Source organism: Balaenoptera acutorostrata, chromosome X (assembly GCF_949987535.1).
Source record: "Balaenoptera acutorostrata chromosome X, mBalAcu1.1, whole genome shotgun sequence".
NCBI classification, from domain to species: Eukaryota; Metazoa; Chordata; class Mammalia; order Artiodactyla; family Balaenopteridae; genus Balaenoptera; species Balaenoptera acutorostrata.
The window spans coordinates 117578790-117722968 of record NC_080085.1 but is presented as its reverse complement, the minus strand read 5'-3'; the positions used below and the strand labels follow the sequence as shown (position 1 = coordinate 117722968).

Here is a 144179-nt window from a genome sequence, read left to right as displayed (position 1 = left end):
ATATCTCTACCACCAATTTTAACAAACTGTATTTTAATTGTTTATATGGTTATCCCTTGGACTAAACTGTGAGCTTCTTGAAAGCATAGGCTCCCTTCCTTCCTTCCTTCTTTCCTCCCTCCCTCCTCCCCTCCCTCCCTCCTTCCTGTCTCCCTCTTCCTCCTTCCTTCCCTCCCTTCCTTTCTTCTTCCTCCTCTCCCTCCTCTTCCTTCCCTCTCCCTCCCTTCCTCCCTCCCTCCCTCTCTCCCTCCATCCTTCCTTTCTGTCACACTGAAATGTTGAAATTTCTGAGATCTCCGGTCTATGGGACTTTGCAACACTGTTTGATCTCCCACCTTCCAGACGTGGAAATTCCTATTCATGCTGCAAGAAGATTCAGCTGAGATGGTATTTGCCCCAAGAAAATTTTCTAAAATAATTCATACGCCCACTCCAGCCCCCAGCCAGACTAGGGGCCCCTACCCTGTACAAACAGATCAGAGCTCTGAATACACTGCATTATAATTGAATACTTACTTCTCTGCTCAGCTAGACTAGGTACTCATTCATTCATTCAACAAATATGTGTTGAGCATCTACTGTTCGAGGCACCGGGGATGCAGCAGTTCACAAAGGAGACAAAAATCTCTGCTCTGCTTCCTTGGAGCTTACATTCTAATGGAAGGAGACATGTAATACACAAATATCCATACATATGTCAGGTGGTGACAAAGCCTTTAAATGAGAATAAAACAGGTTAGGGTGATAGAGAGGGATGGGGAAGTGTCTGTTTAGGGTGGTGGGGAAAGGCCTCTTGCATAAGATGGTACATTTGGGTAGAGACCTGAATGAAGTAAGGGAACAAGGTGTGCAGACACCTGGGAGTGTTCTAGACAGAGGGAATGGCAAGCGCAAAGGCCACGAGAATGGATCGTGCTGGGCATGTTTGAGGAGCAGCGTGGAAGCCAGAATGGCTGGAACAGCATGAATAAGGAGAGTGGTAAGCAGCATCGCTGAGCCTTGGAGCAGGACCACCTTTGAAAGTAAAGAAGATTGTGGACTCAGGAAGACAGGGAACTTCACTGATGTTCAACAGCCAACACAGAATAACATCTCTTGAGCGTCAAGAACCGTTGTTTATTGCACGCCTGCCGTGGGCTCATTGCCCTTAACACCCATGATGACCCTGGCAGGGAGGCGGTGCTAAGCCAACTGCACACATGAAGCAGCTGAGGCTAGTGATTTGTCAAAGGCCACTCAGCTAGTAGGAAGATCAGGTGGGACTGGGACCTGGGTCTGTCTGACTGCAAAGCCTGTGCCACTTCTGGTACATTTCATGATGTATCCTTATAGTTAAAAAAAAACAACAACAGTATCGAATAATGCCAGAGCCTTTTTTGAGAGGTGAAATGAAACATTACCACAGATTGAATGGTTAAAGAAAACAGATCACAGCATACAATTTAAAACTTAAAAGTACAAGAATTACCAAGAACGTAATGCCATTCGGTGTTCTAAGCAGGGCCTGGACTGAGTGAACATACGCTTTGAATGTGAAGGGATGGGGGGTGTACATTTCCTGTGGCTGCTATAGAAAACGACCACAAACTTAGTGACTAAAAGCAACAGAAATTTATTCTGTTCTGGAGGCCAGAAGTATTGAACTTCAAGGTGTCAGGCACGGCCAAAGGCTCTAGGGGAGAATCCTTCCTTGCCTCTTCCAGCTTCTGTTGGCTTCAAACGTTCCTTGGCTTGTGGCTGCACCACTCCAGTCTCTTCCTCCGTCTTCAAATGGCTTTCTCCTCTTCTCCCTGTATCTGTGTCTTCTCATCTGTCTTATACTAGGACACGTCATTAGATTTAGGTCCCACCCAGAGAATCCAGATGATCTCTGAACCTTAATTACATCTGCAAAGATCCTTTTTCCAAATAAGGTCGCACTCATAGGTTCTAAAGGTTAGATTGTAGACATATCTTTTGGGGGCCACTACAACAGTTGGTGACATAACATCAACAGATCCATAGTCCCCCCCATGACCATCCCAACCACATTTGAGTCCTCACAGGGTTCTCCTGAACCCTGGCCCTTCTCAAATGCCTCAGGCCTTACATAGGAGAAAGAGAAACAAAGTCAAACTAGGTGTGCATAGATTCTTGCTCTGAAATATTATAAAGTATAGCCAACAGGTTTGTATTTAGACAACAGTGTTCTTATCTCTCCTTCCAGGCAGCCACCAGGGTGATACTCAAAATATTGCACAACTGATCTAGTGCAGGTACCAACCCATCAGAATGGACGCCGCAGCCCATCAGGACGGCACCCACCATAATCAACAGGCACTTCTAGGCTGGTGTCTATTGGGAGCAGAGCAGTAGTAACTAATTACTAATCCCTCACATTTAGGCAGTCACTTGGTTTTCGGTGTTTTCTCATACCATTGATACTATTTGGTTTCCACGATGGCGCTGTGAGCACAGCAGGGCATGTTATCTCACAGACAAGCGAACAAAATCAGAGGAGTTGGCTGCCTCACCTGGGATCACTCAGCTGTGTGGGGCAGAGGCCGGCCTAGACCCCTTTGGATTCCTAGTCCAGGATTCGTTTCCCTTTACCAGGCGGTACTTGCTAGGATAGACTTAGTTTACTTTGCAATGAGCATAACATCCAGGGAAGATGAGGGCTGGATATCTCTTTAGGAAGCTGAATGGAGGAGACTGGCCAGTGGCCAAAATCCAAAATGCCTTCAGGAGCTGGCAGATAAACTAAGAGTGCAGCCGCCTGGGGTGGGTGGTGGGATGGACAGAGAGTGTGGTGGAGCGTACACTGATCTGCAAAGCACATGCCTCCCTTAAAGGTGCTTAAAATAAGATTTTTTTTATAACTCTGAGGTAGCCAAACAAAACAAATCTGTTTGCCTTATCAGCCCACAGGACACCTGTGTGTACCCTTTGATATACCAACCACGTCAATGACAGATGACAAAATTGTGATTCAGAGAGGCCAAGTAATTCACCCAAAGTCAAACAGCTTGTTACTGACAGCTGAGGTTAGAAAACAAACTAGTGGTGACCAGTGGGGAGAGGGAAGGGGCGAGGGACAAGAGAGGGGTAGGGGATTAAGAGGTACAAACTACTATGTATAAAATAAATAAGCTATAAAGGAAGCAGCCACATAGCACAGGGAGATCAGCTCGGTGCTTTGTGACCACCTAGAGGGGTGGGATAGGGAGGGTGGGAGGGAGGGAGACGCAAGAGGGAGGAGATATGGGAACATATGTATATGTATAGCTGATTCACTTTGTTATAAAGCAGAAACTAACACACCATTGTAAAGCAATTATACTCCAATAAAGATGTTAAAATAAATAAATAAATAAATAAATAACTACTGCTGAATGAAAAAAAAAGATATATTGTACAGCACAGGGAATAGAGGCAATATTTTACAATAACTTTAAATGGAGTATAATCTATAAAAATATTGAATCACTATGTTGTACACCTGAAACTAATATAGTATTGTTATATATTATATGTAACTATATATAATAGTTATTATATATAGTTATTATATAATAACTATATATAACTATATATAATAGTTATTATATATAGTTATTATATAATAACTATATATAACTATCTATAATAGTTATTATATATAGTTATTATATAATAACTATATATAACTATCTATAATAGTTATTATAGATAGTTATTATATAATAACTATATATAACTAACCCTAACTATACCTAAATAAAAAATAAATTTAAAAAATGTTACAATGCTAAAAAAAAATGCGCTCTCCTCACTCTCTGCCCAGTCCTCTTCCCATCCTTATCCACAGGCTGCACTTGCCCCAAAGTGCCCTGATAGGTCTATCACCCTGGGACTGTGCCGCATAATCCAGGCTTTTACTCTCCCCGTGGCGCCATACTCCCTTGCTCCTCCCAATCGAAATTCCCCAGACATTCTCCCTGTTCCCTATAGCCCCGCTCCATGTTTGGTCTAAGCTGAAAAAGGAAGGCATGCTAAGGCAGCAATGAGAGGCAATGGCTTAGAGTGAATTAGCGTAGCCAGTTGGGTCAGTTGTTATGTCAGTCAAGGATAAAATCTCTTTATTGCAAGGTCATTGGGGAAGGGAATATAATAACATCATGAGGAAGAGTTTGGGATCTCTAGTTATAGAGACCTGGGTTCAAATCCTGACTGTGTGACTCTGGGAAAGTTACTTATCCTCTCTGTGCCTTAGTTTCAGTCTCTGAAAAATGGTTATAATACTAGTCTCTCCTTCCTAGCACTACTGTGAGGATTAGACAGAGTATATGCAAAGCTCTTAACACTGTGTCTGGCATTTGGTAATTCATCAGAAATGACAGATCTTGAAAATAAAATCTTAGACAATAAAAAAAGATGCATCCCATGTGAGCATTCCTTGGCAGTCTAGACGGCTTCTGTGCTCCAGATCTGACTGGGGTTCAGAAAAAAGAAGGGTGAGGAGGGAGAAAAAATCCTCTGGGTCAAATGGTGTTCCTACATGTTAATGTATATAGATAGCCACCACCATCAGATTATCTTTATGTAAGCAAGAGCTTTTTCATATACTTTACCCATAAATGGGAGTTCCTTGGCAGGGCTATTTTGTGCTGGACCAAGAATAAATTCACAGGAAGAGCGTAATCATGGAATAGACAAATTGGATCCAACATGCAGAATTGGGGGTGTCAGCCAGAAAGCTGTAAGAGGCCAGAGATAGACTGGGAATGAAGCACAACAAGTGAAAGAAAGCAGGGACAGACTCTGTATCCCCTTGTTCTGCTCAACATTTCTTATTGATAATTGGAATAAAGACTAGAGGACAAATTCATTGCATTTGGGAGGGGCATACAGCTTGGAAGGGATGGTTAAATAGCTTGCATGACAGAATTAGGTTTCAAAAAGACCCAGAAAGAAATCTGACTTCCTGGTCTAATCAAGATGGAAAAGCCCCTCTAACAACTAAAAAAAACCCTGGACATAAACCAACATATGAAGACTCTAAAAGGTGGAAAGAAGAAGGTGGACTTGGCTAGGGACCTCGGGACTTCAGGAAGGACAAGGCAGTGAGTTCTCTGGGTTTCCCTTTGCCTCCCATATATCCGGAACAGGGAGCTGGGAAAGTCTGCAACCTGGAACCACCAACAGGCACAGACAAGAAAATCTCCTTGAGGGGCCTGCTCTCCCTACCCAAAGGGCCAGAAAAAAGGTGGTCTAACACAACAGAAAACCTTTTTGCCAACACCTGCCCCAATCCAGCTAAACACCAGTCTGTGTGTCTATGCCTCTACCCATACCACACTGAACTGATTACCGGAGCTATATAATAAGGCTTCCATTGGGCGGTAGGATGATCTCTCCCACTTCATTCTTCTTTTTCAAAATTGGTTTAAGCTCTTCTAAGTTCTTGCCTTTCCATTTCAATTTGAGTGGGTGCTTATATTATTGATTTGCGCCATTTCCTCTTTTCTAATGTATGAATTTAGTGCTGTAAATTTCCCTTCAGGACTACTGTAGTTCTGTCCCACAAATTTTAATGTGTTATTCTTTCATTGTCATTTTGTTCAGTGTTTTTTTTGATTTCCCTTGAGCCTCCTTCTTTGACCCATGGATTATTTAGAACTATGTTGCTTAGTTCCCAAGTGTTTGGAGATTTTTCTGTTATCTTTGTGTTAGTTTCTAGTTTCTAGTTGGTTTATAGTTTGATTCCACTGGGGCTGGAGAGCACACTCTGTATGACTGGTACTCTTTTAAATTTATTGAGGTTGGTTTTATGGCCAAAGATAGAGTCTATCTTGATGAATGTCCCATGGGCACTTGAAAAGTATGTGTATTCTGCTGTTATTGGGCAGAATGTTTTATAAATGTCCATTAGATACTGTTGGTTAATGATATTGAGTTCTTCTATACCCTTGCTGATTTTCTATCTAATTTTTCTATCAGTTGCTGAGAGTAGGGCATTGAAGTCTCCAGCTATAATTGTGGATTTTCTATTTCTCCTTTCGACTCTATCAGTTTTTGCTTCATGTATTTTGAAGCTATGTTGTTTGATGAATACACATTTAGCATCACTGTGTCTTCTTCATGGATTGATCCTTTTATCATTTCATATATTTCCTGTTTTACCTGGTAAGTTTTGTTTTTTGTCTGAAGTCTGCTCTATATGATATTAATGTAGCCACTCCTACTTTTTAAAAAATTAATGAGTGTGCAATATATCTTTTCCTATCCTACTTATTTTGTTATGTTTGAAGTGGGTTTCTTGTAGAGAGCATATAGTTGGGTGATGCTTTTTAATTTACTCTGCCATTCTCCTTCTTTTAATAGATAGACCAACTAATTTTTTTTTTTGGCTGTGCTGGGTCTTTGTTGCTGCACATGGACTTTCTCTAGTTGCGGTGAGCGGGGGCTACTCTTCGTTGCGGTGCACAGGCTTCTCATTGTGGTGGCTTCTCTTGACGTGGAGCACGGGCTCTAGGCATGCGGGCTCTGGAGTGCAGGCTCAGTAGCTGTGGTACACGGGCTTAGCCACTCCGTGGCATGTGGAATCTTCCCGGACCAGGGCTCGAACCCGTGTCCCCTGCATTGGCAGGCAGATTCTTAACCACTGTGCCACCAGGGAAGTCCAGACCAACTAAATTTAATACAATTATTGATATGTTAGGATTTAAGTCTGCCATATTATTGTTTTCTCTTTGTTCTGTTTCTTTTTTCTTGCCTTCTTGTGGATCACTTGAACGTTTTCTAGAATTACATTTTGATTTATCTATATTTGAAAAATGAAGAGGATAAACTATCCTACCAACATTCTCTTTATGATGACGTATGAATTCTCTAAGATGATACAGGCTTCCTCTCCAATGCTCCTGACTTCTTCCTGAGCCCTCCCTGGGAGAATCTTTAACATCCATATTTCTATTAACAGTCTGTCCAGGCCAATGTAGGATTTTTCTATCATGCTTTTCAAAAATTTTCCAGCCTCCACTCATTACCCACTTCCAAACTCACTTCTACATATTTAGGTATTTGTTATAGCAGCACTCTCCTGGTACAAAATCTGTATCATTAAGGTTTCAGAGTAACAGAACCAGTATGAAATATATATTGAGGTTTATTGCAAGAAATTGGCTTATACAACTGTAGGTGCTGGCTAGACAAGTCTGAAATCCACAGAGTAGACCAACAGGAAAGGCAGTCTTGGACTCTCAGTCATGAGCCAAAGCTGCTGTCCAGAGGCAGAATTTCCTCTTCAAGGAAGCCTCAGCTCTGCTCTCAAAACCTTTCACCTGATTGAATCAGGACCACCCAGATTGTCCAGGATAATGTCCCTTACTCACAGTCAACTGATTATGCACTTTAATCACATCTACAAAATACTTTTATAGCAACATCTAGATTAGTGTTTGATTGAATAACTGGGGACTGTACCCTAGCCAGGACACATAAAACTTGCCATCACAGATGGTAAATTGCCACATTCACCTTTTAAAACTGTTTGACAGCATATACTAAAGCTAAACATATATGTCCTTTATGACCCAGCAAGTATCCTTCCAGGTTTAGACCTAGTATAAATGCATGTATCCGCCAAAAGTCATGTACAAGAATGTTCATAACAGCATTTATTTGTATTAACTTGAAATTGGAAACAACCCAATTTTCCATCAACAGGAGAACGAATTAACAAGTTGTGGCACATCCATTCAATGAACTACGACTTAGCAACGAAAAAGAACAACCTACTACTACATGCAACAGTACAGATGAATCTCACAGACATAATGGATGAGCAAAAACCGCCATTCACAATTGAGTACATTCTGTATGATTCCATTTATATGATGTTCAAAACCAGGCAAAACTAATCTACAGTGCTAGAAATCAAGATAGTAGCTACCTTGGGATGGGAGTTATTGACTGGAAAGAGGCACAAGGGAGCCTGTTGGTGCTGACAATGCTCTGTTTCTTGATCTGAATGGTGGTTAGAGGGATGTGTGTGTGCGTGCGCGCGCATGTGTGCACATGCGTGAAGATCAATCAAGCTGTACAATTAAGACCTATGCACTTAAATTATACCCTAATAAAAAGATCCAGACAGCCTAGGAGGATGGGTTGAAACCAGCAAAATGATCTTTAATGTCTAACAGTTTTAAAGTAGAGCATGAGGAAGACCTGGGGGCTTCAGCTGACCACAAGTTCTGTATGAGTCAGCCATGTGACATGGCAATTTTTAAAGTGCAAGTAATTTAAGCCACTTTAGCAGATGCAAAGTCTCTGTTATATTTCATCTTGTTGGTTCCAGCCCATCATTTTCAAAACTCTTTGGACCTTAATTCTGTCATGTAAGACAAAATGGGGGTGTAGAAAGAACTCTTAACTAGGAAAATAAAGTCTTGGAATGATCTTTCTAACTAAGACAACAATCTAAAGTTGAGCAAAAGTCCAATGAGTTGTTTTGTTGGTAACTGGACTTAGATTTAGAGACCAGATACAACATTTTTCAAAAGTTGTTGACAAATTTAAGAGGAACCAGAGGCCAAGAGTTAGGATGGTAATGAGAAGTAACCCTGCCATATACGGAAGAACTTGAGACAAACAACTAAGGAGGGATGTGGAAGAGTTTTTATTTTGAATATTGGAAGGGCTGGCATTTGGAAGAGGGCATATCTGTTCATGCCCAAGGGCAGAGCTAAACCTGTGGTAGGTGTGATGGTGAAACTGACTTGGGTTCTACTGTATTAAGAAGGAACCTTCTAATGCCAGGGGCTCTGCAAAAGGAGGAGAGCTGGCCATCATGGAAGAGTTTAAGCAGTTGCTAAATGACCTCGGTGTGGACGGTGCTCAGAGGAGTCCTGCTGCATTGTGCCTCTTTCCAGATATGAAGAAGCAAAGAATGGCACCAAGGGGAAGGAAGGTGAAATCTCAAAGAAAGGAAAATGTTGACACCTATGTTCAATCCTTACTATCCATTTGCAATCTCTTGAAAGTAGTCTGTGGGGATGCCTATGCAGGTAAAGCATCACACATTTTTAACTAGAAATGGACCAGAAATAGAAGGTAAGGTTGTTGCAACTTCCCCAAGGTGCCTCTGTAAATGGAGCTAATATCAACCCCCAGCATTATGTTTTCAGGAGAGAGAGACCAGTTTCAAATGCTGTCTAGCCTCTCCAGTCCATTTACAGGACCACCCATTAAAAACTCTGCCTTGGGGCTTCCCTGGTGGCGCAGTGGTTAAGAATCTGCCTGCCAATGCAGGGGACACGGGTTCGAGCCCTGGTCCAGGAAGATCTCACATGCTGCAGAGCAACTAAGCCCGTGCGCCACAACTACTGAAGCCTGCGTGCCACAACTACTGAAGCCCGTGCGCCTAGAGCCCGTGCTCCGAAACAAGAGAAGCCACCGCAGTGAGCAGCCCGCGCACCGCAACGAAGAGTAGCCCCCGCTCACCGCAACTAGAGAAAGCCCGCACGCAGCAACAAAGACCCAACGCAGCCAAAAATAAAAATAAATAAAATAAATAAATGTATAAAAACCTTGCCTTCATGAAGCAGCATAGAAAAAAACCTTATTATGACCCTTTTTGAGGACATTCTCTTCAACCTCACTCCTCCTGCCCCTCCCAAACTAAAGTCCACCAACATAGAAAATCCACCAGATCTTTATACTCACGATAAAGTGATTTTGCTTTCACTGTATTTAATTTAGTAGAGTTGCATCAAATATAAAGGATTATGCCAGCAAGTGTTGGTCAATCTGACCCTGTCCAGAATGCAATGCTTATTTTATTATACGGCTGAAAAAATATTGTCACAAGTATCTGTGACTATCTATAAAGGACATAAAGTTATTAAAACACATTCTCTTACCAAAGCAGTACAAAATATTACATAAACAAATCAAGCTAGAAGCAAGCATATTTCATTTGCTTCAATAGCACTAAGGAAGCCACCGAAGCAAAGCATCTGATGGGCCAGCAGGCAGCAGGGAGATAATTTCAGTGATGATATGACATGATAAGTGGCCTCTGCTGTACACAATTTTCACTCCAGAAAATGATTCACCTCCCACTCCTATCACATTGTTCTTTCCCATTGATGTGTATGTCAGTTCTGTCGTCTCTGGAGTCTGAACAGGACCAAGTTTGCCCTGAGTGGCTGGAGCTCCAAAGATGAGAAACCATGAAAGAAAAATAAACCCACAAAGCACAGCCTGCTTTTGGACATCTTCTAAAATGTAAATGTTATTATTTGGGTCCCTTTTCCATGTTTTCATTGAGAATCTAGAGATGCCCATGGAATAATACTCTTCTGAGACAAGGCAGCTTGAGAGGAGGTGAGAGCAGCCATGCTGTGACCCTGTGGAAGCTTGGTTTGGAGTTCTAGCACTTACCAGATGTGTGAGTTTGAGCAATTCACTTAACTCTTCCTCATCTGCTAAATATGGATATAATACGACTTCCTAGGGTTGTTATGAAAACTAGGTAGTGCCATGCATGTAAGGTGTCTAGCCACACAGTTTGTGTCTATTAAGTGGTACTTGGTATTAGGATTCAGTCGTTTAACAAATATTTATTGAGCACCTATTTGCCCAGCACTATTCTAGGTGCTGGGAACACAGCAGTGAATAAAGAAACCAAAGTTCCTTCATTAATAGATCTTAAATCGACTGAAGGGAAACAAACAATAAACAGAATAAATAAGTAAAATGTGTAGCTTGTCAGAAGGTGATAATTACTTTGGAGAAAAACGTAGCAGGGAAAGAGAATAGTGAGAGCTGGGATTGAGTTTGGGATTGCAGTTTTTGATGGGTGGTCACCTAAGACTGTGACGTGTAAGCAAAGACCTGAAGGAAGTGAAGGAGTGAGCCAGGAGCCAGAAGGCTATCTGGGGGAAGTATGTTTCAGGCAGATGCAATAGCAACTCAAAAGCCCTGAAACAGAAGCGTGCGGGGGATGTTCAGACAGCAGGGAGGCCAGTGTAGAGTGGTATGAACGATGGGGAGAGAAGTAGAAAATGAGGTCAGAGAAGTAATACGGACGAGATCACGTAAGGCCATGTACTGCCTGACAGGGAGTAGGTGCTACATATGTAATAGGTATTCTTATATAATGCCATCATTGTCACCAGACTCAAATATTTAAAGAATCACCCTTTTCTGGGTTAAAAGCTATAGAAGGCACAAGGGTGGTAGCAGAGAGATTTTTGAAATAACTAGATGAGAGATGATGGAAGTTGAGACAAGAGTAACTGCAGTGGAGGTTGTGAGACACGGTCAGATTCTGGATATATTTTAAGTTAGAGCCAGCAGGATTTCCTGATTTAGTAAATGTGGGGTGTGAGTGAAAGAGAGGATTCAAAGATGACTGCAAGGTTTTGGTGCCCGAGCAACTGGAAGGAGGGGCTTGTCGTAATCCGAGCTGAAGACTATAGAGGTGGGGCACATTCCAGGAGATCAGCAGCTTGTTTTGACCATGTTAAGGTTGAGATGTCTATTAGACACCCCGCCGGCAGCCTAAGTAGGAAGTTGGATATCCAAGTCTAGAGTTCAGGGGGGAGGTCCACGCTGGTGTTAGCAGTGTATGAATTGTGTTAAAAGCCATGGAACTGGAGGAGGTCACCAAGGAGTAAGGATAGATAAAGAGAAAGAGGAACTGAGCCCTCGAGCACTCCAACGTTAAGAAGTCAGAGAGAAGAATAGACAAATCCATGGAGATGGAAGGTAGATTTATGGTTGTCAGGGGCTGGAGGTAGGGATGGAGAGTGACTGTTAATGGCTAAGGGGTTACTTTTTGGGATGATGAAAATGTTCTGGAATTAGATCATTGTGATGATTGCCAACTCTGTGACTCTCCTATAAACCACTTAACTGTACACTATAAAAGTGTAACTTTTATGGTATGTGAATTATATCTCACTTTTAAAAAAAGAAGTTGGAAAGAAGAGGAAGACTCAACAAGGGAGACTCAACAAGGAGTGGTCAGTGAGGTGGAAAGAAAACCAGGAGAGTGGACTGTCCTGCAAAGAAAGAGAAAAAATGTTTCAACAGAAGTGTTATCAAATGCTGCTGAGACTTAACCTAGGTTGCAGCTACATCACTGGATTTAGCATCATGAAGGTCACTGATGATCTTGAGAAGAGCCATTTAGGTGGAATGGTGGGGGTGAAGCCTTGACTGGAGTTAGATGGGGGAACAAACCCATTGGTCACTGTTGGAGGATGCCAGGGATCCAACTCATTATTCTGAAAACTGGAAAATAGAAAGAATCAAGCATCCTTCCTGCCTTTCTAGGAAAATGGTACCACTATAAAACCATGTGAGGGGGCATTTCTCTTTATAGAAGTATTTCTAGCTAATAAGTGAAGATGAGATGATAGAATTCTAATATCACCATGTTGTAATCCTCAGTGTAAACCTGTGCATTAGATTAGCAATACTAGCAATAGCTGCTAAAATCACACCAGGAGGCATTATCATACTTCCATACCTCCTAATCAAAGCACATGCCACCACCAATGAAATGGTCTTGCTTTTTAAAAACAAATCAAACTAAATCTGGTTAAACCTCTAGATTCGACTACCAATGTACAGAAAACACAGGAGACAAAGGACCATGTTAAATGAAACTACAGGGATGCAGTCAGTGAATTAGAGAATGTGGGGAATTCTACAGGATAAACAACGAGTTCTTTCCAACAGATAAATTCTAAGGGCAAAAAATGAGATGGAAGTGGAACACTGACAACACAAAATTCTGGCAAGGATTTGGAGAAGCAGGGACTCTCATTCATTGCTGGTGGGAGTATAAAATTGTACAGCCACTTTGGAAGACAATTTGGTGGTTTCTTACAAAACTAAACACACTCTTACCATATGATCCAACAATCACACTCCTTGGTATTTACCCAAAGGAGCTAAAAACTTATGTCACATAAAAATCTGTACATGGATATTTATAGCAGCCTTATTCATAATTGGCAAAACTTGGAAGCAACCAAGATGTCTTTCAATAGGTGAGTGGATAAATAAACTGTGGTACATCCAGAAAATGGAATATTATTCAGCACTTAAAATGAGCTGTCAAGCCATGAAAAGACATGAAAGAACCTTAAATGCATATTGCTAAGTGAAAGAAGCCATTCTTTAAAAAGCTACATACTGTCTGATTCCAACTCTATGACAGTCTAGAAAAAGCAAAACTATGGAGACAGTGAAAAGATCAGTGGTTGTCAGGGGTTAGGGCAGGGAGTGATGAATAGGCAGAACACAGAAAATTTTTAGGGAAGTGAAAATACTCTGTATGATACTATAATGATGGATACATGTCATACATTTGCCCAAATCCATAGAATGCACCACACCAAGAATGAACCCTACTGTAAACTATAGACTGTGGTTGATAACGATGTGTCAGTATACATTTATCAGTTGCAATAAATGTCCCACTCTGGTGGGGATGTTAATAAGGGAGGCTATGTATGTGTGGGTGCAGGAGGTATATGGGAGATCTCTGTATGTTCCTCTTAATTTGGCTGTGAACCCAAAGCTGCTGTAAAAACAGTCTTTAAAAAAAATCTAATAGAAAAATTTCAATATATTGCTTTATACTTTTCTGGATCTATGACATCTAGAAATTTTTGCTGATACAACTGGAATTCTTATTGTATATCCAGGAAGTCTCGTAGCTTTCATGGAATTACATTTCTAAGGAATTCTCGAGATTAGATTTTTATTACAATGTTTTTCTATTCCTCTTGGACACTAGAGCTGATCCACTGTTCAATGGAGGACTCCTTTGGTCTTAACTTTGTATGGTTTCCATTTCCACTGCCCTCTAGAACTCTGTGCCTTCCTTGCTAACCATCTTTCTGCCTCTTTTCCATATGTGTATGATAAATTAATGAGAAAGAGACAAACAGACAGACACACACACACACACACAGGGATATGAATGGGAGGAGGGAATTTGGAGGCAGTGAGTATAGACAACTCTTTTAAGGAGCTTTAGCATGAAAGGAAAGAGAAAAATGAAAAATGGGGCAGTTGCTAGAGAAGGAGGTGAGTCAAGAGACATGTTTGTTCACTGAAGGGAATGATGTGGTAGAGCAGAGAAAATGGCTGACTTAGAAGAGAGAGGAGGGAATTGTTATAGCTACATTCTTGAGTAGGTGATAGGGGGGTGGGGATCTAGTGAGGAATTGGAAGAGTTGCCCTTAGGTAGAAAACACACCTTTTCCAATGTAACAGATTTGGTTGTGGGAGCTTTGGGAAGTTCTTTTTATCTTCTGCTCACTTATTTTCTCAGTAAAATAGGAAACTAGATCACTTACTGAGAGTGAAAATGGGGGAAGAGGTGTCAGAGGCTTTAGGAGAGAGGAGTAGATGTGACGTGGTCTTGCACACGAGTTGGACAGTGAATGTCTAGGAAAATACTTTGGTTGCCAGGCAACTCCAAGGATCCACTTGTGGCTATTGGTCATGAATATAAAGTGAGACCAGATAGTGTGGTTTTGTATTTTCCTTCAGCCACAGTTCAGCTGCAGGTGCAGAGCAGGGAGAGAGGTGAACTTAACCAGGTTTGGGGTTTTGCCAAGTAAGTATGCAGATGTGAGAAGGGCATTAAGTTGGGGCATACACAAGGGAGTGATTACAATGACTGAGTATGGAGTGCAGGCTCAGTAAGGAGGGGACAGAAGACATCAAGGGGGTAAGGTATGGTGAAAAGGTAGTAGGATCAATGGATGGGAAGTCTCATGGGGTCAAAAGATAGTTGGGAGTGAGCTGGACAGATAGGAGATGCTAGTCCCCCATCTAGCATTGCAATGACACATTGAAAGTTTTGGTAGAAAAATTGGTAATGGCCAGGTCTAGGGTATGATCATGGAATTGAGTGGCTGAGGTGAGGCTGACGGTGAACAAGATCATTGGCGGAAAGGATGTCAAGGGACTGAGAGGCTGGAGTGGATACCAAAGTGGTGGTGGTGTTATTAGTGGAAAAGGTCGTGGCTGTGATGGCAGCCCAAGCAGACGTCATTGTTATTGGGAGGAAGGGGACAAGGGCAGCTCTGTAGGGAGTCCCAATGTCTCCCCTTCCAGGAACTCTTCTTCTTTGACTCTCGTGGTTAAATGAGCCTCTCTCACACCTCTCTCCTCCCCTTCCCGTCACCCATGCATCCCATTACTCTATTTTGTTTTCTTTAATGCACTCATCGCTGTCTGAAAAGATCATGCTTCTTTAGTTATCTTCTTCCCCCTTATTGTCTGCCTTTTCCAATAGAATCCAAGCTCCATGAATTTGTCTTTTCCAGTGCTTTATCCTCAGGGCCCATACAATGCACTTAATAACCGGCAGTTAGAAAATAATGAAAGAGAAGAATGAATGAGTTTGATCATGAGTGTGCTGCCTTCTCAGCGTACAGGAGGGCCCTTTACAAAGCCTTTGGAAAGTGGGGTGAACAGGATGCATTCAGGGGAGGGGGAGCCTGTGTCAGCTGGTGATGGGGGTTTCTGTGAAGGGGGTTCTTGAGAAGCGTGGAGGACCAGTGAGGAGTCCTCAATTTCTGTAAAGTGTGGCCACTATTTTTTCCCTTCAGGAGAGTGTTGGCTGTTACATGTTGAGTAAATACAGAATTCATGCGAGCGACTCGCTGTGCACAGCCCACTGTGGGTTCAAGCTGAGTTCCCAGCCAGCGGAGGAGTAACTCGATCTTGGGCTGCCCTCCAACTGCAAAGTGTTGTCTTTCCTCTGGGGCTCTATCTCCATCTTTTCGCATCCCATCCTTTTTTACCTCCACTGGCGCCAGTCAGGCTCCACCTCCCCTCGCCTCTACTGAAATAGGTCCGGTCAAGAACACCAGTGACCTCCTGTACCCAGTCATTCCATCGTTTCGGCCTCAGTGCTCGGCAGCAGGGTGAGACACATCACCAGCTCTCCCCTCCCTGAAATGTTTTCTTCTCTCAGCTGCCGTGAAGATAACCTGGGGCTTCCCCCCATCTCAATGGCTACTCCTCCACTGCTTGAACTTCCAACGTGGCCGTGAGGGTCCCAGGGCTCAGTCTGTGGTCTTCTTCTTTTCTCTGCCTTCATCCTGCTTCTGGCTATTTCCCTTGGCTTTGCCTCTCCGCTCCCATGGCCTCCGCTGCCAAGACTCTCATCCATCTCCTGACAGCTCTTCCTAGCCAGGACTCTTCTCTGGGCTCTGGACTTCAGTATTTCTGTCCGCCTACTAGACATCGCCTCAAACTCAAACGTCCAGAACAGAGCGCCCTCACCAAATCTCCTCCTCTGTGTCACTCATCTCTTTAAATGGCATCAGCACAGATCCAGTGGCTCTGGCCAAAAACCTGGGCGACATCACCGATTCCTCTTTCTCTTTCACTCACCTCCAGTTACAAATCCCTCATCAAGGCCTGTCAGTCTTACCTTCTAAATAGCTCATGACATGTCTTTGTCTCCATCCATCACCCCATCCACGCCAGCATCCCCTCCCACCTGGATGGCAGGACTCACGTCCTGACTGCTCTTCCTGCCTCTGCGTTTGCTCCCCCACTGCAGCCAGATCAATAGTCTTTTCAAAACATAAATTGGCTTATGTCTCTCCCCTACTCAATACTGTGTAATGGTTCTTCCATTGTCATCAGAATACAAATCCCCAATCCACGACATGCCCGTGTTGACCTCTCTGGTCTCCCCTGCATGACTCCTCCCCCTTCCTTAAACTCTGAACTTTTCTTGGTCCCTCAGATGTGCATGGTGAGCACGGGCCCTTCACATGTGTTTCCCTCTTCTCCGCTATTCACCTTCACCCTGTTGACCTGGCTAACTTCTCCTCATCTCACATGTCACAGCTCAAATGCCACTTCCTCCAGGAAGCCCACCCTGACCCTCAAGCTCAGCCCTCGGGGTCCTTGCTCGATGTTTCCAGAGCTCTCTACATACTCTTCCTGTCATAGCGTCGATCTGACTGCCTTGTAACTGCCGACTTTCTGTCTCTCCATCTAGACTAGAAGCTCTGGAGGGCAGGGAGCTCTTGTCTTTTGTTCCCCTCCGGATGCCATGTGTCGAGCTCATAGTAGGCTCTTTGCACCAGCTTATCCTTATACTGGAATATTCCTCACCAGCATCTTTAAAAGTCTGGCTGCTCAGCTTTCAGATCTCAGGTTAAAGGTCGTCTCCTCACAGATGCTAGCCCTGACCACTGATCAGAGCTAGCTACCCACTCACTATCACATCACCCTACTTCCATTCTCTGCACTGCACTTGCCACTCCTGGATATTTTCCTTGCCTGTGTGTTTATTTTTTATCTGTTCATGGCCTGTCTTCCCCAGCAGGAATGTACACTCCATGGGAACGGGGACCTTGTCCAGTTTTGCCCCACATTATAACATAGCACCTAGGTTAAAGCTCGGCATGTGGTAGCATGAATGTGGGATGAACATATGTTGGATGAATTGAATGAGTGAACCAATGAATGAACGAATCAATCAATCAATTAATCAAATGTAACTCTCAGAGGAGAGCTGAGAGGAGCTTGTGTAGCCTCCTTCACAAGCTGGGGCCTAAGATGGGTCATCGGTGGATGCCTAAGGGCCGTGGCCAACATTCACCCAGCATGAATGGCTTCTGGAACTCAGGAGAGAAGGACAATTGGGAAGGTTCTTTTTTTAAATTTCCAAATGGGGCAGACCTTTGGTATGGCAAGAAGAAAAAATAGCTCCCAATGTCTCCCCCCACCATGGTTTCCCAAAGGAAGGGGCTGGCAGAGGGTGGCTTCTCAGAACTTCTGATGGGTGATGGAGGCTGGTTAATTGGTAACAAGTAAGGCCTGGGACCCAGATGTCACACGAACACTCATGACAACCCGTTTACCATTGGCTAGACCCAGGGCAGGACTGAGCTTTTGATCAGTCTCAGCTTTGCTGGAGGGCAGTGAAGAGACATATTGGCCAACAGTTCCTGCATTCCACTGCTGCCCTGCCTCTCCCCACCCCCTACCCTTGCATCCTCCGCCCCCAGACCTCCAACAGCAAGAACAGAAAGTCATCACTCCACCTCCAGAAGCTCTGGCCACAGGAACTCGTCCAACTTACTAAATCGAGCTCTTCGCTTCTGTGAATACTAAGAAGTGAACCTAAATGAGCCCTTTCCAACAGAACTTCTCCCTTGCTCAGCATCAAAATCAAGGTTCTGAGCTTTCCAACAAACATTTCTGAAGCCACCCTCTTTCTTTTTTAAAAACTGAAAACTACACAGCTCTCTCGCAAAGAGCCCTCCTCCCCACTCCCCCTTTGTTGGCCAGCCATGCCAGTTTGGACACCTCCCAAGGACCAGACTCTTTATGCCAGACTTTTTATGAACAAAGCACAAGTTCCCTCAAATGCTGCCTGATTGATGGAAGTCCTGTGGGATTCGACCCTTAGAGGATTCACACTCAAAGGCTGCTTGATTATTAAGTACCTCCAGAACAGACACTAAGCCCCCCAATATGAGACCAAACTCCCTGAAGTCCCATTTGCTTGCTGTTTCACATACTGCTGTAGGCAATTCCACACCTTATGTGCCCTCTGGTCCAAGGGACCCTGTGTGGTGCTGCTCAAATAATAGAAGAAATAATTCCTACCCTTAAAAGGGTCCAGCGGGGCCAGATAATCATACGTGCCAAGGACATACGTGTTAATGAAGACACTTGTAGTACAGACACATATAGCGTGACCAGCATTCTCTCTTTGCGCCATCTCTGGTGAGTGGGCTGAGCTCTCAGCTGTCCTTTGGGCCCCATGACACAAAAGAGCTGATGCCAGAACATCAGGATCAGGCCGCACCCCTCATCCAGGGCTAGTGATAACAGCTCAAGTTTAAATTCTGGTCCCTGGAACAAGAAAATCTCAGAAGATCCAAAGAGCCTCCCAACCCAAACTACCCCCCAGTGGAGTGTTTGTTAACTGAGTCAACTGGAAATGACCAGCCTTACCCCCGAGGCCGGGGTGGGATGTGAATCTAGGAGCACGGGGAGGAATTTACACTCATGGCTCCAGCCTCATCCTCCTTGCTTCTTTCTTTTCTTAATTGATTTTATTGAAGTATAGTTGATTTACAGTGTTGTGTTAATGTCTGCTGTACAGCAAAGTGACTCAGTTATACATATATATTCTTTTTCCTATTCTTTTCCATTATGGTTTATCACAGGATATTGAATATTGTTCCCTGTGCTGTACAGTAGGACCTTGTTGTTCATCCATTCTATATACAATAGTTTGCATCTGCTAACCCCAAACTCCCACTCCATCCCTCCCCCAACCCTCCCTTACCCTTGGCAACCACAAGTCTGTTCTCTATGACTGTGAGTTTGTTTCTGTTTTGTAGATAAGTTCATTTGTGTCCTATTTTAGATTCCACATATCAGTGATATCATATGGTATCCGTCTTTCTCTGTCTGACTCACTTCACTTAGCATGATCATCTCCAGGTCCATCCATGTTGCTGCAAATGGCATTATTTCATTCCTTTTTTATGGCTGAGTAGTATCCCATTGTATATATGCGCCACATGTCCTTTATCCATTCCTCTTTTGATGGACACTTAGGTTGCTTCCATGTCTTGGCTATTGTGAATAGTGCTGCTATGAACTTAGGGGTGCAGGTATGTTTTCGAATTAGAGTTTTGTCAGGAGATATACCCAGGAGTGGGATTGCTGGGTCATATGGTAGCTCTATTTTTAGTTTTCTGAGGAACCTCCATACTGTTCTCCAGAGTGGCTGCACCAGCTTCCATTCCCACCAACCCTGCACCTCTTCGCTTCTTAGTAACCCACTTGGTCACACTCCATCACGCAAGCGCATTTACTTTAATGGGAGGTAGAAGTACAAACACGGAGCTGAGGAACTCCCCTCAAAGGCCGGCGCCTGAGACTCTGGCAGCGCAGAAATCAGCAAAGCCACTGTGAGCTCAGGAAATGTAGACATTATGTGTGGGAGGCGGTGGCTCTTGGAAAAACAAAAAAAGAAAGAAAGGACAACCACAGAAAAAGCAACTTGCTGAACTGGCTATCTTTTTGCTTCAGGGCTGGCCACACAATATCCCTGTCGCAGAATGAGTTTAAAGGAAAATGAGAAAGCATTTCATGGTCTGCAGAAACCACCAAACTTTAGCCCTGCCCCGGCACAGCAGCCCAGAGCACACAGCACTCTGGGAGACAAGAGGGACCACCAAAGGCTGCCATGCCCACTGTCTCCACTCTCTCCCAGCATCCCACATCCTGGCCCCCAGGGGACTCTTTCCCATCCAGACTTGGCTGTGAGACATGGAACTGGGCAAAGGACTCCCTCAGCCCTTAGCCCGGGCTGTTTTTAGCCGAATGGGTCCAATGCACCAAGCCACAGTAAAATCCACTGCCAGCAGCCGTAAAGAGATGGGGAAATGCAGGGCGGATGGGAAAGGCCTCTGAAGTAGAGAAGCAGTCCCTAAATAGGGAGGAGAAAGCCACATGCTGAGGGGTCATTTTCTGAGAAATCAAATGGGCCAAGTGCAAAAAACATGCAGCAAAATCCCCCAGTCAACATTTGATCCATGGCCACGAGGCACATATTCCAACAAGGCTGTGCTAGCTTTGGGTCCCAATAAAGAAGGTGAAAGGGGTTCTCTCAGGTGTCACGTAACTTTCCTCTGAGGAGCGCCCCCGCGATGTCACGCACGCTGGCAGCAGCATCGGCGGAAGTGCACAATGTCCCGAGGGAACCTCTTGGAAGGGCAACACTCAGTTAATGAACATAAAAGTTCTGATGTCATTGAAGAAATATGAAAGCTCTGATATGCTTGTTAAAAATCAATCTCTACTTTTTTGTGGTGCCAGGTGTTTGGGGAGGACAGGCAGGGGATGGGGGAGGCCACTAAAGTCACATGCTCTTGTCCTGAGGGGGAGGGGAGCACTGAGGGCTTCAGTGCAAGGCTGGGCAGACTTTCTCCATAAGAGCCAGATAGTGGATATTTTCGGCTTCATGGGCCTTGTGGGTTCTGTCACACAGGCTCAATCCTGCCTTTGTGGTGCGAAAGCAGCCGTAGACCATATGCAAACCAATGAGCATGGCTAAGTGCCAATAAAACTTTATTTGCAAAAGCAGCCTGGGCCCGATAGGCTCTGTGGGCTGGATTTGGCCCACAGTCCATACCTGGTGACCCCTGCCCTCTGCTAAGCGAACGCTCATTTGCAGATTTCTTCTTGTTCAGCATCTCCAAACTTGCTGAAAGGTAAAGGGACAAGCTGAGATCCCTAGACGCCTATAATCACTTCTCTTCAACCATTCTCAGTTTAATCCCATGATGTCATTCTGAAATGCAGTGGGTCATTGACAGGGTCACATTACTCAGAGAAAAACAGGATGCTCGACACCTAAAATATTCAGAACAAGCCCCGAGCTCATCGCTGCAAAAATGCTCTTATATAAGAGAAGAGCTTCTTATGGGAAGCAAGGGAAAAGGGAAGGGAGCCCCGGGCGGCTGCCACTGCCCCTCACCCCAGAGCAGCTGTCACTCCAGTGGCCAGATGACTTCATTTCAGCTTCCCCCCGCCCCAAATAAAGGGGGTAACAATCTCTCACTTGGGAGAAATACCATATGGTAGATGCTTTGAAAAGTTGTAAGAAAAGTAGAAATTACTTAGGGGGAAAAAGCTACTTCCAAAAAGCATGAAATTTGTCTAGAAAAGGATCAGGCAGTTTCTTTGAAATACCATAGCTTCATAGAAAATCGAGTCTAAAGCAGTGGATTAGGTAACAAGAGGGGCATTATCAAGGCAAATTGATGGGGAGATCTCTTTCTTGTGTTTACATACCTTTAGTGCAGCTCAAATCCCCAACACTTATTCGCAAAGCCCTACTGTGACCTGCTCCCGCTGGAATCTCCAACCTCAAGGCCCACCACTCTCTATCTTGTACTCCAGCCTCAAAAATACATGACACAATGACTTCTAATTCTCCAAAGGCCCAGGGCCATGTGGTTTCATGCCTCTGGGCCTTTGCTCATGGGGTTCCTTGTTCTAGAAGGCCCTTCTTGCCCTTCAAAATTCAGCCTCCTTATATGTATAAAATAAATAAGCTACAAGGATATATTGTATGGCGCAGGGAATACAGCCAAAGTTTTATAGTAATTTTAAATGGAGTATAATCTATAAAAATATTGAACCACTGTTTTGTACACCTGAAACTAACATAATATTGTAAATCAACTACACTTCAATGAAAAAAGTCAAAATTCAGCTTCCTTTGTCTGTTCCCTGACCCTCCCAAATATGTTCAGCACCCCGTCTTCTGTGCTACATAGGGCTCTTTTGTACATATTACTCCCATGGTATTTACCACACTGTTGAGTCATTTGTTTGATTAAATGACTGATTTCTTCCACCAGATCATGAGCTCCTTGCTGTCTGATACATCTCTGGATCTCCAGAGCCTAGACAGTGCTGGGTTCGTGGGAAAGAGCTCCACAAGCATTTTGGAATTGGATGTCCAATAGTGGGGGCACCATATTGCCCAGGTGTTCTCCTTTGAACCAGAGCTATATTTTCCAGGGCTTAAGTTAAGGCTCCAGGTTAAGGTCTCTAGAACACAACCATCTGTAGCCCTGGGTTCCTCAGTGTGAAGCTCCAGTCAACTGAGTCATTGGCATAGTTCTTTCATGAACTTTAACCCAACTCTTCCAGTCCAATTACTGAGAGTCTCCCAGCTGGCTCCTTCTCACCCTTCGGGTCTCACCTTCAATGTCTCCTCTTCTGAGAGACTTTCCCTGGACCCACAGTCTCGGGTAGGTCTCCCCATTAGTCTGTCTTGGCTCACCGTTCTTTTGCTTTATGTCACTCATCACAATCTGTAACGATTTGTGATATTTCTTTCTTTGTTTATTGTCTGCCTCTCCCACTAGAGGGTTAGCTCCATGAGGGGCAATGTTATTCAGTGTTGTAGCCCTGGCCTAGAACAGGACTTGGCATTTAGTTGGCATTTAATAAATACCTGTTGAATGAATGAATGCCGTGAGGTCTGAGTAACATAATACACCTGGAATGCCCCACACAGTCACCATTGCCTATAGGCGTGCTGTAAATGTTTCTTATCGACATCTCTTCAAACACACTAATCCCAGGAAACAGCTAGGATAACGAAGCCGCATTTCCCCCATTACACAGCTTGCAAAAATGCTTCCCTCTGTCTACAGACAAATGAGAAGGGAGATGAAAGCCAGAAAGAAGGCAGTTGTCATCTTTCCTGGACAAATAAGACGTGTGCAGAAGTTGACAGCATTCATGTTTCCTGCAAGGGCAGCAGAAGTTAAATTCCCCACAGCTTAAGCAACTGGGAAAACCAGAAATGTTCACACATCACCTTAAAAGTGGGTCTGACCATACTGCAGAGGGAGACAAGCCCGGAGATTATGCCCATATAAGGCCCTGCAGGCCGCTTCCAGTGGAGCCTGAGATAATTTGGCGCCTCTCAGCAAAGACCAGCAGGACTGTTCTCAGGGCTTTGCTCACCAAGAACCCCAGATCTGCCGTCTCCATTTTCATCTAAACATTTGAGGAAAATCCTAATACTACCCTAAACATTTCAGGCCTCACAGACTTTGAAAGAAGTGCTGAAAATAACTCAAATGCAGCCATGGTGGACATGCTCACTTGAGGCTCCCTGAGCTGCTAGGAGGCTGGGGTGGGAGGCCAGGGCTCTGGAAGCCACCTGGGTTCAGACAAGGGCTAAGAGCTGCTTCCTTTTCTGCCAGTGACCTATAAGGCCAGGGGATTGGCAAATTCTTCCTGTAAAGAGCTAGATGGCGTTTTTGACTTTGTTAAGGCCTCCATCATGACTCCTCAACTCTGCCGTTGGGAGTGGAAAAGTCTTAGACCATAGATAAATGAATGTGTGTGGCGGTGTCTCAATAAAACTTTACGGATGGACGCTGAGATTTGAACCTCATATAATTTTCACATGTCATGAAATAGTCTGCTTTTGATTTTTCTCAACCATTTAAAAATGTAAAAGCCATTCTTAGCTCTCAGGCAATATAGAAACAGGCAGGCGGTGGGCCCGATTTGGACTGAGGGCTGCAGCGGACCGCCCCCGGCAGCAGGCAGCCATGCACAAGGAACACAGCCTCAGGCATCTGGCCTCACTTGGATGTTTCAAGCTTACCTCTGCCACTTTCTGGCTAGGTGACCTGGAGCAGGTCGGTGGAATCTGAGCCTCAGTTTTCCGCATCTGTGTAGACTTCCCTGTCAGCTGTGGAATGAGGATTTGAAGAGATAAGGAATGGGGAGCACTCAGCATAGTTCTTGGCACATAGTAAGCACTCAGTAAATGTTAGCTGCTGTTATCTGAAACGCCCTTGGCTTGGAGCCGGGGTTCTCCCTTCGGATAACCCAAGTGCCTAGCACAGTGTCTGGAATGCGGTAGAGGCTCAGGAATTGTTTGCTGAATGAATGGAACGCCACTGAAATGTAGCAGCTGACATTAACTAACTAACTAGCTAGTTAGCTAGTCGCTAACTAGCTGCCCAGGCTGTCAAGTTTCAGCCTGTCTCCCTTCCAGACGTTTAGTTTTGGCCCAGTGTCCTGGTTGGGTCATCACTGGGGACAAACAGTTGGTAGCTGCTCAATAATCACTTGACAAATGAATGAATTAATTAATGTATGAATGAACAGCTACTGCCTAAGCCAAGCCCTATGGTGTTTGAAGTCCAAGAAAGGAGATTCCCTTCTCCCCTCCCCCACCATCCCTGGGGCTCCCCATGTTGCGAGGGGTCACGAGGATGACTGGGACCCCTCTGAAAGTCTGCTTGGGGAGGCGGTAGGTCACTGTAGGGCACTACCTGTTTGCCTTCTTCTCTTGCCTCCCTCGGCCGGCCCCCCACGGGGGCTACTGGCCTGCCTACCACCTGCCTCTCTAGGAGACGTGGCTCTCACACAAAGTGTTTGGGGCTTTTTCAAGGCAAACTGCTCTCTGCATCTGCATCCTCATCCAGAGGGGCCTTGTTCCAGCTGCTAAGGTAAAAGAGGGGTTAGCCAGTGATTCAGGCCCCTGTGCTTCAAGGGGGGAAGCCATTTATTTTTCTATAAACAGTATATGGTGCTCATCTACCCCTCCCAAGGAGGCTGTGGGGATTCCTGGCACGTGGGTGATTTTAAGTTTCAAAGATTCTCCTGGGTCCTGGTTTTAAAAAAACTGCAGAAAAGACGGAAAAGGAAGTTATCTTGAGCAGTTCCTAGACCATGAAGAGCATCACGGGCGGATTGGAGGCTCCAGCACAGGCCTCCCTGGAGACAGGAAGGTCCTGGTGAGGCCCAGCCAGGCTGATACGGTGCTCGTTCTCCGGCCGGAGAAGCGGCGCGGGCATCAGTGAGCGCACCGCGCTCAGCCTCGGGCGCCGCCGAGAAGAGGCCTGTGGGCTACGTGAGCACTGACGAGACCTTTAAAAGCTTCCAGCTTCCCTCCAGAGGAAGGCTTGACTTGGCTCCGGCTACAAATACTGTCAACCACATCATAGCTGTTTCACAAAAGCACTCAGAAAATGGAAAATGTGAAGGGCATTTGTGGGAACCAAGAAGGAGCCAAACACAAGCACGGTGTCACTTTTCCCACCACCCAAGGAGCCACCTTCCCGAACCTCAAAGGGGCAGAAAGGGGAGTCGGGGACCTCACGCCCGTTGAGCTGGTGAGCTCTGGAAGGCCCACGAGAGTCGGCATCTCAGAGCCTCCTTTGGGCCTCTCAGCCCATGACACCAGCCATCTCTTCCGATTAAGAATAGGGATAATATCTGTAAGAGCCACCACGGATAGAGTGGTCACTGTCACCCAGGCACTGCCACTAAGCAGCCCTGTGACCTTGGACATTCACTGAACCTCTCCTAGCCTCAATTTCTTGCTTACCTGTAAAACAGACGCAATGATGGCGCTTACACCAGAGGATGCTTGTGAAGATTCAGCAAAGCAATGCGTGGGAAGGGCTTAACCCTGCCTCTGGCCCATACGAGGTACTCAATAAGCGGCAACTGTTATTATTACTATTCCATGTGAAAAGTATCAAATGATTAGGATCAAAGAGGGAAACGAGAACGGTCTTAACTCTGCCTTCTGTCTCCCCTCACCCTCACTCTTCTCACCTTACCCCGGCTCTTTAACACAGACCCTATCCATTTTCTCCCAATCCCCAGAAGGGCAGCCTGGACGAGAACTGACCTGACCGTCGAAAAGCATGAGCTAATCACTCACAGATCTGGGTGCCCATCAACCGCCACTCTGAGCAGACTGCCTCTTTCTTCCTCCCGGCCAGGTCCATTTTCTGCAGTTTACATCTCCTTGACAATGCCACTTCGGCCTGGTTCCACAGGGCAATGCACGAGGCACACCCTGGCAATGTGAAAAGGCGTCAGTTGGCTATCTTGCCAGACTGTGTAGCTGTGAATCAGAAATACCAAGGCATTTGAAAGCAAAAGCCACACCTTCTGTGATGGCCACCAAAAATAATGCCCCCAAAGGTATTTTTTCCCTTCTTCTTCTGAGTGTAAAGCAGCCACCAGTCCTGGGAAGGGAATGTTTCATCTTGGTTCGTGCATTTGTTCATTCACGGCATTCTTAGTTATCTCCTCTTGGCTGAGTAATATGCTACAGGTATGGGGGAAATGAGACGAATAAGACAACGGTGCCTGGGCCCGAGGGGTGCACCATCTACTGGGGGAGATGGACAAAATAAATGAGCAATTGTCACATGGTGTGGAAAGTTCTCTGCTGTTGGGCCCCAGAGGAACGGGCACTGAACTCATCCTGAGAGTATGTTTGTTTTAGTCTGAGAACAAGCCAGCGACGACAACAAAAAATAGGCTTTGATGAAAACAAATGGAATTCAGCAGCCCAGGAAACCAAATACAGAGGGCACAGGGCCTGCAAAGGCAGCTCTGGATCTTGTTCCTCTGGGTCATGGTGATTCTGCTGCTATTTCTTGTCCATTCCTGAGCCTGCTGATTGGGCTTTTGCCTCCAACCCTCAAGAAAGACTTAATCCTTAAGAAAATGCTCACAATATTGTTTTAATTGAAGTATAGTTTTTTTTTACTTTATTTACTTTATTTATTTATTTTTAGCTGCATTGGGTCTTCGTTGCTGTGCGTAGGCTTTTCTTTAGTTGTGGCGAGCTGGGGCTACTCTTCGTTGCGGTGCGCAGGCTTCTCATTGCGGTGGCTTCTCTTGTTGTGGAGCACGGGCTCTAGGCACGCAGGCTTCAGTAGTTGTGGCACGCAGGTTCAGTAGTTGTGGCTCACGGGCCCTAGAGCGCAGGCTCAGTAGTTGTGGCGCACGGGCTTAGTTACTCTGCGGCATGTGGGATCTTCCCGGATCAGGGCTCGAACCCATGTCCCCTGCATTGGCAGGCGGATTCTTAGCCACTGCACCACCAGGGAAGCCCTGAAGTATAGTTGATGTACGATGTTTTAGGTATACAGTAAAGTGATTCAGTTATACATATATATATATATTCTTTTTCGGATTCCTTTCCATTATAGGTTATTACAGGATATTGAATACAGTTCCCTGTGCTATACAGTAGGACCCTGTTTATCTATTTCATATATAGTAGTGTGTATCTGTTAATCCCCATTTCTTAGTTTATCCCTCCCCCACCCCCTTTCCCCTTTGGTAACCATAACTTTGTTTTCTATGTCTGTGAGTCTATTTCTGTTTTGTAAATAAGTTTATTTGTACCACTTTTAAAAATTCTACATATAAGTGATATCATATGATATTTGTCCTTCTCTGATTTACTTCACTTAGGATGATAATCTCTAGGTCCATCCATGTTGCTGCAAATGGCATTATTTAATTCTTTTTTATGGCTGAGTAGTATTCCACTGTGTGTGTGTGTGTGTGTGTGTGTGTGTGTGTGTGTGTGTATACACATACATACATACATACATACCACATCTTTTTTCTTAACATCTTTATTGGAGTATAATTGTTTTACAATGGTATGTTAGTTTCTGCTTTATAACAAAGTGAATGAGCTATACATATACATATATCCCCATATCTCCTCCCTCTTGCATCTCCCTCCCACCTTCCCTATCCCACCCTTCTAGCTGGTCACAAAGCACCGAGTTCATCTCCCTGTGCTATGCGACTGCTTCCCACTAGCTATCTATTCTACATTTGGTAGTATATATAAGTCCATGCCACTCTCTCACTTCGTCCCAGCTTACCCTTCCCCCTCCCCATGTCCTGAAGTCTATTCTCTACGTCTGCGTCTTTATTCCTGTCCTGCCCCTAGGTTCTTCAGCACCTTTTTTTTTTTTTAGATTCCATATATATGTGTTAGCATATGGTATTTGTTTTTCTCTTTCTGACTTACTTCACTCTGTATGACAGACTCTAGGTCCATCCACCTCACTACCAATAACTCAATTTCGTTTCTTTTTATGGCTGAGTGACATTCCATTGTATATATGTGCCACATCTTCTTTATCCATTCATCTGTTGATGGACACTTAGGTTGCTTCCATGTCCTGGCTATTGTAAATAGAGCTGCAATGAACATTGTATACCACATCTTCTTTATCCATTTATCTGTTGATGGACATTTAGGTTGCTTCCATGTCTTGGCTATTGTGAATAGTGCTGCTATGAACACTGGGATGTGTATACTTTTTCGAATTACGGTTTTCATTTTTTCTGGATATACGCCCAGGAGTAGGATTGCTGGATCAGCTCACAATATTAAGTTACAAAATCCAAAATAAAAATCCCAAATCCTGTATACAATAGAATTCCAATCTTGTACTTGTTTGTTTCTGTACGTGGGAGTTCATAATGCACATACAGAATAAAGACTGGAAGGAAACACATACAAACATTAACAATGGTTCTCTTTGGGAAGCATTTTTATATCTTCTTGTGTCTTAGTTAAATATTTTCATTTTTCTACAATGAACATGTATTAATCTTTGTTATCTGAAAAACAATGTTAATTTTAAAAGCGAAGAGTCAGTCTGCAAAAGGCTGCATTGCTATGTGATTCTGTTTATATGACATTCTGGAAAAGGCAAAACTATATAAACAGAAAACAGGTTTGTGGTTGCCGGGAGCCTGAGGTGGGGAAGGGACTACCTACAAAGGGACCCAGGAGGATTTTTTGGAGTGATTTAAATGTTCTGTATCTTGATTGTGGTGATAGTTACATGATCGTATGTGTTTTTCAAAACTCACAGAACTGCACACTTAAAAGGATAAATTTTATCGTATATAAATTGTTCCTTAATAAATCAGATTTTGTTTTTGTTAGAGTCTGGATCATTTCTCCGGTTCTATTATTTTTTGAAGAATCTAATGGACCTAGGAAGATAATGACAAATTTGGAGGATATGATCTCAAAAGGAAGATTAAAGAAAGAGATAAAAAAAATTTTCATATTCCTCTCAGTCTCTTCAGGTTCAGCCATAAATGGCTGGGGCTTGAGTTTGGTGTTTTGGTTTTACTCCTTTTTTAAAGTGACCTGAGACCAGGATATATGAAAGACATAGTTTTCCTTGGTATTTAATGAGGTGACTTGAGTATGAATTCAAGTATATGATTTATAACTGGAGTGATAACTTTATGAAACATTTACATCTGTGACAACATCTAATAAAACTTTTTATTATTATTAGAAACATTGCTTGCATGGTTAGAACAGACTGTCAAAATAATCCCCCTTGGACCAGACACATCACAAATTGATCATTTACCTTGTTGCTCTTGCCAGTATCATATCTAAATTCAGGGGACTTCCCTGGCAGTCCAGTGGTTAAGACTTCGCCTTCCAACGCAGGGGGTGCTGGTTCGATCCCTGGTCGGGGAGCTAAGACCCCACATACCTCGTGGCCAAAAAACCAAAAACATAAAACAGAAGCAGTATTGTAACAAATTCAATAAAGACTTTAAAAATGGTCCACATCAAAAAAAAATCTTAAAAATAAATAAACAAATAAATAAATAAGTAAATTCAGTCTGATGGAGAATCGAGAAAAGGGCAAGCCACTGACACAATTTTCTTTACGAAGATTGGGGTTTTCATTTACTGCAAGGGACACAACATAAAGACTATCTTTGAGTAGGAAACTACATGACCAGAAACTGGCAAGAACTTAAGATTATCTGTAGAAGGAGAGAGAGATGCCTAGGCACAGACCCTCCTTCACATAAAAGGACTTGAGGACCCCCTGTGTCTATGGCATAGGGATGGGTGCTACAATTCCTGTCCTGAGTGACCAGGGTAGACACTGCTGTTCAAATTCAGTCATATCATTTAAATATTTGAGACTGCTTTGCCCTTTATTTAATATCGAATCAGATCATCGTCCATAAATACTGACATTAGATGCTGTTATAATTGAGGTAGCATCGAAGCTACTTTCATTTCTTCCTTAGGTAAACGATAACAAGAGGAGATTCTAGAATAAATCAGTGTTATGGAAAGGAGATGGGCAACAGGCTCAATACAGACAGAAGGGCTGTTCCAGTTACTTTTTATTAACCTGTAAATTCTTCTGTTTCTCCTCAGAAGTGGCTTCAAATGCGTGGTACAGAAACCGCATGTACAGATGCTCCTGGTTCAGATAATATCAGTTGAGAAATCACAGAGAAATACCGAAAATTAGAAAATATCTAAGTGATGGGTCCTGGTTAGGGGCAAAATGAAAAGATGGCATGGAGTTTTCTACAGAAAAAAAAATTGGCCATGTTAGTCTATTTTATTTACAAACTAGGAAATTCGAGCTCTAGACCCATAAAGCCAACGGCCCACTGGACATCTCCACTTGGGTATCCCATAGGTACATCATGCTCGGTGTGTCCAAACCTGAATTCCTTCCCTTTCCCTCTCTCCCTGCTCTGCTCCTCCTGGGTTCCACATCTTGGTGAAAGGAACCACCACTCACCAGTCACTCAGTCCAGAAACCTGACAGTCACCCCTAACATCCCACTCTTCCTCACCTCCCATATGCAAGCAGTCAAAAGGTCTCCCCTAAACCTGCTTTGCCATTCCCTTACTGTTACCACTGGTCTCCATATTCCTGGATCCAATGGATGCTCTCCTGTCTTTGTATGACTTGATCTCTTTACAGAATTTGACATTACTGGCCGTCCTTTCCTAATGAAAACTCTTTCTCCTTTAATATCTGTAACACTGCTCTCATTTTCTACCAACCTCTCTAGTCCCTTTAAACATCACTGGTTTTGCTTGTTTGTTTGTTGTTGTTTTGTATCTTTTTCTAGGACTCTTTCTATTATATACTTTCTCTTGGGGATCTCATCTGCTCCCAAAGTCCAGATTTTTCTCCTGTGCTCCAGGCTTATATATCTAACTTATCCTTTAAGGCTCAATTCAACATGACCTTCCTCAGGAATCATAGAATAGTAATTCATCTAATTACAAGTCTGCCTCTACTACTAGACTGTGAGCTCCCTGAGGGCAGGAACCATGCCTTATTCACCTCTGAATTCCCAATACCTTGCGTAGGTGCTCAGATAAAGTTTGTTGAATGAATGAATGATTAGTAGAATCAAGTAATTGGTCTCCTATGAAAGGTAGAGGTTTGAATCCCCCTACTGACATCCCTACCATTGGGTCAAAAAAGAGTAGAGTTCAGCTGGATAGAGTATACTGTAATGAGAGCAAAGTTGCTGGCTACATTATTACCCAGACCAGCCAAATTTGTCCTGGACGGTAACTCTAGGCCAACTGTGAACTCTGACCAGCTGTCTTGAAAACGTAATGTTAGTCATCAAGAGGAGTGGGTGAGAATGCAGCATCACTAACCCAGATGGTGGTAGGGTCTCACCCCAGTAAGTAATCTTCTTCTCTCATTGGTGTCTCCATCTGAGCCCCCTTTTGGGGTGGGATTGGTGTCGGCTGAAGAAAACCTTGGGGAGAGGGAGAGGAGACTTTTTTCCTTCCTAGTGTCCCCAGGGGCTATACATCTAACCCCGCCATCTACAGGGAAGGACTAAGGTAAGCCAATGAAGTTTTCTGTATAGGTTAAGGGCGTACTTTGTGAGCTTCTGAGTTTAATATACATTTTTAGATCAGCACATCAGTCCTACAATCTCTGGATGGGGGGAATAAAATCCTGCTGAGGAAGGAATGTAATCATAAGTTAACATAAAAGCAATTTTAGGAACTACGTATCGGGATCAACGTTACTTTTTTCTTTTAAATAACAGCTCTCTGTGGATCATCTTTTTCTCAAGGTAGTTCTGAACTGACTTTTCCCAACAACTCCGGAGGCAACGAAGACTTCATTTTGGAAACATTGGCTGGGTGAGCTGATGACTCACACCTCAGATGAATTAATAAAAGTTAAGAAAACAAAAACCAGATGTTTCCTTCATCTTAATATAGGCCTCTATGCTTTCTTTTGTCAGTTATACTGTCAATTGCTGGTGTCCTTCTCTTGGGGCAAAAATCAATTTTTAAAAAGTTTGAATCTCTCTGCATTTTTTGATGAACTCTGTCCCCACAGTTGCTATTTGGCTCAAATGTCCACAAAGACTGCAGCTCCGGCACCGACGGTTTCAGCAGGCGAATGGCACACAGTGCTTGAGGACAGCATACCAGAGGGCTTTGGACGCTACACTGGATTTGCTAGAGAACTCCTGCAACAGCCTTTGGGGACAAGCACAAAGTGAAGCAGTCTCCTTGCTCGCACGTAAACCTCCCCAGAACCAGAAATGGTCTGGCCAACTAGCCGAGGCTTCCTTTCGAGATCCAGGATTCATTCTTTGGCCCTTGACCCTCCCAGAAAATGCTAAGAACTGCCTTTTAGAGTGCCCACAACATATATTTTCATTCTCCTGGCCAGACCAGTGGAGGATACACCGAAATCCAGAGTGATGCACTTTTTAAAGTTTCCTAGTAATACCACCCATCATTCCCTGAGAACTTCGGAAGCATTCTGTTTTTTGTGAGGGAAAATCATTTACTTTTTCCTCCATCTATTGTACTTTGGTTAAGGCAATTATTTTCCCCAGACACCACCCCAAGCAGAAAGCTCCAGATGTTCTTTGGTCATAATGGGAGAATGGATTGCAGGTTCTGGTGTTTTCCAAGCTTGCATCCTCTCATCCTCTCCCAACTTTCTCATTTGGAGCCCTGAGTTCCTTTCTCTCACCCCTCTTTTCCTGCTTGGGTTCCATCTCCCCTCACCTTCCAGAGGCAAATTTAGATTTGCACCTTTCCTGCCTACATCTCTGAACGTCTTTGTCATAAAAGGTATTCTCTAAAATTTCAGTACTACCATTCCACACACCCATTTGCCCAACCCAGATCGCTGGGAATCATCATAACCCACCTCACCCCCTCACTCATTCACCGCATTTAGTCTCCCAGTCCTGTTGAGTCTATTGACGACACGTCTCCTGCGTTTGTTCCCTCCACTCCATTCCCCCTGACGTTTCTATAGTCCAGGCCACGCCCTCTTTCACCTGAACCATCATCCCTGTGTTTGCTCCTCCTCTGTCCGGAAAAGCCATCCTTCCCACTGCAGCCACAATGAGAGTGATCCTTCTAGAACCCAAATATGGTCATGTCTTCCACACACTGCCACTCCCTGGTCAGATAGTGGGCGTGGAGGCCTGGGAAAATCCCTTACACCAGTGAGTAACGTGGAAGTGTCCGTGAAAGCTAGGCTAAAGTCACAGAAATGGCAGGGCATTCCCCAGCCTCCTGACCCCTCTCCCAGCTGGGCATTTATCATCTGGACTTTCCTCCATCCCGGTGCCATGTTGTCTGTGTACTTGCTAGTCTCCCTCACTGGACGGTGGACTCTGGATCTTGTTCAGTTCTGTACCCGCAGCACCATGCACAGTGCCTGACACAGAGCAGACATTCAAAACTAAATAATAAGAGACAAAATACCCTCTCCCTCCAAGGCAATGTGTTAGTTACCTACTGCTGCTATAGCAAATTACCACAAACATAGTGCCTTGAAACAACCTGCACTTGTCATCTTACGGTTCTGTAGGTCAGAAGTCTGACACAACTTCACTGGGCTAAAATCAAGGTGTTGGCAGGGCTGCCTTCTTTCCAGGGGCTCTGGGGGAAGACTCTGCTTCCTTGCCTTTTCCAGCTTCTAGAGACCGCCTTCCTCTCTCTTCAAAGCCAGGAATGTAGCATCTGTCTGCCCCTGCTTCTGTTGGCCGTCTCTTTTTCTGAACACAGCCAGGAAATGTTCTCCAATGTTGTGGGCCCGTGTGATTGGACTGGGCCCACCTGGATAATCCAGGATAATCTTCCCATCTCCAGGTCAGCTGACTAGCAACCGTAATTCCATCTACAACTGTAATTCTCTTTGCCATGTCACTATTCACAGGTTCCAGGCATTAGGGTGTGGACATCTTTAGGGTTCATTATTCTGCCCACCATAAGCAGTAATGGGTAAGGGCCCTGAATCCCATATAGCAGTCCCTTTCTAATGCTTTTCACATGATTGCAATGCTTTTACCTAATTGGCTGCAGCTGCCTTTAGATCAAAACCATGATTTAAGTCACCTCTGTGTTCCTCGTGCCTGGTCCAGGGCTCAGACCCTGTGAGGTGCTCAGTGTTTGCTGCCTGGAAGTTAGGAAGTAAAATATTGGTTGGCTGGAATGTTTAAATAGCAACTTCTTGGTTCCCCTTAGAAAAGGGAGCTTTGATTGTTGGTCTCAAGAAAGTGTTAAAAAACCAATTTTGTAGCACAATCAGGGGGTCCTATCGCCATTATCTTGCTTTCTCACACTAAACCGGCTCTCAGATTGGAAAAACAGTCAGCTTCCATGATCTGACAGAAGTCTTCCAGATTTTTCAGATGAAAAAACAGCTCACATGCTTTCTGCCTAGTCCACATGGGAACACAGCTGTATAGGAAATTCAAGCGAACAAAAGAAAAAAATCATGCAATAAAGCCTTGTGACTCCCCAAGCAACCAAGAACTGAATACTTCTCAAGCCATTTTGGTAGGATTAGTATTTAAACACACAGTGAAAAACCTCAGTTCCAACAAATCTGGAGAAATTAAACCTTGTTTCCAAGAAGCGCTCACAGAGCTTTCAATGCGTTTTTCCATCACGGCGAAAGAAAGAACTTGCACAGCTAAGCTGCATCTCTCGAGTGGGATCCCACGCCCATTGGACAGCAGCAAGTTTAAAACGAGCAGGACACCAGGGGGCAGGGCTCCCAGGCTGCACTGGCAGTACGGGTGCCTGGTAAAGGAGAGGGGCTCTTTCACTCAGCAGACAGAATTGTCCAGAAACTATCAGGTCTCATGGAGTTCAGGCTCCAGCAATGACAGCCCCGGCTAAGCCGGTTCTCAGAGTTCAGCCTTCACCATGGCAACGGCTTGGGAAACCTCCAACTTGCTGAACTGGAGATTCTGAAGGAAAGTCACCCACAGTAGAAGCATGGTCTGCAGAGAGTTTTCCATAATTTATTCATATAGCACCTCATCAGCAAAACCTGACAGAATACTCAAGCTCAATGTCAAGAGCCTTCTGAATCCCGGTCAAAAAGTTTCAAGGTACATCACTTCATCTGATCCCTCAAATAGGCCTGGCAGCTACTTGGGGCTGGAACCATACTCCAGTACCTACCACAGGGCTGGCACATGACAGTAGCTCAATAAAGGTTTGCGGGATCCGTCACCTGTCATCATCTTATAAAGGAAGAAACAGCCTCAGAGAGGCTTAAGCAGCTTCCTCAGCATGCCCAGCGGCAGGCAGGGCTGGCCTCCGGCCTCTCTGTCTTCCCACTCCACCATGCTGGCCTTCCAAATCCAACTCAGTAAAGGGCAGGAGGACGTTTCGCTCCTTTTCGACAAACATTCATTGAACGTCTACCCTAAAGCAGACCTTCCCACCACTCCTCACTGTCCTCTGCCTGGGCAGTTCCTTCAAGCCTTGGTTTTAGTGTCACCTCCTGAGCAAGGCCTCCTCGATGAGCCCTTCCACAGCCACCGGGCTGCCACCGCCTCACACCCAGTACCCTCTATGCCGTTTCCTGTTTGGTAGTTATCCCTGTCTCTAATTACTTGATGTGCGTATTTGTCTATTTATGGTTGGCCTTCCCCAACTGGAAGCTCTGTGATGGCAGGGTGCCGGCTCAGGCTTTCTGGTGACGCCGTAAGATGAGGGAGACGAGGCCACTGAAACAAACAGCCAATGTGCTCTCAGGTGCATTCATAAAGATGTCCAGAACAGTGGACTTCCGGCACGTGTCTGAAAGACAGGGAGGCGATGGGGTTGTCAGCATGGGGGCGGAAAGACTCAAGGAAGACACACCAGCTCTTCTTCTCCAATGTCTGAAGGCTGTGACCCAGAAGAGGGCCGTGGACTTGCCCCAGAGGGGCGGTGGGAGAGGGCTGGAGGGACGAAGTTGCAGGGGCAGGCTTGGGTTCAAGGTGCTCCTCGTTAGGACTGTTGGGTACTTCCTGCCTTGCACACTAATGTGTGAGTACTAAGAGGGTGGCCAGCATCCATTTTATTCCTCTCTATATGTAAATAGCACAGTACCTGGTACGTTTGTCACTCCATGACTATTTGATTGAGTGAATGTTGTGTCGAAGATCAGTTACAGGTGGAGGCTGTCACTGTTCCCTCTGCCTGGAATGTTCCTCGTCCTCCCCCCCCCACCGCCGCCTGTCATCTGCTTGACCCTCCAGTTACTCTGTGGTCTAACCTTAAATATCCTGTCATCAGGAAAAGCTTCCCTATCCCCCTATCACCAAATTACAGTCCCCTCTCAGAGCCTCCCGTATTTTTCCATCATGTGATGATTGTATTTGATGTTATTTGCTGGTTATTTGAGGTAGATATTCCCCTACCCGAAGGCACTCAGTCTTTCTTGCCTGAATGATCCCCAACAATGCCATGAGATGGCTGTTGGCATCCCCTGTAGAATATGCTCTGTGAGAGCAGGAACTGCTGTTATTTGCTGCTATAGCCATCGCGTGGGGCACAAAGCAAGTATGCAAATATTTCTTGAATGAATTAACTTTACAACTAAGAAATTGCTGAAGGCTCAGCAACATGTAAGTGGTCGACGTTACACAATAAGCCAGCAGTAGAGTCTAGATTTGAACCCAGGTCTGTGTAACTCCAAACCCTGGGTTTTTTCTACTACTCCAAACTCTGCGGGTGCAGAGCCATTGTTCAGGGCCTCACGGTCTGCCATAAAAGGTGGGCCCCTTGGTGAAAATGTTGGAAGGCAGAGTGTGAAAGCATGGCACTAGCCAGGTTGTCTCACCCATGGGCTCAAAGAGATACAGGAGGGCACTTCACTAAGAATTCGAGAAACTTCCCAACCAGGGGAACTTGTGTCTGGCAGCCAACAGTGCAGCAAACAGAAGGACAGAGCTGAGACTTCATGCCCTACCCCGGCCTGATGACAAGCAGGTGGTGGATGGGCAGCAGGATGGACATCTGCAACTCCTTTCATCACCCTTCTAGTTATACTCAAGATGGACTAGCCCATCGCGTGCTACTGGAGCTGGAAGAGTAGCAGGTAACAAATCTAGACTTTGGATTTGAATCCTGGATCTGTCACTTACTAGCAGTGTGCCAACTTCCCTCCACCTGAGTTCCCTCATCTGTGAAAGGAGAATAACACAAAGCATGATTAAGATTAGATTAAAATGTGGATGAAAAGAACACCTCCTATATACACTGCCTGGATCTAAGGGGGCTCAAAAAGATGAGAACTACTATTTTTATCATTCCCAGTTTATTTCAAGTCTCATACCTCAATGCTGCATCATCTGTGTGCAGTACTTCCTAGCAAGGACTTTCTGATTAAGTCAAGACATCTACATTTTCATCTCCTTACACCTGTGCACTGAGTCAGGTAAACCAATAGACTTGCTCCAATCTAACGCAGGGTTTTATTTGTGAATTAGAAAACGTGAGTTTGTTCAAGAAACGAGCCTGTGGTGTGGAGGCCACCAGCCGGGTCTCTCACTGGACAGTGAGCAAGGAAGCTGGGGTGGGGGGCACCCAAAGACATTCATGGCGTGCTTGGCGCCAATCCTGGACTAGGCGAAGTTGCTGTCAGCAAACCCCAACCTACAAAACTTCTTACGTACAAAGAGAAAGACCTGTCTTTAACTTGGAAAAAGGACTATTTGTGTGATTGTGCTCTCAACCCAACTTGCAACTGCCTTTCTACCTAACTGGATAGAGAATTTACTCCCCCCATATAATGGAACTAACATTTTCATGACATTATCCACCACTGAGCTAACAGGCTACAAATCAATATAACAGAATTCGACTGCTTTGAGTCGTATTTCTTAAATGGTCCCATAAGCAAATACATCCAGCCTCACACATAAGCACCAAAAATTTGCCACCCCGTAAGTTACGTTCCATTAGGTTTCTGTTTGTTGCTTTTTAAAACATCAGTCTTCCCCCTTTCCCGGTAGGTATATAGGTAGAAAAATAAATGAAGTCAGCACTCTTTACTTCTCACTAGAATAAACTGTGACTCAAACACTGTGAGTGGTTATTTGCAAGGCTATAATTTTTTTAATGACAGATTTTCCTAAAAGAAACCACTATAACATCTGTCCAAGAACTCCAAGGGAAAACAAAAAATACATAAAAGATTAAAAGTCTATTACTTTAACAGCACATTGCCAAACACGGACAACTAGGATAAAATGCCAAGGAACCTTAAAAAATAACTTGAAAAGATGCAACGTTCAAGTCATTCAAACGTGTAGGGTCCACAAAGAACAGAAAAACAAGTCCGAGAACAGTTCTACTTGTGCATGATGGGAACTCAGACTGTACCTCATCCAAGTTCATTCAGGTGTCTCAAACCAATAGATGTATGAGCAGAGTTTGTTTTTTTCTTCTTTGCTTGGAGATGCGCACGCAGATTAGAGGAGAGGAGAATCTTCCAGATGCTGATGTAAGCGCAGCAGGCTTGGTTCCCCTCTGATAAAGTATGAAGGCAGATTTAGTTGACTCAAGCTTTATCAGTTTCCCTAAGAAAAAGTCTTATGCATGCTGAAACAGACGAGTTACTGACTGAATTTGTCATGCTAAGTATTTACAGCCATTTTCATAAAGTGAGCTCAGTAACTTGACAGGATAAAAAAGGTAGTTGTGAATTTCTTATATAACCTTTTACAACGTGAATGACTTTGTGGGTAAATGACGCTGAAGTTCAAAGCCCCTCAAACACACATTAACAAGAAATTACTGACTGCATGAAGAGGCACACATCGTAGAAAATGCACACTTCACGGGGTTCCTGCATAGCAGGAAAGTCGCTACCACTACATAACAAATGGCTATGCCAACAGTTAGAGCTGCCACTCAAGGGTCCAACGGTAGAATTCCCTCAAAATCGCAAGGAGTGTTTGCATCACAGCAAGGAAACCTTTGGGAAGACAAGTACATATTTTGTTTGCAAAGATATTTTGTGTTGGACAATTTGAACATCACATAAACAAATCCGTTTTTGAATTGGGTACAATTTAAGGCAATGCTACTCAGACCTGAGGGGGAAAAAGCCCACAGAAGTTTCTAGTTTTCTTCTGAAACTTTGACGGGTCAGAATCAATGTCGGAAAGGATCCCCCTGCTAAGCATTCAATGCACCATTAGGTATCTGCAGCTTACAAAATAGAATCCACTTTCATACTCTGAATATGAAACGGGCAATGTTATGTACTCTTCCTTGAAAACTGTAAAAAAACAAAACAAACATGGCAGCTTAGGTATTTCATATTAAAAAGTCACATGAGCATGAAGACAACTACACCTGGTGCACACAAAGGAGCAACCGCCCTCACAGCAAGCTCTCCGCAGCGCTGTATTTCTCTCATGACTGGCTGTGGTGTAGTGTGGAACGGTCATGGATTCATAAATTAACTTTTAATATCAACTACAGACTAATGAATGACAATTAAACACAAGTAAGTTCAAAAATTTTACATTTTGCTCCTGTTTGGCTGCTAATGAGCAGCGATTTAAATCGATATAAAAACTTCTGACCACAAAGCTTGCTATACAGATAAAGTACATACTCAAAAAGTAAGCAGCAATTGAATTTCTTATTTAAACTTATCTGGTATATAGTATTTACATATTTGGGGGGAGAGCTCTCCAAAACCACCATGCTCCTTACTCTCCTTCCTGGCCTCTGCCCCCTCTCCGCCTGCCCCAGCCCCTCCAAATCGAAATCAAGTGCTCTGAACTATATACAACTGTACTTTGGCTAAGTGGGCTGGATGGCGCGACTCCTTCCCAGGTCTTGGAGTGGAAGAAAAGAAACAAAGTCTTGGAAGTCATGTGCAGCCTTCTTTTCAGAGTAGCAGTGTACTGTAGCCAACAAATCTGTTCTTTTCACGGCAAGGGGGGCAAAAGGCCCCCGCACTTCACTCCCCAATCTGAATGGGGCAAGATCCAAAGCCACTGGCCTCTCGCAAAACAGGCCACCGGACAAAAAGGAAAGGAAAAGGTCACGACAGAGGCAGCAGCAATCAACACAAGTTTCCTGACAAAGGAACTTCTCCTGCTAGCACTCCCTCCTTCCTCTCCCTCCCCTCCCACAAATTCATTGCCTTAAAATTAATTCATATCACGAGAACTCGGTACTCCGGTTAAGTGTCAGGTAAATATAAGAAAGAGTAAATCTGTCACCTTGTATACTTGAACTGGGACATAAAGCTTGGACACACGACATCACTGAAATTAACTTTCTAAAACAGATCCGGTCTACATAGTGCAGCCAATAAAACATAAGAGTTTGTTCACAATCTGCCTTGTACAGGGTATTTATAGTCTTTCGATGCCATATAAATAGCATTTATACAGCTTAAACATTCAGAGACATGCACTGGGACTTTTTAGGTAGTACGAATTTCTTCACAATCACATGTGCAAATTTTACAGATCACTAAGTGAGTAATTAGTAAGCTTAGGCTGGACCGTGTCTTGTATTATCTAACAAATTTAACGGGGGTTCAGAGTCATCCATAGGAAGAACCAGGCGTGTTCCCCGAATGACCAGTTCGTGGTCCCCGAATGCAAGTTCTCGATCCAGGGCATCTTCAGAACTGTTCCCCATAAATCTCCTAGGGGCACCGGACGAGGCTGATTCAGTGTTCACAGTAGAATCTCCATACGTCAAACTAATATCACCATCATTGAGAATAAGATCGGAGTCATCATCTTTCAACTGTTCCTGGTTCTAAATTCAAATAAAATAAGTTTTGCGAATTGTTATGAAATTCAAGAAACATTTCCAATAGCAGAATTTTCAAGGATGCCCTATTTAAAACGCTTTAGGGGCCGCTCCCTGCCCTCAGGATAAAGTCGAAAGTCCTCACCTCGGCTTAAAAGACACTGTGCGACTTGGGCCCCTCAGCTTCATCTCCCACCACCATCTGTTTCTCTGACCCCACTCGCCCCACTGCGTGCCCGAAGACTGAAGTGCTGACAGCTGCCCCAAATTTCTCATGCTTTCTCTTATGTCCTGTCCCCTCTCCCCTCCTTCATGTAACTAGCGCCTACTTATCACTGAGGTCTTGGCTGAAAAGTCACTTTCTCCCAGAAGTCTTCCTTGATCATCCAAGGCTAGCTTAGGTGTCCTCCTGTGTTCTCCCCTAGCGTCCTGTACTTAGTCTTCTCCCTAGAGTGGCACTTACCCCTTTGCGTAACTGCTCAGGTGGTGGTCTGTGCCACACACACCCCCCGCACTAGACCCTAAGTCCCTGGTACGCTGTACTTCAATCACCTAACAGTTTGGGGGCACAGAGAAAGTATTCGCTAAATGTAAGTTCAATTGATTGTTGAACAGATTTATATAAATGAAGCTTTTACTGCCGTATCAACAATACCTAGAAATATTGAACCCTCACTACACACTTGTCACCCAGCTCAATGGGCTTTGGTTCTAATGGAAACTTTGGGGCCAAAAAGAATATAAATAAATAAAGTTCCAGAAAAGGGAAAAAATGTCTAGCATATATAGTGCCATTGTGGCAAATTAAAAAGTGTACATGTGCACAGGAAAGTCTAGAAGGTATTCAACAAAATGATGATAGTTAGCTCTGCATGACAGAATTGCTAGTGGTTTTTATTTTCTTATGTTTTTGTACTATCTGAAATTTTATTATAATGAGTACATATTACTTTTAAAAATCAGAAAGTCATTTTTTAAAATGTAGAGTAAGAATCATTCTAAATACTCATATTGATCTAGCAAAAAAAAGTCTGTGACTAATACTCCTTGAGGGAAGTAGAGCTGACAGAAACATCCTACACTCAGCTCTCCTATCCTGTGCGTGTTTAAAATCTTTAAATTTGTCTAAGATGGTCAAATAGACTGAGGGCACGATTGGACAAAAATTTTTAAACTTTAAAAAAATTTGCTGTTGCTAGAAATTTGCCTAAATACTCAAAGACAAAGACATGTGAATTAAAAACCAAACAAACCCATTCCACCAACCAGCCATAATCCCTTCCTGCCCAATCCAGTTATAACAGTTAAGTCTAACAAGCGTCTCTATCGCTTAATTCAGCAAATACTCAAAGCTCTGTGGCACCTTCACTCGTCAGCAGGGGCTCTTCAGCACCTTCTAATGCCTTTATTAAGTTTCAGGTTTGGGGCAATATCTACCAAATTTTAAAATGCATATGCCTTTTGACCCAGCAACTTAACCTTTAAAATCTATTCTTTAAAACTTTATATTCTTGGGTAAATTTATATACACAAGGATATTCACTGTAAACACTGTTTGTAATAACAAAAACACAAAAGGAGGAACAATGTAAAGGTCTAGCCATAGGAGACTAATTAAATCAATCTTGGCAAAAATGGACTCTTAGAAACGTATCCATGCTGTATCATTAAGTGAAAAAAGCAAGTAGCAGGACAACACTCTTATTATGATCCCATTTGTGTAAAACAATAACAAAGAAAGCTATATATACACATATATATATGCACATATAAGTTTGTGTAGATAAACTATATCAGGGAGTATCCAAAACCCTTAATAAAGACTGCCTCTGGGGGATGGAGGTGGGAGAAAGAGAGCGACTTTTATTTTTCACTTTGTACATTCCATACTGTTTGACTATCTGGCTGCAAGCATGCTACTTTTATAATTTAATTAGTTAACATAGCAAAAAATAAAATTAAAAAATTAAGTTTTATGGTTGTTACGGGTTACATGGTATCCACCACCCCCCGCACACCCCCCCCAAGAGATGTGAAATCCTAACTCCCAGTACCTGTGAATGTGACCTTATCTGGAAATAGAGTCTTTGCAGGTGATCACATTAAGATGAGGTCCTTGGTGTGGGCCCTGATCAAGTATGACTGGTGGGTGTCCTTATAAAAAGGGGAAATTTGGAGACACACACACACACGCGCACACAGGGAGAATGCCAGGTGCAGATGAAGACAGAGATCTGTGTGATGCATCTTCAAGCCAAAGAATGCCAAAGATGGCCAGCAAACCACCAGAAGCTGGAGAGAGCCCTCGGAAGGACCCTACCCTACTGGCACCTTGACCTCAGACTTCTAGCCTCCAGAACTTGAAACAGTAAATTTCTGTTGTTAAGCCATTCAGTTCGGGGTACTCTGTTATGGCAGCCCAAGGAAACGAACAGAACAATGCCATATTTTGCTATCCACAGGACACACAGGCATTGTGGAACTCTTCTGGCTTTTGGTGATGGCGAGTGGGTCTTTGGAATCCCAGAGCCAGACCTCACTGACTTAACTGACAAAGCTGGCTGACCCCTCAGCACAGAGCCACATGGGCTAACAGGGTAAAGAGGGAATGGGGGCTGTGCTTGATACGGGAGCCTGGGCGAAGTGGGAGGGAGGGACAAGACACGGGGTGTTCCCCCCACCCCACCAGTAGTCTGTCGGAACTGTGCACTGACTCAACGTAACACAACACTGCAGGGTACTCCTCCCTGACCCAGGTGCCACCCCTGCTAAGACCCCTCTTCCCCATCCATTCTCTGTGGGATCTGCTCTAAAACACCACAGAGGCGGTCATTGGGAACTGGAGGGTGCACGTCTACACTGCTTTACCACAGCCTCATCTCTCAACTCAAGGTGTTGCATCAGAGTAGTCAAAATTGGTGGGTTTTGTTAACATGGGCACTTTATTTGATGCACCAGATTATTTTTGAAGGGTTGGGTTAGAAGCAAAGGCTTTTAAAAAAGAACTTGAAAAATTAAATGTTCATATTTTTTTTTAAATGTTCATATTTTAAAATAAAAACTGGTTAGCATTTGTCATTTCTTTCTTTGTGGCAATACCTGCTGAATCACTAATCTTATGTTGGCAGCTAAGGAAAAACTATGGAATCTAGATTATATCTAGATATATCCATGCCTCCCAGCGATACGGAACACAGGTAGATAAACTTTCCCTGATACCCGAAATAAAAGAGCATCTGTTGCACTTTAGGGGCATCAAAAAATGTTTTAGTAATCCTCTCCACATGACCGTGACGACCCTGATTTATAGATTACAATATACGCAGTTAGTACTAAGCTCAGGCCACATGCTGCAAATAAATGAAAACCAGCATGGAAATAGACTTATTTACTAAAATCACTGACAGTAAGATGAGATGCTATTCTATATCTTTTTTCAAATGACGGCTCAAAGGCTGTGAATTATATTTATAGATTTCAGTGCATTTTCTGGCTGAGCAAAATATGTTTATATTCCTGCTTGTGGATTTTATACCTTACACGCAAGCAAAGCAAAACAAAACAAAAAACCAGTAACCCATCCATAGAGCAGATAATTTTAAATTTAACTTAATGAAGAACTTAGGTTCTGGATAAAACCAACTTACCTCATAAGCCTGGGGGCTGGTTAGGCATCTCGCAATGGGTCCACAGCAGGCAGGGAGGGTTGTCGTAAGAGGAGGCCCACTGTGCGTCAGCAGAGGCTTCAGATAGCTGTGCCAGTTAAGGAAGAGCTTCATTCCTTTCTTTACCAATTTAAAAGAACAATCTGTTTGATAACAATCACTGTCACAGTGTACCTACCAATTCAGATAGCAAATGTTGTCCCATTTCATGACCCTATTATGCAACGGGAGGGAGATTTTATTATTATCTCTGTTTTACAAATATGGAAACTCAGGCTCATAGAGGTCAATGATCTGCCTAAAGTCACACAATTAAGTAAACGGAGGACCAATACTCGAACCCAGCTTGGTTTGATTCCAAATTCTATGCCCTTTCCACTACACCATATTGCCTTTCTGATTTTACTAAAGCCAAAAGGAAGACAAAATCACTCTCAATTTAGTGCTGAAGGAGACACGGAAGAAAGTAAAGAATGGTAAGAGCCTAAAAAGAGATTAAATATTCCAGCAGTAGAATATAGTAATAAAAATGGTTTTAATTATTTATTGTAGATTCAGCTGGCCTCTTCAATGAGTTGAAACTTTAGTATCAAAGGAAACTCAATTCTAAAAACATTTAAAAAATTATGCATCATGAGGTCCTCTGTCATAGACTCTTATTTCAGTATTCATCTATTCTCCAAAAATAAAAATAAAAACAGATGCAACAATATATTTGATACTCAGAAGAAAAAAAGAGGGAATCATGAGAAAAAGCAGAAAAAGGGAGAAGGACACATACATATTCGCAACTTTCTAAAATTACAACTTAAGGTTGTTCTCAATTAAAAATGAGGAGGCCAAAGAAATTTACATAAATTCACATATTTATAAACTCTAAGATTAAAGTACTTCATATAAACACACTTACATAGTTCACAAAACATCTTGCCACACAAAACCACTGAAAATCTGGAATGACGAATTCTACTAGTGCATTAAGTACAGAAAGTACCAGATCGTAGTTTAGCGGTACTTAACAGGCTAGTACTGAGGCTAATAAGTCTTGGTATTTAACTCTATAAGAACAAATTCCCTAAAAACTAAAACTTACCAAATATTGACAAAAGAAAATCTGAATAGTTCTGTATTTATTAAAGAAACTAAAAACCTTTTCATACAAAAAGTTCCAGGCCCAGAAGGCTTCACTGGTTAAAATCTTCCCGGCACTTAGGAAATAACACCAATCTTACACAAACTCCTCCAGAAAAACAGAAAAAGAGAAAAATTCTTCCCTACCCGTTTTATAAAACTAGCACAATCTTCCTATAGAAACTTGACAAGGACATTACAAGAAAAAAAAAATCACGAGCCAATACCTCTCATAAAAAGACACAAAAATCAGACACAAAATATTAGCAAATTAAATCTAGTGACATACACAATGAATAATATCATAATCAAGTGGGATTTGTTCCAGCAATGTAAGATTGGCTTAACATTCAAACAATTGATGAAAATCAGCAAGATAACACACTAAAGGAGAAAAAAAATAAATACACAATCATCTCAGTTGATGTAGAAAAAGCGTCTAATAATATTCAATACCTATTTATGATAAGAACTCTTAGCAGACTAGAAATAGAAAGGAATTTTCTTGCATTGATCAAGGATATCTCAAAAACTGACAGCTAACATCATACTCAATGGTGAAATATTGAAAAATTTCCCCCTTAGGTCAGGAATAAGACAAGAATGCCCACTATCATCACTTATATTTAACATTGTACTGGGAATGTCCAGCCAATATAATAAGACATAAAAAAAAATACAAGGTATTGGACAAGAAAAAATAAAACATTATTATTCACTTGGTTATATGCATAGAAAATAGAATCTAAAAACTATTAGAAATGTAAGTGAACTTAAGATTTCTGGACACAAGGTCAATATATAAAAAATCCAATTGTATACCTATATATTAAGGGCAAAAATGTAGAAAATAAAATAAAATGAAATACATACCATTTACAATAGCACCAAAAATACCAAATATTTAGAGATAAATATAATGAAAGATGTGCAAGACCTGTCACTAAAAACTATAAAACATTAATGAGAGAAGTTAAAGAAGATCTAAATAAATGGAGGGATATACCGTGTTCATGCATTGGAAGACTCAATATTGTTAAAACGTCAGTTCTCTCCAAATTCATCCACAGATTTAATACAAATTCAATACTTGGCCAGCAGGTTTTTTTGTGTGTGTGTGTGAGCGTGAGTGTGCATGTGTGTATGGAAAATGACAAGTTGTTCCTAAAATTTAGATGAAAATGCCATGGACCTAAAATAGCTAAAGCAATACTAAAGAATGACAAACCTGTAGAATTTCTCCTATTGGATAGCAAGACTTATTAAAAAGTACAATAATTAAGAGAGTGTGGTATTGATGTAAAAATAGACAAACAGAAAAGACGGTCTGGAAACAAGAGCCCCCCGACTTATATGGCCAAATGATTTACAACAAAAGTTCCACTGCAATACGGTGGGTTAAGGATGGCATTTCCAATAAACGGTGCTGGGTCAACTGAATACTCATGGGAAAAAATAGGTCTTGACCCACACCTCACACTATACACAAAAATTAATTTGTAATGGATCAAAGACTTAAATGTGATAGTTAAGACAATCATATGTTTAGAAGAAAACATAGGAAAATATCTTCATGACCTTGGGATATAAAAGATCTCTTAAGACACAAAAAGCACTAACCATAAAAGAAAAGATTAATGAAATAAACTTCATTAAAATGAAGAATTTCTGGGCTTCCCTGGTGGCGCAGTGGTTGAGAATCCGCCTGCCAATGCAGGGGACACGGGTTCGAGCCCTGGTCTAGGAAGATCCCACATGCCGCGGAGCGGCTGGGCCCGTGAGCCACAACTGCTGAGCCTGCGCGTCTGGAGCCTGTGCTCCGCAACAAGAGAGGCCGCGATAGCGAGAGGCCCGCGCACCGCGATGAAGAGTGGCCCCCACTTGCCACAACTGGAGAAAGCCCTCGCACAGAAACGAAGACCCAACACAGCCATAAATAAAATAAATAAATAAATTTTTAAAAAATGAAGAATTTCTGTTCCTCAAAACACAGGATTACAAAAATGAAAAGATGAGCTATAGACTGGGAGAAGATAGTCACAATACATATAACTAACAAAGAACTCAATTCAGGAATGTAGAAAGAACTACAAGTAAATAAAAAAAAGATAAGACAGGTCAATTAAATAGTGAGCAAAAGAACCGAACAGACACACTTCATAAAAGAGGATATCCAAATGGCCAATAAACATACGAAAGGAAACCTCACTGGTCATCAGAGGAATGCAAATTAAACCACATGAGATATCACCACACACCCACTGAAATGGCTAAAATTTCACAGGCTGACAAATACCAAGTTTTGGAGGAGATGTGGAACAACTTAACTTGCTGGTGGGAGTGTAAATTGGTTACAGCCACTCTGGAAAAAGGGTTGGCAATATCTATTAAAGCTAAACATACACTTGCTCCAAATTCCACTCCTAGGTATATACCCAAGAGAAATGAGTGCCTATGTTCATCAAAAGATGTACAAACAGGGAATTCCCTGGTGGCGCAGTGGTTAAGAATCCGCCTGCCAGTGCAGGGGACACGGGTTCAAGCCCTGGTCGGGGAAGATCCCACATGCCGTGGAGCAACTAAGCCCGTGCGCCACAACTACTGAGCCTATGCTCTAGAGCCCGCAAGCCCCAACTACTGAGCCCACGTGCTGCAACTACTGAGCCCGTGTGCCTAGAGCCCATGTTCTGCAACAAGAGAAGCCACCACAGTGAGAAGCCCGTGCACCACAACGAAGAGCAGCCCCTGCTCGCCGCAACTACAGAAAGCCCGCGTGCAGCAACAAAGACCCAACGTAGCCATAAATAAAAAAATTAATTAAAAGATTATTAAAAAATAAAAAAGATGTACAAACGTTTAGCTTTATTTATAGTCATCAAAAGCAGGAAACAACCTAAATGTTTATCAACAATAGTTTCTGAGATATCCTTGACCAAAAAAAAAAAAAAAAAGAAAAGAAAACCCCCAAAAACCAAAACCCTGTAGTATATTCATACTATTTATGGAACACTACACAGCAATGATAAAGAATGAATTACTGGTACAGGCAACAATATAGATAAGTTACACAATGTTGACTGAAAGAAGCAAAACATAAAGTCATACATAATATATAATTCCATTTATATGAAGATCAAAAATAGGTAAAACTAATCCATGTTGCAAGAAATCAGAACAGTGGCCGCCCTTTTGGCTGGGATAGGGTAGGCCTTCAGGGAAGGCATTACTGACTGCAGGGAACACAGGGAGCCTTCTGGGGTACTTGAAATGTTCTACATATCTTTATATGGGTGGCAGGCACACAGGTGTATACGTAAGTCAAAATTCATTAAGCCGTACCCTTAAGATTTGTATACATTACTGTATTTAAGTTATATCTCAATTATAACAAATGAACAAACTGACTGCACAAAGGAACTGAAATCTAGAATGATGAATGATTAATTCTACTAGGGCACTAGGTATTACAATTACCAAGTCTTAGTCTAGTAGTACTGAGTCAAACAATTCTTGGTGGTCACTTCTATAAGAATATAAAAAAATATTATTCTACTCCTTCTCTACATTAGGATCATGTAATTCTTTTGTATATTATGCAGAAAATATACAAAACATTTATGAAGGAAAAACTAAACAATTTTTGTTAAATCAGAGGGCTGAAAAAATCCCAAGAGATATGGGAGTGGCTTATACCCAAAATGCTGATAATGGAGCCAAAAGTAATGACATAATCATTAAACAATTTTAAGGAGCCAGGATCTCTCTCCCTCTAATAGGAGTCTTAATACCATAGATAAGTGAGCATTCATGTTTCCATATATGAATTTTGAGCCCTCGCAAAAAGTGAATGTAAAAATCTAGCAAACAGAATATAGTAAATAGTAGCTTCAAATGATAATTGTCAAGCGCATTTTTCTTAAACATAGAAGGTTTTGATCAGAAAGTCAAAAGCAAGGGAAAAACATTTTACATGGTTGTCCCAAATTTGCTTCAATGGAACATAAACCAGGTTTTGATTCCCTTACTGATAAGTCTCAGCCAGAAAGAACACCATGGTCCCTTTTCCTAGTTCAACTTTCAAATAAGAAATTAATTTTAATAAATAGTGAGTGATAAAATGTTTTTTAAAAGGCATGATTTAAACAGGTTATTATATATAACCTGACCCAAAGTATAGCTATGAAGAAGACTGTTACGATAGGACAAGAAAGAAATCTGGTAAACAATGAAGCACTGGCATTCTGAATGGAGAGGAGAATCTCCCAGTCTGTGGAAAGGTCAGAGAAAAAAAGACATTGCTGACTACTGCGGTACCTAGCATCACTGAGTTTCTCATTCTCATGTTTTTCCCTAAGGCAGTCTTTCCTCTTTTACTCTAACAAGCACACTGACAAGCACCAACAAATCCCTTTTGCGGCATCCACTCAGTTAGCTAAAGAACAATAAATATTAAATTTATTAAAATATTAAAAATAAACCTATATATCAAAACAAGTCTATCATAAGGGATCCTGAGTCCCTGCACACAGCAAGCTTCTGCAATAACCAGTCCTTACTGGTTCCATGGGTTTTCAGAGGATTCATCTGTGTGGGTTTCCTCTGGTAACCTCCACTACACTGAAGGGGAAAGGGAAGACCAAAGGCAGGTTTTACATGCCAGTTCAGGAAGAGAGTGGTCAAAACCGTTGTTCCATTAAACTCTAGTTGTCCATGTCCATACTACCATTTTTTTTCTCAGTTAAGGATACTTATGATCAAAGTTATACCATATCCGGAAAAGCCAGGCACTCTCTGCTTTGGTAGTTCTTCTTTCACTTTCAGGAATACCCTGCAAAGAGATAATAAATCAATACATACACAAAGATAAAAACACATTTATTTAAGAGTCATTTCTTTGTAGAATCAGGAACATAGCCTACCACATACGAGATACTCTCCAACATGGGTAACATGAGAAATTTAATAGCTTGTACACTGCGGCTTGGGAATAAGAAATTGAAGTGTTTTTCTGAACACTTCTATTACTCAGGCTGCTTAGTGATTTATGAGTATACTGGCATTTAAAAAAATCAGTGTGGCGGGCTTCCCTGGTGGTGCAGTGGTTGAGAATCTGCCTGCCAATGCAGGGGACACGGGTTTGAGCCCTGGTCTGGGAAGATCCCACATGCCGCCTGTGCGTCTGGAGCCTGTGCTCCGCAAGAGGAGAGGCCGTGGGCTTCCCTGGTGGCGCAGTGGTTGAGAATCTGCCTGCCAATGCAGGGGACACGGGTTCAAGCCCTGGTCTGGGAAGATTCCACATGCTGCGGAACAACTAAGCCTGTGTGCCACAACTACTGAGTCTGTGCGTCTGGAGCCTGTGCTCCGCAACAAGAGAGACCGCGATAGTGAGAGGCCAGCGCACCGCGATGAAGAGTGGCCCCCGCTTGCCCCAACTAGAGCAAGCCCTCGCACAGAAACGAAGACCCAACACAGCCAAAAATAAATAAATAAATAAATTAAAAAAAAATCAGTGTGGGATAAGCCACCCCCTAAATCTGAAAGGCTTACACCCACGTGAACTGCACCTTAAGTAGAAAACATCCCATCAACATCCTGATCTTTGGGAGTTGTCATGGGTCCCAAAGTTAACTGGCATTTTCAAAGTTGCTACTATGTTCTTAGAACACTAGCAAAATGTAAGTAAGTAGGGAAATTCCATGTTAAGCCTGACTGGGTAGGAGGGAAAAGTAACACAGCAAGCAGGCCTCTTCAAAAACAGCTCCCCCAAAACATAAACTGGGTCCTTATGTGTAATAGGATGCGGTCGGTCAGCAGTGGCGCGGTTAGGCCACCTGGTTCGTCTCGGCTCTGACATGAACTAGTTGGGCAACTCCCTTTCCCTCTCTCCAGCGGAGTTTTTTCATGTATACAATGTTACTCAAAGGCTCTTTCCAGCATGAATGTTCTATGTATCCGGGATTTTCGAAGAGTACGGAGTTTAGATTCTGGGTTTTGGTCCTGTTCTTCCTGATCTTCGAAATAAATGAATCTTCCTCTCAACGTGTATCAAAACATAGACAATATAAAAATGTTTGAGAACACTGTATGGGCTTACAAGAGCAGAGAATCACCCATATTTCCTTTCACATCAGGAGGCATTGGTTTGTATGTCTCCGCTTTTTGAAGAGCGACGAATCTGTAAATCTCACACGATCCTCTCACCACATGAGCACCTGTACACCCAACTCCCACACGCTCCGTGGTTACTAAAATCTTCCTCTGGGCTTCCCAGTGGACACTCAAAATACTGAGTAAACAATATACTGAGCCAAGGCATCCATACGGTTTTGAGGGCAAGGTAAAAATGATATTTTTTTTCTGGATGTCACAGCTGCTACTCACCTACCGGGCTCTCTCCCTGTCACTCCATTTCCATTTGTCCTCTGTGGTGACAGAGGGGACATAGCAGGAGGAGACTTATGCAGATGGTGATCAAGCATTTGTTCGGGGACCTGTGTGGTAACTCTTCTTGTTTGGCCGTGGGGGTGGAGGCACTGAGGAGCTATTACCCCTTGGAAACTACCCCAGCAGCTCGCCATCATGGGAATTTATCCAGCCTTGTTGTACAAATATTTCAAGCCCATGAAATTATACTTTAAGGTTCTGACCACAAAAGAGGCAAGTACTTACTATGTCACGTACACACTCAGCACTCAATAGCTAGCAAAATTAGCATTCAGGAAATGAACCTGATAAAAAATTTTTTTTAAACTGCACTCTGAAGACAAATAAACCAGGGCTTGTTTCAGACAAGAAAAAGAACTGTGTTTTTAAAGAGATGCTTTCCATCTTCAAAAGCCTCATTTCCATGATTCCCCATCTCATGTCTAGGGCAGAGGCACATAGTCAGTGGTGCTCAGAAAGCATTAACAAGTGGCAGGAAAATACCAGAAAAGGGTGGTCAGTCTAGGGAAGGCACTGAGTTACACTGCACTCAGTCTACCAGGTTCAGGTTCAGAGGAACAACTGAGAATGTGACACATGGAAGTAAGCAAGGAAACACAGGCAAGGCTGAGGCACGGGGTAAGAAAGCGCATTCTCCTGAACAGGCAGGGAAGACTGGCTGAAGAGTCCAACGCTTCTGGGCAGTTCTCAAGGGCAGCTGCTGGTCATCCAATTTGAAAGTTACACAGGAAGAGCAGCTGGAGTGGGGCTTACATCAGAGACAAGCCTTCATGCGCAAACCAAAGTGGAAAAAGGCTCCCTGTGCCAGAGCAGTCACTTGAAAACCCAGGAGCACTTAAGGGACTGCTCTCGTCTGTGGCCAAAGCCCAGGTTGGCCCAAAGATAGGAGAGCTGTCACCCTTGATAACCACACGCTGCCTAAATTTCAGTTTTGTCTCTATCGAGCAGTGAGAAAAGCCAGGAATGATGTCAGTTAAAAGCTGATGCAAATAGGACAGGATCTAAATAATAGTGACATGAAGTCTACAGTAGATTTGTTTTCTTTCCAAGCGACTGCACATTTGACAGAAATGCCAGAGACAACACAAATGCATATTTACCAAATGTTCTTGGTCTGAATCAACACCAACCCTAAAGGAGAAACACAAAAGGAAAATCAGATCTTGAAGTCAAAAGAAAAATTGTCTATTCACATATGGGCACTGTCAGGCAACTACTTTTCTCAACGCAGAAGCTATGCAATGGTTAATATTTTCGTGCTTCTCGATGGCTGGTCATGTAGACTTTTGGCTCCCGCCACTCTCCTTAGCAGCAGCTTGGACCCTAAGGCAAGCAGGGTCTACTAATATTCTCTTCCTGCAATCCAATCCCACTTACCAGTTTCAGAAAAAGAACTTTTTCTTCTCTAAGTCCACTATAAGCAGGAGTCAGGGAAAGCAGCATTGCCCCAGTGGCTGAATAAGAACTACAAGGTAGTTCCAAAAACAAGGCTGGCCCAATGCAGTTCCAGGAGGGAGCTGCATGTTTTCGGACCTCTCGGCTCTCACGGCAACATCCTCTTATGATGACTGCAGAGGGTCCAATTACAGGGCCTTTCCCATAGGCTAATGGATAGACATCAGCCTTGGTTCTTCAGAATTCTTTTTTATCTGCTTTCCGTATCCCAGGGAACAGCTTCATTATGAAGAAGCTCTCTTTGACTCTTCTACCCCCTCAGCACGAGCACTCACCAACTCTGCTCATTCTTCCTCTAAACCGTTTCTCAGGTCTTCTCTCCTTTCCAACTGCTCAAGCTCGGGCCTCATTCCCACTCGTGGGGTCTGGAGCAACTGGCTGTAAGGTTGCCCAGCTGCCAGGCTCTCCCCTAGAGTTAGCCATCTAAAGCAGAGAACTAACTCACTGGCTTGTTCCCTGGACAAAAGACTCTGAGAGCAGCTTGCAACCCAGAGGGTCAAGTCAAAAGTCCTTTGTGTGGCATGCAAGACTCTACAAACTAGCCTCCCCCGCCACTCCAGCCTAGCTTTCCCCTCATCCTCGCCCACATACCCGCTGTTAGCCAGACCCGACTGCTCCTCTCCCCAAATCCTGTCCTCTCCTGAGCCTCCACGCCTCTGCTCATGGTGTTCCCTCTATCGGAAATGTACTGCCCCTTATTTTTATTTTTCTCCTCCTTTTTCAAGTTCCAAAGGAACCATTCTATGGCCCCTTCAGGCGGGATCATTTTTCCTCTGTGCTTTTACAGCACTTTCTAGATTCCTTTATTATAATACTTAGCACAGTATAGTTATTTACCTATCAGTCTCCCCAGAAAGACTGTGAGCTCCTTGAGGGTAAAGGCCATGTCCCAATTCATCTCCGTATCCCCAGAGTCTAGCACAGTACCTGACACACAATAGGTGCTCAAATGTTTATTGATTAAGGTCACTACTACAGACAACACAGAAAAAATAGCAATGTGAGAAGCTGTAGCAGGAGCAGCCCAGTAACACCGAAGGGAGGAAAATGATGCATGACCTTATGTGGAAGGCAAGTGAATCAGGGCCAAAGATTTGAAAACAGATGGCCATGACCAGATTCAGAATTCAAAGAAACGCTCATTTCTTCCTTGTTAAGATGGCCAGAAGCTGTTTAATATCTTCCTAGCCAGGTTAAACTCTAATCACATTTGTGTATCTCAAGTGACATCTAGTGGTCTTGAAGACAGCACATTTGAAATTCTCAGACGGAACAGTACTGGAGGCCAAGTCAAGGTAATAAACATTTCTCAGAGCAGTTATTACCTGCCAGGCACTGTGCTAAGCACAGGGCATAGACATGAATTAGACACGGCCCTGCCCTCAAGGAGCTCACAGACTAGTGGGGGAGACAGACACAACTAGAGTGTAATCCCTAAGGGCTTTGCAATCCAGGAGAGCTGGGTTCCAATCTGACCTCATCTCCTTTCTAGCTGTTTGAACTCAGTCAAGTTATGCGGCCCTATGAACCGCAGTTCGATCACCTGGAAAATGGGGATGACAGACCCCACACAGAGTCGCTGCAAGGATTAAACAAGAAAATGTGTCTAAAGATTTTAAAACAGTGTCCCATACATCACTAACATTCTCTAAATGGTAGCTCTTATAACAATATCATTATTACAAGGCTGACTGAAACAAGTGCTGTAACAGAGGTACCCCATGTTAAGCAGACAGAAGAGTGGTGCTGATAGAAAAGAAGAGGGCAAAAGGAGGAGGCGTTTGAGCTGTGTCATCTCCTGGGAGTGAAAGAGAATTCCAGGCAGAGGCAACAGTGTGAGCAAAGGTTCGGAGATGGAGAAATGCAAAGTATGTGTGGTAAATGACAAGGAGCCAAAGGTGACTGTCACAGACTATGCGAAAGGACCTACGAAGAGCTGGCTGGCTCTCGCTCACTGAGGAGCCGTTGTCCACGCAACAGGACAGATCATGTCACTTTCTTGCTTTCAAATCCTACAAGATTGCCAATTGGATTTTAAAATCCAAACTCCTTACCATGTCCTACAAGACCCGATAGCAGGGGTCCACAAACTACAGCCCACAGGCCAATTCGGTGCACCTCCCACTTTTGTGAATAGTCTTGTGGGAACACAGCCATGGCAACTGATTCACATATTGTCTATGGGACTTTCACGCTGGAGTTGAGTAGCTGAGACAGAGACCATACAGCCTTCAAAGCCTAAAATATTACTCTCTGGCCCTTTACAGGACACGTTTGCCAACCTCTGCCCCTAAAGGATCTTGCCCACCTCGTTTCCTACCTACCCTTCAGTCACTGTAGTCCAGCTAGGTGGGCTTTGTTTCTTGTCATTCAATAGGCTACATTTGTGCCTACCTCAGGGCCTTTGCACATGCTCTCCCCTCTGCCTGGACTGCTCTTCCTCCTGCTCACCATTTAACTGGCATCATCTTGTCATTCAGGTAGACTGAGCTCAAATCTAACCTCAGAGAGACCTTTTTTTTTTTTAACATCTTTACTGGAGTATAATTGCTTTACAATGGTGTGTCAGTTTCTGCTTTATAACGAAGTGAATCAGTTATACCTATACATATATCCCCATATCTCTTCCCTCTTGCATCTCCCTCCCTCCCACCCTCCCTATCCCACCCCTCTAGGTAGTCACAAAGCACAGGGCTGATCTCCCTGTGCTATGCGGTTGCTTCCCACTAGCTATCTATTTTACCTTTGGTAATGTATATATGCCCATGCCACTCTCTTACTTTGTCACAGCTTACCTTTTCCCCTCCCCATATCCTCAAGTCCATTCTCTAGTAGGTCTGTGTCTTTATTCCCATCTTGCCACTAGGTTCTTCATGACTTTTTTTTCCCTTAGATTCCATATATATGTTAGCATACTGTATTTGTTTTTCTCTTTCTGACTTACTTCACTCTGTATGACAGACTCTAACTCCATCCACCTCACTACAAATAACTCAATTTCGTTTCTTTTTATGGCTGAGTAACATTCCATTGTATGTATGTGCCACATCTTCTTTATCCATTCATCCGATGATGGACACTTAGGTTGCTTCCATGTCCTGGCTACTGTAAATAGAGCTGCCATGAACATTTTGGTACATGACTGTTTTTGAATTATGGTTTTCTCAGGGTATATGCCCAGTAGTGGGATTGCTGGGTCGTATGGTAGTTCTATTTTTAGTTTTTTAAGGAAGCTCCATACTGTTCTGCATAGTGGCTGTATCAATTTACATTCCCACCAACAGTGCAAGAGGGCTCCCTTTTCTCCACACCCTCTCCAGCATTTATGTTTCTAGATTTTTTGATGATGGCCATTCTGACTGGTGTGAGATGATATCTCATTGTAGTTTTGATTTGCATTTCTCTAATGATTAATGATGTTGAGCATTCTTTCATGTGTTTGCTGGCAATCTGTATATCTTCTTTGGAGAAATGTCTATTTAGGTCTTCTGCCCATTTTTGGATTGGTTTGTTTGTTTTTTTGTTATTGAGCTGCATGAGCTGCTTGTAAATTCTGGAGATTAATCCTTTGTCACTTGCTTCATTTGCAAATATTTTCTCCCATTCTGAGGGTTGTCTTTTGGTCTTGTTTATGGTTTCCTTTGCTGTGCAAAAGCTTTTAAGTTTCATTAGGTCCCATTTGTTTATTTTTGTTTTTATTTCCATTTCTCTAGGAGGTGGGTCAAAAAGGATCCTGCTGTGACTTATGTCATAGAGTGTTCTGCCTATGTTTTCCTCTAAGAGTCTGATAGTGTCTGGCCTTACATTTAGGTCTTTAATCCATTTTGAGTTTATTTTTGTGTATGGTGTTAGGGAGTGTTCTAATTTCATACTTTTACATGTAGCTGTCCAGTTTTCCCAGCACCACTTATTGAAGAGGCTGTCTTTTCTCCACTGTATATTCTTGCCTCCTTTATCAAAGATAAGGTGACCATATGTGTGTGGGTTTATCTCTGGGCATTCTATCCTGTTCCACTGATCTATATTTCTGTTTTTGTGCCAGTACCATACTGTCTTGATTACTGTAGCTTTGTAGTATAGTCTGAAGCCAGGGAGCCTGATTCCTCCAGCTCCATTTTTCGTTCTCAAGATTGTTTTGGCTATTCGAGGTCTTTTGTGTTTCCATACAAATTGTGAAATTTCTTGTTCTAGTTCTGTGAAAAATGCCATTGGTAGTTTGATAGGGACTGCACTGAATCTGTAGATTGCTTTGGGTAGTATAGTCATTTTCACAATGTTGATTCTTCCAATCCAAGAACATGGTATATCTCTCCATCTATTTGTATCATCTTTAATTTCTTTCATCAGTGTCTTATAATTTTCTGCATACAGGTCTTTTGTCTCCTTAGGTAGGTTTTTTCCTAGATATTTTATTCTTTTTGTTGCAATGGTAAATGGGAGTGTTTTCTTAATTTCACTTTCAGATTTTTCATCATTAGTGTCTAGGAATGCAAGAGATTTCTGTGCATTAATTTTGTATCCTGCTACTTTACCAAATTCATTGATTAGCTCTAGTAGTTTTCTGGTAGCATCTTTAGGATTCTCTATGTATAGTATCATGTCGTCTGCAAACAGTGACAGTTTTACTTCTTCTTTTCCGATTTGAATTCCTTTTATTTCTTTGTCTTCTCTGATTGCTGTGGCTAAAACTTCCAAAACTATGTTGAATAATAGTGGTGAGAGTGGGCAACCTTGTCTTGTTCCTGATCTTAGTGGAAATGGTTTCAGTTTTTCACCATTGAGGACAATGTTGGCTGTGGGTTTGTCATATATGGCCTTTATTATGTTGAGGAAAGTTCCTTCTATGCCTACTTTCTGCAGGGCTTTTATCATAAATGGGTGTTGAATTCTGTCGAAAGCTTTCTCTGCATCTATTGAGATGATCATATGGTTTTTCTCCTTCAATTTGTTAATATGGTGTATCACGTTGATTGATTTGCGTATATTGAAGAATCCTTGCATTCCTGGAATAAACCCCACTTGATCACGGTGTATGATCCTTTTAATGTGCTGTTGGATTCTGTTTGCTAGTATTTTGTTGAGGATTTTTTCATCTATGTTCATCAGTGATTTGGTCTGTAGTTTTCTTTCTTTGTGACATGTTTGTCTGGTTTTGGTATCAGGGTGATGGTGGCCTCATAGAATGAGTTGGGGAGTGTTCCTCCCTCTGCAATATTTTGGAAGAGTTTGAGAAGGATAGGTGTTAGCTCTTCTCTAAATGTTTGATAGAATTGGCCTGTGAAGCCATCTGGTCCTGGACTTTTGTTTGTTGGAAGATTTTTAATCACAGTTTCAATTTCAGTGCTTGTGATTGGTCTGTTCATATTTTCTATTCTTCCTGGTTCAGTCTCGGCAGGTTGTGCATTTCTAAGAATTTGTCCATTTCTTCCAGGTTGTCCATTTTATTGGCATAGAGTTGCTTGTAGTAATCTCTCATGATCATTTGTATTTCTGCAGTGTCAGTTGTTACTTCCCCTTTTTCATTTCTAATTCTATTGATTTGAGTCTTCTCCCTTTTTTTCTTGATGAGTCTGGTTAATGGTTTATCAATTTTGTTTATCTTCTCAAAGAACCAGCTTTTAGTTTTATTGATCTTTGCTGTCGTTTCCTTCATTTCTTTTTCATTTATTTCTGATCTGATCTTTATGATTTCTTTCCTTCTGCTAACTTGGGGGTTTTTTTGTTCTTCTTTCTCTAATTGCTTTAGGTGAAAGGTTAGGTTGTTTATTTGAGATGTTTCCTGTTTCTTAAGTTAGGATTGTATTGCTATAAACTTCCCTCTTAGAACTGCTTTTGCTGCATCCCATAGGTTTTGGGTTGTCGTGTCTCCATTGTCATTTGTTTCTAGGTATTTTTTTTTTTTTTTTTTTTTTATAGCTACTTTATTTATTTATTTCTTTATTTTTGGCTGTGTTGGGTCTTCGGTTCGTGCGAGGGCTTTCTCTAGTTACGGCAAGTGGGGGCCACTCTTCATCGCGGTGCAGGGACCGCTCTTCATCGCGGTGCTCGGGCCTTTCACTATCGCGGCCCCTCCCGTTGCGGGGCACAGGCTCCAGACGCGCAGGCTCAGTAGTTGTGGCTCACGGGCCCAGCTGCTCCGTGGCATGTGGGATCTTCCCAGACCAGGGCTCGAACCCGTGTCCCCTGCATTAGCAGGCGGATTCTCAACCACTGCGCCACCAGGGAAGCCCCTAGGTATTTTTTGATTTCCCCTTTGATTTCTTCAGTGATCACTTGGTTATTAAGTAGTGTATTGTTTAGCCTCCATGTGTTTGTATTTTTTACAGATCTTTTCCTGTAATTGATATCTAGTCTCATAGCGTTGTGGTCAGAAAAGATACTTGATACGATTTCAATTTTCTTAAATTTAGCAAGGCTTGATTTGTGACCCAAGATATGATCTATCCTGGAGAATGTTCCATGAGCACTTGAGAAAAATGTGTATTCTGTTGTCTTTGGGCGGAATGTCCTATAAATATCAAATTAAGTCCATCTTGTTTAATGTATCATTTAAAGCTTGTGTTTCCTTATTTATTTTCATTTTGGATGATCTGTCCATTGGTGAAAGTGGGGTGTTAAAGTCCCCTACTATGATTGTGCTACTGTTGATTTCCCCTTTTATGGCTGTTAGTATTTGCCTTATGTATTGAGGTGCTCCTACGTTGGGTGCATAAATATTTACAATTGTTATATCTTCTTCTTAGAGAGACCTTTCTTGATCTCCACCTATAAAATACATCTATCCCCAGCTACTATCATAGTACCTTGTATGCCATCATAGCATTTAACATCATCTAAAATTGTCATCTTCATTTATTTACTTGCTAGCTTACTATCTGTCTTCTTCCACCACAGTATAGACTTTATGAGACCAGGGACCTTTTCTATCTTATTACTATCAGTGCACCTCTCCAGACCAGGGTCTCTTAACCTTCGCATTACCAACATCTTGGCCCAGATCATTCTTTGCTGTGAGGGCTGCTCTGGGCACTGGAGGACGTTCAGCAGCATCCTTGGCCTCCCCTCTTAGACTGTGACAATCAAAAATGTCTCCAGGCACTGTCAAATGTCCCTGGCTGGGGGGATCACCCCCAGTTGAGAACCACTAAGTTAGAGCACCACGGCACATAGTTGGTTCTCAATCAGTATTTATCGAATGAGTGAATAAAAGGCTTTACAGATATTAGCTCACTGAATCCTTACAACAACCCTGGGAGGCAGGTACTATCACACACGTCACCAATGGGGAGAGGCTTAGAAAGGTGAAAGAACTTTCTCAAGATCACAGAATTACTAAACGAAGGGGCAAGAACTCAAAGTCAAGTCTGATCCTGCATAAATCTTAAACCTGAAGGACATTTTAGTATCCTCACACTTGTACTAGACAAATTTGGGGGGAGGTAAGAAAAACTTAAATTCTGGTCTCTGTTTGAAAAGAGGCCAGAAAAACCCCCCAAACAACAACAACAGTAACAAGAGTTAACCTAAGACTGTAAGGTAATGGATACAACTGAATGCCAAACTATGCTACAGGACAGGCAAGATGGAGCCAAAAAGCTTGCAAAGCTGGTGAGGTACATTCGACTTTATGTGAATAGGTAGGTTTTTGTGGGGTTTTTTTTGGGGGGGGGGCGGGTAAGCGTGGGTATTTGGTTTGGTTTATGTGGAAGGCAGTTAGGGAAGAGAACTGATTCTACTTAAAGACTGAGACTCCACTTAAGAGTGTTATTTTTCCTAAATTATCTTACATTTAATTTTGTTGTTCTTAGTAGAATAAGGAAGAGCCTTCATTTACAAGCTCTTGAGGGAAAAAAGGAGTTTAATCCTTCGAAAATGGACCACCCTCATTTCTTGATGCAGCATTCTAGGAGAAATTAAGTGAGACTGGAGGTTCCTCTGTCCACCACGTAATGATATGTATGACCTTGAATAACTTAGAAACTTTCTAATCCTCTATTTCCTCACCTGTAAAATGGAGCAACTGTCATTAGATAAATATGTAAAATGTACCTAGCACAATGCCTAGCACATAGTAGGTGCTCAACTAACGCCAGGTCCTCCCTGAAGTAATAATCAGGGTTACAAGAACATTATTTTGGTGTATTTTCAATTATCTACAATAACAGCACAGGAATTGTAAGAAAGGGATTTGAACAGTAAAGGGAGAGAAAGGCAGTAACAACATTCAAAGTCTGATTGAGCGCCGGTTGCTATTTAGAGTGTTAAGAGAAAGGCATAATAGAATGAAAAAAAATGGAGAACAGATCCTATAAGATGTGAAATACTGTTTTCTCTAATGAACTTTACACATGCTGGAAGCTTAGTAGCTCTTAAGGTCTATGAAGTTACAGCCAAACACAGAAGTAAAATCTACAAAGGCTTTAGCAACATACACTGCTATACCCATGGAAACAAAGGCAAAACTCTTGAGATACAAGGGAGCTTTCCAGTTGAATACATTAACTAGTGTGCATTCAAGACTAAGATGTCACAACCTTGGCCTTGGATTGTCAGGTCAGAAACCATGCTGATCATGAAGATGAGAAAGAATGACAATATCCAGTTGTGACTGGGGTTGGGATAAACCGGACTGTCTCATATGCTGCAAATGTAAGAAAATTTTTGATCCCGTCTGGTAATATGGATCATAAACCTTAAATAGAGGCATATCCCTTGACCAAGCAATTCCACTTTTTAGGAATGCATCCTAAGGAAATAGATAAGCGCACAATGGTGTATGCATTTACAAACGTTCACACTTAGTAAGAGCAAAATCCTCAATCGTTAGCCATAACAGCAAAATCCTAGAAACAGTACAAAAGTCCAATGGTAGGGATTTGGTTAATAAATTATAATATATGCAGCCACTAAAATAATGATATTTACTAACATAAATGTCTATGCTATGTTACATTTAAAAATCAGTTTACAAGAGTACCTGAAGTGTTGCCCCTTTTTGTTAAAAAAAAATATGTAAAGCACAGCAAGAGGTCTGGCAAGACAGCCCTCAAAAGTGTTAACAACAGTTTTTATTCTTCTTTTGCATATTTTCCATTTTTTTCTGTACTACATGTTATATACTTTTTTAAAGGAAGAAATGAAATATTAGGGACCTGTCAAAGCTCAAAATTGTCTCATGATTAAAAGAAAACAACCCACATTATATTTTAATATTAAAATGAGGGCCCCTCACTACTTACCTTATATGCAAGCATGACAGCATGGCGGTGGTACCACCACCAAACACCCACACAGTAAAAAACACAATCAGAAGTGTGGTGCTGAACATCATTTGGCGGGCATAAGTGGCAGTATCTCGAATGGCCAAGGCAAATGCCATTGCACCACGAAGGCCTACAAGGGAATGGAAGAAGGACAATGTGAGCTTCATAAATTCAGAGAAATAGGGCACATTCTGAGACCTTAGAAGAGCATGAACAAATACATAATATATTTTAACATACAAAAGTATATACAAACAAATACAAAAAGAATTAGTAGATGATACAGGCATTGATCATTTAACAATTTTTTGAAACCTGTTTTAAAATTTAGTTACACTAAAGTTCACTCTTTTGGGTGTACAGTTCCATGAATTTTGACAAATGTATAGAGGTGTGTGACCACTACTACAAGTGAGACACAGAGTGGTTTCATCGCCCCTCTCCCAAATTCGTTTGTGCTACCCTCTTTTTAGTCTAACCTCTCGTCACCCTACCAAACCCTGGCAACCACTGATCTGCTCTGCATCGCTGGGCTTTTGTCTTTTTGAGAATGTCGCGTAAATGGAACATATGGTATGTAACCATTTGAGCCTGGCTTCTTTCACTCAGCACAATGCCTCTGACGTCCACGCATGTTGTTGTGTGTATCACTAGTTTGTTCTTTTTAGTGCTGAGGAGCATTCCATGGCATGGATGTACCACAGTTTGCTTATTCCCTCACTCGCTGGAAGACAGATAGTTGGGCTGTTTCCAGGGTTTGGCAATTACAAATTGCCATAAACATTCACATACAGGTTTTTGTGTGAAAATGCGTCATCTTTACCTCCTCCACTACACGTGACATAGTTCCAAACTGGGAATTTGGAACCAGAACATGAAAAAATTCCCATAGAAGGGAATGGCACACTTTTAAAAAGAATTTTCTACTGGAGGTTGCAACTTTAATATTTAAGGGAGTCTCACATTACCAGCATATCGTTTCCGTCTAAAATCAAGCTGGTGTATGCACTGTGAGTTGTTTTTTGGAGTAAGCAAGAGAGGGAGTTATAACTTACCAGCAAACATCATCATGTGTTGAAAATTTGATCCAATCTTACTTCTTCTACCCAAATTAAGTAAGAGGGACAAGGGGTAAATATTGGCAGCTCTTCCCAAGAAAATAGCAATCTAAAATTATTAATAGGTTAAGGATAATTCTTTTTATTATGAACATTCTTTACACTATACCTTCAAGATGGTGAAACACTATCTTCAGGAGCTCAGTTTCTAACACGGTCTTTATTTATTTACTTATTTTTTTAATTAAAAAAAATTTTTAACATCTTTACAGGAGTATAATTGCTTTACAATGGTGTGTTAGTTTCTGCTGTATAACAAAGTGAATCAGCTATATGTATACATATATCCCCATATCTCTTCCCTCTCGCGTCTCCCTCCCTCCCTCCCTATCCCACCCCTCTAGGTGGTCACAAAGCACCGAGCTGATCTCCCTGTGCTATGCAGCTGCTTCCCACTAGCTATCTATTTGACGTTAGGTAGTGTATGTATGTCCATGCCACTCTCTCACTTCGTCCCAGCTTACCCTTTCCCCTCCCTGTAACAGCCTTTAGATTCTACTGTCTGACACAGCACCGCCCAATGGAACTTTCTGCCACGATAGTACTATATCTGTACTGTCCAACATGGTGAGTGCCTGAAGTGTGGCTAGTGTGACTGAAATTTTCATTTAATTTCATTTTAATTAACTTAAATTTAAATAATTACATGTGGTTAGTTGCTACCAAATTGGACAGTGCAGGTCTAAGATACAGGACATTCATTGGATGAATAGGAACATGTTTAAAAACAGAGCTTCTTTGGCATAACCTTAAGATTACTAATATAACAGTCTAGTTCATCTTAACTGACAATGTTGGTAGGGAGAAGAGTAACACTGGCTAAACTTGCCCTTGCTTCCTCAGAACAAAGGGCAGCTCAAACACCTCATACCACTGCAATTCCTGCTAACCTTGATGTACTCCTCTGAGTTTACACCTTCACCCTGCTTCAAAGGGAAGGCTTAATTGAAATTAAGAAGGGTTTTAACTAGAAACCAATTTTAGTGTGTTTTTCTCCAGTTTGCTCTCTATAGAGGCTCTTGCTTTAAAATACAATTTTGGTTTCAGGGGTTACAATACAATCTCCACCTCATTTTCTGAAAGGAATATAAAGGAAAATCTAAGATTAAAAACAAAAGAAGGTGGGAAAAAAACAAAAGAAGGTGGGGGAAAACAGTGCTGACCTAAGTGACTTTGGAAATGGGTGGAGTTTGTAGGACTAAAGGCAAAAGGAACTGCACATAAGCATTATATGCTCATTGATAAAGCTGCTTCCCATGGGAGCACTGGGTAACAATCCTGATATTACTATGCATGCTGGAATGGAACAGTTAAGTAATGGATGGTAGAAGGTGGGAGCCAGGTTTCCCACTATTGGAATGGGGATTCACAGATCAGCAGGGGAGGAGGCTAGAATGACCCATATGGTAACAGATTAGAGTTGGAGACATTGGTATCTGGCTTAATAGAAATACAGATGGCTACCTATGTAAATATTTATAGATACACATATATTCAGGAGCTAATATATACATATATATTCCTTCTCTGTCAGCTGGAAGGGCTTAGAAGCCAGGACACCCAGTAGCACTGAGCATACCTAGAGCCCAGATCTTGGTTTCTAATACCATTCCCCAGTAAAAGGAACCAGGGCTCCTTGGAGAAATGGCTGATTCTAGGGCTGGGGCAGAAAATATATAAGATAAGCCTGAAGCACCTTACAGTTCCAGAAAGTGAGGAAGCACTCACAAAAGTTTAAACAAAAACAAAAACAAAACAAAACAAAAAAACACAAGGGACACAGGAGCCCACTGAAAGAGCTTCTAGTGGCCAAAGCTGGAACAGGTCAAGCAACACAATTTTAAAAGAAGTACTGTATTATAACCTGAAGTATAAAATAAATATCCATGAGTTCGTACTGATATCAATAAGTGATAGCTTAAAACAATAAATGGGGAAGAATAGAAAAATCTCCTGTGGAAAGAATGTCAAATCATTTTCTAGATACTCTGTCTTCGAGGCAGTGGAACTGAACTCCCCAGTCCCTAAGTGTGGCTCTCTGTAGTGACTCCCTTCTAAGCAGTACAACATAGAAAGGGGGGAAATTGAGGAACTTCACAATGCAGCAACCTGACAAACACTATCTAGGCCAAGTGACTAAGACTTACACCAACATTATTAACATGCTGATAAGTATGTGCCCTTGCCATGATGTGATGAGAATGGCACTTTACTTATGTGGTCTTCCTCCCAAAGAACGCACAAGCCCGGTCTAAACACGGGAAAAACATCAGGCAAATTCCAATCGTGGGACATGCTGCAAAATACCTGACCAGTACCCCCTCAAAATTGTCAAAGGTTATCAAAAACAAGGAATGTCTGAGAAACTGTCACAGTCAACTGGAACCTCCAGAGGCATGATGACTCAACAAAATGTGGCAGTCTGGATGGGACTTTGGATGAGAACAAGGACATTAGGGAAAAACTCTGGGGATCTGAATAAAGTATGAACTTCAGTTAATAATAATGTATCAACATTGGTTTATTAATTATGACAAGCATGCCATGCTAATGTAAGATGTTAATAATAGGGGAAACTGGGTGTGGGGTATATGAGAACTTTCTGTATTCACAATTTTTCTGTACATCTAAAACTAGTTTAGAATCCAAAGGTTATTAGAAGTAGTGATTCCCTGAAAAAAAAAAAACAATAAGAAAATAAAACAGTAACAACAAAACATGTGGGTCAATGTGGCAGTGACCGCTAGTTATATCCCCAATAGCTATTTTTTCTTCCCTCAATAGTAGTAGATACTCCTCCCCATCACCTCCAATTTTCATGAGTATATAGACACCCAGCCTCCTCTGCTGGGAGGTGTAGCCCATGGGTGTTAGGTGGAAGTGATGTGTGCATATTCTGTCGGGGGTGAGCCACCTGGGACCCTAAGAACAAGGGCAACTCCCTAAGGATGCTCGTAAGGCTGCTTGGGTCCCTGATGACTTTGTGGAGCAGAGCTTGCCACATCAGTCCAGACTTTCCCATGAGAAAGAAACACACTTCTATCCTCTTTAAACCTTGGTTAACTTGGGTCATTGCCACATGAAACCAAACCTATATCTTAACAAATATAGCCAGCAAGAGAACAACTCTCTCCTGGTAAGAGTCAATTTCCATGGTAGGATTCTGTATTGAGGAACTTCAGTTCCTAACAGACTCAGAAACCTATAGATAATATTTAGCCTTGTTTCTGGATAAGTATAGTGGATCAAGCCACTTGACTGCTCAAAAAATTTCTCATAGACTAGCAGGATATGAAGTTACTGATCTCATGGGAGTCTTCCAGCTAAGGTTCTTCTCTTATGAATAAGGCTTTATCTTTTCTTGCCTGAAGTTAATTCTCAGAAGACTAAGACTCTGCAGAATGGCATTTCAGTAATACTTCACTTTCTAACACAGATCCTACTTAGAGCTTTAATTAAAGAAATATTTCTGCCAATCTCTTTTGGCAGAATCTTCATTCTGAGGTGGTTTTTTAAAAACAGTACTTCTTTTGAAAATCACTAATTCAAACATCCCTCTCTCTGACCACAATGTTTCATGTTCATCTATCCCGGGTAAATTCTTCCACCTCACTGGGCCCTCCAGTCCAAAGATCCTGCTACTTTTCCATCAGTCAGTCCTCTCCCTTCTTCATTTCCTTTTTTAGCCACATCTTAACAAAACTCATTCCAATACCCTGCATTCACTTACCCCTCTGTTTTCATTGCACCGACTTGACAAAACTCCAAACTCAGAAGGACTCAGCTATCTATTTTCTCCACGCTTACAGCTAAATTCTCCTGGACAAAGTCATACAACGGGGCAGATTGATTCTACTGTTAATACTTATTCCTCAAACTCAAATGGGTCCCTAACACTGCTCAGCGATTCTACTGCATTCCTTTGGTCAACTCACTTTCCCACTCTTGCAACCACTATTTCCAAACCTTCTCCTCAAAACTCCTATCACCTATGGGAGCCAGCCTCCTAGAGGGTTCCCTAGTATTCACACCCTTGCATAGCCTCCGCTAACACTGTACCAGGTTTTGTCTGTGTGACCAATAGAAAATGGCAGAAGGGATGATGGTACATCACCTCCAAGATTAGGTCATAAAAGGCACTTTGGCCTCCATCTTGGTGCTCTCTCAGCTCACCCCCTCTGGGGAAAGCTATGTTGTGAGCTGCCCCATGGAGAGGTCCATGTGGAGAAGAACTGAAGCCTCCAGCTAACAGCCGTGCCAGTGAGGCTGGGGTGGCTCCTCCACCCCCAGTCAAGCCTCGAGAGAGTGAAGCCCCAGCCCAGAGCATGACGACAACCTCATGAGGGATCCTTGAGCCAGAACCAGCAGTGAAGCTGCTCCTGGATTCCTGACTCTCAGAAACCATGTGAAATAATACATGTTTGTGGTTTTAAGCTGCTAAATTTTAGGGTAATTTGTTATATAATAGACAACTGATAGGCCACCTGCTCCTATCTCACTTTCAGCAGATGATCTCACCTCCTACTTTACAGATATAAATAGAAGTAATCAGACAGGAACGACATCTTGCAAATGTACCCTCATCTCTATATACCCTACCCTTTCCTGGAACAATGGCGGAGCTGTGCTCCCTCCCACTGAAGGCCCGCCCCTCCCCACGTGCTTTGGATTCCATCTCCTCCTGCCTTCTCATGAGGCTGGCACTATTGATTGCTGTCTTTCATGTAATCAGCTTCTCCTTTTCAGCTGGGTTTTAAAAACTCAACGAGAGAGAGAGAGAGAGAGAGAGAGAGAGAGAGAGAGAGAAAGAGAGAGAGAGGGAGAGAGAGGGAGAGAGAGGGAGAGAGAGGGAGAGAGAGGGAGAGAGAGGGAGAGAGAGGGAGAGAGATGGGGGGAGGGAGGGAGGGAAGGAGGGAGGGGTGGGTGAGCCTCCTTCCATCTTTCATCATCTTTCAACGACTGCCCTGTGGCACAGACTGCAAACTGCTCCCCACCATCCAATCTCTCTTTCTTCCCTTCAGTAATAGAGGACAAACAGTTTTACCTTTTGGGGTTGGCGGAATGGCAGGAGCCTTTTTTTCTGTCATTTCAATCTGTCAGTATTATTTGTGCGATAAACAAAAATGGAAATAGAATAGAATAGATAAAAAAGTTGAAATCCTTATTTGCTTTACTCAGAGGAAAATTTTATATATTTAAGTGTATTCTTATCAATCACCCCTCCAGAAAACCCATGCAAATCTCAATTTAAAAAGAAGTTTCCAAAATGGAACACATAATAAAGGATACAAATGCTCCTACTACAAATGTTGGGTTAAAGACATGACTCTGGAATGTGAACAGTGTCAGTCCCATGTAGGAGAAGATGAAATTCTCTGCCAAGAAATTGAGAAGCTCAAACAACTGAAACGAAATTTTAAAAGGTTAGTCCAGTAAATAAAGTTACATAATTTGAAAACATGAGTATTACTAAGATATTGAAACAGATACTTCAAATATGTAACGTTCATGTATATCCCCCAAAACTCATGATTCAGAGGGGAGCAAATGTAGAGATGACATTTTTCTGGTCCCACAGAAAAAGCCAGAAATGTTACCCCTTCACTTCTCCAATCAGCTTCCCTTCTTCAATCCCCATATTCAGTCATTCTTATCCTCATCCTGCAAACTCCGCCAATTTTTCTTTGCTGTCCCTGCCACTGCCTTAGTCTAACCTTCATCACTTCCCACCCATAACGCTGTGAAAGGGCCCTAACTGGTAACCCTGCAATCCCTAAAAATATGGCAGTTCCAAGACACGTCCCTCTTTACGGGCTGTAAGATCCAGTTCAAATCCTTTTATCCTGGCACAGAATGCTTCATGACGACTCTCACAACACCACCTTGCCATGTGATTTCACTTTCTACATGGGTCTCAGCCCTCACTGAGGGAGTAAGGGCTTACACATTATAGTCTGGTGCTCTGTACCCTCCCCTGCTGCCTGCCCACCTCCACCTGTTCACATCACTGTGATGAAAAGGCCACAACTAGAAGCATGAAAATTACAAAAGAAGAAATCTCATTGGTAAAGGCAAATATACAATAAAGGTAATAAATCAACCATATATAAAGCTAGTAGGAAGGTTAAAAGACAAAAGTAGTAAAATAATCTATATCTGCAATAAGTAGTTAAGGGATACATAAAACAAAAGGATGTAAAATATGATGTCAAAAATAGTAAACGTGGTGGGGGTAAAATGCATTTGAACTTAAGAGCTCAGCAAATATATGCATTCCACAGTTCACTGCAGCATTATTTACGATAGCCAAGATACAGAAGCAACCTAACTGCCTATCAATAGATGAATGGATAAAGAAGATGTGGTATGTGTGTGTGTGTGTGTGTATATATATACCCAATGGAATATCACTCAACCATGAAAAGGAATGAATTCTTCCCATTTGCAACGACATGGATGGACCTAGAGGGTATTATGCTAAGTATAATAAGTCAGAGAAAGACAAGTACTATATGATTTCACTTATGTGTGGAATCTAAAAACCAAAAAAAAGAAGAAATATAACAACACAGAAAAAGAGTTAGAGATACAGAGAACAAACAGGTGCTGGCCAGAGGAGATGGGGGTGGGGGAAGGAAAGAAATAGGTGAGGGAGATTAAGAGGTACAAATTTCAAGTTGCAAAATAAATGAGTCACAGGGATGAAATGTACAGTGTGGGGAATATAGTCAGTAACTATGTAATATCTTTGTACGGTAACAGATGGTAATTAGACTTATTGTGATCATTTTGAAATGTATAGAAAAACCAAATTGCTATGTTGTATAACAGGAACTAACATAGTGTTGTGGGTCAATGATATTTCAAAACAAACAGACAAACTCATAGAAAAGAAATCAGATTTGTGGTTACCAAAGGCAAGTTGTGGAGAGAGGGGGAATTGGATGAAGGTGGTCAAAAGGTACAAGCTTTCAGTTATAAGATAAATAAGTACTAGGGATGTAATGTACAACATGATAAATAGAATCAACACTGCTGTATGTTATATATGAAAATTGTTAAGACAGTAAATCCTAAGAGTTCTCATCACAAGAAAAATTTTTTTTTCTATTTCTTTAATGTTGTATCTATATGAGATGATGTGGTCATCATTTCATGATGTATGTAAGTCAAATCATTAGCTGCACACCTTAAACTTAGTGCTGTATGCCAATTAGATCTCAATAAAACTGGAAGGAAAAAACGCCATTAGACAAGGGAAACAAGGAAAGGAAGCTAACTGACTGACCACTGGAGCCACAATAATAACAGCCCCTGGCTATTCTGCTGACCTATCTATACCCTAAAAGCTGTCACCCTTCAATCTGACAATCCCATCTATTTCTGGAGTCAACAGAAGAGGAGTTGAAATGAGCAGACATCACTTTGAACAGAACAAAGATTATTTTTCAGTAAAGAAAAAAATTGTTTTGCTGCAAGGAGGAAAAGTTTATTCACAAACTATAAAGTTTCTCTTACCTGTTTAGTTCTATGCTGAGACTCCGTGGACAAATTATTGTATGTATAATGGGCCTGTGTGATGCCACAAAACAACACTGCAACCACACCTATAAATACAACAAGTTCCAAGTTCACATAAAAGGCGAGTTCCCAACTTTTACACGGAGGCTCTTATTTTACAGAAGTAAATTAGATGCTTAGTGTTAAAATGTTCAGTTGTGACTTACTTTGTTGAGAGGAACTGCTTCCATTGAAAATCTTTTACATTCTAAAGTGACCACATAAATCCCAACCCTAACAAGTGTGTTCAAACACTAGAGGAGTTGGTCCACACACAGAAAAAAAATCACTGGCTAAGTCCCCCCTTGTAAGGGTTTACAATTAAAAGGAAAAAGTAACCTACCTGTGAAACCCCATGCTTCAGCCAAGAGGAAGGTACTCCAGGACATCAAGAAGAACAGGCCTGTCTCCAACAACTGGAACTCTCGTAATTTGGTGAACTTTGTCACGTAAGACTGTCAAGGTTGATAACAAGATCTCATAATACAGAAGTGTGACTAGAAAAAATAGTAGTCGAAGCAAGGCAAGCATAAAAGCAAAAGAAGCGTTCTCCAGTCTCTAACACAAAAGTCACAGAATAAGGAGGTACCAAAGCAAAGAAACTCTGAATACAAGCATTGTACTAAGGAGTCAGCAGCCTTCCCTTCCATGAGAAAGTCCTACAGCTTAGTCCATCCAATTGTTTTACGGGTATCACATGCCTTGCTAGAAACCACACAGTAAAGAATAGACATGACAGTAAAGGACAGGAGTGACAGATCAGATATGCAACATGCCAACTCTATTAATTTGTGACCCAAAGCAAAACAGCTTCCATAATGATAGCAATTTACATCTATTAAAAATATGTCATTTCCATGAGATTTCATGTTTATTTAATCCTCTAACACCTCTGTGATGTGGAGTATTCCATGATGAAGAAACTGAGGCACGTCCCTCACTCATACTAGTCTAACAAGTATATGTTACTTGCCAGTGGAAGGGCCCGTGTCAAGCTGTGGCGAATCTCAGGCTGGAGTCTACATTCACTTCAGCAAGTGTGTACTACAACACAAAGATTAAGTTCCTCAAGGAACTCATGCTAGGGAAGAAATCCTGGTCCTTCTTCAGAACTCTTTTCACTGTCCTTTTACGCCTCAGTTCGTCTGTAAAAAGCCCGAAGACAAGTTTCTTCCACCACAAAGCTGAAGTATAGAAAATGAATATATTCTCAGAAAAAGTACTTGTTTTATATGAAAGTACCTTAGAAGTTTTAGAGCTGGAAGCTCTTTAGAGATCAAACCCCACTCATCTTCCCTGCTGTCCCAGCCCTCTACCTTCCTACACTGAGGTCCCATGAGGTGAAGTGTCAACGCTTCTATATCAGAAGCTCCAAAAGGCAGAGGCCACGTCTGTCTTGTTTATCTTTGATACACAGGGCATAGCATGTGGCGTGTAGCAGGCAATCAAGAATTTTTTTTGAAGAATGAAACACTGATATAAAAAGGAAAACTGAAGTTCCAGAATTTTAGGGATATTTGCACTTAAAGAATCCAATAACAGAAAATTTAGATCCATTTATTAAACTATCATTTTCTATTATATTTTAACTTATGGAAGTAAAACTACAATGAGTAAGAAAAAAAGAGGGTTTTTTTTGAATGAATACAAGAATGACTTGCTCAATATTTCTAACAGCAAATTAGTGGCAGTGCGTAGGACTCGAGAGCAGAAGGTTAAAATCGGTGAGAGCTGAGATGAACTCCCAGCTATCCTAACCTGGGAACCTTATTTTGTTCAACTGGCATCGAGGTCATACGTTCCTATTTGTCCTATTAAACGAAGAGCAAAAGACTGCCAGGCTGAACAGCCGCATAGAACAAGCAGAGGCTCTTTGGAATATATCTACCTTTATATCAATTTAGTCTACAACCTTAAAGTTCACCCCCATATAAAGCAGAAACTAACACACCATTGTAAAGCAATTATACTCCAATAAAGATGTTAAAAAATAAAAAAATAAAGTGGATGGATCTTTAAAAAAAAAACAAGTTCACCCCCAAAGGGTCACTGTGTCCAATTAGAATTCTGTAGTGAGTGTTTGAGGGCATGAAGTCCTACACAAAACAATGAAATTCTTTTATTTATTTATTGGTAAAGATGATTGCCTAATGTTTTCAAAGTACTTGTTTATAAGGTTCATAATTATAACACGATGTCAATTATGGAACTAGTGGAGACCACGGAACACAGTATTCAATGACTCTGTGAGGTTAACAAGAAAAGATAAATATAATAAAAGGATATTAAAGCTGTCACCACTCCAGTAGCAGCACCCATCGCGAAAGAGCCACTGAAGATTCCAAGGAAAATCCCAATAGACTTGAACATGGCTGTGACATCAAAGGTGTGGCTGTTGTCTCCGGCGGGCTGGTATGCTACTATTGAGCTACAAAAGAGAGATGGTTCTTACTTCTAGAAGCAACTTTTACTTTTAAAACATTATCTAAAAAAAGAGTAAAATAAATTTTAAAAAATTACCTAGTGTAGAGCTTGAAGATGAAATCAGAGGGCGTAAAAACCAAAAACTTTGGATTTGAATTGCCAAAATAAGGTTGGACCAAGCCTTTTCCTCCAGCCTCAAGATACTGTGCAGTACTATTCTTTTGTGACTCTGTTTATGACTTACTGGTACTGAGTGCCTGAAAGCCCTAATGTACTAATGTGAACAAACTAATGAAAAATTCCCCGTATTTCCAACAGAGGCATAAGAATATAAAGAATATTGTTCAATACTCAACCCGGTCACATTTTGTTTTTCCTGTGGGAAAAAAAAAGATGACTAAAGTACCCTTTCAACTTTTAGAATACCAGAATGGGCCCAATGCCTCCTATCTATTCATTCACTGAAATGGACTTTTATAGATAAAAGGGCTTGAAAGGCCTGCCAAGGAATTAGAATCCACTTGACAGTACTTTTAGCATACCCAGCTGGATCCTCCACCTCAAACTTCTGAAAGAAAGTCACTCTGTAAGAGGCCAAGACAAGCAATTAGAAGGGACACTCTCCATCTTGAACTCACAGTTCAAACCTAGTCTAAAAATACTTCTTTTAAAACAGTCGTCCCAGGAAGTAAATACAGCGGAGAAAATCACTGTTGCTAGTGGGTCTCTGGCAAGAGCGCCTACCATTACTAAATCAGTTCTCATCTCAGTTAATTGAGGTGCCAGTGCTTTTATAATAAATCCAGACTCAAAGACATCACGCAAGTCATGTCGAAGAAAAGAAGCAGAAAAAACACATTCCGAAGAATATAATGAATTCTCCCTGTGGTTACTGCAATGTTTTTTACGGTTCAAGGCTAAAAAATGGCCTTGCTATACCATGTTTACCAAGTTCTCTTCATACCTCCCTGGTTAAGCTAAAAAACAGAACAAAACAAAACAAAATCTAAGACCAAGCTAAAATTTCCTAATTTTACCTATTTTATTGAAGTATGACTCTAACATGAATTTCTGGTAATGGCATCTAGAAATTTCTGAGACTCAATCTGAATTGAAAAATTTAAACATTTGCATTTAAATCTTCAAAGTGACCAGATCATTTTGGGACCGGTAGATTTGATATTATTTCAGTGAATAGGAAATGGCCTTTAATGTCATGCTATCTTACCTACACATAAAGGGCCCCACCACTGTAAATGAGATTTGACTACATTATAGCATGAAAATATAGCGGCTGGCTGGAGAAAAGAAAGGATATCGCTACAATAACCTTCCTCCCTGGCGATAGTTTTCAAAATGCTGGCAAGAACAAAATATCGATGCCATGCCTCCTGAGACTGCTTTCCCTGGATTGGTTCATGGAAATTCAAGATTCACACTAATCATTATTTTATTTTTTAATCACTAAAATGTATAAGAACACAGGAAAAGCATGGTGGGCTAAGAAGAGATGACAGGTTTGTTTTCTTCCTTTTCAGTCAAATGTTGGCCTCTGGATTGAAATCTTAATTCATCTTTTCTACATCAGTCAACATTTTATCTTGAGGCAGTAGCATTTTTATGAATACTTTAAAAAAAATTCTGAGAGTAAAACAATGTACAATTTAGGGGGAAAAATCACCCCATCATTCCACTACCCTGACAGATCTATTATTTTCCTTCTGTATTTCTTTCCCCTCTTTTTGTTACATGCATGCTATTTCATGTTTAGTTGTAATCATAGTGAACATATGGTTTTGAATTCTGCTTCTTCAACTGACAATGACATAAGAACTATTACAGTCTCTCTAACCGTGGTTTTTTAAGACTTCAAAAATGATCCAAATGGATATAACATAATTTATTTAACCATTTCCTCTCTGTCGGACATTTAAAAGTTTTGCTTCTAATATTTTTGCTACTATAAATAACAGTGTGAAAGAACTTATTTGTGCTTTCTACAAATTTTGGACGATTTTCCTGTGCTACATTCCTAGAAATAGGGTAGTACTATACCTATGGCTCCTTTTACATGTTGAACAATGGCTTTCAAATAGATCTGTATTACATTTCAGGAGGGAAATATGACTACATCTCTCAATGTTTTAGTGATCATATCCATTGGCCTAGAAATTCTACTTCTAAAAAATATCCTACAGAAATACTCTCAAGAATTCACACAGATTTACACATAAATATGTTCACAGCAGTGCTATTCACAATAGTACGATATTAGAAAACACCAAATATTAATCAACAGGGGGTTGCAGAGGTAAATTTGTAGTGCATTCATACAATGGGATAATGAAGGTATTAATACAGTACAATGTCTGTGAAAAAAGCAAGTTACAGAAAAGTATGTATAGTGCTATGCCTCTTTTTGTTTAAAAGTTAATATATTTATATGTATGCTAATATCCTAATGGAAACAATCTGGATGAAAACCTTAATAGTGGTTATTTCTGAGAGCTGAAATTTCAGGAATTTTCTACTTTCTAAGTCAACCACTTTGAATATTAATTTTATTATCATAATGATAAAAGATAAAATATAAAAGAGTAGGTAATACCAATTTCAATGTCAACAACAATGTACAAGTGATATAGTTTTACAACTCCAGGGTTTCTCAATCCTGGCATTATTGATATTTGGGGCCAGATAATCATTTGTTGGGTGGTGGGTGCTGTCCTGTGTACTGAAGGATATTTAGCAGCACTCCTGGCTTCTACCCACTAGATGCCAGTAGCAACCTCCTCCCATTCATGATAACCAAAATGTCCCCAGACATTGCCAAATATCCCCTGGTTGGGGGGCGGGGGGCTGCAAAACTGTCCCCGGTTAAGAACGACTGTACTAGACCATTGCCAGCAGTAATTATTTTCACTAACAATTTTTTTTCTTGTTAACTGAATAGGTAAAAATGACCACTAATTTAATATGTATATCTCTGATAACCAGTAAAGTTAAACAGTTTGTCAGCCATGTTTGTTTACTCACACTTATATTTTATAAAATGTAAATGACCCTAAAAACATATTTTAAAGTAGTATGAATTTAGGTCTCCAAGGTAATCATGGTATATCCATTCAGAGGTATACTGTGCAACTTAGACTTCATCTCTAACTAGATATGTACGACACTGTATCAGTACACACAGCTCTACCTCATACAGCAATATATGAGGGAACCAGTTTCACTCCACCCTCACCAGATGAAAAGCATTAACATTAACAAAAAAAAAGTCACTGCTAACCTAACAGGTCAAAAAGCAAACAAAAACAACTTCCAACATAAATTTCAAGAACAGATGTCTTAACCTGTTAATTGCCAAGCAGAAGTCCTTCAAAAAGGGGCCCCCCTCTTTGTAAAAGCCTGTTCCTATAGAATAATACACATTAGAAAATCATCAAACAGAAGTCAACACAAGGTAGACTATTTCTATCTAACGTACTTCTAGAGGCAAATGAAAGATGATGAAAAACATAACGCCGAGCGCTCCAGCTAGTGACCTCCCATAGCCAGCAACATCACTGGTTTCCCTTCATCTTTTGGGCAGGAACTCATTTGCTCACTTCTATTAAGATACTTACACAGCTAACGATTTCCCGGGTATGATACTCTTTAGATACAGTCCTTCTCCACCACAGTTCCACCAGACTATGGAATGAGTTAACTCACCGCCTGTGAATCTAGAATAGTACTAGCTATGTACCATCCTTAGGAAAATCGAGGAAAGAATCACTTGAATCATTCTCTACAAGGCTTAAATTCTCTCACACGACCCTGTTTGAGAAAGGTTGCAACAGAAGGACAAGAAGTCCTTTCCCCTTTGTGAGAAGTGTAATGGAAAGGGCATTCTCTTTCTAACACATTTATTCTTCACCAACACTGATACGTATACCCCCAAGCTCAAAATTTTCTGATGAGTTTTCTTCTTTTAACACTATTCAACTGTTCTTAAAGTTGCAGGAAATAAGTTACTTTATTAATGGAAAAACTAAGGCAGAGGGCACATCAGCTTAAGATAGGACCAGAAAAGAGATTTTTCTGACTCTTAATCCATTAGGGCAATAAGGAAGGAACACGTATTAGTAAAGATGATTAAGTAGCAGAATAATTATCTAGGATGGCGAACTGATGCTGAAAGTAACTGCCTGTACCCTATTCTCTTCGTCTGGTGGCACTGGTGATCTTACACGTTCTTATGTGCTGAAAACTTCAACAATCTTTGTAGCTTCATTTTTTTTTTGATAACACGTAAGTTATAACCACACTATCCATTTCTTCCTCCCTTCAAACAATAGAAAACTTTTACTTTGCACCTATCATCCTTGAAGGTACACACATTTAGTATCAATATTAGTTCTAGCCTTTAGGCTTTATTTCTTAAATTAAATTTACATTAGTTGTAGACAGCTGCAAAAAATTCTGGCAATAAATATGGTGGAGGGGGTAGAATTTATATACATTACATTCACAAAAGAAGATTTGATCTTTTGCACATCTTCATAAACAACATTTAAGGGATTAGTGTTACATCTCAGAAAGGATAATTTTCCACTTTGCAGTTAGACAATGGGGGCAATCAAGCTGTGTGAACCAGAGTCAGTGACTGATTACTCTTATAGTTAATGAAATGGAAATTAAGGAGAGAAATAAAAGTAAGCAGGAAAGGTGAAGGGGTTTTAATTCTCTCTTGTAGAAAGTTCTAGTGTGGAGTAAAGGCAACTGTCTATAGGGTTAGATATTTGCTTAGTAGGAGTGAGTTGGCAGGACTGAGTTCCTCAGAGGTTCAGACCCATTCTTTCACCTGCAAACACCTTCTGGTAGCATGTATAGTAATTTCTATAATTAGATTAAAATATTGCTCATTTTCATTGTCTTTAAAAAGTGTATAATTTAATATTTCTAAAAATTAAAAAGTTTCTGAAATGATTATGTTAAATAAGAGAAATATGAATTAAACTACGAGGTATTTCTCAATCATCAAATTGGCAAAGATACCAAAGTCTGACAAATACTCTGTTGGTGAAGCTATGAGGAAACAGGCACTCCCACAATTTGGTGGTTAAAATGCAAAATAGCATAATACCTTTGACAGGCAATTTAGCAATGTAACAAAATTACAAATGTATTTACCCTTTAAGCCACTCATCTTACTTCTGGGAATTTATCCTACCAAAATACCAGTGCATGTATAAAACAGGTTAAGTTCAAGGTTAATCACTGCAGCATTATTTGGGATAGCAAAGAATTGAAAACCCTTTATGTTTCCACCAATAGGAGACTGATTAAATAAACTATAGTACAGTTCATAGTATTGTACATAGAATACTATGTGCCTGCAAACAAAGAATGAGAAAATTCCTTGTTTTGATACAGAAAGATCTCCAGAATATAATTCTGTGAGAGAAAGTCAGGTAGGTATAGAACATATACAGCATGCTACTTTTAAAATAAGAAATAAGAGGCAAATAAGAATATTTATTCATATGTGTGCTTACATTTGAATAAAGAAATACAAGGATACACAAGAAACTAATAAAATGGTTACCTATATAAGGGGCTACAGGGACAGGTGGATGAGGACAGGAGTAAGAACGTGACTTTTCAATGTGTACCTTTCTATATCGTTGTGATTTTTGAACCATGTGAATATATATCTACGCCAAAAATGTAATTTGATGAAAAACTAAAATGTCCATGTTATAATGTTAAAGCAGAATACAAAATTGTACATACATTACAATCACAACTATGTAAAAATACTATGCATAGAAAAAAAAGAATTTTTAAAAATGTCCTAGAATGTTTACAGTAATTGTCTTTAGGTGTCAGGAGTACATATCATTTTTTTCCCTTCCTTTTCTTCCGTGCATTTTCCATGTTATCTATAAGTATATATTTCCTCAAGAGGAAACAAATGCTTCAGTTTTTCAAATGTTTCCGTTCATAATGCACTTCACTCAATAAGTGACTTTTGGTTCTTTGAACCCTAACATTCAATATACAGAATATAATAAGAAAACAAACACTTACGAAGATAGCACTATGGCAACAGCATCATTGAGGACACTTTCACCAAAAAGAAGTGCATAGAGTTCAACATCAACTTGAAGTTCGTGGAATATGGCAAGAACAGTCACTAGCAAGTAGAAGGAGTCAGAGGAATATTAAGACATTACAAATATAACATTTTTCCCTCCACAGATGATCGTAATAGCTATTTAGAAATTCATTTCTTCATCTCAGAATTCAATCCTAATAAACATTCTCTTACCATATCAAAGATTCAGTAATTTTATGTCAATATTTTTCTTTTCCATAACTGTGTACCTGTAATATCTCCCTTCTCTCTCTTACAAACAGCTGAAAATAACCTTGGAGGACTGAGTTGGCCTACATTCTTCATGCAAATGCTAATAATCTTGTCTTGTACATTTCTTTTCCATAAAAAATACATGCAGAATTTCTTACAGACCAGGTGATCATTAATCTTTGATGAAGAAGACTATTATGAAAAGCATTTCCTGCTGCAAGCTTCATTTTTTCCTCGGAGCCTTACAACTCACTTCTATTTGACTTGCAAATTTCAAGCACATCAGTTTAGCAAAGCAAAGACAGTAGGAAATGAAAACACAAGTTTGGTTTTCGGTTGGGATAAAATTTATGACCAGAATTACAGCTGCTATATTTAACTTAATAAGAAGCCAACTATCAGGCTATTACAGCTTGAGAAGAAAAAAAAACCTTCTCTTAGGAAACAATTACATGAGAATTCTTAGAAAATCAGAAGAGACTGAAGTTGCATTATAACTTTAATTGCTGAGTCACGTACAGCTCGCTTGCTAAATAAACCCAAGCAGACATGAAAGATTATTATAACCAGAGTTGGGAGAGCCTCTTCAAATGCCAACCAAAAAACAGGAAGCTTGTATTTTAAAAGATATAGTCTCTACTGCAAAGCATTTCATCTGGAATATCCTGATATCAAAGCTAACCAAGAGAAGGAGGAAATGAGGGCAGGAGCAATGCTGTAGAATTTTAAAAAGAGAACCTATGGGGCTTCCCTGGTGGCGCAGTGGTTGAGAGTCTGCCTGCTAATGCAGGGGACACGGGTTCGAGCCCTGGTCTGGGAAGATCCCACATGCCGCGGAGCAGCTGGGCCCGTGAGCCACAATTGCTGAGCCTGCGCGTCTGGAGCCTGTGCCCCGCGACGGGAGGGGCCGCGATAGAGAAAGGCCCGCGCACCGCGATGAAGAGCGGTCCCCGCACCGCGATGAAGAGTGGCCCCCGCTTGCCGCAACTGGAGAAAGCCCTCGCACGAACCGAAGACCCAACACAGCCAAAAATAAATAAATAAATAAATAAATAAGAAAATCCTTTAAAAAAAAAAAAAAAAGAGAACCTATGGCTCATCCTTCTATCAAGTGAACAATTGCAAAATAATAGAATTATTATACGGGCAAATACCTATATAATTCAGAAGAAATATAACTATCCAGCTTTATATAAGCAGAACAGTTTTGCTTGAGCCATCCAGGCAATACTCCTACCAGAACAAAACCAGTTTTAAGTAATGTAGCCAGTCCAACCGACTCAGATTTCTCATAGATTTTGAAAAGTCGAGGACCTTGCTTCTAGTAAGAGAACACGGAAAACAGAGACCACTGGCTTCCTGCAAAAACCATCCCACCTTCATACTGATAATGGGAACAGCTACAAACAGTAAGGGGGCAGCCCTGACTATCTTTAAGGAGGTGATTTGCTTTTCAGTTCTAAAAATGCCAAACTATACAAATACCGCTCTAAAATGTCCTCTGAGCTTCTAAAATCATCTCTTATAGAGTACAAGCATATTTTCCTACTTTCTATAACACCCTGTGTTATCAAAGTTAACACAGGAATTCAGAGATAACCTTTGACTATGCTGGATGATAATTAAAGAAGATTATTAACTTACAAGGTCAAAGGGTAAAACAGAACAAACCTCTACCAAGGATCTAAAATCTAGTATCAGTAGAAGAAAACTTGCATCCTTAGTTCAAAAAATGCAGTCTCTGCTCTTCAGCCTATATATTCTCTAAATTCTTAATCTGAATGTAGCTGTGAAGCTCACCAATATTGTATTAGAAAAACTACAATCTAACTCATCTAACTCAATACAATTAAATTCATTCTCTAGTCATGCTAATATCAAAACTATTTTATAATCAGAAAGCCAATTTTATAAAAACAATTCTTTAATGTATATTACTGCCCACCAATGACACAAAATCACACTTGTTCTAGCACAACAGCCTTCTAACAATCATTTTAAAACTTTTTTTCTTACTCTTAAATGCAGATAGCTGAATGTAAACAGATTTTTAGGGATCTGTTTTCTAGAAGCTTGAAAGGAAATGTATAATTATTACCCATCTTAACTAATATAGTTCATCTTCTATACCCAGTCACTAGGGATAGAGACCAACCTGAAATTCTGAAGAAAATACCTTACGGCCCTCATTTAAACATCATCAAATTGTGGACTAGTTATAGGAAATATAGTAAAAAGAAAAAAATGTGTGCTTAAGCCAAAAGGAGCCATTAATTTTGTTTTTTTCCTCCACAGTTGGAAAGTATAGTAAGATGGGGAGTACCTAATCCTGAATTCTACACCTCAAAGGAAGAAATACGTACATGTGTGTTCATGGAAAACCACTGTACAACTTAAGTACTTAAGCTCCACACTCATGTAAAACATACCTGGATCAGTTGCTGATACAATGGCACCAAACAGCAGGCAATCTGTAAAGTAAAAGTCTCCCGCAAGTTGTCCAGTTACTTTCATCAGTGTTACACAGCCATACATTATTGATCTGTTCAATAAACATATGTCTACTTTAGAAAAAAAATCAACTGTTAAAGAAGTTACAATACAGTAAGAATAGAAAGATGGGTCTACTGTAGTACTTTGTGACTAATCCCAAGTTTACTGCATGTCATTTAAATATGGTAATGCCTTAGCCTTAAGGAAAATTCAAACAACTTATCTGTGTGGATACATTTTACTGCAAAAGTTCTTGGACACACTCGAGAATACAGTACTGCAGAAGTCAAACATGGATTATTTTAAAATGATAATTTGAAGGCTAAAAGTGTTTTAAGCTTCAAGTACTTACCCAATTACGAAACAAGAAATTGCGGTTCCAAGAAAAGCATACGCTAAGATAGACCCAAGGTTTCGAAAGAAATGTCTCTGACAGAAAAAAAAAAGTTACACCGTGTTAGAATACTCACCAATTATTTAAAAAAGAAAAGGTTTTCTATTCTAGTGTGCTATGCTAATATTAAATGCATTATTCATTAAAGGAAATAAGTAAGAGAAAGAATTTTTGTATAGGCATAAACTTCAGTATGTCAAAAGGATAAGGAGAGGGAGGAGGGAGGGGAACCTGGAAAGAACTGCCTGTTTCTGAAGTGTCAAAGATGATAAAGCCCATGGAGTTTAAGGTTGTTCAAAGTATATGAAATACAAAAGCACTTACTCTTTTCAGACTATATCCCGCATAAAATATGATAGGAGGAAGTAATATGTTGAAAAATACTTCTGGATCAAAAGTAACCTGTGAAAATAAAGAGTTCTTTTAGATGAATTCCCTGAGAAGATTTCTTATTACATTATCAAATGAGCAAAAAGAAAAAAAGATTAAATGTTAAACTGGCAAAAGGCAAGAATATTACCACTGTGGTAAGTGAAAAATATTTCATATAGGATAGCTGTTATTCCACTTCTCAACCAAATGACAAGGAGATGGTAGCGTTGGAACAATCAGTTAAGTCCTGTCTGTGCAAAGTATCTTAAAATACTATGATAGCAAAAGTTTTTTAAATAAGAGAAAGTATGAACATGTCTCCTTTAAATAAGAGACCCAAAACTGGTAACATAAAATTTGGGGGTACAGCATTGTTGTTGGCAAGAGGAAACAGACTTCTTGCATAGGTAACATCTCTAAAGGTATATAACATAATATTGTGGTCAAAAGTTTCTGTACAAGTCAAATTTCTAGTCCTGACACCCCATTCCCTTTAATACCTATTCCCTAAAATAATACAGACGCCCCCTTCTGTTCATAAGGCTGTAGTATTAGACATGAACACAGAGCAGCTACACATACTCATGCTAAAATTTAATTTCCTAGAACTTTTAAGGAACTGGAATTTTCCACAGGTGGAAAAAAAACTCTTTCTGCAAAGTAAACTGTAAGTTCGTATGAAATTTTTAAAAGCATTAAAGATGGTCAGGAACACAACCAAGTAGCTATAAAAGCCAAGTCCTGCCAATGTAGAAGGCAGAAGTGGAGGCAAATGGCCAAGGGTGGGCAAAAACAGAGACATGAGCAAAGAGGCCCTGAGAAGCTTCAGGATGGCAATTATGGGGAGGACAGGAGAAAGTAGCTCCAGGAATGTCTGGAAGCCAGTAAGACTGCAACCCAACCTACATCAAGCTTCTTGCACACCGTGGTACAGTACCTGATACTCAGGCTGAAGCCCCTGAAGTTGTGCCAGATTATGAATCAAAGAAAGATTAAATTGTGCTCAGCACAGAACACAGTCAAGGCAAGAAAGAATTCAAAAAAATGTTAATGGAATATTTTAGGTATTATCAAATAAACTCAATGTGCTAAAGTACTATAAAATTCTAAGGGCCATAAGCAGATTGAAAGAAACACTTATAAATTCTGCTTCACTAAATGCTGGTCACCATTTATTACAACTGTAAACATTACAGAGTGAAACAAAAAGGGTTGTAGTACTTAGCCTCAATCAGAAAAGCAAACTATAGACATGTCAATTTCCTTAGCCTTGCATTACATTCGTTAATTGAGGTTTTACTCAATTTGAAAAGACTGATTATTCTAAATATCATTAAAAATTCATTATTTTTCTCCTGAATCACTTTGCTGCTATTATATACCTTAAAAAAAATCCAAAGATTCCCTTTAACGAAGAACTTACCTTTCTAAGCATTTCATTATCTTGAACGTTATTGAGCTCATGTGAACTGATCTCTCCTTTCAGCGTATACTCATAAAATTTTCCACTAACATTTACCAATAAGGTAGTTGGGCTTGACTGCACTTCACAGCTCAGGGTCACATTATTCACATCACTTGGAACATGAATGCCATATCGAAGCACAAGGCCCACCAAAAGACCTGGAAATAATAAAAGAATAATATAAGCTCTCCTTTCAGACAGAAACTACTTCTTTTGTACCCCACACATACCTTTGAATTGATAACAGAAAATCTCTTATGATAGTCCCTTGTGATTCTAAACTCATTTTTAGACCAAATGAAGTTACATTTTAAAGTATTACTAAAATCACAAATCTAAGAGTTCGATATTCATATAAGCCAGTGGGACAGGAAGGGAAAACATTCCCTAGGGTAACAACGTGTATCATTGCATCCCTAGATCAAGATATAAGTAAGTGATTAGGAAGGTAACAAAATGAGGCAATACCTTCAAGTCATCTGTACACAGAATATGCTCCAAGGTGTCCCAACCTAACTGTGTAATCATGTTAGAAATGTGTTTACCACCTCCATCCATCAATTCACAAGACTTAAACACATGCATTTCTCAAGTCATTCCTAAATCACATGGCTGGCCAAATAACACAAATTTTACAAATTGTAAAGTCAATAATTTTTCTAGATTGATTGAGTTCTTCTAATACTAAAAGGTCAGATTTTAATTTTAAAATATGTTTCAAAATCAAAACATGGAACAGAAGTCCTGACTTTGACACTATGATATCAATGTATTGCTGGAATTTTACTTGGATCATCATATTGACATTCAGATACGCACAATGATCTAGGTACTATAAACCTATACTGATCAAAATGTTTAATAATGATTTTATTGAGATATAATTCTATACCACAAAGTTTGCCCTTTTAAACTGTACAATTCAGTGGCTTTTAGTATATTCGCAAAGTTGGATATTGATCACTACTATCCAATTCCAAAACATTTTCATTGTTCCACAAAGAAACCCTAGACCTATTAGCAGTCACTCTCCATTTCCCCCACCCCGACTCCCACCCCCTGGCAACCACGAATCTACTTTTTCTCTATATAGAGTTGCCTATTCTGGACATTTCACATAAGTAGAATCCTACAATATGTGACCTTTTATATCTGGCTTCTTTTACTTAGCATAATGTTTTCAGGGTTTATCCATATTGCAGCATGTATCAGTGCTTCATTCCTTTTTACGGTCAAATAATGTTCCACTGTATAGATATACCTCAACTGCAAACTGAACTCAAACGTCTGGAACTTTCCTTAACTCCACTATTAGTGGCATTTTACCTTCCTGTCTCCTTTCTCCTTTCTCTTTCACCCTAACCAGTCAGCCTTTCTTTTAATATATGTGAATGGACTACTATGCTAAGTAGGCCCCCGGGGTTCACAGATGAAAACAAGGTCCCGCCTTCAAGTAGCTCTCAGTCCAGCTGGTGAAAACAGACTGAATAAACAATTATAACACGATATATATATGTGTGTGTGTGTGTATATATATACATAGATAGATATAGATATATATATATATGTATATACACACACACATACACATACATACAAGGTATTATAAAAACAGAAAAGATGTACCTAAGCAAGCCTGAGGGAGTGGGACATTAGGAAAGTCTTTCCAGAGGTGTCACCTAAGCAAGTAACAAAGTAAGAGAAAATGGTTTCCCAGGTAGGAGGAAGAGTAGTACATATCCAGTCAAGGAAGAGTGAGAAAACAGCCCGTTTAGGGAATCATAAATAGTTCAGTACGGCTGGGATATAAAGTGGCAAGAGTTGAGGTGTGAAAGACTGGCAGGAGCTGAATCACAAGAGACCTTGCATGTTGGGGAAGGGAGTGTAGACTTCATCCTGAAAGCAAAAGGAAGCCACAGAACCATAGATGTCAAAGGGCTTGACATCAGATTTTTATTTTAGCAAGACTGGTCTAGACTACAGAGGGTCAGAAAGGCCAGATAGAAGGCCACTGAGGTCATTCACGCACTAAGAGTGCAGGACCTAATCTAAGAGAGCAGAGATAGGGAGAGAGGGGGATTTTTTTAAGAAAGTATTATCTTGTAGAAAGATGTGGTGACTGACTGGACTGGGAGGAAGGGAGAGGAAAAGCTAAGAGGAACCTAAACTGACTTGGCAACTAGGTGGGTAAGCTGGCCTAGGCAATCAGGGGGGTAGGAGGGCCAGTCAGTGGGACAGGGAACAGATTTACAGGGGGAAATGCGCAGCTCCGTTTTGGACATGTTGAGTTTGATGTACCTGTGACATATGCACAGTTGAGTATGTGGGATCTGGACCTCAAGGAAGGGGGTGGATCTGGACTGGAGATATACACTTAGCAGTCATAAGATGGTTGAAGTGAAGCACAGATGGGATTACTGAGGGAGCAAACAAAGCGGGAAGAGGACTATGGATATATGCTCGGAGTTTATGCCAAAATTAAGGGGTTGGTAGAGGAGGAGGAGATGATGAAGGAGTCTAAGAAAGAAAAGCCACAGGAGTAGGAAGAACAGAGGAGGAAGTGGTGAAAACTAGCAAATGCTGCAGCAAAGTCGAGGAAGACAGGCATTAAGAAGTGTCCATTGGGTTTGGCAACAAGGAGGTCATAGGTGACCTTGCTAAGAGCAGTCTGAGTGAAGAGGTGGGGGCAGAAGCCAGACCAGAGTGGGAAGTGATAAAGCAGAAACGGGGAGTGTAAGAGCAGTAGTTGGCTGAGAAGGGAGGAGGAAGCAGAGGTGAAAGATCCTTCTGGTCAACTTATAGTCACATGTATTTTTTTTAAGTGAGCAGCAACGAGTAACTGGTAAACAGCACAATGACATCGACTCTAAAAAACGTTTTAACAAAGGTTCAGATTTAAAATAAATGAAAGATAAAATATTTGCAAATCATATCCTGATAAGGGGCTAATATCCAAAATATATAAAGAACTCATACAACTCAAAAGCAAAATAACAATCTGATTAAAAAATGGGCAGAGGAGCTAAATAGACATTTTTCCAAAAAAGACATACAGATGGCCAATGGTACATAAAAAGATGCTCAATATCACTAATCATCAGGGAAATGCAAATCAAAACCACAATGAGATATCACTTCACACTTGTTAGAATGGCAATTATAAAAAAGACAAAAAATGGCAAGTGTTGGCAAGGATGTGGAGAAAAGAGAACCCTTATGCGCTGTTGGTGGGAATGTAAACTGGTGCAGCCAGTATGGAACACAGTATGGAGGTTCCACAAAAAATTTAAAAAAGAGATACTATATGATCCAGCAATTCCACTTTTGGGTTTTTACCCAAGGAAAATGAAAACATTAACTCAAAAAGATATATGCACCCCTATGTTCATTGCAGCATTATTTACGATAGCCAGGATATGGAAACAACGTAAGTGTCCACTGATGGATGAATGGATAAGATGTGGTACATATACACCATGGAATATTATTTAGCCATGAAAAAGAATGGAATCTTGCCATTTGAAACAACATGGATGGACCTCAAGGGCATTATGCTAAGTGAAATTAGTTAGACAAAGAAACACAAATACCGTATTCTCTCTCTTATATGTGGAATCTAAAAAAAAAAAATCAAAAACAAAGCTCAACAGAAACAGAGAACAGATTGGCGGTTGCCAGAGACATGGGGACGGGGATGGGAGGTGGTAGAAATGGGTGAAGGGGGTATAAATTTATTTAAAATTTAAAAATAATAAATGAAAGATACACTTTGAAAATATCTCACCTCCAAAAAAAAACAGAATTAAAAAGTGATGGCTGGATATCAACCGTGTTTGATAAACATAACCTGGGAGAGAAAAGGTTATCACTCCATAGTCATCCTGCCTATATGATATAGGAACAGCTCTTTTCTCTACTATCTCACAAGACCTCCTAATTAAGATGTTCAGTAGTACTAAGTTGTCCCATTACATTTATGTGTAAAAATCACAGTTAAGCTACTACAAACAGTAAAAATATCAGCATAAATTCTTTCCATATCCCCAAGCTTGACTGTGTAAGGAAGACTACCCACTGGTTCTACCGTGCCCCGACCCAATGCTGAAACGCCACTGGGTGCCCTGAGGAGGGCTCAGCACTTGGACAAATCTGAAACACACACCTTGGCAGTTAGAACACCAGCAAGGAGAATAATTACTTAGGTTGGAAAAAATCAAGATCCTTTTATTACAGCATCAGACAGCTGAAAAATTGGAATTTCTTTGAATACAGTTGACAGATCAAGTTAACTTGGGTTCTGTGAAAGGTCAAATCCTAATCACGGAGTTAAAGCAATTCTCACTAAACAGAAAGTACACAAAAGGAGTGCTTTGTTAAGGGGATAAGGCAGAAAATTCTAGCCTCCTACATAGACAGAGGCACAAAAACTACTGATATCATGAAATTTAAAATTACCACTAACAGGCAACAAAGAGTACAACCACAAAGAGATATCTTTCACAAAACAGAGAAGTCCCATTCCTCCTACACATTCCTGACCCTCTTGTGCTGGAGACTCCCCCAGGGATACAGAACTCAGTATCACCCAAGGCCGACCACTGTATGAGTCTCACAGTGGAAATTGGTTTTCTAATGGATTTCAGCACATTCTTCCAGATTATCACACTAGAAGCCTTTAATAGTCAAAAATATGGAAGGAACATCACTGGGGGTATTGAGTGTGGCCAAAATTGATACGATTTCTACAGATTAAAAAGTGTATGTATGTGTGTGTGTGTATTTATTTATGTATGTGTGTATATTGTGTGTATGTACATATATAACACTTATCTACTTCTTGAAGAATGCTGTTAGATTCTGTCTGAAAAGCTAATTGAACTACTACAAATCTCTCAGTCATTATTTTCTCATCTATAAAAATGGGATAAATGACTTGCCCAACGTTATTTGGCATTAAGTGGCAAAACCAGAACTGAAATCTGGGTTTTCTATTTCCAAAGTCTCTATAATTTTCTAATCACCTCCTTGCTCTCTCATCACTACTAACTTGCTCTCCGGTGGTTATGTCTCCATTCTCTCATAAGCTTCCCTCACAATTCACTTCCAAAACCCCTGTAACTTTAAGTATTAACTCCCTTCATATCCAATCTTATTAAATTTAGTACAGTAGAGTGTAGGAGAAAAAGCACAAGTTTGGAAGGCAGATAGAAGTATGAATTCTGGCTCTATCAAGTTCTAGTCTGTGATCCTAGGGTACATAACTTCTCATTGAACCTCAGTTTCCTCATATGTAGTGATGATAATACCAACCTGTTTTGTCTTTATAGATAAGTTTTATCTCTTCAACATGAGGCAATATGGTTTAAGGGGCTAAGAGAATGGGGCTCCTGAGGCCGACTGACTGTGTTTGAATCCTGCCTTAATACTTACAAGTTATGAGACTGCGGGCAGGTCATTTAACCTCCCTGTGCCTCAATTTCCTCATCTGTAAAATGGGAAAGATAATAGTACCCATCTCACAGGGTTGTCATGAGGTTTAAATGAGATGATATTTGTTGAGCACCTAAGCAGTGTCTAACACATTATAATGCTCAATAAACACTACCTATTCAGTCACTAGATTGTAAGTGCTTTGTGGACAGGGATGATGACTCATATCTGTATTTCTCATCATATCTCATACATCAAAGACACTTAATAAATATTTATTGATAAATCGCATTAGCTAAACCTAGGACTCTGGATGCTGTAGTTTAAGGCATAATAAATATTGCTTCCCTGTCTTTTGCTTTTTATACTATCTGTAAGCATACTGCAGTGAGTGATCACTTTTCAGACTTACTAACGGTGACTCACTTTTAAGCTTCTTAAGCAAGCTAGCCCAATGAACAGAACACTTGGGTGCTTCGACATTGTAACTGGGGCAATTAGGCTATATTACAATCTAGAAACTGACCACATTGGCAACTTAATCTCTCTCTCTCTTTTTACCCTGGCTTCTCAAAAAAATAAAGGAGAAGCTTATTTTAAGTAGCATTTTTCTGGGATTTAGATAGCTAAATCATCAGTGGGCTGAATCTTGGAGGTCTGGACATTCCCAGAGTAAGAAGCCCTTTCATCGGGAAGTCAAGCTGAAAAATAAAGGTCTTAAAATAATATATTAACGTAATAGCTATAATGGTACAAGAGTCGTAAAAAAAGGTAAATGGCAGACGGTAATTAGGATTAGCAAATGTCCATTTCCATGGCATTGAAAATACTTTGACCCAGCCCCATCTTTTCTCAAACTGGACTTGGGAGTTGGTCAGGAGGCTGTTCATCCACAGTCCCCATCACCCATATTGAGAAAATGGGACAGGCTAAAGAATGCCAAGTTGTGGCAAATCAACCCAATTTGACTCACAGATAACACTCTTTCACTTTATATTCCACAAGAGATACCCTTGCTTTTCCTTCACAAAATACCAACACTAAGGTACTCCATCACTTTTCATTAACTTAGAAACATCAGGGAAAGCAATCAGTAATCCCACTTTTCTCCTTTAGCCCAAGAGTTAGAGGAGGTTAATGATTATCAACTACCAAAGAGCAAATATTTTCAGGGAAATTCTAAGTCCCTATTTGATTTTTATAAAAAATACTATATCTGCCTCTTAACTTACAAGACTGAATAATTAAAAGAACTATTCTGAGCCTAACCTGAGAAAATGCAGTTATAACAGCAATAATAATAATAGTATTGCAGCTCTCATTTAATGAGCATTTACTTAGGGGTCAGGTACTAAGCTAAAAACATTTCTTCCTCACAATAATGCTACTATCATTGTTCCTAATTTATAGATGACAGTGTAAGAAGGTAAGGGACTTGCTTAAGATCACACAGAGTTATTGGCATAGTAAGACAGGAACCCAGGTCTGACTCTAAAGCAGGGGTTGGAAATCACAATGATGGTCTGTTTTTGTATGGTCCAAGAGCTAAGAATGGCTTTTAAATTTTTAAAGGTTTATAGAAAGGAAAAAAAACAAAACAAAGAAGAAAACACAACACATTTTCACAACACAGAGATTGATGTGATCCACAAAGCCGACAATATTTACTCTCTGGTCCTTTACAGAAAAAATTTGCAGACCTCTGGTCTAAAGCCTTACATCTTTAACCACTTCATCACACTATATCTCTCTACAGGAAAGAGGTTTCTGTGATCAGTTCCTTCTTTTAACACCGTAATACTCACTTGGCATTTAATGGAATTTAAGATGCCTGTATTTTCTTTATATGACCTGTCTACCCAAGAAGGATAAGTTCCTTGAAGGTGGGGATCATATACTTCTTTGTATTTTCTGTGCATAACATAGTAGGCTGAGTAGCAAAGGTTTGTTGAGGATAGTAAATAAATCACACACTGGTATACAGAGAAATTATATAGAGATATATAGCTTATCTGGCTAATTTAGCTTAAGGAGCGCTGCAAATAGAATGCAAAAAAAACCAAAACAAAACCATGAAATATGAAAACCACCCAATATGTCTAAAAACTAAGAATCCTAGGAAGCAAAGATATTTTGCACACAGGCTTAGAATTTTATTACCTTACAAATGAAAAATAAGCCTGAGTTCCTGCATTTTCCTGATGGACACAACTACCTTTCCTTGCTGTGCTACCCTTGAGCTGCACATTCCAGAAGTCTGTATTTACTGGAAAGGGGCGGGTGGGGGGGGCGTTCGTGGAGAAATGTCCTTTTGTGCCAAGGCTTCTCCCACCTGTCTGCAAGTCTGCGACACAAAGCTCAACAAGCTCATCAGTTTAAGCCTGTTCCAAATGAAGATAATCTTCACTCATGTACTGCACAGAAAGGATTGTTTGTCTGCCCTCATCTCTCCAGCCATATATGCCTCCGCGGTCATCTTAGATTAAGACAGTCAGCAATATGCATCTTTTCCTCTCATGAGGCCAAAATGCCTCTGAGTCCAGGGTTTGATTTGCCCTTCTCTCCTCATGACCAAAAAATAAAGATAAATAAGAAACCTCGCAAAGAAAGCACAGTAAGACACGAGAACTGAAGCCATTTACTCAACGATCTGTCAATAATCTTATGCTACCAGCAAGTCACCCATAATACTGCATATGCGTGGTGTTCCTAATTACTGTTTGGCCGAACTGTCCTGATCATCCTACAGTACAACATGCTGCTGGAAGATCTTTACCTCTTGTCCTCACCGCGGCACGGCCTGAATTAGAAGAGGCAACCATACGTATCCATATCAGATGTTACAGGCATAGTACAATACATCAGGACGTCATCAAAAATGCCCTAAGCCTTCTTCGGCTTCTTTCCTGTTCAGGTTTTTACTTGGGGTACACGGGAGTCAGTTTTTCATTCTCAACCTCCAAAGGACAGGGCGTAGCAAGATCTGGGTGATGGGGAAAGGTGGACTCCGGCTCCAAAAGAACGCCAGATGCTGAGCAGCAGAGATACTACTGCAGCTTCAATGGACCTTAAACGAACTGACACCCAGAGAAATGGATCGCTATGCTGGCTTCCCCTCCCCCAGTCCTCAGCCCAATCTGAGACACCGCACCCACTCCCTTCCCATCCTCAGTCCCGGGTCCCGAGCTCGGTAGGCAGAGGCGGAGGGGGTGGCGGGTGCGGAAGAAAAAGGGGGTGGGGTCGGAGGAAAAAAAGGTGTGGACCGGCAGAGGAAAGGGGGGGGCGCGAGGCGGAGAAAACGGGGGGCGAGGCTGAGGAGGAAATGGGGTAAGGCAGAGAAACGAGGGGCGTAGCAGAAAAAAAGGGGGGCGAGAGAAACGGGGGTGGGGGAGAAAGGCGAGACGGAAAATGGAAGGAATTGAAAGGGGAGCCGAACGTAGGCCGTGCAGGGCCAGGAGAGGAGGCGAGGCAGCCGGGGAGCAGAGAAGGGGGGGGGGAGCGCCAGGGGCGGACACGGGGTTGAGGCACTTGCCATAAATCATAGCCAGGCCGGTTTCGTGCAGGAAGCGGGCCCGGCGGTGCTTGAAGAGCCAGATCGTGAGAATGGTGAGCGTGAGCAGCAGGATGAAGATGAGCAGATTGGCGCTGTCCTGCCGGTGGCTCTCCTCGGCTTGCTTCTCTGACACGATCTCCTCGTCCATGGCTCTCGCTTCTCCGCCAGCGCCGTCCGAAGCCCCGGCCCAGCCAAAGACTCCCACTGCGAGGAGCAACCAGAGGGGCCGCGTGAGCCGGCGGGCCCGGGGGCCGCCGCCGCCGACGCCGCGGCGGAGGGGCGCCCGTAGCCAGCCGCGCCGAGCCATGACTCCCCCCACCCCCCGCCCCGCTCCTCACCCGCAGTCGCCCGCGGTCGGACCACTCCCCGAGGCCTCACGGGAAAGGGGCGGGGCCCCAGGGAAGCCGTCGGAGCGCGCGCCGCCGCCGCCGCCGCCGCCGCTCTTAAAGGGGACGCGACACTCCCAGCTCACTGGGCCCCAAGCCTTTGGCCTTCTGTCCCCCACTGCACCAGCTCCCCGCTCAGGCTCCGCTGCCAGGCAATGAAAGACCGTCGAATCTAGCCCACTGCCTTCTGGAAAAGAAACCTGGGCTCAGCGTAATCAAAGCGTGGCAGATTGCGCTCTGTCTAGTTCGATCCTATTCTTAGAGCTCTCAGGGGAATCGATCTTTCATAACCCATCTCAATATTGTCCCCCAGTGTCTCTTAACAGGATAAGAAGTCGTCCTCTTGGGAAGGGCCTAAATCTCCATCTGTAATTTAAATCGGATTCTCCTTCTTCTGTCCTCATAGGGAAAAAAACCAACAGCACTGTAGTAGTTCACAAATAATTGACTCAAAGGCAAGGATTATGTGTGTGTCTGTATGCTCGGTTTTCTTTACACGTAAATTACCTGATGTGAGTCATCTCTTGCAGATAAACTCCTCAATCTCACAAAGATTCAATCGGTTTGTGCTCAAATTTACCCATACTCCAAACACTCCGCTCCCTCCCCAGGAAGAAATCTTTTGTGGTGTGATCAGTTTCTCCTTCTCCTCTTGCTCCTTTTCCCTGCTATCTTAAAGCAGATTTCCCCAGCTCAGAAGCCACCTTTGACACCATATCTCATCTCTCTTCCTCAAAGAGTATTTTCCCTGTTCTCAGCCACTCAACCTTGCACACCAGAATTTTCATAGTTCTCACCTCTTTGAGAACAGCGGATTTCTATTTTCTCCATTCTCCTCAGATCACTCATTAGTCTTTGTGGGCTTTTTGTTCCCTCTAGACTTTCTCTAGAATGTTTCATTTTTACCTCTGCAGGAATGAACTCCAAATCCCAAGTCCTGACCTGCCACCCTCCCTTCAGGCCTCTACCTGTTGGATACTGAGCATATCCTGGTGAGGCTCCTACCAATCTCCAAAACTAAAAATGTTTTTAAATGAGCTCATTTCACCCCTACCGACACATAGTCTTTCTCAATTCTTTCAGACCACTGATGATACTAGCTATCAATCCAATTCCTATCATTCTGCCTAGAAGTCATGATTCTCAAACGTTTTGGCCACGTTACGGCCATATAACCTCTTTGCTAAGGCAAACAACATGCAGGCAACTCCCAGTTGCCCCAGTGTGGATTCACTCCCATTAACCAGCTCATTAAGTTCTGTGAGGATGGTGAGCTAAAAAAAAAAAAAAAAAAAAGTGCTGGAATGGTGCTTAACTCCGAGTTCTATCCCTGTCGGGTCAGGAGCTGTGCCAGTGACTGAGCCGTCTCTCCTCTTAGTACCTGGGTCTGCCTGTCCCTTCCCAACCTCATGGCTGCCGGTCCCCTACACCCTGCCTCCAGCCTAACCTCACTGGCCTGTGTGAACAGGGCTGGGCTGTGTAGAGACAAGAAACCCAAGTGAGGATCCTTCCCAGTCTCCCCACTGCCCCCCCTCCCCAGACCTATCTCTGTCACCCCAGAAGACCTAGCGAAGGAGTAGCCCTGCTTCTTCAGGCCTAACCACCCAACGCAAGGCTGTTTTGCCCCGGCACAAAACCATTTTTCATTCTCCTAGTGTTTGGAGCTCAAGAAAAAATCAAAACAAAACGAAAGTCACAGATTGCTTGCCTGGCAAGAGTTAACAAATGTCTCCAAGCTCCAGACTCTACCTCTGTTTTCTGGCCCCAGCAATTTAGTATCCCCACTCTCACCCTTTCCCCAGCAACCTGGTTAGAGCAGAGTTCCAGGAGGAATCTTGAGAGGCCGATAATTTTATCAGGCAGGCCAACCCCATGAGCCCTTGGCTCCCCTCAGAATATACTTCTTTCTCAACCCAGCAGTGCCCTGTGTGCCCCTCGCCCTCCAGCTTCTCCTCTCACTACTGCTCCCGCCTGCCAATCCTTGTCATGTGCTTTCTGGAGTACCCTCCGCTAGGAAAAAACTACCCAGCCCTCTCAGGTGCTGCACCGATGCCCTCTCCATCTCCTCCTTTTCCCGGTACCTGAATCTTGCTCAGGACATCACAAGCTCTGCTGCTGTTTCAAGTGGAGGCTGCTTATTTCCTCAGCACTCCACTGTCCTACACACACACACACACACACACACACACACACACGCGCGCGCGCACACACACGCTCACGCCCTGTATCAGGTGGCCTGAAGGAGCTGGCACTCCACTCACTCCCCATTGATTGTGGTTCCAAGCTCCTTACGGCCCCACCCTGCCTCGCAGCGCTAACACCCTCTCCTTTCCCGGTCTTCTAACGACTTCCTGGTCTCTCTCGCACTTTCACCGAGCACTTGGGCATCTGGTTCACAGCTTCCTGTCCCCTGCCCCCCACCGCCCCGCGCCTGGCCACCTCAGCCCCGCCTTCGATGCTCGTACAGGTAAGTCACACGGAATTCGAGACTTGCCTCCTTTTTTACTGGGAAAATCAAGATCCTCAGGAAAACAGTCCTCACCGTCCTCAGCCTGCAGTCTCCCTTCAATATACCATCAGTGCCCACGCGTTCCTCCTCCCCTCCAGCCGCAGTGCCAGAGCTGTTCCCTCCTCCCTTCTGAAACATTAAGCCCTAGTCTACACTCCGCATCCCGCCACCTCCTTCCTGCCTCTTCTAGGACCTACTCCAACAGTCATCTCCCTCCACCATCTTCAGCGGCTCCTTCTCCACCCCCCTTCCTGTTCTCTAAAACCGCTTTCAGGTCTCTTTTAAGAAACAGCACCCCGCCCGCGCCCCTCCAGTCCACACGCCCCTCTTCTACCGCACGATTTCTCTCCTCCCATTTCTCTCCTCCTGTTCAGACCGAGCTTCTCAAAAAAGTCGTCTACACCGCCGCCTGTTTTGGTATGGCATGCTTTTGACATTTTTTTAGTGGTTGAAAAGTAAAATCGAAAGACTGTTTTCTGACACGTGAAAATCCCGTGCAATTCATATCGCAGTGTCCACCAGTAAAAGTTTACTGGACACAGCTATGCCCGTTTGTTTACTGATTGTCTGTGGTAGCTCTGGGACTACAAGGCAGAGTGAGTGGTTGCAAAAGAGACTGCATATTAATCTCCAAAATTTACAAGCAGCTCATGCAGCTCAATATCAAAAAAAACATACAACCCAGTCCAAAAATGGGCAGAAGATCTAAATAGACATTTCTCCAAAGAAGACATACAGATTGCGAACAAACACATGAAAGGATGCTCAACATCACTAATCATTAGAGAAATGCAAACCAAAACTACAATGAGGTATCACCTCACACCAGCCAGAATGGCCATCATCCAAAAATCTACAAACAGTAAATGCTGGAGAGGGTGTGGAGAAAAGGGAACCCTCTTGCACTGTAGGTGGGAATGTAAATTGATACAGCCACTATGGAGAACAGTATGGAGGTTCCTTAAAAAACTAAAAATAGAACTACCATACGACCCAGCAATCCCACTACTGGGCATATACCCTGAGAAAATCATAATTCAGAAAGAGTCATGTACCACAATGTTCATTGCAGCACTATTCACAATAGCCAGGACATGGAAGCAACCTAAGTGTCCATCGACAGATGAATAGATAAAGAAGATGTGGTATATATACACAATGGAATATTACTCAGCTATAAGCTGCGGCATAGCACAGGGAGATCAGCTTGGTGCTTTGTGACCACCTAGAGGGGTGGGATAGGGAGGGTGGGAGGGAGGGAGACGCAAGAGGGAGGGGATATGGGGATATATGTATATGTATATGTATATCTGATTCACTATAAAGCAAAAACTAACACACCATTGTAAAGCAATTATACTCCAACAAAGATGTTTAAAAAAAAAAGAAAATATGAGGGGGAAAAAAAAAAAAAAGAGAGAGAGACTGTATAGCCTGCAAAGCCTCCAGTATTTCCTGCCTGGTCCTTTACAGGAAAGGTTTGCTGACCTTTGCCTCGGCCTCTGCCAATCATTACTCTACACTTTTACCAGAGGGATCTTTCTGAAGCACAAGTCTGATTATATATATCACAGCCCTGCTCCAAACCCTCCACTGACCCCATGGCCTTCAGTTCTGGCTCCTTAGCTTGGCACACGGAGCTCCACACATCCTGACTCCAGGCTGTTTCTTCACCATATATCCTGTCTTTCTCCCCCAAATATATTGTGCTTCAGCCTTTCTGAACTCCTTGTAGTTTCCTGAAAGCTTCATGTGCTCTCATGTATCTATGTGCCTTGCCATGTTCTCCCTCTGCTTGAAGAGTCCTTCAACGCATTCCTCACCTAACTAGCTTCTCATCTGACAAAACTCAGTTTAAAGGTCACCAAGCTTTCCAGGATGCCCTCAGGTTGAGTTAGGGGCTCCTTTTATGGGCTTCCAGAGCCCCGCCCCCTCCCCAGGCAAATCTCTCTCTTAGCCCTCCTGAAATATTATGTTTGATTGAAATGTTTCTGATGCCACGGGTCATGAGTATCTTGAGGGCAGGAACCAGGTGTTACTTATTTCTTTACTGACAGCCTGTAGCCGAAGGCCTAACCAAAACAGGTACTCAATACAACATATCTGAGCATCAGTGAATGTCTCTTCAATTTCACTGAGTACCAAGGAAATCTCCATGTTTGCAGATGACATTAAATTCCCCTAGGTAACTAGATTCAGTTCAAGGATAAAAGAAAGAGGACTTTACAGTACTGGGTACATAGTAAGTGCTCAGGAAGGACTTAATAATTGAAAAATGTACATAAGTTTAGGCCAGTGTTTGCTGCAGTCCTTGGTTCTTTGGAGGTGCGTGATAAACATTGAATTAATTAATTCATATGTTGGGGGAAAGGCTGAAAAAGCTAAGTTGAGGCCATATTGTGGAAGGTCTTAATGCCACAAAAAATTTTAACTCATTCATTTCCCTGCTCAAAACCTCTCCAGTATTAATTTGGCAACAGAAAGGGGGATAAATGAAATGCAGAGTGATGGGCGATGGGGGAGGCCAGTTAAGAGGTTGGAAAGGTAGTCTTGCCGAAAAGCAATGAGGCCTTAATTTTTGGGATGCAATAGGAATGGAAACGGGAGGCTGGGTGAGAAAGCCAACGTGGAGGTTGGTAGGATAACCTGTTTTAGCAGCTGATTTGGTGGGTGGATGGGGAGCGTTTGAGGAAGAAGGATTGAAAGATGACTCCAAGGTTTTGAACCTGGACAACTGGAAAGCATAAGACTACTAATAGCATTAAAATGGGAGTCAGAAGGTAGAGCTCAGCTCTGGACAGGTTGGATTTAAGGGACTGGGGGGACATCCAAGTGGAGGTATCGAAATGGGTGGTTAGAAGCTGGGGTCTGGAGTTCAGGAGTGAAGTCAGGACCAGTGATAGAAATTGAAGCTATGTGCACAATATTGAAGCGTGGGAGTCATGTGTTCTCCAAAGAAGAGGGAGTAGAAAGAGAGCCAGTACTAGGACAGTAGTATAGGGAAAGCCTGTATTCAAAGAGTAGAAGAAAGAATAGAAGGTCACACATATCAGTTAGAACTCAACATAATTATGCTGGAGTTTTCAGTTTGTTTCCTGAACATATCAGCCCAATGTGCTAAAAAAAGCAAATAAGATTTTTGGTGTCATTTTCAGTGTCAAGGCTATTTGAAATGAATACTCGTATTAACCTCAGACAAGTAACCTAGGATACTTTGTGCAGATGTACTAATGAAACCCCATGAGAAATATTAGTGGATCTGGAAACAGTCCAGAGAATAGCAATTAAAATAATCAAAGGGGTGGAGCAACTGATGTTTTAGGAAAGACTAAAGGGATAAAGAACCTGTTCAGTCTGGAAAAATAGCTAGAGGAGTCAACAGGAGCATCAATAACAATAATAACAATGGCTAACATTTACTGAGTGCTCCCTGTGTGTGAGATTATTGTAAACAACTTGTAGGCATCATCTCACTCGATTCTGGCAACAATCTTATCAGGTAAGTACTATTATTATTCCCACTTTACAGATGAGGAAACTGAGGCACAGTGAAGTTAAGTAACTTGTCCAATCTGCCAAAGGTAGTAAAGGAGAAGCCAGGATTTCAACCCAATCTGATTCTAGGAGGAGTGGCCAAGATGGCAGAGTAGGAAGACCCTGAGCTCACCTCCTCCCATGGGCACACTAAAATTACAATCATTTGTGGAGCAACTATTGATGAGAAAGACCAGAATACTAGCAGAAAAGATTTTCTACAACTAAAGATATAAAGAAGGAACCCCCATGAGACAGGTAGGAGGAACAGAGACGCAGTATACTCAAGACCCTTACTCCTGGGTGGGCAACCCATAAACAGAAGGATAATTACAATTGCAGAGGTTCTTCCCAAGGAGCAATGGGTCTGAGCCCCACATCAGGCTCCCCAGCCCGGGGGTCCTGCACCAGGAAGAGAAGGTCTCAGAATGTTTGGCTTTGAAGGCCAGCAGGCTTGCTTTTGGAAGAGCCAGAGGGCTATGGGAAACAGAGACTCCACTCTTAAACAGCACACACAAAATCTCACACACTCCGGCACCCAGGGCAGAAGCAGTAATGTGAAATGAGCCTGGGTCAGACCCACGTGCTGATTTTGGAGAGTCTCCCGGAGAGGCGGGAGGCAACTGCAGCTCACCCTCGGGACATAGACACTGGCGACAGCCATTTTTGGGAGCTCATTCTACCACGTGGACACTGGTGCTATCAAGTGCCATTTTGGAATTCTCCCTCTAGCTTATTAGTGCAGGGACCTGGCCCTGCCCCTGCTCACCAGCTTGTTGGCACCAGTACCGGGACACCTCAGGCCAAGCAACTGGCTGAGAGGAGATATAGACCCACTCACCAGCAGGCCTGCTACCTTAAGAACCCCTGAGCCGGGCTTCCCTGGTGGCGCAGTGGTTGAGAATCTGCCTGCTAATGCAGGGGACACGGGTTCGAGCCCTGGCCTGGGAAGATCCCACATGCCGCGGAGCAACTAGGCCCGTGAGCCACAACTGCTGAGCCTGCGCGTCTGGAGCCTGTGCTCCGCAACGAGAGAGGCCCGCGCATCGCGATGAAGAGTGGCCCCCGCTTGCCACAACTGGAGAAAGCCCTCGCACAGAAACGAAGACCCAACACAGCCAAAATCAATCAATCAATCAATCAATCAAACATACGCATCTGATTCAAGATCCTCATTAAAAAAAAAAAAAAAAAAAAAAAAAGAACCCCTGAGCCCACAGCTGCCCTGGGACCCAGCCCTGTTCACCAGAGGGCCCAGGAGCTGGCCTCACACACCAGTGCACTGGCACCACCCCTGGGACGCCCAGGGCCCTGCAGCCAGAGACCCTGGGACCTGGCCCCACCCACCAGTGGGCTGGCACTAGCCCTGGGATCACCTCCACCCACCAGTGGGTGGGCACCAATCCTGGGATCCCCAGGGCTCTGGCCCCACCCACCAGTGGGCTGACACAGTCCTCAGGACCTGGCCCTGTACACCAGCAGGCCAACACCAGCTCCGGGACACTCTGGGTCCCTTAGCCAGTGGCCTGGGATCTGGTCCCACCCACCCGTGGGCTGACACCAGCTTTGGGACTTCCAAGGCCCTGCAGCCAGATATCCGAGGAATTGGCTCTGCCCAACCAGCAAGCTGGCACTAGCCCTGGGATCCCCTGGGCCCTAGCCCTTCCCACCAGCAGGCCAACACAAGCTGTGAGACGCCTTGGACTGCTCAGCTAGCCACCCCGGGTTTTGGCCCAACTCATCAGCGGGCCAGTGCCAGCTTTGGGACACTGCAGATACCACAGCCAACCTTGTCAGGAACCAGCCCCACCCACCAGCAGGCCAACAGCAGATCTGGGAACCTCGGCCCTCCAACCACCCACCCCAGAACCTGGTTCTGCCCACCAGTGGGCCAGCACTAGCCCTGGGACCCACTGGGGCTCTCAAGCCAGCAACCTTGTGACCTGACCACACCCACCAGTAGCCTACAGCCTCTGCACAAGTCAGGACCTGGCAACCAATCAGACTGGGGGCCAGCCGTGCCTACCAGACTACCCACCACAATAGAAGGACCCACACATCTCACATAGGGGGCACCCCTAGAGCATATAGCTCTGGTGACCAGAGGGGGGTGTGCTGCTGGGATGCATAGGATATCTCCTACAAATAGCCACTTATGCAAGGTCAGGAAATGTAACCAACCTACCAGATACATAAAAATAAATACAGCAAATTAGGTAAAATGAGGTGACAAAGAAACATGTTCCAAACAAAGGAACAAGATAAAACCTCGGAAGAACTAAGTGAAGTGGAGATAGGCCATCTACCCAATAAAGAGTTCAAGGTAATGATTGTAAATATATTCAAAGAATTTGCGAGAAGATTGGATGAACAGAGTGAGAAGTTAGAAGTTTTTAACAGAGTTAGAAATTATAAAGACCTAAACAGAGATGAAGAATACAATAATTGACATTGAAAATACACTAGAAGGAATCAACAGTAAATTAGATGATACTGAGGAACGGATCAGCGAGCTGGAAGACAGAATAGTGGAAATCACTGAAGCTCAACATATAAAATAAAAAAGAATAAAAAGCAATGAGGACAGGGACTTCCCTGGTGGTCCAGTGGTAAAGAATCTGCCTTACAATGCAGGGGTCGTGGGTTCGATCCCTGGTCAGGGAACTAAGATCCCACACGCTGTGGGGCAACTAACCCCCACACCACAACTACTGAGCTTGCGTGCCTCAACTAGAGAGCCCATGTGCTGCAAACTACAGAGCCCACGCACTCTGGAACCTGTGCGCCACAACTACAGAGTCCACGCGCCCTGGAGCCTGCACACCACAACTAGAGAGAAGCCCGTGCGCCACAACAAAGAGCCCGCGCACCTCAACGAAAGATCCTGCATGCCTCAATGAAGATCCCTCGTGCCGCAACTAAGACCCAACGCAGCCAAAAAAAGGAAAAAATCTTTTAAAAAAAGCAATGAGAACAGCTTAAGAGACCTCTGGAACAACATCAAGCATACTAACATTCACATTAAAGGGGTCCCAGAAGGAGAAGAGAGAGCGAAAGGGACTGAGAACATATTTGAAGATATAATAGCTGATAACTCCCCTGACCTGGGAAAGGAAACAGACACCCAAGTCCAGAAAGCACAGAGAATCCCAAAAAGGAACCCAAAGAGGACCACACCAAGATATACTGTAATTAAAATGGCAAAAATTGTACATAAAGGGAGAACATTAGAAGCAACAAGGGAAAAGCAACGTTACGTACAAAGGAACTCCCATAAGGTTATCATCTCACTTTTCAGCAGAAACTCTACAGGCCAGAAGGGAGTGGCATGATATATTTAAAGTGATGATGAAAGGGAAGAACCTACAACCAAGAATACTCTACCCAGCAAGGCTTTCATTCAGATTTGATGGAGAGATCAAAAGTTTTACACACAAACAAAAGCTTAAAAAGTTCAGCACCGGACTTCCCTGGTGGTGCAGTGGTTAAGAATCCGCCTGCCAATGCAGGGGACACGGGTTCAATCCCTGGTCTGGGAAGATCCCACATGCCGCAGAGCAACTAAGCCCATGCGCCATAACTACTGAGCCTGCGCTCTAGAGCCACAACTACTGAGCCTGCGTGCCACAACTACTGAAGCCCTCGCGCCTAGAGCCCGTGCTCCGCAACAAGAGAAGCCATCGCAATGAGAAGCCAGTGCACTACAACGAAGAGTAGCCCCCGCTCGCTGCAACTAGAGAAAGCCCGCATGCAGCAACGAAGACCCAAGGCGGCCAAAAATAAATAAATAAATAAATAAATAATGGTCGTCTCTCAAACCTCTAAAAAAGGAAAAAAGTGTTCAGCACCACTAAACCAGCTTTACAACAAATGCTAAAGGAACTTCTTGAGGTCGAAAAGAAAAGGCCACAACTAGAAACATGAAAATTATGAAAGGAAAAATCTCATTGGTAAAGGCAAAAACACATTAAAGTAGTAAATCAACCATGTATAAAGCTAATAGGAAGGCTGAAAGACAAAAGTTATAAAATTATCTATATTCGCAATAATTAGTTAAGGGATACAGAAAACCAAAAGATGTAAAATATGATATCAAAACAGTAAATATGGGGGGAGGGGAGTAAAAATGCAGGGTTGTTAAAATGTGTTTGAACTTAAGAGATCAGAAGCCTAAAATAATCACATATATAGATTAAGACGTACAAACTTCCAGTTGCAAAAATAAATGTCATGTATATGAAATGTACAGTGTGGGGAATCTAGTCAATAACTATGTAAAATCTTTGACTGGTGACATCATAACTAGACTTATCATGGTGATCATTTTGAAATTTATAGAAATGCCAAATCACTATGTTGTATAACAGGAACTAGCATAGTGTTGTAGGTCATTTATACTTCAAAAACAAACAAACAAGGTCATAGAAAAAGAGATCAGATTTGTGGTTACCAGAGATGGGGGCTAGGGGGAGGGGGAATTGGATGAAGGCAGTCAAAAGGTACAAACTTTCAGTTATAAAAGATAAATACGTATTAGGGATGTAATGTACAACATGATAAATATAATTAACACTGCTGTGTGTTATATATGAAAGCTGTTGAGAGTATCCTAAGAGTTCTCATCATAAGAAAAAAATTTTTTTTCTATTTCTTTAATTTTGCGTCTATATGAGATGATAGATGTTCACTAAACTTATTGTGGTCATCATTTCATGATGTATGGAAGTCAAATCATTACGCTGTACACCTTAAACTTATACAGTGCTGAATGTCAGTTATATCTCAATAAAACTGGAGGAAAAAAATAAAAAATAAAATAAAAAATAAACCCAATCTGATTCTTGAGCATATGCTCTTAACCACAGTAGTATAAACTTTGCAGCAAAATAATCTTAAAGATATGAATCAAGTAACCAGTCTTTTTACTAAGATTCAAAACTCAAAATACCAACACACCACTTAATGTTTTAAGAGGAAGACACATTGCTTTGTTGTTTGAATTTCTTAGACTGAGCAGACATTACTTTTGTAAAGAATAAAATATATATATATATATATATAAAACACTAGTTTATATAGTAGTAAACCTCTAGAATTTGTGATCCAGGGGGGTTGTAATAAATAGCTTGAAGAAAGGTTTAGCATCTACAATAGATATATGGCTCCTATAGATACCTATAATAGTCAGGAATGTATTTCTAGGGAAGGTGGGTTTTTGAACTAAGTAGGAAAGGACAGAGTGTGCTAGGTAGAGGGAGAATCTGCGTGGGAAGTGGGTACATGGATGTGGTGTATGAAGTTACTCCTCCAGTTGGGTGGCATGTAACAAAGTTAATTAACTTGAAGACAATTCTGGGATTGCAGTGCTTTCTCTATTCAACCAACTATCCTGGGGAAACAGCGATGAGCGTTCATAAACAACATCTCCATCTCCATAGGAAACGCTTTAGAGATGGTTATCCCCACCTTTAATAACATCCACATCATTTATCCACTGTGCATGTGGACGACGGCTGTTTCTTTGGGAAAAGTAAAGCCACTTCTTGGGTCACCGAGGAATTTAAACGCTCTTTCTCATGAGATTTGACTTTTGTTCTAAGAGCTCGTGAAAACACTGCTGCCATTAGCCGTAACTTGCACCTTTGGGATTAACTCTAACGTAGAGAACACTGCATGAGTGGACCCAAGGTACTTAGTAACTGTGACTTAGTAAATTCCTTAGTAATTGTGACTATGAATATTTTGGCTTCCTTTCAGGGTGGAATCTATAGATGAGACAAAATCCTACCTCATGAATATGAGTTAACCATTTATTTCTAGAAAATGTAAAACTAGGTAGCTTGCACTCAGTATGTGGGTAACAGATTCAAAAGAGTGGGGAATGCATTTTAAGAGTGTAATGGAGAAAACAAAATTCAAGGCCTGGACAGAGGTCACTTCCCTGAAGACTAGGATAATGTATTGGTGGTTTATACAAATACCAGACTCCTTACTGGCTCTCTCTTTTTTCTATAACCTCATCTTTTTAAAAGAAAGTCACCAGATCTCAGCTCCTTTAAGAAACCTCCTAATCATTTTCTGCTTCAGATAAATTAATATTAACAGAAGTAATTTAATAGGGTACCTGAAAAGACTAATTTCAATTTGACCATTATCAAAGCCAAAACAAAGTTTTAAGATTTTTTTTGGATCACCTATGTTTTCAACCTTGCCACCTCCCAGCGGTGGAGAAGGAAGCACTTTCCTGTTAAGTGCAGAGAGATTATTTCCTGGTTCTTCCTGATTGTGAGGTCTATAAATAGGGCTACATTTGTAAGGAATACAATATACTGTACTTGACGTTGATCAAGTACCGTGTCAACTCTTGGCTTAGAGGTGAAGAAATTGGAGAGGGCCCAGAGAAAAATAATGACTATAATTAAAGGTTTGGAAAATGGGATCCAGGACAAAAACTATATAGGTAAAGTTGAGGAAATCTGATGACTCTTGGATGCCTTCTTTATTTTCTCAATTTTTTCAGCTTTGAGGAAGCTCAAGTATGTCGGAAAATGCTTATCATCAATCAAAGTGTTACCAAAATCTAAGCGTGTGTACAAGTCCACAGGGATTTTTGAATCCAATTCAAAAATAATGGACGGACTCTCTATAGAGATTCTTTCAAAGGAGGATACATCCCTCTCCACTTCTTTCCCATAATTCATTCATTCATTCAGCAAACATTAAATGCTTACCATGTGACAGGCAACGTTCTAAGTATAGACAGAAACCTCTGTCCTCTTGGAACTTACATTCCTGGAGGAAGAGAGCTGGTAAACAATAATAACACAACAAACATAATAAATAGGTAAATTATAGAGTATGTTAGAAGGTGATATAAAAATAGAGGTGAGGGGGATCAGGAATGGAAAGAATGCAAATTTAAAAGGGTGGACAGGATAGGCATCTAGTAGCCAGTAAGAGTGAGCAAATTGATGCAGCTAAAACATAGAATTCTGACAGGGTTAAGGGCAAAGGATGGTGGTCACACTTTGCATTTACCTTGTGATATGCAGTTTACAACATTGTGCCAACCAGTCAGGAGGCACTGGAGGAGTTGGTGGAGTTTGGAAAAAGGGGTGAATTCTGTTTTGGCCATATTAAGTGTTAAGGGCCACAGGATAGAAATAAATGATCAGCAGGGAGTTGGAAATGCAGGTCTGGAGCGCAGGAAAGACATTTGAGATAGAGATGTCGACTTGGAATCACTAATATTGACGATGGCTTAAAGCAGTGGGAATGAATAGGTGAGCTGGCCAAAGGAGAATAGAGTGGAAAGAGGTCAATGTAAAATATCTACAGTGTAGGGGATGAAGACAAAGAAAAAAATCGAGAAAGGAGAGTATATTTTATTCTGATCAGAGAGACAGAAGGTGGATGGGCCTGTGTTGTTAGCATCACTTTATTCTTCTCCTTTCATTTCTCCCTAATGTAAACTGGTTCTCTTCGTGACGAAACACTCCCGCCGCGCTACACCCTTTTGGGCGCGAATCTTTCTCATAGACCTTTTGAAGGTAAGGAGAAGGGAACTAACTTTTACTGAGTGTCCCCCGCGTGCGACGTGTTTGCGGCTCCAAATGCCGGGTGGTTTTCCTCTACACCCCACCCGCCCCCTCGCTTTCACACCCTTGCCTCCTTCCGCGGTTCCCAGTAGGCTGAAGTACAGGAAAGGTCGACAGAAAACAAAGGGCACAGCTTGAGGGAAAAGCAAAACAAACAAACAAAAATTCCCAGCCCAGCGGTAGGGAGCCAGCACTGACCGCCTTTAACCACCGCCTGCAGTGCCCCACGTTCCTCTGCCCCGCCCGGAACTCTCCACAGGCCCCGCCCCCTGCCCCGCGGTCCGCGCTCATTTGCTGGCGCCCTTCCACTCCGCTTCCCCATTGATCCGTTTGCGCCTCTTCTTTTACGCCGTCCGCTCAGCTCCGCCCCTCGCAAAGCGGCAGCGCGGCGCAGGCCCGGCCCCTCGGAACTGGCGGACTTTTTCCGTGTCGCTTCCCCTTCTTCCCGGCATCCCCCTTTCCGCTTTCTCACGGCTCTTTGGTTCTCCCACCTCTCAGGCGCTTCGCGCCCAGGGGTTCACTGACGTCATCTCTCTGCGCTGCGCGGATACCCGCCGGTGGAGGAAGGAGCAGCTCCGCCGCCCTTCGCTTCTTTTGTTGGGCTGCTACTCCTCCGGAGTCATGGCGCCGTCGCTGTGGAAGGGGCTGGTGGGCATCGGCCTCTTTGCCCTAGCCCACGCGGCCTTTTCCGCTGCGCAGCGTAAGTGCCTGAGGGACGGCGACCTCTTCCGTGCGGGACTCCGGGGGCGGCGTGTGGGCGCACCCTTGAGGGAGTGTAGGACCGCGTGTCCCGGGAACGGTCATTTGAGACCTTAGAGTTTGGGGTGACTGTGAGAAGCAGTGCGGGGCTCCCCGGTGGAAGGCTTGGAGTCTGAGTTTGAGAAGAGTGGGGCACCTGGGGTTGCAGCAGGGTTGGAAGGGGGTGTTGGGCAGAGGGCTCAGTACGGGACCGGTGGGCTGCAGGGTGGGCAGAGAGGGAATCTATCCGGGAATCCAGGACAAGTGATGTCAGATCCAGCGTGGGGCTGGCAAAGTGTCAGATCGAGGACCTCGGATGCTCATGGTCCCATGACAACTAGGTGGACAACGTCTTGGGCACTCCTGGGCTGTCCAGGCGGACTGACAAGTTAAGTGACCTTTTGCCTCAGGGAGGCACTGTGATGCGGGGCAAAGAGCACCGGACTGGGGGGCTGGTTCTTAAAAACTTGCTTTACCGCTAAATCTGTGACCTTGGGCATATCATGTCCCTTCTCTGAGGCTTCATTGAGGTGGATTTTAATTCTTGCACTTTCTATGTCACAGAGTGATTGGGAAGTTTAAATGAAAAAAAAAGTGCTTTATCACACATATACAATTGTATTGTCAAGAGGAAACTTGGAGTCCAGCAGAGGATGCAGTGCAGTGAGACAGCTGATCTGTTTTGAGGTCTACCTTCTCTCCGAGACCAGGAGTTAGCAAACTCTGGCATGTGGGCCAAATGCAGCCTCCCTCCTGTTTTTGCCGTGAGCTCAGAATGTTTTTAGATTTTTAATTTGTTGGGGGAATAAAGCAAAAGAATATAATTTTATGATCCATGACAATTATATAAAATCCAAGTTTCAATGTCCATCAGTGAAGTTTTATTGGCATACAGCCACGCCCATTCGTGTAGGTATGGTCTGGCTGCTTTCTAAGGGCAAAGTTGAGTAGTTACAATGGAGATAGTAAGGCCTGCAAAGGCTAAAATATTTATTCTCTGGCCCTTTACAGGAAAAGTTTGCTGAGCTCTTTCCTAACCTATAGAGCCCATAAGGGCAGGGACAATATATATTTTGTTCATTGCTGTAATGTCAGTGCCCAGCACAATGTTCCCAACTAGGTACTCAATACATTTGTTGAATGAAGGAAAGAAATTCAGAGTTGAACTTTATTCCTTTATTTGCTACATTACTTTCCATCTTCAGGAATAAAGTAGAAAATGAAATGTGAATTCCTCAAAGCTCCAATTGTTTTCAAGATAAAACCTTTTGTTCTATTTATTATATATAATTAAAATGATCCAATTATTAAAATTACTTTTTACATACAGGTATTATGACAACATTTGTCTGGCAGAAATTCAGCTTTATTTTTTTTAAATTTATTTTGAAATTTTAGATTTACAGAAAGGTTGCGAAGATAGTACAGAGAGTTACTGTATACCCCTCACTCAGTTTCCCCCGTTGGTAACACCTTACATTACTATGTTGTAATGTCACAACTAGGAAACTGACGTTGGTATACTACTATTAAGTAAAGTCTAGCTTTTATTTGGATTTCACCAGTTTTCCCGTTAGTGTCTTCTTTCTATTCCAGGAATCAATCCAGAGTATCATATTACATTTAGTTGTCATGTTTCCGCAGGCTCCGCTTTCTGTGACAGTTTCTCCAAAACTCCAATCTTGAATGACAACAATAATAATAGCTAACATTTATTAAGTGCTTACCATGTGCCAGGCACTGAACTAAGCATTTTACGTGCATTATGTAATTCAATACTACCAAAAACCCTGGGAGGTAGATACTATTGTTATTATCGTCTTTGAAAGATGAAGAAATTGAGACATACTGCTAGGAAACTTGTGCAAAATTACAGAGATAAATGGTGGGGCTGGGCTTCAAAGACAAGCAGTTTGATTTTAGAGCCTGTGTGCTACACTGCTTGGTAAAATTCAGTCTTGAGTAATTGGTTGAAATTGCGCTGTGCTTAGGTGCTAGAAGGTGCAGTGATGTCCTGAGGGAGTTCAAAGTCAAGTGGAGAAACAAGTGGATCAAGCAACAATCACCATAAAGTGATATAGATGCTATGCTAAAAGTATGTAAAATACATGGAGATGGGAGTAGTCATTTTTCAGGGGTTGGGGGGAAGGGGTTAAGAAAGGTACCTAGAGTCTGGCTGATCAAGTGTGGTCTTTAGACCAGCATCTTGGAAATCATCTGGGAGCTGGTCAGAAATGCAGAAATTCAGAGCCCCCCACCCCAGATCTATGGAATCCGAATCTGCTTTTTAATAAGATCCCCAGGTGATTTGTATGTACATTCATTTTAGAATAGCTGCCCTAGAGGAGATTAGGATACAGTGGTACTGCGTCATTTTCTACAATAGACTTCAGCTGTAAAATCTTACTGTCCTAGAGCAAGGAGATAGATGACTGAAGTCCAACCCCTTCATTTTACAGATGAGGAAATGCCCTGCTAAAGCTAGAGTTAGAGTCAGATTATGCTTCATGCAAAGAAGAAAGGTAGCTGGGAATTGAACAGGCAGTAGGAAGTTAGCCAAAACCTATTTGGGTATTGGTTTGATTTTTCTTTTACACCTGTCCTTATGATGAAACCTGTGAGATAAAACTTAAGAAATGTCTCTAAACACATTCTCTTTTAAGAGTCAATGCATGCTCACTCACAGTAATTTGAGATTTTAAGCATGTTATTAGGTAGGGATTGTGCAAGATTCCTCTAGAATTAGGATTTTGTGTTTTTATGTGAGGTGAGGATGCCTTGTGGCATTTGTCACTGCAGTGGGACCTCTTTATAGTCCTCATGTTGGAAAGAGACCAATATTTACCTTTGAGGCTAATTGTGTCCTGTCAGGTTGTGGCAGCAGGTAGCACCCTGGGGTGCTGTGGCATGCTGGTCTTTGCCGTGACGAACTTTGTTATGGCAGAGCTCCTATCCTGTATCTCATTTGATCCTCATATTATTACCAATTTACAGTTGCAGAAATTTAGGCAGTAAAAAGATAGATACTGTATTTTTTTGATTCTCAGGCACATTCCACCTCCCACTCCTACACTTTAACACTCTGAAATTGAGATACATGTTACAATCCACGAGGGTGTCTTACATTGAATGAGATTACGATAAATTGAAGAGCTGGTATTATGATCTAGGCTTTTCAGCTTCCAAATCCTGATCCTTTTCCTTCATACCTTGCTGCCTCCTGAGGCTAAGGCAGTAGCAGAATTATAATTAAATCATAGAAGCAGCAATTGATGTCCAGGAACTTCTCCTATTCCAGCAACCCCCCAGCATATTGTCTCAGGAAAAACATTTCCATAACAATATTACTTTGTCCATATTATGTGATGGTGGTGCTATTTCAGAGTTGAGATTTTCTGTAGACTTAATTTTTAAATAATTGTGATTTCTTTGACCAGTTAGTGAAAGAATTTCAGAGAATTCTAGTTTTCCTGTAGTAATGAAAGAAAAATTATGTTTAGGTATTTCTTCCTCATATTTGCTCACTTTTCACTCTTCTCCTGTTTTATAAGGTGACAGAGCAGGTCATGATGGGAATAAAATAGTTCAAGATCAGACTGACTGCCTTAGAAGATAGAGGTTTTTGAGGAATCCAGGATTAGCATTACTTTTTGTAGCACATGTCAGTTGCTTCTTTGGTATATAGATTTGCTTGCATTTTAAGAAAAATGGGCTACAATTTCTTTAATGGTATGCTTCTGGTTTATAGATCGTTCTTATATGCGATTAACAGAAAAAGAAGATGAATCACTGCCAATAGATGTAAGTTGGTCATTTATATTCCATTAAAATATATATAACCGAATCACTTTGCCATATACCTGAAACTAACACAATATTGTAAATCAACTATACTTCAATAAAAAATATATATGTATGTATAGTTTAAAAATCAGCCACATAGCTTAAAATATATTTTTAAAATTTTTTGGTTTTTTTATTCTCTTAATTTTCCAGACATGAAATAGCATATCTGTTATCTACTTTTTGTCACTCATTGTAAAACCCAAAGATTTGTAAACAAAAGATTTCTGTTTGGTTTCTAGAACTTAGTTTATTTTTTTGGCCATGCTGCGCAGCTTGCAGATCTTAGTTTGCAGGATCTTAGTTCCCTGACCAGGGGTCGAACCTGGGCCCCCTGCAGTGAAAGTGTGGAGTCCTAACCACTGGACAGCCAGGGAATTCCCTAGAACTTAGTTTATAATAGTCTTTCTAGAAGTTGCTCTGTCTGTAGTGTGAGATGGACTTAAGTTGATTATTTGACTTTTTTTTTTTAGAAAGTTCCTTTTATACATAAAGTTTAAAAACAAGTAAAACTAACAAAACATTGTTTAGGGACAGATACATAGGTGGTAAAACTAAAGAAAAATAAGGAAGTACTTTTTTTTTAAAGCTGAAATAATATGTGAACTTCACTCACAGTTTTTTATCTTTATTGGATTTTTGTTTTGTTTTTTTGCCTGTGCCGTGTGGCTTGCGGGATCTTAGTTCCCCGACCAGTGATTGAACCCGTACCCCCTGCAGTGGAAGCATGGAGTCCTAGCCACTGGACTGCCGGGGAATTCCCCCCCCCCCTTTTTAAAATCTTTATTGGATTTTAAAGAACAAAAGTAGTAAGTTCTTTGTAATAGAATCAACCAGTAAGTGTTAAAAGTAAAACTGACCCCATACAATTAAAAAAAAAAACTGACCCCATTGCTCACAATTCTACCTCTACTCCCAACAGTTTGGAGTATATCAGTAGTTTAGTTTTCTTCTATGCATAAACAACATTATCTTTGTGTATGTATAGTTTTACGTAATCAAAACACAGAGTGTTTCTTTTAAAAAAGTTATGTGTATATATGTATACTTTCATAACTAGCTTTTTATTACTTAACAATTTATCTTGACATATTTTCATGACAACTCATAGATTTACCACATCCTTGTTAATGATGCCTATGACTGCATTGTATGAAATGGGTCTTGGTACACTGGTGGTGGGGATGTAAACCAGTATAACAGATGACATTAGATTTTAGTTTAGAAAGAGTAGTAGCTTGTGGCTAATTTTGACTTTAATTGTCATAATTAAAGACACGGTAGATGTGGCTATTAACTCATTCTCCCGTCACCTTTGTTTTGTGGTAGATGCGCGCACACACACACGTGCACACACACATATACACACTCATTTATATCTATTTAAAATAACTTTCTTCTGTTTACAAATGGGAAAATTTGAAAAATACAGAAAATCACAATGAAGAAAATAAAATATGCCTGTAATCCCATGTTGGTTAATATCAAACATTGCAAGTTTTTGCTTGCATAACCTCTTTGGAAAGCAGTTTCGTATTACCTAATAAAGTTGAATTTGTGTATACTCTACGCCAGTGGTTGCACTGCCGTGTGCCAGGAGACATACACAAAGATATCCATCCTGATGTTGTAAAAGTCACAGACAGGAAACGGCCCACATAGCCATCAACAGTAGAATGTATAAATTGTGGGATTTTCGTGTAATGAAATACAATGAAAATGAATGGACTACAACTATGTACTTCAACAGGGAGGAATCTCACCAAAAAAAAAGCTCAAATGGGAAAAAGTAAGCAGTGTATGTTTTAGAGGTACATACAGAGCTGGTAAAATTATAAATAAAAGCAAGGAACTGATTAATACACAATTGGGGACAACAGTTAACTGGGAGGGAGGGTGAAGGATATAATTGGAGAGGGATACCTGGGCCTTGAAAGGTACTGGTAATGTTCTATTTCTTAAGCTAGGTGGTGGCTAAGGGGTATTCTTTTTATACTCTGTGATATTTAACAATAATACATTAAAACATTCATAGTTGCTCTAGGTGGTGGCTAAGGGGTGTTCTTTTTATACTCTGTGATATTTAACAGTAATACATTAAAACATTCATAGTTGCTCTTAGAAGCTGGTAATAGTTGATAACTGAGTTCTGAATGGCTTGGTACCTGTTTTTGCTATTTGCGCAAAACCCAGAAGTATTTTTGCAGCCAATTCACAGAACTTATAGAAGATACTGTTTTGTCTGAGTCCAAATCATTTAAAGTGAGACTCCTTGATAGGATCTAGAAGAAATACCTGTTAAGAGGCTAGAAAGAGATGGAGAGAAAATTGTAAACTTTTATAATAATATTTGTATGTTGTTTAGTAATTTCAGTCTTTATACTCACAGATAGTTCTTCAGACACTTCTGGCCTTTGCAGTTACCTGTTATGGTATAGTTCATATTGCAGGGGAGTTTAAAGACATGGATGCCACTTCAGAACTAAAAAATAAGTAAGTCTTTTCCTTTTCATAGGCATTTAATTTCATGGGGGTTTTGCTTCATTTACATAATTTAAAATCTATGTTTTTTATGGTACATAAAAGTTGGTTTTGTTTTTACATTTCGATTATGCAGTTTGTATGAGTAATGAGGTAAAAAAATTGAGGCAGTGTTTGATGTGACAGGAAAAATGGAAGTTGAATGACAGGTTTTTGACATTAGAATAAGATGTTATGTTATGGTTGCTTAAAATTACTTGTTGACTGGTTGGATAGATAGGTGGATGGAAATAGGTATATAGGAAGATATTCCCTCAGGAATTTTTTCCTTCTTTCTTCCCCACCTGCCTTGCTTCCCCCTCTCCTTCCTCCCTCCCTTCCCTCCCTTCCCTCCCTTCCCTTTTCCTCTTCTTATCCTCTTGTCCCAGCTTAATCTTTGGAAGATTAAGAGGTTTTTTGTTTCCTCTATCACTTGAACCTAGTCTGTGACATAAACTCTGCTCTTAGGCCCTTTTCTATCCTTGGACTAAAGTATATTTGTTATTCTGCTTTCCTTTTTTCTCCTATACTACTTCTAAGCTATTTTCATGAGCTTTGCTTGCTTTTCTTTTCCGTATTTCTGACTTGCACAAAATCATCCTTTAGCTTTATTCAATTCCGTCTCTGGACTTTACCCACCTTCTTGATCCTAGAAATTTTAACACAGTATTTCCTTAGAAGAATTCACAGTAAACATTTATGTGTTAGAGGAAATTCATCCCCTTTTTACTTTTACTTTTTAATTTACATTTTAAATAGTCACATCTCAGGCTTCCCATTTTATGTTGGGGTATGCTTGGATTTTCAGGTGGGCTGACTTTGAGATTTGAGTTTTTATCAAAAGAAAAGTTCTCTTTCCTTCCAGGAAGTTAATATTTAAAAACAAACCAATACCAAAAGCCATACACTTAGGTGTTTGTGAACTTTTTTTAGACTGCATATATCTCACTGGAAAAATGAAAGGATACTCCACTATCACTACCCACTACAGTTCTTACAAAGAGTCTACCAAGAATCACATGCAAGGGGCCTAGAAAGAAAGAAGTAAAACAGAATGGCATTAAGTAGGTGGTAGCAAAATACATGAATTTAGTAGGTGGTAGCAAAATGTACGAGTTTGGACAACAGCGGGTACAGAAGGGCCAAAAGGAATTTTTCGTTGTACTTGATTCTTGGAAGACAGATCTGTACAATGATCAGATGGCTTGAATAGTGAGGGCCAGGTGAGAATAATCAAAGTTATAATCTATGTACTGTTTTTTTTTTAAGGACTATTTGGCATGGGCTAGTGTTAGATTTATAGAGGTGATTAAAGTTGAGCAATTATTTGTGTTTTCATAGGCATCTTGGAAGGAATGCCTGAATTAAAAAATTTGAGGGTTTTATGTTGCATTTCCGGGTTTCTTATTTTCCTTGTACAGGAAGAAAGTGAGATACAGTATGTTTACCAATTATAGTCTGATTTTATGGATTTAAACTTAGTTAAAACTATAACCCATAGCAAATTCGTAATTTATTAGAAGCCTGCTTATTTTCAAATAGGCTTTTATAAAGGTTTATCTAAAATTGATGCTTTTTTTCTTTTAAGGACATTTGACACATTAAGGAATCACCCATCATTTTATGTATTTAATCATCGCGGTCGAGTACTGTTCCGGCCTTCGGATACAACAAATTCTTCAAACCAAGATGCGTTGTCCTCTAACACATTGAAGTTACGAAAACTTGAATCACTGCGTCGTTAAGATTTTTACAAATTATAATAACAGAATAGGACAGGACACAGAGCTGGAATATTGGAGTTTGGGGTACAAAACACTCCCCCCCATCAGTATTTATATTGATCTTTCAGACCTAATTAAAAAAGTCTATGACCCTTGTTTATACACTGTTAATCAAACCATGAATGCAATATAAGTTATCTGTGAAATGAGTCTTTGATCTTTCATAGAGAATTCTTTTTTCATCTAAAACAAATTCACATGTTTTGTAAAAGTCACTGTTTTGAACACATTTCTTTGAAAAACGGTGGTTCTGTAATTATTTATTTTCTTAGATTTCTTTTCTTTTGCACTACAGTTTTCAGGATCCTTTTGGAGATAGTGTGACTACTGCATTTTGCAGCATGAATGCTAGTAAAATGGTCTTTAAGTTCTTAACAACAAATGGACTTCTCTAAAGAGACCAAAATGGTGACTTATCAGTTTTTCTTATGCCCCCTAAAAAGTGGCTCTGCTTCAGCAGATACTTGCCAGTTTTAATTTATCCATTACTTCTCACCCTACCCCGCTCCCATATACCTCCTAACATCAGTCTTGTTTCATCACTTCTCTGGGGTTCTGTGTGCAGCGAGCAATTTTTGTGTCAGAAATCCTTTGTCATAACAAATATATTTAACAAACTCAGCTTGCTGTAAAGCTACTTGTGTTCTCTTCATTTATTGGTAAAAAATGTCCCGAATTGATTGTGTAGTGTAAGAATAGTTGAAGATAGACCAAAAACACCATCCATGAATTAATTATCCTGCCTGTGTAGAAGAATAGTAATCACTGAGGAAAACTGATTACTTGTCATTAGCCAGTTTAACTTATTCAAAATCTCTGTTATTTTATTGCATACTAAACTAGTGAATTAGTAAAAATAAAGGAAACCTCATTAAAGGTAGACTTCAACGGAATTGGGCCAAATATGTTCTAAATATTTGGAACTCATGTCTTTAAAAGAAATTAAGGTCATTGAAGAAATTGTTTCATAGCTTCTGATTTGTTTTCCATCTTCATTGTATGTTGCTGAAGGTGAGGATGAGGGTACAGAGAAGAATTTTTTTAGAAACAGTAATCTAAGTTTTAGGGGAATTTGGCTAGCTCTTTGATCTGCAGGAAGCTTAACATTTCTACATTTCTTCTTAGAAAACATTGCTTTTGTTGAATCATACAGGTATGGAAACATTGCTTTTGTTGAATTGTATAGGTATAAAGGGAATAACTGTATGCAGATTTGAAAAGGAAATGTGCTTTAGGCAAGAGTCATGAGATGTCCTTATCCTTGAAGGCATTTTTTTCCATTAGTAATGAACCTCAGCTCTTCTGCCTGGTAACGCAGCCTGAAATACAAGATTATTTTGTCATTGGGTTTTTATCCATTGTTTAATTTTGTTTTGCCAACCCAATCTGTGGAACACTGACTCTGCTCTCTAAGGAGAACAAAGTTAGAAATCTGTTGAAAACCTAAAATAATTTAGAAATGAGTTTAAAATGTGAAGTCAGGGGTTAAAGTGGTTGTATTTAAATCAGAACAGTGTATGAGAAACAAGCTCCTTACGTCAGGCCTGTGTACCGTTTCCTCAGGTATGACTTGATTCGCAAGAGCGTCTTATTTTCTTCTCTTTGGGGGCCTGTCTTCCTTTCCTAATAGGTTTTAATAATAACTTTACTGAGGTATAATTCACATACCTTACCATTCACCCATTTAAAGGGTACGATTCAGTGGTGTAATATATTCATGAAGTTGTGCAACCATGATCACAGTGAATTTGAGAACATTGCCATCAGCCCAGAAAGAAACCCTGTGCCCTTTAGTGGTTACCTGTCTTTTTCCCCCAGTGCCTCCCAGCCACTAATCTACTTTCTGTCTCTGTACATGTGTCTATTCTGGTCATTTAATATGAATGGATTCCTGCAGTATCTGGGTTTTCATGACTGGCTTCCCAAATATGGTTTTGTTCTATGTGGAGTGAGAACTTCTCCTCTTGAGAACTGTGATTGCTGTAAAAGGAAGTGGTTTGTAAAAATCAGTAGATGTAAGGAGGGAGGGTCACCTACCTAACAGGTTTCTCAGTCCGTCTTATGCTGAATAGTTTTTTTCTCAGAACCAAGCATTCATGATATGTTACTACTTATAATATTTTTGTCTAGTCTCTAGAATGGATATTGATATGGATAGCCCAGTCAGGAAAGTCCTGCTAAATATGATGCCAAATAACGTGGCAAATAATTGACATAGCAGTCTTCAGTTGTGTCTCATTTTGCTAGGAGCTTGTATACCTCTGGTCAGGTGAGCTTCCCAAATTTTTTCTTTAATTTCCTCCAGTGAATTTATGCTGTCTTTTAAAAGTAGGTACCATAGGATTTGGGTGATTTGGGTGCTTCTTAACAGCGCTAAATGGATTAAGTTCAGAATTCTATTTATACTACTATGAGGCAGTACTAAGGTAGCCAAAAATGTAGTCATGCGAGCTAGTTAAGCCTGCAGTTGACTATGATTTCAGTGACATTCATAAGTGTGTACTGTTGAAGGCTCTCTAGAATATAGGAAGACTCAATGACCAGGGAACCAGCCAAATGCTATGGCCTAGTGGGCCAGCTGCAGAAAATGCAGATTTGTGAATTAGAGACTGTGATGCTCTGTAACTCCCTAATGATTGTTTTCTAAGCATTGTGGCTTATTTTTGAGTGGCATGACAGCATCCCCCTGGTTGTATGTGGCCTGTTTCCATGATGTATTGAGTAGTGTTGTTTGTTGTGAGCATCGATGCCTGTAACACCAAGCTAAACACATTCTTTTGGATATGTTTCCTCTCTTTAAATGACCTTGCCCTGTCCAATAAATAAATGATTGTCTCACCCTGTTTTCGGTAGTGGTTTTTTTTTGTTTTGTTTTGTTTGTTTGTTTGTTCGTTTTACTTTTAATCTCATTTTCTTCTGTTTCTCTGTCCCCAGAAAAATGTAAGATCTAATTTTAATGACTGTATTTTTTCCAATGTGATGCTGTTTTACTAAATTCAGTGGATACTTTACTTTTCATTGTACATGTAAAGTCTTATTGCAATTTTATGTTTTTTTTAGAGTTGAAATAGAATGTGTAATCTCATTTATATTTATATTTATGAATTATCAAATGCCCTTTGGAGTATAAGAATATTGGTCTTTGAGTAGCAATGTCTAATCATTCCAGCACAAATGTGTTATATAGCCAAACTGCCATTACAAAATGGCAATTTATACTTAATAGGAAATCATTATGATTAAAGCATCAGGGGACAAATCTAGAGTTTAATGGAAATCCAAGAGGAAGTTCTGGTTCGCAAAGCTTGGCGCTTATCTGCAGTATTTTGAAAGATAGCACTACTAGTATTCAAATCTACATAGGAATATCTCAAAATAACCTACTAATCAAGTATTCTTTTACAAGGAAAAAAAGAAAGATAATATATGCACATGGCAAAAAAAAAAACCAGATGGTACAGAAAGGCATGAGATTAAAACTTGCTCCCTTCCCTCCTGCTCCTAATACCTCTCTCCAAAGGTAACCAGCTTTAAGTGTCTTGTATATTCTTTCAGGAAAAAAGTTATTTGCCAGCAAATATATACTTAAAAAGTTTTTACATTAATGGAATCAGACTGTATACACTCTTCTGTACCTTGCTTTTTTTGCTACCTGTGTCTTATAAGATCTTTCTGTATCAGTATGTACAGAAATACCTCATTCTTTTTAATGACTGTGGTATTCTAATATATGATGTGTAATAAATGTTCAAACACTGATGGGCTTTCAGGTTGTTGGCAATGTTTTACTATTGCTAAACCATATTGCAGTGAACTTACTTGTACATATAATGAGATTAAACTAACAAGGTTACTTCCTAGCAATAGAATTGCTGGGTTAAAGGATAGTTTTCATTTTCAGGTCAGTAGTTGTTGCCAAACTGATCTCCAGAAATCTTTGCCCAATTATGCTTCCACATATAATGTATAAGAATAATTATTTATGAGGCTCTTGCAAATACTGGGCCCTCAACTTTTAAAAATTTGATCATCTGAAAGTGAATAAATGGTATTTTGCATCTTAATGAAGTTATAATGCATTTTAATGAAGGAGATGGAACACATTTTCATGTTTATTGGTTACTTATATTTCCTTTTCTGTGAACTGTGTGGTCACGTTCTGTTTTCATTAGTTTGTATGAGCTCTTTGTAAGCTAAGAAAATTGGTCCGTTGTCATATGTTTAATAATATTTTCCTGAGTTTTATTTATTTATGTAGTTAAACTTATCAGTCTTTATGGCTTCTGGGATTTGTGCCTTGCTTTAGAAAGGCCTTCTTTACATTTAAGAATAAATTTAATGTATTTTTCCAGTACTTTTAAGTTTTTTTTTTTAACCTTTAAATCTTTGCTTCATTTGGAATTTATTTAGGTGGAAGGAGTGAGGTAAGAATTCAAGATTTTTCTCTTCCAAATAGCTATCTGGTTATTCCAACCCTATTTGTTGACTTTTTTCCACATTGATTTGAAAAACCATCCCTCATACATTGTTTCCATATATATTTAGATTTGTTTCTGAACTCTGCAGTCTTTTGCAAAAATTACCAGTCTTTTAATTATTTTAAGTTATTATGCATTTTCATATTTGGCATTGCTAGTCCATACCACAATATTATTTCAGGATTTTTTTTCCTAGTTATTCTTGCATGTTTATATTTCTAGATGAACTTTAGTATCATTTTATCCAATTCTAAAATCCTATTGATATTTTTCCTAAAATTTTATTTTGAAAAATTTCAGACTTACAGAAAGTGTGAAAGAAAAGTTTGATGAGTGCCAAAATACTTTTCATTTAGATTCACCATTCCTAACATTTTGTTACTTTTGCTTTTGTTCTCTCCAAATGTGCTTCTTTCAAAACCCTCCTGAATTGTTTGTGGTGAGTTACAGACTTCATCATAACACTTCATCACATCATGACGTTCCTAAATATGTCAGCATGCCTCTCCTATGAGAGTGAAGACATTTTCCCATTTAACCACAATACCATTCTCACACTTAAGGAAAGGATGAACCATCTAATCTATTCAAATTTACCCATGCATCCCCAGAATGACTTATAGCTGCCCCCACCAAGGTTCACAAATTACATTGGTTAATTTGTCTCTCTAGTCTCTTTTAAATAGTCCTTCTACCTCCTTTTTAAAATGGTATTTTCTAAATTTATTTTTTAGAACTGTTTTAGATTTACAGAAAAATTGGGAAGATGGTGCAGAAAATTCCCACATAGCCCGCCTCAGTTTCACCACTGGTTAACATCTTATGTTAGCATGGTACATTTGATAACAATCCTTGAACAGATATTGCTACGTTATTTTTAACTGGAGTTAATATTCGGATTTCCTTAGTTTTTAGCAAATGTCCTTTTTGTGTTCCAGGATTCCATCCAGGATACCACATTACATTTTTAAATTTCATTTTAAAATATTTATTTATTTATTTATTTGGCTGTGCCGGGTCATTTAGCTGCGATGTCTTAGGCTTCTCTTGGCTGTGACAGTTTTTTAGACTTTCCTTATTTCTGGTGACCTTGACAGTTTTGAGGAATACTGGTCAGGTATTTTGTACAATGTGCCTCTACTGGGATTTGTCCAGTGTTTTTTTTTTACCATTATTATACTTGGATTATGTGTGCCATTGTTATCATACCCAGGGCACACATTTATTAACATGAATTATAACTGTTGATTTTTTTTTTTTTTTGGCTGCGCCACGCAGCTTGCAGGATCTTAATTCCTCGACCAGGGATTGAACCTGGGCCATGGCAGTGAAAGCACAGAGTTCTAACCAATGGGCTGCCAGGGAATTCCCTGTTGATGTTATTCTTGATCACCTAAAGCAGTGTTTGTCGGGTTTCTCCATTGTAGAGTCACCCTTTCCATACTGTCCTCTGGAAAGAAGTCTCTGTGCACAGCCCACACTTAGGGAGTAGGGAGTTAGGCTCCAGCTCCTTGAGGATGGAGTATCTACATCAATTATTTGGAATTCTGCACGGGAGGTATGTCTCTTCTCCCCCACTTGTTAATTTATTCCATATTTTATTTATATGAGTTTGGCTCATGGATATTAATTTATTTTGTACTCTGGGTTATCATGTAATACTACTTAATTTTGTTGCTGAGATTGTTCCAGTTCTGAACATTGGTAGCTCTTTCATTTGACTCTTGTGTCCCTTTGACATCACTCCCTTTGACATCACTCCCATTACTGTGGATTTTTCCCCCAGCATTTCTTACTTTCTGGCACTACGAGATGTTCCAGGCTCATCTTGTATATTTCCTTCCCCAGTCCTAGAGTCAGCCTTTTCTCCAAGGAACCTGGTTCTTTTTATTGGAGAATGGTATTAGAAACCAAGATCTGGGCCCTAGTTGTGCTCAGTTGCTTCTGGGGTTTGTCTCTTCAAGGCCCTTCCAGCTAACAGAGCAAGGAAATATATGGGTGTGTACTAACCTGTGCCTATACACATATGTATAAATATTCCTATATGTAACATCTGTATTTCAATTAAGTGAAACACAAGTTCTTACTGATGTTTGATCCACCACCACATGTATCATTCCAACCTCCTCCCCTTGCTTATCTGTAAACCACTCCAACACTGAGAGACCTGGTTCCCACCGTCTGCTACCCACTTACTTGAATTGTTTAATTCCAGTACACAAGTGCAGTGTTTTCAGAATTGTTAACACATATTCCCATGGGAAACAACTTTTTCAACCAAAGCACAGTGATTGTGTAAGTTTTTTTTGCCATTCGTTTTATAGACTCCACTCATTTCCGAAGTTACTTAGGTCAGCACATTTCCTGCCCACTCTCTTCAGTACGTTTGTTTCAAAAATTTGTAATATAGTTAGATTGTTTTGTCACATTCTGCATTCTATCCTGGGATTCCCCTGACCTAAATGATTTTTTAAAATATACATCAAGTTTCACTTTTTGTGATCTGAAGTTCAGTGGGTTTTGACAAATCCATGTGTTATGTATCCACAATTGCATTATCATATAGAATAAATTCACAGCCCTAAAAATCCCTTGTGCTTCACACGTTCAACCCCCTCCTTCCCCTGAGCCCCTGTTCACCACTGATCTTTTTATTGTCTCCATGGTTTTGCCTTTTCCAGAGTGTCGTATAGTTGGAATTATACAGTATGTAGCCTTTTCAGACTGACTTCTTTCACTTAGCAATATGCATTCAAGTTTCCTCCATGTCTCTCTGTGGCTTGATAATTCTTTTTTTTTTTTTTAACAGTGAGTCTGATGGCTTTGATTCTGAACTCCCTGTCTTTTAACAAGGAAGTTTTTTTTTTAAATTAATAGACTTTTACTTTTTTTTAAGTATTTGTTTTTTTATTTATTTATGGCTGTGTTGGGTCTTCGTTTCTGTGCGAGGGCTTTCTCTAGTTGTGGCAAGCGGGGACCACTCTTCATCGCGGTGCGCAGGCCTCTCACTATCGCGGCCTCTCCTTGCGGAGCACAGGCTCCAGACGCGCAGGCTCAGTAATTGTGGCCCAGCTGCTCCACGGCATGTGGGATCTTCCCAGACCAGGGCTCGAACCCGTGTCCCCTGCATTGGCAGGCAGACTCTCAACCACTGCGCCACCAGGGAAGCCCGATAATTCATTTTTTAAATCTCTGAATAATAGTTTCTTGTATAGATGTTCCACAGTTTGTTTATCCATCACCTATTGAAAGACATCTCCAGTTTTTGATGATTATGAATAAACACTCGCATGCAGGTTTTTGTGTGGACCTATTTTTTCAAATTAGTTGGGTAAATACCAAGGTGCATGATTGCTAGATCATATGGTAAGATTATGTTCAGCTTTATAAGAAATTGCCAAGGTGTCTTCCAAAGTGGCCTTACCATTTTGCATTCCCATCAGCAATGAATGACTTCCTGTTACTCTGCATCCTCACCAGCAATTGGTATTGTCAGGTTTCAAATTTTAGCTATTGTAATAGATGTGTAGTGATATCTCATTTTAATTTACAGTTCACTAATGACAAAGGATGTTGAGCATCTTTCATATGTTTATTTGCCATCTGTATTTCTCTTTTGGTGAAGTATCTGTTTAGATCTTTTGCTTAATTTTGAAATCCGGTTGTTTTCTTACTGTTGCATTTTAAGAGTTCTTTGTATATTTTGAATACAAGTCCTTTACAGATATGTGTTTCGCAAATATTTTCTCCCAGTCCATGGTTTGCCTTTTTATTCTCATAATAATGTCTATCACAGAGAAATTTTTATTTTACTACAGTCCAACTTATCAATTTTCTCTTTCATGTATCATGCTTTTGGTATTAAATTTAAAAGCTCATTTCCAAACCCAAAGCCATCTAGATTTTCTCTTATGTTTTCTTACAGAAGTTTTATTGTTTTTCATTTTAAATTTAGGTCTATGATTCCTTTCTAGCTAATTCTTGTGAAAGATATAAGATGTGTCTAGGTTCTTTTTCTTTTTTTTTTTTTTTTCATACGGGCACCCAATTGTTACAACACCATTTGTTGAAAAGACTGCTTTCTCCATTGAACTGCCTTTGCTCCTTTGTCAAAAATAGGTCAACTATATATGTGTGGGTCTATTTCTGGGCTGTCTACTCTATTCCGTTAATCTACATGTCTACTCTTTTACCAATACCACACTGTCTTGATTACTGTAGCTTTACACTAAGTCTTAAAATTGGGTAGTGTGAGCCCTCCATCTTTGTCATTATTTGTCAGTATTACATTGGCTATTCAGGATCTTTCATCTTTCTCTATAATCTTTAGAGTCAGTTGGTCGATATCTACAAAATAATTTGCTGGGATTTTGATTGGGATTGCTTTGAGTCCATAGATCACATTGGAAAGAATTGACATCTTAATAATATTGAATCTTCCATTTTGTGAACATAGAATATCTCTACATTTATATAGATCTTGTAGTTTTCCATACAGAGATCCTGTACATATTTTGTTTGATTTATATGTATTTCATTATTTTGGTGCTATTGTAAATGGTATTCTTTTTTAAATTTCAAATTCCAGTAGTCATTGTTGGCATTTAGGAAAGCAATTGACTTTTGTATATTTACCTTGTATCTTACTCCTTTTTATCATTATTTTAAAAATTCAGGAATGGATCTTGAATTTTGTCAAATGTAATTTTGGTATTTATTGAGATAGTCATGTGTTTTTCTCTTCTTTTACCTATTACAATGGTGAATTATAAGAATAGACTTTTAAGTGTTGACCCAGTTTTGCATTCATGGGATGAAGCAAATATCCATTAAAGATAACAGCTTGCTAGGAATTTTGGTTTTTATGATTTTCTTTAATGTTAACCCTGCCTTTATAATACTTTCTTTAAACCACATGTTCACTAGTGAAACTAGATTTCTGCTAAAAGTTGGGTTATTTCTTCCTTTGTTATTAAGGGTACTGACTTCTTTCTCTGCTGTAATTTATATGCCTTTTTTTTGCAGTCAAACATTTTATAATGTAGTATTTGGTCCATACAAAAATGTATGGAGCATATATGTAAGCTGAAACTTAACAAAAGGGACTTGCGTAAACTCACATCAAACTTAAGAACAAGAGTATTACCAATACTACTGCATCAACCTTTTCTGTTATGTTTAGTGGGCTTTTTTGTGTGTCCTCTTTAAGAAATATTTTCCTATTTTTGAAGCCTTAAAGATATTCTTCTCTAACTTCTTCTAAAGTCTTAATTTTTCTTTCACATTTAAGTACTTAATCAATCTGAATTTTTTTTTGTATATGGTGTGAGGAAGAGATCCAATTGTATTATTTTTCACATAGATTGCCAATTGTCTCAGCACCATATGCTGCAAAAAGAAAGTCTAGTCTTTCCCCAGCGATCTTCAATGACACCTCTGAAATGTATCACATTGCCATATATGCATGAGACTATTTCTGGGCTCTGCTATTCTATATCATTGTTCAGCTCGTGTACCTCTGCATCTATATCACACTGTCTTTATTACTAAAGGTTAATAATAATAAGTCTTGAGATAGTAAGGCAGATCTCCCTAATTTGTTCTTCTTTGTGTTTGTCTTGGCTATTCTTGGGCATTACTTTTCCATATAGATTTTAGAATCAGCTTGTCAAGTTCCATGAAAAACTATTGGAATTTTGATTGTAAGTGTGTTAGATTTATACATTAAATTGAGGGGTGGAGGAAGTGGACACTGAGTCTTCCTATCTATGTGTAGACCTTGCTTTAAGTCTTCTCTGATATCTTTCAATAAAATTTTATAATTGTCTGCTGTTATTAAACATGTTTAGTTATATTCATTCCATACACACATACACATTCTCTCTCTATATATATATTTCATATATGCTATATATATTCCTATATATATATATATCTTTAATATTTATTTATTATATAATCTTGCTAATTTTAGTAATAGCTTAAAAACAACTTACATTTCCTGAATTTCTTGTTGCTGTTATATAGAAATACAATTAATTTTTATGTGTTGATTTTATATCTGTTCTCGTTGTCAAATTCTTTATTTGTCTGTAGACAACTTTGAGTTTTTAGTTTAGCCAAATAACTTATTTATCTTTTATTGTCTTAGGGTGCAAGCTAGGGATTCTTGGAGTGTAGTGTTGAATAGAAGTGGTTGACATCCCTGTCTTGATCTTACAAGGAATACTTTTAATTTTTCACAACTAGGAATAATGTACACTATAGATTTCTGGTAGATTCACTTCTTAACAAATGCTTTTAATTTTGTCCTCATGAATAGTTGTTGCATTTTATCGCTTGTGTTTTCTGCATTGATTAAGATGATTGTATGACTTTCCTCCTTTATTTGTTAATACAGTGTGCTGGTTATCCATTTCTTGCCTCTCAGCTCCAAATTAATCTGTTTGGTCTGATCTGTGGAAATGGTGGGTTCCTTTAATTTTTGTTTCTTCTTCTTATAACAGTTGTCACAGAAGTTTGTCTGTAGAGGGCGCCAGAGACATTGTAAGGGGAAAGTTTTGCTTCTGGGTCCTGGGTTGCTGGCACAGAGGGCTCCTGCTGGGCATCAGGCTTCTCCAATGCCAGGCCCTGCACTGCACACAGCTTCTCCACTGCCAGGCTGGCGCAAGGCATAGTGGCCAGCAGCACTCGATGGCCAGCAGCTTCCCTTGAAACCCTCTCAGGCAGTAGTATACATCAGACTGCTTCTGGTGAGACATCTCTGTATACAACATTCTCAGATACCCCAGAGGCAGATTTCTAGAAATTTCCACTGGTGTGGTGCCACAACTTTACTGCCATTCTCTGAGTTGCTTCTAGTTTCCTTCAGTAAGGTCAGGATTTCAACCCTTGGGCGGGGGAATACTTTTCCTTGGGTGCTTTACCCTGCAAGGGGGCTCTTTCTTGTGTGTTCTCAGTCTAGGGGGTGGTACTATTCCTTGGGCGATCTATCTCAACCCTGGGAGGGGGAACTGTTCCTTGGGTACTATAGATCAGCCATGGGGTGGGGGGACTCTTCCTTGGGTGACTATCTCTCTCACTGCGGGAGAACTTTCCCTTGGGCACTGTGTCTCAGCCGTGTTGATGAGGGGGCTTTCCTTGAGTGCTCTATTTCAGTCCATTGAGGAGGATCTCTTCCTTGGGTGATTATCTCAGTGCTGGGGGAGGACTTTCCTGTGGGTGCTCCCCATCTCAGCTATGTTGGGGGAAAGGATTTTCCTTGCTTGCTTATCAGCCATGTAGTGGGGAGTCTCTTCCTTGATTGCTCCATCTCAGCCCTGGGTTTGGGGCTGTTTCTTAGATTTTGGGAGGAACTCTACTTTAGGTGCTTTATATTAGCCCTGGGGTGGGGGCTCTTCCTTGGATGCTCTATCTTTGCCATGGGTGGGAGGTGCTTGAGTGCCCTGTCTCAGCCCCATGGCAGGGAGGAGCTCTTCCTAGGGCCTTCTATCTCAGTAGTGTTAAAGGAGGGGCTTGCCCTTGGGTGTTTGATCTCAGCCCTAGCCAAAGGGATTCTTCCTTGGGTGCTACATCTCTAATCCCAGAGGGTGGGTTTGTGGCACCACAAAAATTCTCTGCCACACATTGAGTCACAGCTGGGTCTCCCTAACAAGAACTGGATTTCAACCCTTTTGGAGGGGGGTATTTTCCCCTTACGTTTCCTCTAAGCCCTGGAGAAGACTTTTCATTGGGTACTCTATTTCAGCCAAGTTATGGCACTCTTTCTTGGGTGTTTATGTCAGTACTGGGGGAGGAAGTTTCCTTGGGGACCCTATCTCAGCTATGCAGTAGCAGGCTTTCCGTGAGAGCTGTTATCTCAGCCCTGGTGGGGACATCTCTTTGGGTGCTCTAACTGTCCTGGGAGTGGTACTTTCCCTTGAGTGTTCTTTCTAAGCCCTGAAGGGTGGCTCTTCTTTGGAGCTCTATCTCAGTCCTGGCAGGGATGGGAGAAGCACATTATATCTGTACTCATGGAAGAGACCATTGGTATTAAGGTACAGAACATGCAATAATGCTTGTCTAACAAAAATTAGACATAATTTTATTCCATCTACCCCAATCCTCAATTAATTAGATTTTTCCTTAATCTTTCTGTGCCTTGGTTTCCTCATTTATAACAATGAGGATGGTAATCACACCTAACTTATAGGGTTCTGCAGAGGATTAAGTGAGTTAATAGATGTAAAGCATTTAGAATTGTACCTGGCAGGTAGTAAGTGCTCAATGAAATGTCTTCACCCTCTTTGGACTGTTCTATAATGGGAAATGCAAATGGTATGGAAACATTTTTTATCATGACTCTATTCAAATAATGGGGGGGGACAAAGTCTTTGTTATCTTTGGATGATAACAGCTTAAGGATGGCCTTCTATACTTCTGATCCTTATCCCCCAACATTGAAAAGTACCCCCCACCGACCCAGTACCTAGGTGGGCATATTTGAATCTCCTTGTGTTTGGGGGTTAGGGGACTTACATTTTCAAACCACCCTACCCTTCACCATCTATGTGTAGCACTGGGTAAAGTGGTAATCAGTATTTGTTAATGATGAGTTTAAAGTATAAAAGGACACACACACAAAAGAATGACTTTCTCTAAAAAGGGTTGATGCAGAATGAGTTGTACTTCTTCAATGGGTAATTATGTGTTTGTTCCCTTTTGGTTGATGAGAGCTGCTGTTTCCCCAAACATTCTGATTAATCATGGCTGTACCATGTTTGGCTTTGGACAACACCTTGCATTTTAACTTCCTTATTTCACTTAAACTGGATTAAAATTAAGTCGCATTTCTGAGAACAGAATGTTCCTTGGGGGATGGCAAATTTTTGCCCCATGATTAAAATCATATTAATGGTGCAAACGCATGGTTGTATACACATTTGAAGACTTTGAATTTTGTGATGGTTGTATTTTTGTCATTAATGGAATATGTTGATTGATTTTTTTCAGTGAATGATGACTGATGAAGCTGATGACTTTGCTGCAGGACTTGAAAACAAAATGAAAAGTCCTAAAGAAGCCAGTAGTCTTTCCTCATCTAAGAGAAGGTAGAGTATGGCCTTGCTGTTGATGAAATAGGAAAGAAAATGGTAATTATGTCTTTGAGGAACAGAGAGATATGAGCATGTTTGCAAGTGGAAGAGAAAGAATCTAATAAGGTGCAACAATTTGGAGTTGCTGCAAGTGTTAGGAGGATGGAGTAGGTTCCTGAAGCAGTAGGAGAGGATGGGCTCAACAAGAGGATGGGTCTGCATGTTGTCACTTCCTGTTCATATTCTAATCCAGAGGAGTCTGGCTTCTGCAACTTCCACTCCACTGAAACTGTCATGTCAAGTCCCCAGTGTCTGCTCCATGTTGCTTTTAACTTCTCAGCAGTATTTGATACAGTTTTTCACTCACTCCTCCCTGGAAATCTTCTTGGGCTTCCAGAAACCACATTTCCCTGATTTCTTCCCTGTTTGCCGATACTCTTTTCATTCTCCTTTTCTAGTTGTTTCTTTTCATTCCCACCACTAAATATTGTAGGGCCCCAAATCTGGATCCTGGGCCTTCTTCCCTTGAATATACTCTCTCCCTAGATGATCCCACATAGTCTTAGAGCTTTAAATATGATGTGTATTTCAACAATTCCTAAATTTATACCTCTAGACTACAACTTACTCCTGAACTCCAGACTTAAATTCAAATACGTACATGTTATCTCCACTGGCATGTCTAAGAGACATTTAAAACTCAATCCATTCCATGTGTTTAAACTGAACTTCTGAACTCATTCCCCTGCAAAAGCCTTTTCTGCATTACAGCGTTTGTTTATTTTTGCTTTTGTTGTCTGTGCTTTTAGTGTCATATCCAAGAAATTATTGCCAAGTCCAATGTCATGAAGCTTCTCCCCTATGTTTTCTTCCAGGAGTTCTATAGTTTAGGTCTTACATTTAGGTCTTTAATCCACTCTGAGTTAATTTTTGTTTATGGTGTAAGAGTCCAACTTCATTCTTTTTTTAAAAAAATATTTATTTATTTATTTGGCTGCGCCAGGTCTTAATTTCTGCATGCGGGATCTTCATTGCGGTATGTGGGATCTTTAGTTGTGGCACGTGAACTCTTAGTTGCAGCATGTGGGATCTAGTTCCCTGACCAGGTATCAAACCTGAGTCCCCTGCATTGGGAGCACAGAATCTTAGCCACTGGAGCACCAGGGAAGTCCCTTCATTCTTTTTATGTGGATAAGCAGTTTTCCCAAAACCACTTTTTTTTTTTTTAACTTTTTGGCCACGCTGTGTGGCATGCGGGATCTTAGTTCCCCAACCAGGGGGTCAAACCTGCGCCCCCTGCAGTGGAAGCGTGGAGTCTTAACCACTGGACCGCCAGGTAAGTCCCATTTTTTTGAAGACACTCATTTCTCCATTGAGTAGTCTTTTTTTTTCCTTTTTAAAGATTTTTTTGATGTGGACCATTTTTTTAAGTCTTTATTGAATTTGTTACAATATTGCTTCTGTTTTATGTTTTGGTTTTTTGGCTGTGAGACATGTGGGATCTTAACTCCCTGACCAGGGATCGAACCCACACCCCCTGCATTGGAAGGCGAAGTCTTAACCACTGGACCACCAGGGAGGTCCCTCCATTGAGTAGTCTTGACACCCATATAGAAGAGCATTTGACCATATATGTGAGGGTTTATTTCTAGGATCTCTATTCTATTCCATTGGTCTATTTGTGTGCCTTTATGCCAGTAACACACTGTTTTAATTACTATAGCTTTGTAATATGTTTTGAAATCAGGAATGTAAGTCTTCCAATTTTATTCTTTTTCAAATTTATTTTGTCTATTCAATGTCCCTTGAGATGCTACAGGAATTTTAAGATCAATTTTTCTATTTATGTAAAAATGACATTGGGATTTTGATAGGGATTACATTGTAGATTGCTTTGGTTAGTATGGGCAGCTTAACAATATTAAATCTTCCAATCCATGAACATGGGATGCCTTTCCATTTATTTGTGTCTTCTCTAATTTCTTTCAGCAATGTTTTGTAGTTTTCAGTGTACAAATCTTTCACCTTCTTTGTTAGGTTTATTTCTAAGTATTTTATTCTTTTTGATACTCTTATAGATGGAATTGTTTTCTTAATTTCCATTTCAGATTTTTCATTGTTAGTGTATAGAAATGCAAGTGATTTATGTGTGTTGATTTTGCATCCTGAAACTTTCCATGGGGTTTCATTTTATAATCCCAGGTAGATTGTAAGCTCCTTTTTGTATCCCTCACAATGTCTTATACAACAGAGGTGTTTTAGGCATCTTTTGGTTAGTGAAATACCTGCTTATTTTCAGATTTAAAAGAAGATTCAGGACCTTGAGAAGGTACTAGAAAAATAAATTCCCACCATCTTCACAACAAAGTTAATTACATCAAAACATAATCCTATTACAACCATCAGTGAGAAACAAAGAAAAGCTTGCTGTGCTGTAGGATGGTGCTGGATATTGCTGAAGTTTCCTAGAATATGGCATTCAAGGGAATTGCCTTCCAGAAAGAAAAAGCAGTGGAGCTTTTTATTGCTATGATTCTATGTCAGTAAAATCTGGCTTTGGCCCTAAGAATTTTCTTTGAAAATATAATTTGCTTTCCTATTTATTTGTTTTCCCTTTGAGGAGGGGTATGTTATTAACTCATCAGGCTAAATACTATTACAGTCCTGGTTTGTGCAGTAGGTCACATTGCTGGTATTTATAACTACCTTCTTTCAATACTACTGTCCTCAGCCAGCACTCAGCTCTTCATGGTTCTTTCCCTGGGGAGGTGACTCAACGTTCATTCTTGAATGCTTTGGCCATTAGATGTTCTGCCTCAATTAGGTTATTATAATTATCCATTGACTTTTCTCCCCAGCTTTATTGACAAATAAAATTGTAAGATATTTAAAGTGTACACTGTGATGATTTGATATGCATACACTGTCTGCTGACTTTAATCACAAAATATGGGGGTATCAAGCAGCCCTCTAGATATATCATAGTCCTCCATAGCCCCTTTAGTAGTAGGTAATCAATTTGCCTTTGATAGTCAGGTTAAATCACCCAGGCCAGGACAGTATAGCCCTTCTTCACCTGTTGATTGAGAGGGACGGGGAGTCCAAAGGGGTCAGCTGGAAGTTCCAACTTCCCATTCAATGAAGTCATTGTTGTATCCCATGGTGAAAGCACTTCTTTCTTTGGAACTCAGATCTCTACCTCGGAAGAGCTAGAGCTCTTGTTGTGGGGACAAGACACAAAGTTTTTCTATTGTATCTCCAGGGTTAATAGTGAGGAGAGGCACTCCCATTTACATACCTTGATTGCAGGACCCGTGAATCCATTTGATGGGAGAAATAGCACCATATATCTATGCATATAAATACTTAGATAGAGCATTACCATCTCCTAGAGGTTGTTGCCCCAGCCCCTCAAGTTTTTACCACCTAGCTAAAAACATATGTGAGTCTTCCAAAGGTCATTTCACTTCAGGATGAGGGGAAACACAATAAGACCAGTGACTTCCATGAACACTGCTCCATTGCTGCACTCGTTTCCTGTGAAATGGGTTCCTTATTTAGAAGTGATGCTGATTGAAATACCATGATGGTGAATCAGGCATTTTTCAAGTCTATAAATATTCGTTTCTCCAAAGCACTTCAGATGGGAAGGAAAATCCATATCTAGAGTGTCTATTTGAGTGTGGACAAAGCACTGCCCCTTCCTTAATGGAAGTGGTCCAGTGTAATCACCTGCCACCTGGTAACTGGCCCATCACTCTGGAGACTGATGCCATATCAAGGGCTCATTGTTGGTCTCTGCTTCTTGCAGATCGGGCCCTCAGCAGTGATTATAGTGACATCAGTCTTGGCGAGTGGAAGCCCATGTTGCTGAGAAGAACCTCCATCCTTGCCACTTGGCCACTTGGTTCTTGAGCCCATTGGGTTGTGACCTGAATGCTGGGGAAAGAGGCTGATTGATGTCTAGATAATGAATATCCTATCCATCAGATTATTAAATTTCTGCTCTGCTAAGCTTATTTGCTGAGAACTCTCATAAGACACAAGTATCTTCATATAATCTGTCCATTTGGACAGGTGTATCCACATACTTTTTTCCTGGACATCCTTGTCCCAAATGTTCAATCATGCATCCTCAAAGTCCCTGACCCTTCAGCCAATAATTCAGACATGACCTATGCATGGGTATGCACTCATACTTGTGGCCGTCTCTCCTTCAGGTGGAATGAACAACCAAGTGCACTGCTCAAAGTTCTTCCCTCTGGGAGGCTTACCCTTCACCATGTCCTTCCGGGCTGTTCCAGAGTGCACTGGAGCGCTGCAGCTGTCCACTTTTGGCCTGTGTGGTAGGCAGGGTTCTAAATGTGTCCCTTCAAGATTCCACTCTTCTGGTTACTCAATCAAACACTAATATGAGTACTGCTGTAGTGGGATTTTTTTTTAATGGAAAATGAGTTTTATTTTGGTAGCATTGAAAGAAGAACAAAACAACGGTATTTCTACATTGAGGTGAAAGCAATGTTTAAACTTTCTTAGCAATGAAATATATTCCAAAAGAAAGTATGTTTCATGAACATTCCAAAGCACAGGTGAATCTTAACAGTATAGGAATCTGTAATACTGAAAATGACTCTCTTCTGACAGGGTGTTTAACAAACATATTTTTAAAATTTTAGAACCAGTAAAGCAATCCCTTCCAAATAACTGTCAAGAGTGAAATGGCTTCTTACATTAATACTCTAACAATTTCATTTTAATAATTTTTACTGCTATGACAATTTTACATAAATTCTGCTGTACTGAAAGTAAGCTTTGCAATTACACTTAAAAGCTTTTGAACAGCAAAGGAAACCATAAACAAAATGAAAAGACAACCTACAGAATGGGAGAGACTATTTGCAAATGATGCGACCAACAGCAATCAATTTCCAAAATATACGAACAGCTCATACAGCTCAACGCCAAAAAATCCACCCCCAAACCCAACCCAATCAAAAAATGGGCAGAAGACCTAAATAGACATTTCTCCAAAGAAGACATACAGATGGCCAAGAAGCACATGAAAAGCTGCTCAACATCACTAATTATTAGAGAAATGCAAATCAAAACTACGATGAGTTATCAACTCACACCAGTCAATGGCCATCATCAAAAAGTCTACAAATAATAAATGCTAGAGAGGGTGTGGAGAAAAGGGAACCCTCCTACACTGTTCAAATGTAAATTGGTGCAACATCTATGGAGAACAGTATGGAGCTTCTTTAAAAAACTGAAAATATAGTTACCATGTGTCCAGCAATCCCACTCCTGGGCATATATCCTGAAAAGATGAGAACTCTACCTCAGAAATATACATGCACCCCAATGTTCATAGCAGCACTATTTACAGTAGTCAAGACATGGAAGCAACCTAAGTGTCCACCAACAGATGAATGGATAAAGAAGATGTGGTATATTTATACAATGGAATATTACTCAGCCATAAAAAAGAATGAAATAATGCCATTTGCAGCAACATGGATGGACCTATAGATTGTCATACTAAGTGAAGTAAGTCAGGTAGAGAAAGACAAATATCATATGATATTGCTTATATGTGGAATCTAAAAGAAAATGATACAAATGAACTTATATACAAAACCAAAATAGACTCACAGACACAGAAAACAAACTTATGGTTACCAAAGGGGAAAGGATGGGGAGATAAATTGGGTATTCGGGATTAACAGATACACACTACTATACATAAAACAGATAAGCAACAAGGATCTACTGTATAGCACAGGGAACTATACTCAATATTTTGTAATAACCTACAAGGGAAAAGAATCTGAAAAAAATAGATATAGATGTATGTATAACTGAATCACTTTGCTGTACACCTGAAACTAATACAATCTTGTAAATCAACTATACTTCAAAAAAATGTGGTATATACGTACAATAGACTAGTACTCAGTCATATAAAAGAATGAAATTCTGCCATTTGCGGCAACATGGGTGGACCTAGAGATTATCATACTAAGTGATGTAAGTCATACAGAGAAAAACAAATATCATATATCAATTATACATGGAATCTAAAAAAATGATACAAATGAACTTATTTACAAAACAGAAATAGACTCACAGACATAGAAAACAAACTTATGGTTACCAAAGGGGAAAGTGGGGGGGAAATAAATTGGGAATTTGGGATTAACAGATACACACTACTATACATAAAACAGATAAACAACAAGGACCTACTGTGTAGCACAGGGAACTATATTCAATAGCTTGTAATAACCTGTAAGGGAAAAGAATCTGAAAAAGAATATCTATCTATCTATCTATCTATCTATCTATCTATCTATCTATCTACCTGTATATCTGAATCACTTTGCTGTACACCTGAAACTAACACAACATTGTAAAACAACTATACTTCAATTAAAAGAAAAACTATATTCCATACACACACAAAAATAAGCTTTGAATTCTGGAAGGACGTTGGTGTTGAGGAGAATAACTACCATGGCTTCCAGTTCTTTGACAAAACCTCATATGCGTGGCTTTCTGGCCAAGCATCTGTGATTTCACATTGTTGGGGCATTCTTTATATCCCTGGGGGCTGCAGCTTTCTATAATTTTGCTGTGGCTTAATCAAGTAAAATATAAGCTTTGAAAGTGAAAAGGTGTATAAAGTTCCAGATCAAAAGATTAATAGATGCAACTTAATAAGGTTTCTTCTCCCCTATCTATCAATTAACAATAATGATTAGCTTTAGCAGACAGGGGTTGAACTTTTAAATACAATCCCCCAAACGAAAACTTAAGTTTTGAATCTTATTCAGATATTACTAGAAATCTTTAGTCTATTTGGACACCTTTTACAAAAATGGTTTCTTTTTTTTTTGTATTAAAACAGAAACCAATTTCTAAACCCTTTTATTCAATTGTATATCCTGATTGGACAAATATGAAAAATAGAAGACTGTCTCTTTTGCTTTTGTAATTGTGATTTTCACTGCAGTCTTAGCTTATTAGGGGAAGAGAAATACTCCAATTTCTCTAGGATTATAGGACCCCAGCTCTGAACTTGCACTAATTTCCTGTAGACAAACATCATTCTAGTACATTTGAGAAACATTTGCCTTACTCCTGGGCCTTAGTAGAGACTGAATGCTTGACCATGGGGCACCAATTTCCCATGCCACCTGAGCTGCCCATCCTAACCCGGGTGTTTTCTTACCCACCAAGTCACAGTGGAGGGTATGCACAGAAGCAGTGTGCTATCAAATGGAAGAGGTATGTACAAGAGTGGATTCAAGCAGGTCCTGAAGCCACAAGTACTTTGCATGAGCAAGTGGCCCCAAACTCATGACTCTGCCTCCTGCTACATTAACTCCTCTCTCTTGCTTGGAAGAATTTTAAGATTAGAGCAGCAGGTTCTCATTAGTTATCTATTTTGTACATAGTATCAATAGTGTATATATGTCAATCCCAGTCTCCTAATTCCTCCCACCCACCCCCTTCCCCTTGGTATCCATACGTTTGTTCTCTATGTCTGTGTCTCTATTTCTGCTTTGCAAATCATCTCTACCATTTTCTAGATTCCACATATATGTGCTAATATACGCTATTTTCTGAGTTACTTCACTCTGCATGACAGACTCAAGGTCCATCCACATCTCTACAAATGACCCAATTTTGTTCCTTTTTATTGGTGAGTAATATTCCATTGTATATATGTACAACATCTTCTTTATCCATTCCTCAGTTGATGGACATTTAGGTTGCTTCCATGTTCTGGCTATTGTAAATAGTGCTGCTATGAACATTGGGATGTGCATGTCTTTTTGAATTATGGTTTTCTCTGGGCATATGCCCAGGAGTGGGATTGCTGGGTCATATGGTAGTTCTACTTTTAATTTTTTGAGAAAGGTCCATACTGTTTCCCACAATGGCTGCACCAATTTACATTCCCACAAACAATGTACAAGGGTTCCCTTTTATCCACATCCTTGCCAACATTTGTTATTTGTGTTGTTTTTGATGATAGCTATTCTGACAGGTGTGAGGTGATATCTCATCATGGTTTTGATTTGCATTTCTCTGATGGTTAGTGATGTTGAGCATCTTTTCATGTGTCTGTTGGCCATCTGCATTTCATTTCCTCTTTGGAAAAAATGTCTATTCAGGTTTTCCTCCCATCTTTTAATTGAGTTGTTTGTTTTTTGATGTTGAGCTTTATGAGCTGTTTATATATGTTGGATATTAACCCCTTATCGGTCATATCATTTGCAAATATTTTATCCCACTCAGTATCTTGTCTTTTCATTTTGTTGACAATTTCCTTTGCTGTGCAAAAGCTTTTAAGTTTAATTAGGTCCCATTTGTTTATTTTTGCTCTTATTTCTTTTGCTTTAGGAGACAGATCCAAAAAACTATTGCTACAATTTATGTCAAAGTGTGTTCTGCTTATGTTTTCCTCCAGGAGTTTTATGGTTTCTGGTATTACATTTAAGTCTTTAATCCATTTTGAGTTTATTTTTGTATATGGTGTTAGAGAATGTTCTAATTTCATTCTTTTACATGTAGCTGTCCAGTTTTCCCCGAACCACTTACTGAAGAGACTGTTTTTTCTCCATTGTATATTCTTGCCTCCTTTGTCATAGATTAATTGACCATAGGTGCGTGGGTTTTTTTCTGGGCTTTCTATCCTTTTCCATTGATCTATATGTCTGTTTTTGTGCCAGTACTATACTGTTTTGATGACTCTAGCTTTGTAGTATATTCTGAAGTCAGGGAATGTGATTCCTCCAGCTCTGTTCTTCTTTCTCAAGATTGTTTTGGCTATTCTGGGTCTTTTGTGTCCCATGCAAATTTTAAAATTATTTGTTCTAGTTTGGTGGAAAATGCCATTGGTATTTTGATAGGGATTGCATTGAACCTGTAGATTGCCTTGAGTGGTACGGTCATTTTAACAATATTGATTCTTCCAATGAAAGAACACAGTATAGCTTTCCATCTGTTTGTGTAGGAATGCAGCTTGGCTAAAATCTTGATTTCGGCCTTTTAAGACCTGAAACATAGAACCAAGTCAAAACTATCCAGAGTTCTGAGCTATAGAACTGTGAAATACGAAATAATAAATGCGTGTTGTTTTAAGCCACTAAGTTTGAGGTAATTTTTAAGCCACTAAATTTGGGATAATCTGTTACACAAAATAAAAAACTGATACACCCTCTGAATATACACCCATGTCATCACTGGATTTCACTATAACCAGTTGGCTAGAGAAGCAGTATATGAGGTCTGGATTTTAAGTAGTTCTTTATAGTATGCAGGAAATGCCCATATTAGTTTTTTCCAGAAGAAAAAGAGAAACAGTATACATAATTTACACTCTGATTCATTGGATTTATACTTAGTTTAAGATGTACCATATATATGACTTATCTATATAAGAGTCACTTCTGGATTGGTAGAGTAAGGGCCTGTGAAAATCTACTCCTGCATCAAAGCAATGAGGATACGGGCAAATATTGTTAAATATTTCCCAAACTTTGAAAGTTAACCAAAGGCTTGCAACAACTTGGAGAGCATTTATTCAAGAACAATGTTTATTCTATTAAGCTAGATCACGATAGGACCAGTGAGCTTTGGGATGTTGTAACTTGTGCTATTCCACCCCCCCACCCCCATCCTCAGCTCCGCTGTAGCCTTGACACCAATGACCTCACATCTAGAGTAGCTCAGAACACCAGCAACCTATCAGCCAGTGGAGGGGGCAAAACTGATTGGAGCTCCCCAGCAATCTCTATTCCCAGACAATTGTCAGTATTGAACATGCCTGGTGATGCCCATCAGCACTATTCCCAGGGCTTGTCTGTAATTCAACAGTCTGAGAGCTCGCTCTGTGTGCACACCCCCATTCACTACAGGTACAAGGCAGGAATCCTGTAGTGCAGTGTTGTATAGAAAGGGTGACAGTGGCAATCTTGTCTTACTTTTATTTTATTTTATTTTATTTGTTAAACATCTTTATTGGAGTATAATTGCTTTACAACAGTGTGTTAGTTTCTGCTTTATAACAAAGTGAATCAGCTATACATATACATATGTCCCCATATTTCCTCCCTCCCACCCTCCCTATCCCACCCCTCTAGGTGGTCACAAAGCACTGAGCTGATCTCCCTGTGCTATGCGGCTGCTTCCCGCTAGCTATCTATTTTACATTTGGTAGTGTATATAAGTCCATGCCACTCTCTTACTTTGTCCCAGCTTACCCTTCCCCCTCCCCATGTCCTCAAGTCCATTCTCTAGTAGGTCTGTCTTGCTTTGATTTTAAATTGAATACTTCTGTTTCTCCCTTAGGAATAAAGTGGGTTGTAGATTTCCGGTAGACACCTGTCTTAACAAATGCTTTTAATTTATCCTCATGAATATCTGTTGCGTTTTTGATGATATAACTTTCCTCTTTTTCTGTACTATAGTGTGCCAGTTTTGGATTTTTTACCTCTCAGCTCTGAAGTCACCCTTTTGACCTGATCTGTGAAAGTGGTTCTGGTCCCTTTACTTTTTTTCTTCTTGCTGAAGTGAACACAGAAGTCAGCCTGTAGAGGGAGCCAGAGGCAACGCTGGGGGAAGCTGGCTCTGGGTTCCAGGCGGCAGCCTCTCTAGGCGGCAGCATCTCCAGTGCACAGTGGTGTGGGGCTCGTGCCAGCAGCAGCTGTGGCCAGCGGCTTCCCTTGAGCCCCGTCAGGCAATAACACATCGGCTTCTGGTGAGACACTTCCTCGTGTACTTCACTCCCAGGGACCCTAGAGGGTGTATGTCCAGTAACTGCCCCAGGGCACATTCCAGAAAGTTCCACCTGTGAGGCTCCATCCATTTACTGCCATTTTGTGAGTTGCTTCCACGCTCCTCCGTTAAGGTCAGGATTGACAGTGGGAGTGTGGTTTCTTTTCCCTGGGGGCTTTCTCTCTGCCCCGGAGGGTGTCAGTCCCTGGGTGTTTTCTGTCCAGGGTGGGACCCCCTCAGCTCTGGGGAGACGCTGCCTTGGGGGCTGGCCTCAGCCCCAGGGAGGCCATTCCTCGGGTGCCTTAGCTCAGCCTCGTCGGGGACAGGTCACTCCTGGCACTCCTGCTCAGGTCCGGGAGGGTTTATCTGGTGTGATTCTGCCCACACGGGTGAGGGGGTGCTTCCGCTGGGGCCCATGGCAGGCCCGGGGGCCGAGTGCTTCTTGGTGTCTGTCCCAGCCCTGAGAGGGGAGGTTTCCTGGGTGGGTCACCCCAGGGCTGCGGGTCCCTCTCCCTTGGCTCTCCCTCATTTGTGAGAGCCTCTCCTCAGGTGCCCAGCTCAGCATGGGGGGCACTTGTCCTTGGACCCTCTGTGTCCACTCTGATCGGGTGGCTTTTGCTTGTGATCTGCTCGTGGCCCGTGGGGACTGTTAGTGGGAGCGCTGTTCTCCATTCTGAGAGGACTTAGCATTGGTACTATCACAACCGACGGGGTGCCGTTCCAAGGGTGCTCTGAGACTAGGGCGGACCTCTCCCTTGGGGGCTGTGGCTCAGCCGTGGCGGGAGAGAACTTTCCCTTGGGCGCTTTCTCAGCACTGGGGGTTTGGACTCGTTCTTGGGGCTCCCTGTGGGATCCGAGACAACTGAGATTGTTCCTTGGAAAGTTGGCCCCTGCCCAGGACAGGGACTCTGTCTTGAGTGCCGTTTCTTAGACTGAGGTGAGGACATTTTCTTGGGCAATTTATCTCGCTTATATAGGGGTGGCTCCTGGTTCTTGGGTCCTCTGTTTCAGCCATGGCTGAGGACTCTTCTTTGGGCTCTTGTGTCCGCCTCATGGGGTCGATTCTGCTTGATGTGGTCTCTCAGCCTTTGGGGGACATCTTAGTTGAGTGCTCTAACGCTGTTACTTGGATGCTCTGTCTCAGCCCTGGGGTGGTGAGGTACTTCTAGATTTCTGGGGGTTTTGTGTGTTTTTTTCTTTTCTTTTAGTTACATACTTTTATGCTGATTTAAAAAACAAAACTTCTATTGGGAGAAAATAAAATTGTATAATTACAAACAGAAACAGTAAAACATTTGTTATCTTTCCTTCTAGCCGTTTGTTTTTTACCTCTGCTTCTTCTTTTCCTTTTTTTAAATTGAAGTATAGTCAATGTACAGTAATATATAAATTACAGGTGTACAATATAGTGATCTGCAGTTTTTAAAGGTTATACTCCATTTATAGTTATAGAATATTGGCTATATTCCCTGTGTTGTATAATACAGTATATCCTTGTAGTTTATTTTATACATAATAGTTTGTACTTCTTAATCCCCTACCCCTATATTGCCCCTCCCCCTTCCCTCTCCCCTTTGGTAACCACTAATTTGTTCTCTGTTATCAGTGAATCTCTTTCTTTTTTGTTACATTCGCTTGTTTGTTGTATGTTTTAGATTCCACATATAAGTGATATCATACACTATTTGTCTTTCTCTGTGTGACTTATTTCTCTTAGTGTAATACCCTCCAAGTCCATCCATGTTGCTGCAAATGGCAAAATGTCATCCTTTTTTATGGCTGGGCAGTATTCCATTGTATATATACACCGCATCTCCTTTATCCATTCATCAGTTGATGGACATTTGGGTTGCTTTTTATATCTTGGCAACTGTAAATAATGGTGCTATGAACATTGGGGTGCATGTACCTTTTCGAATTAGTGTTTCTGCTTTTTTTGGATATATATCCAGGGGTGGAATTGCTGGGCTTTTAGCAGTTTTTTAATGTGCAAATATTTATGCTTTTTACCCCAAGTTGAGATCATACTACGTATCTTAGAATTTGCTACATTTTTTTCTAACTTATGTCAGAAGCCTTTTCTCTAGATCATAAATGTTATTCTGAAACTTGTGTTTTAATGGTTGCAAAGTATTTAATCATATAGCTATATAATGATTTTTATTTACTTCTGCATTGTTAAGCATCCAATTTATTTGTGATTTTTCAATTTTATAAATCTTTATGTATAATACAATATTTATATGTAAACATTTATAAAATTCATCTCTATAAATTAGTAGAAGTAGTATCTCATGGGAAGAAATCATGAAAGATGCACCTCCAGAAAAATTGGAGCAATTTAGAAGTTTGTGTAAAGGCATATTTTCTTATCATCTTGACCATAATAACTCCCGGTTATTATTTAATTTTAACATTTATAGGGAAAGTTGTGTTGTCTTGCCTTCCTTTTAACTTCTTTCCTTATTTTCTGTATTAGGTTTATTTCATTCCAAATATCTTAAACAGCAAAAACTTTTTTAAGAAAAGAATACTGCATAGCTTGCAACGAGCTAGAGGAAAA

At 41.1% G+C, this 144179-nt stretch overlaps 2 protein-coding genes across 2 annotated transcripts; one reads left to right on the top strand and one right to left on the bottom strand.

Annotated features, from left to right (window-relative positions):
* Nucleotides 1–38844: 38844 nt before the first annotated feature.
* SLC9A6 (solute carrier family 9 member A6) lies at nucleotides 38845–94679 on the bottom strand. The gene is made up of 16 exons (XM_057537968.1): nucleotides 94344–94679; nucleotides 85340–85539; nucleotides 83869–83946; nucleotides 83503–83579; nucleotides 83087–83199; nucleotides 80378–80483; nucleotides 74162–74303; nucleotides 72219–72324; nucleotides 71834–71922; nucleotides 69605–69718; nucleotides 64253–64364; nucleotides 63174–63327; nucleotides 53580–53610; nucleotides 50784–50863; nucleotides 44887–44992; nucleotides 38845–41245 (listed from the first exon to the last, which is right to left on the bottom strand). The coding sequence occupies exons 1-16, from the start codon at nucleotides 94669–94671 to the stop codon at nucleotides 40973–40975; spliced, it is 2109 nt and encodes a 702-aa protein (XP_057393951.1). The 5' UTR covers nucleotides 94672–94679; the 3' UTR covers nucleotides 38845–40972.
* On the top strand, nucleotides 94670–120119 carry MMGT1 (membrane magnesium transporter 1). The gene is made up of 6 exons (XM_057537701.1): nucleotides 94670–94902; nucleotides 97150–97217; nucleotides 108612–109091; nucleotides 112878–112930; nucleotides 115362–115465; nucleotides 117081–120119. Exons 1-6 carry the CDS (start codon nucleotides 94670–94672, stop codon nucleotides 117235–117237), a joined length of 1095 nt encoding a protein of 364 aa, XP_057393684.1. The 3' UTR covers nucleotides 117238–120119.
* Nucleotides 120120–144179: the final 24060 nt, after the last annotated feature.

Excerpts from the sequence above, each read along its gene's own strand:
- MMGT1 (XM_057537701.1), top strand. The coding sequence starts at position 94,670 with ATGACTCCCCCCACCCCCCGCCCCGCTCCTCACCCGCAGTCGCCCGCG. Across the intron at positions 112,931-115,361 it reads ATGAATCACTGCCAATAGAT|ATAGTTCTTCAGACACTTCT; the intron begins GTAAGTTGGTCA and ends TTATACTCACAG. Across the intron at positions 115,466-117,080 it reads ACTTCAGAACTAAAAAATAA|GACATTTGACACATTAAGGA; the intron begins GTAAGTCTTTTC and ends TTTTCTTTTAAG.
- SLC9A6 (XM_057537968.1), bottom strand. The coding sequence starts at position 94,671 with ATGGCTCGGCGCGGCTGGCTACGGGCGCCCCTCCGCCGCGGCGTCGGC. Across the intron at positions 69,719-71,833 it reads CTCAGCATAGAACTAAACAG|TTGTTTGAGCTTCTCAATTT; the intron begins GTAAGAGAAACT and ends ATTTCGTTTCAG. Across the intron at positions 44,993-50,783 it reads TGGTATAACTTTGATCATAA|CTATCTGAAGCCTCTGCTGA; the intron begins GTATCCTTAACT and ends TAACTGGCACAG.